We start from the raw sequence: 133,653 nt of genomic DNA, 5'->3' as shown, positions 1-133,653 counted from the left end.
AGCGATGAGACAAAAAAAGGAGCCTTATCACTGAATATGTTTGCTCTAGCCCTGTCTCCCTGGATAACAGCTATGCAAAACAGAAACCTATTTATTCCCTGTTGCTGCTATAGAGTCTTTACCCTACTTTGCATTTTGCCTGAGAGAGTGAGTCACAAAGATAGCACCTCCCATTCTTTCCCAAATGCCCTCACAAATCAGACCCCATTTTCTGAAGCAGAAGCAGATCTCCACCTTGGTAAACCAGACAGTTCAGTGTCCTGAGGTGAGGGTTTGCATCCACACAGAGCTGGCACGAGAACAAAGGGGCCCCTTAAGCCTTCAGAATGGCCTTAAGAAGGAGTCAAACTGTTGGAAGAAAAAGCTGTCAGAAATAAGTGCTAGGACTTCTTCCTCACATCCAAGACATCAAGCCTGAATCACATCTCACAAGTCCTTTTGCCAGAGGAAAGAAATGAACCCTGAGGAGTTCAGTTAAGGAAACCCTTACATTTAATCCTGACCTTACTGAGTAGAGTTGGACCATAAGTGAAGACCTTTCAATTAGCATCTCATTAATGGATTAGGTGGCACTGCTAAAAGGAGGACCAACAACTTTTTTTGTGGTCTTCCAAGGGTCTTTTTACATACAGGATCAGTCACAGTGTGACAAAACCCTGTACTTATGAAATCAGTGCTGAAAGGCAGCAGCCTTTCATAGGAACATTCATACAGCAGGCATAGCCTTGCAAAAAGAAATGGGAAAAATAAATGTTCAAAACAAGAGCAAAAATTAAGGAATAGTTTTGAAGCACCAGGCTGTGTACCATTTATTCTGTTAAACATTCAGCAGTGACTTCTCAATGTGACCTCAGCCGAAGACATACATTGCAAAACATGGGCAAGATAACCAATTTCTCAGAGCCTACTCTTCATGACAGGTTAAACCATAATTTCACTGTAATTCATTCCGTCGCTGAAGTTGCTGACATTTATGACTGTGCTTGGAAACGTTGATATACCCAAGGATTTCGCAACATTGGCTTTGACGTGCCAAATTAGTCCATTGGTTCCTTCCAAAGCAAATCTGCGATGCAGTGGATGAGGACACAGCAGCTGAGGGCTGTGTGATGTCAGACAAGAGCTGTGCTAAAAATCAGCCACTCAGAGCCTCATATTGTCTTAGCAGTGTGTTGGGGACCCCCTCTTTAGCAGCTGCCCATGCATTAAGGGAGGAAAAACTTGCCTACTGTTCATCAAAAATGACATTTAATTGTAACACAGCAGAGATATGGCAAGTGGAAGGTGCCAACATTAATATTACTATAGATATGAATCGTAGGAGGAGACCTCAAGGAATTTCCACCTGTGTAGATGATGTTCTGTACCATCCCTATGGTAGCTGAGAGAAAAATAAAAGGCCAAGGACTAAGCAGACTGGTTTTTTGTAAGAAAACAGAGAACAGAAGAGGCATAGTCTGCCCTTTGCAGGGTCTCACAGGGAGGGATCCTGTCCATCTGGTCATGGCCAGGCAAAGCCTCTTCCAGCAGTCACTCTGAGTGCACAATCTGGCTGCACCTCTGGTTCCCTCTTCCAAAAGGAAGAGACTGAAAAACATGTTGAGACTGAATTAGACCTGCAAACCTGATGCCAGAGAGCAGCCCCAGGTGTGTTTAATTCAGGTGTAACATCAATGTCCGACCCTGTTATGAATATTACATTATGCATATCAGTGACTTGTTGCGTTGAGCCTATCAGGAATTTATCCTGACATGCCTCTGCTGAATGAGGCGGTCTTTAGAAAAAAAAGCTACAGGCCATGCTGCAAACTCTATGTTTTCACTGTAGCTTCAATAGGATATTTTAAAGCATCATGAATGATGGTTTATTTGCCCTGAATTTCATTTTGCACTTCTTAATCAGCAGCTCGAATTCTACATTTCTACGATGAGCCTGGAACTCGGGTGAACTGTAATGCTGCTGGGTGTTGTCATTGATAAAGTCCTTTATTGGGCCTGCAATTAGCCCTCAAATGAAAATGAACCTTTCCCAGTGTTCCCTTGATATAAATTACAAAGTTACATTTTATTCAGGACAGAAGAAAACACAGAGGATTACACTGGTAAATTCCCCTCGCTTTATCAGCAGTAAATTTGTTCTTCAAGCCACTTAGATCTAGTTACTGGAAATTCCTGTTTAATTATAATCCAGATGTTCTCAAGGCCCTCTTACCCTCCAGCACAACTTGACAAGTGCTGCAGAGAGGAAATGCAGTTCTGCAGTTTTCAGGGCTAAGATGCCCTTTGGAGAGCACACTAGGAGAGCTGCTCTACACAGAGAGAGGGTGGATCTGAGGTCATCCTGTGGGTCACTTTATAATCAAGGCAATCACTTTTTAATCAAGGCAAGCTGTAATCCTGAGACAAGAGGTAGTTGGAGAAGGGGGAGAATAAGCAACTTCTTGGCCCCTCACTGGGGTTTTCCATATGAGCTACTGCTGTTTCCCAAAATGCTGCTCCAGCACGGCACTTGCCAATACACAGGAAGATTCGTGGTTCACAGAAATGCAAGTGGCATCCCCAACCCCTCCAGAGATGTAAACATGACTTCTGTTTTACTTGCCCTCTTAGTGCCCTGCTTACTTTCTCTTTTACTTCTTCTAGGATATCATATGTATTTTGTTGCTGAGAAAGTGACTTAAATGCATATTTCAGTTCCTATCTGTCTAAATGCTAATTTGTCTCTTTTAAGCTAAAATCCCTTCACCAAAAAGCTTGGAATTCATAAATGACCTATAAAGAAAAGGGTAAGGATACCATGAACAAAGACTTCTAAAGGCATACTCTGTACAAAGTATATAATGATGCTATTGAAGTCATTGCCACAGAATGCTGCAGAAGTCAAACATACGAAGTGGATGTTTTGTGGACTGAAACAACTTCATTTATGACACACCTTGGTTTTTCTCCTTTCCTATCTATCCAGATACTTTTTGTTTTCTTTATAAAGGCAAACAATTTGGGGACTTTTTTTCATTTGAACATTTAAAAAAATTCTCTTAAAGGAAAGATTGCCAAGTGTTGTGAGATTTATTTTGAAGGTTATTCAAATCTCTATGAAACCCTTCACATGGATATGCCTATGGAAGTAGAACTTAGAGAAGAATGAAAGTTTTAGATTCTTAACAATACTCAAAATTGCTTAATGGTCTCTGCTAATAAAAACTAATAGTCTCTGCTTGATGGAAACTAATTCCAAGACCTCTGAGGTTAAGGATGAAGTTTGTCTTCCCACTTGGCAAGAGTGAAGTCTTAATTCACTTCAGTATTTTTCTTTTTCACAGGCATGGTCTAATGAAGCTGTTCAGTGCATACTATAAGTAAAAGAATCGATGGTAAAAAAATACATTTATTTTTCCCTATTCAAAAGTAACTCCTGGAAAGTTCCAAGATTTAAAAAGTACCACATCCTCTCTATAGATACTGTACATGTATTTTTTTTCTTTTATAGTATTTCCATTGTTAGTCCAATCACTATATTACTATATCACTATATTACTTGAACTTTAGCATCTGTACTTACTGTTATTCGTGTTTTTAAGAAGATACAATATGAATAACTGCAACATCTCCCTAAACACATCTCCCAAGTAAGTAGTGATTTCCCTAATTCAGACATTTAATTGTGGCACAATATGGAGTTAAAGAGAAAAAAATATTCAGTGTAGACATAAACACCATGTTGACAAGGTGACTAATGTTGTGGGACACTCACAAATCTTCAGAAGAGCAAGTGCTCAGTAATTCATGTGAACGGGACAGATATTGAAAGGTCAGGTTTTATAGCCAGAAAGGAGTTTCTAAAATATATAACTTCTGCCTCTGGAATTACATTTCCAGTAGATCCTTCCACTTTGATCAGACACTGGATTGATTATGACAGATCCAATTTCTCTTTAATTTTAGCAAATTGTTCTGCTATTAGATTGTTAGACCAGAGGAAGATTCTGCCATCCAGTGGTGAAAAATTGCTCTTTTAAGGTCACAGTTTCTACTAAAAACATTCTACCTTTAATAAAATGAACATGTTTGGGCAATGGTAAAAACCTTTTCTTTTGTTCCTGGAAGAGCAAAACAATTGAGATAACAATTTTACAGGGCACTACCTGTAAAATACACTGTACCTATACCACACACTAGTAAAACTGGTGGGGATGTAGGCAACTTGGGTTTGTTCTCTTTTATTATATGGCACAGCTTAGGACACTTGTGTGCTATGTCTTTACAACCCTTGTGCAATCAGGGCAAGTCCTGGGCTGTCACAGTCCTGTCACCATGTGTGCCACAGGCCCCAGGACAGAGAGGGTATCAGGTATGGAGATGTTTTGTCCCCAGACAGGGAAGAAGGAGGACACGTGCTGGGCCTGTATCACCTCTGCCATTATCTGTCTGACCACACTCACGGCCTTGCTACAACAACAGGCAATGTCAGGAATCCATCTTGGACCATTTAACAACATGAAAATCCATATCACAGTTTCCCAATTGTTATAATAGTGTTGCATCCCCATTTAGTAACCTCCATGATGAAAGGTAGAGTGGAGTTTCCCTGCTTGTGGCACTGGCGGGGGTGGAGGTGTGGTGACTCCCCTCTTCTCAGCATTTTCACACCCTACACCTCTCTTGTGCCGCTTCTCAGAGCAGTACAGCCCTGCACTGGGAAGGCAGTGTATGCTCTTGTACCCTGTGCTGAAACGGCACAGAGGCTCTGCTATTCAGACTATTGTAATTAAGCAAATAACCATCTTCAGAAAGCAGTCAGCAGCATTTCTGGAGGTAAGCACTGACACCCTGTGGTGCCCAGCAGAGCACTAAACCTGTCCCCAGGAGTCGTGGGGTGAAAAATGTGGCAAAACACTTCATGAGACTCCAGCTACTGCAGATCACTCTGTGGGGCTGACCATGGCTGGGCAGGTCTCATTTTTCCTGTGGGAGAGATAGAGGCTTTCTTGCAGAGCAGGTGATTCCTGCAGTAGGCTAAGCAGGTGAAAAGGAGGAGATGAGCTGGAAGGATCAATGCATGAGGTGACAAGAGCATTAATCAGAGCTGCCACTGTAGCCAGTATCAGGAGAAGGCCCAGATCTCAGCTTCATCCTGTCAGCAGGAGGAAATCAGGAGAGGGATGCTATCCCACTCCACAAGCACAGCACAGCCCTTCCAGGGACTGCTGTGCATGCTTCCCTTGGCAGCAAACACTATTAATTACTCCTCCAATTAGTTCCTACAAGTCTTCTACCCCAAGAGGAGTTGTCAGAGCAGCAGGAGTTGTCTTTGAGCTTTGGAGCAGATGGGGACTGCCCAAATCATTTTAGGACATGGCCAAGGGACCCACGGAACAACAAGCAGACCATGTTATGACAGCACTGGGGGCAGGCCAGGAACTTGACAGTCTGTCTGACCCAAACTGCCATGGCCCTAAAAACACTTGCCAGGCCTGGAAGAGCAGCTTGTTTTACTGGCCCACTAGGCTCAATCATTTGGGATATTCCCAATGGTCTGGTGAACTGAGTGCTGGGGCTAAAGGTTTTGAGCAAAGGATTGACAGAAAAATACACTTAATACCCTTAAACGTAGGAACCCTTAATATTTTAAATGTTGCATTTGCTTATCTTTTGTTTCATATCCTAAGAGCAATGACAAGGCAGCTGCATCATTCTGCTTCAAAAAGCTTTGAGTATCACCATAATTATGCTGGAAAAGTACTCAGAGGCATTTTGAGGTGGAAGACACCAGAAGCACAGGAGTATGGACTGCTCAAAAATTTTCTTCCCTCAGGGAAAACAGGGACCTGCACCAGTTCTTGAGTGAAGGAACAGTCCTGGTGTCCCAGGTGGGCTGTGAGCAGGAGTGATGGCAGCAACTTGTCCTCTGACATTTCCACCACAGCTGCTTACCTCACAGATTAAGACACCTAAATTTAGAGGTTTTTATACATTTGAAGGTTTGAAGAGCAGGTGCACTGACCAGATGGAGGCACCTCTTTTAGGGTGTTCTGGACAGTCCTCAGACTGCCTTGAGGCGGACTCTATTGCCAAAAATTAAGTTTGTTTATCAAGACTTTCCCCTCATGAACAGCCAGCATTGGTTCATGAGGGGAAAATCCTGGTTAACAAACTCAATTTCCTTTTGTGACAAACTTACCTAATTTATCAAGGGAAGCCAGTTGATACAATTTTTTTTTGATTTCACTAAAACTTTCAACAGTGTCTCTCACAGAATCCTTCATTTCAGGATGGATGTTCTTCAATACCTTTCCCCAACAGCCAGTGGGGATGGAGTGCATAAATTCATCAGACATTTCAACTAGAGGGGTCCAGGGGGAAAACCCATCAAGTGGATGAAACATAAGTGATACAGAATTTCTCAGCCTTTCCAAGGCAGGTCTGAAAGGTAGCCTCCATCTGGACAGTGCCTGTGGACTTGTTAAACCTCCATGTTAAGACCCTGTGCTTCACTTTGCAAGAGCTTTCTGAGGCTTTCTTTTCACATGCAACCTCTCAAAACATTGATTGGGGGAGTGCTGAATTTGCTCACCTGTCAGTAGGAGAGCTGTAGGTGGGTGGACTGAAGACTGCTTGGCACTCTGAGGCAATACCTGTCAGGCAAACAATTCTTCAAGCCAAAACCCAACATTCATGTTGACTTTTACATGGACTGAATTTGGCTTTAGAGATGGTCAAGCGCCCTGGCAGAAAAGTGATAGCATTTAAATTAAAAGAATGAGGTTGTCTAACTTCAGCATGGCATAGCTGTTCTCCTTGTGATGTATTGAATCCAAGTGTTTCCTTGCTTTTAATCTGTATCCAGAGTTCAGCCTGTATCTTCACTCCAGGAAGAAAAAAGTACTGTGAACAAAGATGTAACTAAGCAAAGAGAAAACACAATTGGATTATCTTTCCTATCCATTATCCAGGTAAATAAGCAATAAATTTATGAAGGAAATAATTTTTAGATAGATTAAATTCTTGCTTCTACCATGCTAACTTGGGAGACAATTTCATTTACCAAAAGAGAGACAATCACAATCTCTTCTCTACACAGAAGCAAATCTTTCTGAAGTAGAAAATGCTTTAAAAGTGAGCTGCATCTCCCAAATACATTTTTGGCTGTGAGATTCATATTTTCCGCAAGGTGCTGTTCTTACTGAGCCTTATTCCCGCAACTTTATGCTCACAAGACAGGTTCTTTTGACTAAAGTTATACATGTGCTTAATCAAGTATAGAATAAGATAGCATTTATTCACTATTTTTGTAAAGCAATTATGAATGACTCACCTGCATGTGATTTGTTCAGTAAGAATTATGAGACTTTTACTTCTGTTCTGGTAATGCGAGAAAGCTTTGCTTTATGATTTATATTCATTATCTTGGGAGGATTTGTTCCCTAGGAAAATGATCAAATACTTGCATATTTCCATACCAAATATTTTCAAGGGAAAAGTGCCCACTCCCTCAGCTGTGAGTGGTGACCCCACTAACCAGAGTAGTTTTGCTGCTGTCAGACCAGCATCAGATCTGCCTGAGTGCTGAGCACAGCCTGAGAAAAGCACGGCAAAAGATACTCATGGCTGGGTTTGGACCTACTTCATGCAGCTTTCCTTATCAAGCAAAAGCCAATGCAGCTCACAGAAGAAACTGCAGAAACAGAATTTCTGCTGGCGGATGCCATCAATGTCAGCAGAATTACACCCCCAGGGAACTTAAAACTTCCAAAGCAGTAGATATTTTCAAGGCTGTTTTGAGAAGGTTTCAAAGGGGAACATTATTCAGAACACTTGATACTCCCTTTTTCCAAGAAGTCGGGAAAATCTAAATTCCAGAAGTGGGTTATTTCCTCTTTAAGGAAAAATGAGCTGACAAAGATGCTGGATATCAGCAAGGGAAAGCAGACTGAGTTTGGTATTATTTTGTCTGAATAGCATTCATGCCCCAAGGAATTTCTTTATTTCTGGACTACTAGAAGTGGAGTTAGATCAAATGGAATTTTTTAAGGATCCAAGTAGGAAATGCGAAACAATGGCCTGCTTAACACTCCAACAAAAGTCGAAACCCTCAAAATGCTGCTATCTTTGGTGACATTGCTGTTTTACCATGGGTGAGATGCTGGAGATCAAAGGGTCCTCATTCATGCTAAATACTGTTTTGCCAGGAGCAAGTAGGAGGCTGATATCATCATGAGGCCTCTCTCAATGATTTTTTAATCTTGGGAAATGGGATCCTGGGAATGTGGAGAGGTCCCAGTTGAGTGGAAGCTGGCTAACATTGCCCCAGTTTTCAAGAAGGGCAAAACAGATGACCCTGGAAACTACAGGCCTCTCAGTCTCATTTCAGTGCCTGAAGGACACTTCAGTCATCAATCCCAGCCAGCATGGGTTCATGTCAAACTTAATTTCTTTTTATGACAAAGTAATTCATCTAGTTGATCAAGGGTAGCCAGCTGATGTCATCTTTCTGGATTTCCATAAAGCTTTTGATACTGTACTGCAAATCTGTGTAATTCATAGGGGTTATAGAACTAGTGACCATAAAGGAAAGGCCCCTTTCTTGCATGAGGCCTGCACGTCTTTGCTTTATTATTTAACGACCCCAAATTTTCACTGATTGAAGGACTTATTTCTATACAGGCAAAAGTAGAAAAGGCCTTGGTGTAAAGAAGTAGATCTGCTATCCAACCTCAGTAATCTCAAGGATGATTTGGCTCACAAAACATGCTCTACTTGCTTTTCCACCATTTGAACTAAAAGAAAAGAATGCTTTCTCTGTAAGTGAAGAAGATCCTGACATACCAGCTAAATACTAAAAAAAAGAAAACCAACCAAAAAAACCAACCCCTCCCCTCAAAAAACCCCACTACACAACAGCAAGAATGTAAAATTTAGCTCTTTCTTCAAACATGGAGCTCTTTCTGATTAGTCTGCAGGATAAGGGGAGGAAATTACTTGTTTCTGCATATGAGCTGATCAGTTTCAAGAAGACTCTTTCCAGAGCAGACAGATACATATTACATTTATGATAAACTCTCAACACAAGTGGGCAAAATATTGTGACAGTGAAAGTAATTACCCACACAAAACAAAACAAAACAAAACAAAACAAAACAAAACAAAAAATCCCAGGCTATGTCTTTTAATCTTGAATTGTTGAAATGAGGCCATCTATCTTTTCAAGATTATTTGGTTTAGTTAAAGTGGGTGAAAATTTTTAAGTAAAAGTCTCTGAATTATGTTATACAAGAAGTCCTATTATGTATTCCCGATGTCCTTTCTGGATTTAAAATCAATAAATTTCAATTAGGAGTATTGGTTTTCACAGACTGCTAACTTTATGATAAACACCCTGATGGGCCTCAAATTCTTCATGTTTGGTCTCAGGGAATAACATTGTTCATATATTAAATTCAAAAGAAAACTTTCAGCTGACTAGGAATCGAAGGAATAAAAAATTTAAAAAAAAACCTAACACCACACACACAAAACAGTAGTTCCATTTCTTCTCTTGAGACCACTGCTCAGTCAAAAAGATAAGGAACAGAAAATTACTAATTAGTGTAGCAGAGACTGTGCTACCACATAGAGTCAGATTATTCCTTTCTGGAAGAGACAATACCTCAAACAGGGAAGCTAGGTAGGGAGAGCTAGGCAGGCACATGGGATATTATCCAGAGTATCTGGGTGGACAGAGCCTGTCTTGGGACCCCAGCTCTCTGACTCTTATCCTGATTTTCACACAGTTGCCTCAGTTGCACCCTTGACCAAAAACACAAGGTCACTGGTGATATTATCCACCAGTGCTGCTGAGCATGCAGAGAGAAGGGGGAAAGCCAAGCCAGAAAACAGATCCCTGCCCTGGCTGTGTCTCACAGATAGCCAGAATGGTTGGGCCCAGCAGGAAGAAAAAACCCAAGGAAGGGGGATGCTGAAGCCATGGAGGAAACCTGGTAGTACTGCATCCCTTTGTCCAGAACAGAGCCATGAGAGTTCTGAAACGCTGAAGTATGGTCAGATTTGTGACCAGACTGCACCCACCTTTGCAGTGAACAGAGAACACATCCACCCTTCCCTTCAGACGCATTGCAGCAGTTAAAACATAAAAAAGCATTGGTTTGTAAAACTATCTACATTGCTAAAATAGTAATGCCAAACACAGTGCAGCAGAGCCTGCTTTAACCTTCTCTTCTCAAATGTTCTTCATTTATTAGGTCTTTGCTTTTTCATCTTCATGAGAAATATCCCCATCTGTTTTGTGGCAATAATTCTAGGTTTCAGTGTTTCACTCCAAGGTGAAGGAAAAAAGCAAACTATTATTCTGTTCACTGAAGACTAGAAAAATGGCAAATCTTGTAACAAACTCTAAGACTGAGATGAGAGAAAATCAGTTTCCCTCTACATAAAAGATCGATTGGAAAAATAATCTTCTTAAAAGACCATGTCTGACACTTGCTTTTTTCATTTTCTGCAGTTCTCTTCAGAGACTTATTGTGACTGTGGTTGCTTAAGGTACAAGGACACTGTCATTTGCCACAGAGTAGCAACCCCTTTTATTCTGTAGAGCAAATTCAGTCTGCATAAATATATTTATCTCCTTTTCTCTTTTTTATTTTTTTTTCTTGGTGCCAACATGCCTGTTTACTGCAGGATTACACTTCACGCTTTGTCTTTATGAACCCATTTCTTGACTGATTGAGTAGGAATTCATGCACATGTTAAAAAACCATTTCATTTTATATGGGTTAGCTGGAAATGTCGAGATGGGAAAGAAACTTCTCCTTAGCCATCACCTACTGGCAGTTTCTTATTTTTCATTTCTCTCAACTTTGTTGCCCACTACATTTAGCATCAAAAATTACTTCCCATTTCACCCAGCACTCTACAAATAGAAGATAGAAAGTCCTTATGTGCACTGTTTCCATGGGATTTATAAGGCTAAGAAGATGCACAGTGGGGTGAAGAAGCTTCTCCAGCACAACACAGCCTGAAAATGCATGCAGTGATGCATCTTCCTGGCCTTGCACCCTTGTCCTCCTGCTCCACAGCCAAAGTGAACTTTGGAGAGCTTCAGCTTCAGTCTCCTGGTTAGTTTCTATAAGTCCTGCCTGCAGTGGGAGATGAACTGTTTCATGTGATTTGGGGAAGATTTATTCAGGATTTCTGGGAACTTGTCTCCCAGTTGTTCAGGATTAGAGATGTTTCATTATCCCATATGTCTGGAACCATTTATGTGCTTGTTGGAAGCATTAAATGGAAATATGGACTCAATGTTCCAGGAGTAGGGAGGTCCTAATAGACACAGGCTGAGAAACTGCATTGTAGCAATTCCCTTCATGTTTGGTTTCCATTACCAATAATTTGTAGAGGTAAATATAAAGAAGATGCAGAAATTTTATAAATAATGACAGCAGTTCTTCTGAAGCCAGACAAGTGCAGATAATTCTTCTTAGCCCAGGCAAAAGAAAATGAGAGGTAATCAGTATGAATAGTAAAACACAAGGGCAGAAGGACATGTGCTGTATCTCACAACAGTACGTACTTAAATACTAACTACAAATTGGAGCAAAGTTTGGGTTGGTTTTTTTTTTTATATAGAAGACTCTCCAAAATCTAGGAAAGAACAATCACTTGAAATTAAAGTTTCCAATGTGGTACCTCAAAACTATTCTGAAAAAGGAAAAAAAAATATTTACTGGTGTAAGGGATCATTCTTATTTCTATATTTCCCCTGATAAGCACAATATTAGCAGTACATATTTGCAATATATAAAGTTTAAAAAAAAAAGTTTCTATTCCTTTTGTTCTAGTTCAGCTAGCAATCATCTTTTTTCCTCTTTAATTTCTTTACTAGATTTTCTCAAAGTGGCATCTGTTTTGCCTTTTAAAAATTAACCGTGCAAGCACAACAAAATCAGAGAGATGTCAAAGCTGTGGAATTTTCCCTTGCAGCCACACAACGCCAAGTTTTGGATGACTCTGTTGCGAGACGATGAATCATCTCAAGTTATGGGACTTGAGTTCAGGTTCTCCAAGGTAGCTATTATGAAGCTCAGCAAATCTATATCCACCTCTGATCTGTTGTTGTGCTCTTCAGGTTTTGGAGGGGGAGGGATATGCAGGATCTTCTAATATCATTATCAAAACATAAACTTTGCCAATTATATATTTTGAAGCCTTCCTTAAATGAACCAAAAGTCCTGTCCTAAACTTTTGACAATTCTGATCAACAAATTTAGACACAGCAAACAAAATAATTTAGGAAAAATGTTCCACAGACATTTGCAGTCAGCAAAAGAGCTCTTAGATACAGTTCTCTGGGAAAATCCTGGCAGATGAACTTAATTAAGAGACAAAAACAATTAACCAGCAATGTGTGACAAAAATTGGCTAAACTAAAATTCTCTGTGAAATCTCCTTATTAGGAAACAAGAGAATTATCATTCTGCTGTTTTCCACAGAAAGAAGGATGGCCTCTTTCTGTCTGTGCTTGAGGGGCAGTATCAGCCTCTATTCATAGTGGTCCAGCTGGCAGCCCACAGATATGGGATACTTCTGCGCAGCCCCAGCCTTCCCCCAAGAGCCTGGTGATGTTCAGGATGAGAGCGATGCTTCAGCAGCCAACTCATCCCCCTGCCCATGCAGCACCAGGAATGGAGCTGGCCAGGAGCTGTGGCCCTGGCTCCTGGGGGAAGGGGCTGCAGGACACCCTGCTCATGGCTCAGCACAGACACAGTCATTAGCTGCTTTTGTCAGTCCTCAGCATGGAAAAAGAGCATCTCAAAAGCAGCCCCAGCCACCACATCCCATCAGCTTTTGACCAGCTCATGACTCTGTGGCTGACTGGCAGATGTGTAGCAGGAAACAAACCCCCAATTTAATCCTCTCAATTTTTCTCCAGTGTGACTGCACCAGAGAAATCAGGAATTATGCATCTGTTCTAATCCACATCATGCAATGATTCTTGGATTCATTTTGGAAGGGATGCTACCTTTCAAAGATAAATTAGATGGAAGAATCCTCCAGAAAACTCAGGTATGAGATTTTTAGAGGATTGTTCAGCCTAGGGCAGTCCTGAGCCATGTCCTCCTCAGAAAGCTGGTGACCAAGAACCAATGCTAGGAAGCATCCCTGTAGGAAACCTCCCAGTTGTGAAAGCCTGAAGATCAGATAAAATCAATATATCCTGGTCCTCTCTCCAAGTCATCCAGGATTAACCTGGGAAATAATTGCAATCCATGATGGTCTGACAAAAAATAGTCATTTTTTTAAGATTTATAAAGCAATAAGTGGCCAGCGGTCATTAAAATGCCTTACTTGAATGGACAATAGAATTTTAAAATTCAGATAGACTTCTGTGAATATGGAATGGCCTTACAATTTTTTTGCATTTATCATTCCAGTTTTATCGAGATAAGAAAACATATTTAAAAATCAGAGAATTTTAAAGCTCCAGAAATAGAATTTAAAAGTATCCTTGAAAAAATAAAGTATTGGTTTTCAAATACCATAATTTTCAGATCTGGCAGGAAACTCAGGACATAGTGTCTAATACACAAATTTAGAACAAAAAAAAAAAAATCAGAATCTGCAAGAATATGAAAACTTTGAGGTGCTAATGTTTAAAAGAAGATAAGGAATATATCAATTCTCTCCACCACCCCTACCCCCCAAAAAAATTTAAGCAAGTGTCAAGCAATCTCTTTGGCTTTCAAATCTTCCATGTAACATGTATAATAGGATTAACTTTAATTGCTTCCAGTCTATATCCAAAGATGAAGAATAGGATACCAGCTGGTAGTAATAGAGCTACCTCACCAGTCATTATCTATTAGAAAAACTGTCTCACACAACAGTTGTACATAAATTGGGTGCTTCTTGAGGTCAACATTTTTACCTCATCAGCTGTCCTAGCATTTCATAGGCCTCTATTATACCCAGAAGATGTGCTTAGGTTATTTCTTCTTGTTGTTTGACCTGTGTCCTGCAGAATCTGGGGTGTTTTGCTCTTGCATTGTGCCCAAGGAAATGCTTGACAATACAGACACAGTTAGATCTTCACTTTTCAAACTGGGGGCCATGATGGACCAGTGCCAGACTATTAAGTATCTCTCAGGACTCAGCCTTTTGTTGGAGCTCTGCCACTTTTTCACTGAATTATCTCTTCCTCCACAAAGGAGACTATCTGTTTCAGCTGGGCTGCTCTTGTTGTTAAATACTGCTCAGATTCAGCAGATAGCAAAACTACACTTTTGCCTATACATAGTGGGCTAACAAAAGAGAAAAGTAAATCTAGTGAATGGGTTCCCTTAGCCTTAAACCATTTTCTTTGCAAGAAAATATTTAAAAGAAGTAAAAACTGTGGAATGTAAATGAGTAACATTTTCTACTGCTGCAAATGTTTTGTATGACCTTATAAAAGGTCCTTTTTTCCTCCTGGATGAACACCAACCTTACATATCCAATAGAATATTCATCCTTCTTAGAGTAATTTCATTCTTACAGAAATTTATTTTTTAATATTGCCCTAGAGATTCCTTTTCAGTAATAGAATTGCTGGGGTTTTTTTCTGAAACTAGAAATAGGTTGCAATCTATCCCTCTGCTTTTTTTTTTTTCTTTTGCCCAAAAGTTTTTTAGACCACAGCTGCTCCTATCATTAAAAAAGAAACAAACAAAACCAAACAAACAAACAAAAAAACAAAAACAAAAAACCCCAACAATCAGGTACTAAGAAATATGGGAAGTGACTGGAGGATTAGAAAAGTAGGTCACATGTCAAAAGCTCACACATGATATTACAGTGAAAAAAGCCCTGTAAGGTAAGTGAGCATTGTGATTTTAAGTGCCCTTGGAAGGAGCATCCCACCCCATGCTTTCCTGTGTCTTCTAATTTAGACATTTGGGGAAGAGAGGGTGTCAGCACAGGATTTCTCAGGATCAGCCTATATGACTGTCCCTTTTCCACCCAGAGTGATGTAATTTATTGCTCAGTTTGTGGGATCACTGTGCAGTCCAGCGAGCTACCGCAGTGGATATTTAAACAGAGCCTTTCTAGGCATGAGCAATGATCTCTTTGCTCAGTTGGCACAGCAGAAATGGATTCTGCCTTCTCCTCTCTGCAGCTCTGAAAGATGGAAATTGTTGCCTCACATTATAATGATGGTTTGACAGCCTTCTGCACCACTCAGATGTCTCATAGCAGGGTAAAATGACCCAGCTTCCCAGGTGCTGCTGAAGGGGAAAGAAACCCTTTAGGACTTGCAGGGATCCTCAGGGATCTCCAGGAGCAGAGATTATCACATCTTTGCACAGTGTGTGTGACTGCCTTTTTGCCCCACCTTCAAAGCAGCTCTTCGGGAGCAAGCAAATTCACACATCACAATGGAGTCATGGTCCGGCTCCGGAATTTCTGCAGGTAGGAATGAGTTCCTATGGATGTCTATCATGAGCTTGACCCAGGTAGCTCTCACCCCAATACTATATCAATGCAAAACCAAGAGATTAATGCTGTCTGGAACATAGCTTGCCTCTGGTACCAAGGTAAATGGTGCATTGATGCAAGATACGATTGGAGGCCATGCTAGGAGAATTTAGCAATGGTATGATGGAACTAATATATCTACAGGTAATCAGCATTGCAGGTATATTTGAAATTCTAGCAAGGTTCAAGATAATGGGATTCTCACTAGAACACTAATGACACACACAGACCTCTCTCACACTCTCTTGCAGGTGCCAGTAGATGAATTCTTCACAGGAATGCTCCTCTGGAGTTCTGCAGAGCTCACCTGAGACTGGTCTCATGCAGAATGTGACTTTGAAATATGGCTCCTTCTCACTAAACTACATTTGTTGTATTCTTCCTGCTTAACTTGAGGATGGGAGGGTGTTCAGCTACCACCTAATTTGGTTTCAGCTGGACACCATGAAAATATGGAGACAGATGCAAAGTAGGAGTATAAGTCAGCCAGCCTTAGGAAAATGCCAATGTTTTACTCAATTTGCAGACATTCACAAGGCACAGAAATGTTATGATGTGCTGCTCATTCCCTGGCAGTAGATGAGGAAACAGCTGCAGAATGATGGGGAGATGTTGGAAGCTTTGAGGGATAACTCCTGAAGGACTTACTGTAAGCTATGGCAAAGCACTGACCAGAACACAAACTGCATATGTGAAAAAACTGAAGCAAAAATTATGAATTCAGAGCCTAAGAGGAGATGTTATGATCCTGATGGATTCTAGGAATAGGGAAGAAGGGGAGAGAGGTGTTTATATTCTGCTGCCCAATTTACTAAACCTAGCTTCCTCAAGAGAAAAAAAAAAAAAAAAAAGAAAAAGGAACAGCTCTAGAGCATGATTCACTTTATCCTAAAACAGATGTTAAGATATGTCAGATGAGTCACAGCATAAAACTACCTGTTTCCCTCTATTGATTATAAAAGGGAGTCCAGAGTGATTAGTTCAGATGAAGACACCTACAATTATGAATATGTTAGATGAGCTTAATCTCCCCAGAAATGTTCTCAATAAGGGTGCAAGCATGGACACAGGCTTTGATAGACAGCATTTAAATGCTGAGTCTTAAACCTACCTTAACAATCATTGGAAGGGCTTTTATCTCTGAGAGGAAACGTGATTTTTGAGTAAAAAATGCATCTGAAATTAGTCATGTAGGCTTATGGATCACAGTTTCTACTTAAGGCTTTGTGGGGTCTTTTATTTGAGCATCTAAGTCTGAACTTGAATACACAAACTGGGTTTCTACAGGTAGCTGAGCTAATGCAGAAGTAGGAGTGCTAGCTCTTTCTGTTACATCAATACTTGAAATTTGGCCTGTTACTAGAAATACAACAGTTTGTGAGAACAGGAATGATCCAGTTGGTACTCTCCAGTGGAGTGTGCTTAGTGGAAGAGTGCAGCTGGTAAAGCTAGAACCTGGCAGAGGATCAGAGGGAAGGCAGGACATTGGGGCAAGCAGGAGGGCCATCACTGCAGAGAAAAAGTTGTGTCTGTATCTATACCAGGACCTCCTCTGATTTAAGCTGCCCTTTCTGTCCTCTGCAGACAGGGTGTTTTGGGAGAAACTGCTTCCATAGCCTGCAGGAAGAAATGGCAGGAGAATAGGCACCATGCCAATGAGAGCAAAGTACTGTAAAATCTTCTCTTTCATTTAATTGTTTAACTACAAAACATTATTTGCACAGCTTTCCCTTTTCCCAGGTAGCTTATCTCACAGGGTAACAACACCAAGGAATACCCCTTCTGCTGCCCTTGACAGTCACTCCCATGTCTGGCAATATATCCCGATTTTTATGCTGCACCTGTCCAAAGATAATTTAATGAACTTACATGGGCCTGCAACAACAAGGATGTATCCTGAATCTGGGAGCTTGGTGCAGAACCCTATAAGCAGCACTGAGGGAAACAGCTGAGGACCAGTAGTATCATCCTGGAAGTAAACTGCTACTTCCTGGCCCATCATTCCTGATGGTGATGGAGCTGTCTTCATGGACAAAAAGCTGTCTATAGTGCTGATGTGATGCAAGTCTGCAGCAGATTTATTTGCACACTTCAAAGGAGTGTTTTGTGCAGAGACAGTCCAGCCTTTGGGTCCTTGCAAAGCCAAGGTTACAGATTTGCTTTTGGGACTTTGTGCCCTTGTTATGTTTAGATGGGGAGAGCTATAGCCATCAAAAAGAGGTGATTAAAAGTCTGAAAGTTCTTTAGCAAGAATTTTTTCTCATATTTCAACCTAATTGGAGATAATCATGTAAGCTTCCCTCCACCCCCCATTTAACAGACTGCTGACATCTCCATGTCTGGCTCATTTATGGGGCTTGACATCTGTGCCTGGCAAAAGCATTTCATTTCAGAGCTACGTTCCCAGAGAGTGCTATCAGTGTGGAACAAATTCCGCTCACTTAATAAATGTGCTGTGTAGTCTTGGGGGCTCTATAACATTTGAAAAAGAGATGAAGGCTACTCTTAGAAGCATCAGGACAGGAGTCAAAATGGTACTCAGCACAGATGGCTCCTACAACTGTGAACCACACCTTGCTTAATACAAAACAGCTGTGCAGATGCTCTTCTGCATGGGTGAAATAAAAGCATTTGGCCAATACGCCATGGGCCTGAGACACAGACACTGCTGAGACACCTTGCAGTGGGAGGAGGTAACAGCACAGCTCTCTGAAGGAAGGCAGCAGCTCAACAGAAGATGTTAATGCCCACTACTCAGCACTGTGCTGTAAATGCCAGCCTTATGTCCCCACTGCTTCTTCTGCACCTTGCCCTTCAGTAAGGGAATGTGTGTCTCAAGTGCTTTAGCTGGTTTGGTTCAGGATATGACCCCTCATCCTGGTAGGATTTCTACTGTTTTGTGCTCTGGGGCATGACACTGCCTTTATTTAGGGGTGGCCATAACAGGATTTTATTTTTCACAGTAAAAATGTAGCTCAGAAGTAGTATCCAATAGCAAAATAATATCTTCCTTTGGTCTTTCATGTTTCCTCTGTGGCTCACTTGTAAGAAGTAGGTGGAACGGAGGGAGAGACCAGGAAGTGTTTAATAACCTCCTGGTAATTTAATCTGTAAATACCAAGCTTTGAGGGGACTTTGATGTGAAAGTACATCAAAAGATAGGGTTGGAATTCAAAATTATCTCAACAAACAGGAGATGTAGGCTGAAAAAAACTCAAAAAACTCAGTAAGATAAATGCAAGTTAGTCCAGGTATACAAAAATATTCAACTAGGGACCCACTGGGTTGGGAAAAACTCAATGAGAGTAAGGCAGGAAAGAATGTAGGGGTTGTGATGCATCCATTGTAAGCTGCACACAAGGCAGACCTGCTATATGAAGATAATACTGAGGTGTATGAACAGGATTATAAAGCATCCAAAATAACTTATTACAAGCCAAGTTCAATGTCTGTATATTGTGTTTCAGGAAAGATGGAAACTGTCTGGGGAGAATCCCCCCACAGGGAAAAATAGATTAACTGGGAAATTTAGCTCGAAGGGGATTTGTGGAGGTCATCTAGTCCAAATTTATGCTCCAAACAAGGTTAACTTCAAAATGTTATTCAAGATCTTGCCCAGATCACTTTTGAAATTTTCCAATTCTATTGTTTCTCTGGAATATGAGGACTGAAGAAATGGGATTTTATCTCTGAAGGACTCAAGTTCAGGGTATTAATTTGTGAATTGTAGGACTTAGATTAAATATGAGGAGAAGCTGGATCTTCAGTAAAGGCAGAGCAACATCCTTGTAATCTTCAGACATTTGCATTTCCTCACCAAGTGGAAAAATACATAGGACGAATTCTTCTATTCTGTCTCCATCTTAGGAGTAGTTTTTAACTGGCTCTTGTAGCCAGTCTGTGTCATCAAAAAGTTCTGAAGCAGCCTGGTCCTGACTTGCTCAAGAATTTGGTTCTAAAGATATATTTGCTAGAATCGCTAGGAGAAAAAGGTTTATGAATACCTGTATTTTTATTTATCATATAATCTAAGCATATTTAAATTAAAAGATAGATAACCATAAATCATAAGAATTGCTTATGAGGGCAAAAGGATTATTTTAGAATCTTTTTCTACCTCTATCCTGATCATGTATCTTCACTGCAGCTTCAGCCTAGATGACCACAAGAAGTCTTGCCAGAATCTGGGCTGTACCACTGCAAGTTCTGTGTCTTCACTTTAGTCATGCCTCCAGCCATGTGTATTTGGGTCCTTCCTGCAAGGACCTTGACCCTTTCCTGGAAAGAGCTGACAGAGCTCACCTGCCCAGGATGGATGGTGGTCAGAATCCAGAAGACCACCAACATTTGACTGGGCTTTAGCTATTTATAGAACAGAGGGTTTCCACTTCAATTTGGAAAAGAGTTGAACTAGTAGATTGAAGATATACTTTCTTTAATGGCTAGTAAATGCTAATGCCCTGCACACACACACATAAACACACCCACACCTCATTTTGTTTTGAAGTGATGAACTCACCATCATATAGCAATTATCCAATTTCAAAATGAGTCATGTTAACTACCAGAAGAGTGAAATCTGTCCACGCAGTAACTTTTGGCATTACAAATCTCTTTCAAGAATTTCCTATTAGACTCTTTCTTTCTGCCTTTTAAGTGAATATGGAGCAACTAGTATAGTTTGGCAACATAAAATTTAGCTGTGCAAGGACAAGCAAGAGGCAGGTGATCCAGACAGAACCAACTTCAAGTGAGGTCTGAAAACCTGTTAATGAAAATTTCAGCTCAGTGCTGGAATCCAGTGAAACCTTCAAGCTTATTGTTATTCATTAAGCAGATTGAAGGAGTGAAATGAAATTCAGCAAATTGTCCGCCTCTGCAGAGTACAATATGTTCATTTTCAAGGGAAACTGGTGTATTGATGGGAGATAAGCATAAGCCACTCTTACCTTGGGGGGGCATGGGAGGGGTGCTTGGGGGTCACATGTTTTTTAAAAAGCCACGTCCCTCTCTCAATGCTCTTGCACATCCCTCACTGGCCTGTCTGACCCCTTCAATATGCCCTGGTGAAAAAGTCCAGCTCTCCATCCTCACCTGCTGCATGTGCTGATGCCAGGGCACCAAATGTTCACAAGTGGCAGCCACACTGAGCCCCACCCAAACTCTTCACTGATCCCTTTTTTAAGACTAGCCTCCGCTTCAGCCCTGCTCCTGTGTCATCTTCTGGGAGATAATTCAAAGCAGAGTGGCCCGACTGATTGAAACACAGAACTGAAGATGAGAAAGGAAGACCCTTCCTTCAGCTACTGCACATTACCTTCTTCCTGCCATTCAAGTGATTGATTTTGTTGTAATTACCCAGACAGATCAGTTTATTATTTGCTCTGTGACAGTCTCCATGACAGACTAGAGGAATTTTTGTCGTGGAGACCCAGAGAAACAGACGGTGTTACATGAAGTACTGTATTATTAGACAGGACCAACAAGCAGAAGAAGAACCAAAGAAACATTTTCTCCAGTGTTAAGGGGGAGCTGGAATAGCTCACTGGGGGAGTCAGAGCTCAGCACCCTCTATTCCCACTTACTCGTTTTGTTTATCTCATGCTAAGCTGCCACAAAGATTCACACACAGGATGTTTTCCTTCCAGGAAACCCAGTGAGTGTGGCTGGGCTTTGGCCTTTCCTGCCTGTCTGCAATGCTGCTTCTCTGCTGACCTGGACAGCGAGACTTGTTGCCTAAGCTTAGAAATGCCACATATCTAAGCTTAAAAATGCCCAGTGCAGATGGTGCCCATCCCCACTTGTGGCATCAGCTCCACTTGGGAAACAGGGAGGAGAACAGGAACTTGTCAGGTTCATCAGATTGGGGTTGGATGTCTGCCTCGAGAGCAATGATTCTGTTTCTCCACTTACTACAGAAGGAACCTGAATATGAACATGCAGTAGCTGAAATGAACATGTTAAGTGAGATGTAGAGACTGGCATGACTCTCAGCTAAGGTAACTAGAGGTTAAGAGAGTTAGGAGTATATAGTTTAAAGCTGAAGTCTTTTTCCATCATCCATTTTTTATTTTTTGAAGTAGAAATTGTAAAAAAAAGCCAATTCTTCAAGGTCCTAGAGGCTAAAGATTGTAGCATGCTGCTTCAGAGCTTGCTTGATTAGTATTTAATTCAGTCAGTTATTTCTCCTAATGAAATGTCTCACCTATGACATTTCTCTGAGCTTTGGGGTTTATTTTCCATATAAAATTATCTTTTAAAGAGAACAGCACTGTGCAACTGAAGTTTCTTTCCTCCATCGAGTGCACAATACTCTGCAGTTGCCAGCTGCACCTCTCACCATGTTACAACCCTCTCTTGTTGCCAGAAGTACATTGATAAAACAGGGATTTCTCTCGAGGCCAAGTTTCTCTTGATGTATGCAATGCCTGGCAGGATGGGGCACCGACCACTGATTAAGGTCAATGTGTCATATCCTCGTGTGTGGTGCTGTCAAAACAAAGCAGCAGTTGAGCCAAGGAGGAGCTCTGGCTGCTCATTGCACCCCACACTCCCATACTTGTTAATTGTGTTTGAGCAACAGAAAGTCCTTCGGGAATTAAGTTTGGTGTGGAAGTCCTCAGCCAAAATGTGCATTTGCTTGGGACGTTTGGGAAATGAGGTGTTGGGAGTGAATTGCCTGCTGATGGTCTGGTAACCCCTGGGCACTTTGGGGTGGTTTTGGACCACCTGCAAGGGTACCTTGTGAATATTTAGGAAGTGGTGAAGGACTTCAGGGAAATGAGTGCTTTTAAAAGCCTACAGCTGTCTAACCAGGATCCATATGTCTGGGCACAGGAGGGGACAGGGCCTGTAGGGCACAAGGCATCAGGGCAGTCTGGGCTGGCAGAGCCCTGGAGGCATGCTCAGCTCCTGCAGACCAGCACATCCAAGAGCCACAGGCAAGCAGCCCAAACACAATCTGCTGGCAAGAAAATTCCCAGCCAGCGTCATTTGCTCAATTGAAACTCCTTCCAAAATTGCTTAAAAAGTTAAATTAAGCATCTATTGAATAGGGAAATGGGGAGGCAAAGTCCTGGGCCACCTGGCAGCCCCCAGCAGAGCACCCTCTGTTGTGTTTGCTCTTACCTACTTCTGGGGCTTTGCTTCTCCAATGTAAGTGCAAAGTTCAATTGCCATAGCAACAGCATCTGGCAGGTGCAAAACACTATTCTCTCTGCTAGATGTAAAGAAAAACCTTTCTGCTCCAGGGAAGGGAACTGTCAGTTGTAATAAAGATTGTCCTCTCTTCTCTTACCTGGAAACATAGCAAGGAAAACTCTTTATTGATTTTTCATGGGAGGACTGGGCCTCCAGGATTAATTATCTTCCACTGTTTTTCTTTTGCTATACAATATGTATCCATATAGGTAGAGGTAGTAAGTGTTTGGGCTATATATAACACCATCCACAAAGCAGCCAGGGGAATTCTTTCCACAGAGACAATGAGAAGGAGGTGATGTTGCATGGAAAATGATGCTGCTTTTCCCAGCGTCCCCATGATTATCTTCACTGGCCAGAACACAGGTCATCTTTGTCAATGCAAAGGTGGCCCAGAGAGAGCTTCCTCCCTCCCTTTTAAGTACTTGGTTCTGGTACTTGGGTCAGATGTGTAGGACAAGCCTCCTCTCTTGTTATAGACACACTTTTGCCCACATTCTGCCCCAGGAGCAGGTTTTTTCACAACACTATGACAACATGATAGTGTTGGGTTGCACCCAGGGCTTGGGGCTGGGCCAGCAGGAGGTAGCACTGCATTTGCTGAGACACACACCATCCCCTTGCTTTTAAACCTTGCAAGCCTTGGGAAAGGTGTGTCCAACTGCACAGCCCAAAAGCATGTGTATTTTCATTGCTTTACTCATCTAGAACATGGATATTGGGGCCAGCCTGCACAGGGGACTGTGCCCTGAAGAGGAAGAGAGGGAGGCGTTTGGACACATGTGACCATAACCATCAGTTAGCATATTTTTTTCATTTGCCATTCAATTCAAATATTTGAGGGCTGTCCCTCATTGTTTTGCATTGGTCCCTATTCCACAAAAATGTTCTATTTTACTACTGAAATCAGGAGCACACTTACGGTCAACAAAGCCAGCAGAACAGGGGAAGGAATGTTATACAGATAATAATCAGAGCTCTGTCCCACCAGGTTGCAGAAGAGTATTCATGAAACAGGCCCTCTATAATAGCATCTCAATTCTTGACACTTTATTTTTCCTATACAAGTGCAACTCAAAATTAATTTTGATTTGAAGAATGAGGCCCATGAAGGAGTTGGCATCACAGCTTTCCAGTAACATCTTATATTGTAACATTATTACTCAAATAAGAAAATGTACAGGTAAACCATGAGGCAGGTGTGCAGTGTCTGACAATGAGTGTCTCTGTGATGCTGCATAATAAATTACTAATTTCTAATTACTAAACATCTATTTCCATGTTACACATTATTTCCTTCTGTTTTAGAGAGAGTAAAATCCAGGGTAATCATTCTGTTTATTTAGCAGTGTTATAAACAACATCAAATACATTACAAATCAAAAGTGGCCAAACCCAAGACTATTTCATTGATGGAGAGAACTTTCATCTGCCAAATGAGTCCATAAAAGAGCAAGGAAAGAGCAGCAAGGCCATCCCCTTCAAAGGTGCTGAAGGCTGCAGTTATTTGTATTCTAAAGCACAAAAAGCACAAACTCAAAGTAGCACATGTTAACAGCCCTCTCTGTTGCAACCTTCTAGCTAGAAACAATACATCTAAAAATACATCTGCTGATGAGGTCAGTAGGTTTATCTCTGGCGAGAGGCGGAAGGGCAGGGACTATGCAAAATCAGGAAAAAAAAGGCTACAGCAGTGGGAAAAGATCAAGCTCTTTGTTTGTATTTTCAGCTTTCCTGACCAGCTCCAATATGGGATCTCTTCATGCTGCTGAAACTTGAAGTTTAAATTATCACTACTCAGAGTGCAGCATAATTATTAAAATATTTTTAAAGTCTTAAAAACAACACAAACAGCTACCTAAAAAACTATTTGCAGCTAAATATTCCCCCATTCCACAACCATGAGTAAAGACACATATTTAGTGTCTGTGTGACTGATGACAACAGTGTCCACCAGACTCTACGTGTGTAGCTGAAGATGGTCGAACTGTAACCACAGAATCCTCTTCTCGTTCTCTTATGGGTTTTCTCAGAGCCCAGCTCATATGTGGTACATGAGATATTTCCCTGCTCCCACAGAAACCTAGTGTGAAGAAGAAAATGTGGTGGGTTTTAATCCTGTGAGCACACTATTCAAGCCAGAACCAAGCTGCCAGGAACTTCCAGAAATAGCAAGAGGTGGCAGAGCTTTAGGGTAGTCAAGGTTTTATCCCAATGAGTGAATAAAAGACAAAGGTTAAAAACTGCAACTTTGAGGCTAAGCGAAAGAGTTTAATGAAGAGCCTGACACAGGACTGCTAGGGCCACTGCAGAACAGTAAGTAGAGGTGGAAAAAAAGCTTTGGTCAGCCCAGTAGTTGCAGACATTCACAGTGTAATGCCTTCTTACGGAGAAGCACAAACCATTTTGGGCTTAAAAGCAGTAGTCAGTTTTAAAAGACTCATGAGAAGAAGGAAACAAAAGAAAGAGAAATAAAATTTAAAATAAAACCCTTGGCTTTATGCTTGTGCCACACTGCCTGCTTGCTGCTAACCTGCAACCTGCAGATGTGTGCCAGGCTTGCAAATCACACTAAAGCACCTGTGCCTGGCAACCAGTCCTGCTCCAAAGTCAGCATTTTCTCACCCAATGTCCCAGAACAACAAGAGCTGACCTTACTAACACTGCTGCTCTAAAATAAATAGAAGGGACCATTTGTGTGTCTAAAGAAGCTCCACCAAGGCGAAAGCACCACAGCAGCCCAGGCAAGCCCTGCTGAACTGCGGGGTCCCCAAAGAGGATCCTTGGCAACTCTGCATCTGCTCCATTGCAACGAGTGCCAAAGATGCTGTTGACTTCAGCTACAGCAGGATCAGGTTCTCTCTTGTGGGAAACCCAGAGGCATCCTAACACAGAAAATCAGAGCTTATCAGATAGGATGATTACAGAATTTGTAAAAGAAATTTTCAGAGGTATTTTTTGGGGGGAAAACCCCAATATTTCTGTTATTGCAACTGGAATCCTTCAATGAGACACAGGTGGCTGTGAAATTCCAACTCTTCCCCTCTAAGGACAGGGCTGGCAGGTTAAGACCCAGTTACTTTATAGCCAGAGTGGTTGTTTTGGTTTTTAAGCTCCCTGAATTCCTTTGGACAGCTGAGAAAAACTGACAAGGTTAATAAAATCCAGCCAGTTAAGAGGTAACTCTGACATTGCTATTTGTGGGGAATCAAACCAAGAGGTCACTCAAGCTGATTTCGGCCTTGTTGCACTTGGGATAAATGGGAGAGTTTTTCTCCAGTCATGACTGCAAAACTGGTAAAAGCTCAGGGTCTCTTAGCCTTGGTAACTTCCCCATGTGAACACACTCCTGCCCTGCTTTCAGTCCCACACCTGTGCTTTGAGGCCTGGCATTATCCAGGCACTGCCTCAGGCTCGTCTTTCCAGGCTCACCCAGGGGTGCACTGGGCTGTGTCATACCCTGGCAAAGGGCTCCAGCAGCACTGCCCAGGTCCCAGGCACATCCCTGCCAGCCTCCACCACACCTTAGGGCCATCTCTTCCTGTAACACAGCCCTGTGGGACTGGTGGAGAGATTCATGGCTTATCCCTCCTGGTACCTTGTACTTGCACCCCATACAGCCCATAACACACAACTCCTGACAAAGCAGGTATTTCTGGTTTTGGTATTTCTGGGGGTTTTTTATCCATTTGCTTTTATACCACAATAGAAATGCACAGACCCAGCTCAAAGAAATCATTATATGCTGTGCCATCCTTGCTTTGCCTCACCACCCTAACTGGTTTTTTTTGAAACTGAGGGAAATCTTCTCAGGAGAGAAGTGTCTCTTTGCTCTTCAGGCATCAGGAGCACGGCTGACCTTTGTAGTATGGTGGTTCTCTGATTTTGCTGTCTGTGACTTTGAAATGGGCCCATGAGACATTTATACTCTTTTTCTTTCTACCATGAGCTAAGTGTATGTCTGCTTTTGTCAGATGATCAAGTTCCCTCACAGCACAAGCCAATTCTTAGGGAATAAAATCTCTTTTCCAAATAATCACATACAACATCAACAAAATAAAGCTTATTTAAAGCACACACCAGCAAATTGCTATTTACCCTTGGAATTGTTTTCACAGGCAGAAAGTAAATTTTATTTGAAGCAATCATTATTGTAGATAAGGGGTACAAGGCTGTATTTGTTAGGGAAAAAATCACACTGTGGAGCTATAAACAGTAAATTGAAGCCATGAACACAGAGGAAATCTCCTGATTGATAAAGCCAAAATTAAATAAGCAGTTTTAAAATATTTTTGGCATTATCTTATTCTAATCTTAAGACTTGGAGGTGTGTAATATATAGTATTCTGGTTTAAACCTGAGTATTATCAGCTGTTTTAAAGAAACTGCAAAGCTCACCTCTCACAGATAGACCACCCTTGGTAGAGCAAAGAGCAAATGTGTACCAGTTTCTGCAAATTCCTTGTTCTCTACTTATCGTTAGATACAAAAACTCTTATCAAGTGTACAGCATTAATCATACACAAAAGTATTTGCAGAACAGAGATACCACTTGCTCCAGCTGCACTGCCCAAGATAGGCAGTATTAGAGCCAGGAAACAAATCATGTCAGGGCATCCTCTTTCAGCTGGATCTGCTTAGTAAAAAGCTCTGCTTGGAAATGGCTGCAGTCCTGACTAATTAGGCAGACTGGACCAGCTATGACATTCCAGCGAGTCTTTTCAGGGAAAATGGATCTGGGAAGGAGTTGTGATTACACATTTCTGACATTGGCTGCTGCTGGAGAAAGAATACCAGATGAGATGTACTGCTCCAGCAAGTGCTAAGTTCTTAATTTAGGCATTTCGTGGAAATTGTTGAAAAACATTCTAATTGGAAGGAACTTCTGCTTCTCCAGCATACAATTTTCCCCATTTTTTAGCACTGAGGCATTTGCATGAAAACAAGCTCTTTGTTTTTAAAATTCCGCTGCACTTGTTGTTTATTTCCCACTGGAATTCATAATCCTGTGTTTGCACAAAGCACTATAATTGGTTGCTGTGGAAGTGTTTCTATCAAAAGGAAATTATTATTAATAATCAAGAACGAACAGTTGCATAATAGAGATTAGTAATATAAGCACCATTCTAATAATAATGCTAATCTCCATGAAACCAATCTCTTCAAATGCTTTGAAATAAACATATCCCAGTGATAAAAAAATCATCTTTAAACATGAAGAGCAGCAAGAATCACAGGAACGAGTACAGGTGGAGGTTGACTCTATCAACAAGAGTGGTGCATTTTGCAGCTGGCAACTACAAAATTCCACCATGAACTGTATTGTGTTTGCATGAGCAGGTTTTTTTGTGGGGGCTACGGGGGAACTTCTGTCAGAAGCTGCTGAAAACTTCCCCCATGTCCAGCACAGCCAATGCCAGCCAGCTCCAGGATGGACCTACCACTGGCCAAGGCTGAGCCCATCAGGAATAATAGTAATGCCTATTTGATAAAATATTTAAAAAGGAAAAAAAAATATATTGTGCAGATGTAATTGGGACCAGAAAAGAGTGGGGTGAGAGGAACAACCCTGCAGACACTAAGGTCAGTGGAGAAGGAGAGGGAGGAGGTGCTCCAGGTGCCAGAGCTGGGATTCCTCTGCAGCCCATGGTGCTGCCCATGGTGACGCAGCTGTGCCCCCGAAGTCCATGGAGGGCCACAGGGAATGCAGAGATTCACGTGCAGCCCATGGAGGAGACCCACCCTAGAGCAGGAGGTGCCTGAAAGAAGGCTGTGAACCCATAGGAAACCCATGCTGGAGCAGGGACCTGGCAGGGACCTGTAAACCTGTGCAGAGAGCAGCCCACGCTGGAGGTTTCCTAGTAGGACTTGTGACTGACCCCGTGGGGGACCCACACTGGAGCAGACTGCTCTTGAAGGACTGCACTGTGTGGAATAGACCCACACTGGAGCAGTTCTGGGAGAAGTGTTGTCTGTGGGATGGGTTCACGTTGGAGAAGTTTGTGAAGTGCTGTCTCCCGTGGGAGGGAACCCACACTGGAGCAGCAGTGGAAGAAACAACATGTGATGAACTGTCTGTAACCCCCATTTCCCATCTCCCTGCACTGCTGCGGGGGAGGAGGTGGAGCCCAGGAAGGAGGGATAGGTGGGAGGAAGAGAGGCTTTTAAGATTTGTTTTACTTCTCATTATCCTGCTCTGATTTTGTTAGTAATAAATTTAATAAATATCCCCAAGTTGAGGTTGTTCTGGTCGTGACAGTATTTGGTGACTGATCTCTCACTGTCCTTATCTCAACTCATGATTCTTTTGTTATGTTTTCTCTTCTCTGTCCAGTCCTGGAGACAGTGAGAGAACAGTTTTGGTGAGTGTCTGGAATTCAGCCAAGGGTCAACCCACTACACTCCCCCAGACTAAAATTTTTAAGGCTCTGCTGGAAATTAATTACTTCATACAGGCAATTCCTCTTGGCCCAAAATACATGTAATAGTGAACTAATATAAACAAGTTTCGCCATTTTTAAAATTCTCAAGAGAAGGAGAGGTTTACTTGTACGTTGTTTTTGATATTCTTACTGCAGACATAAAAAGCTTTTTTTTTTCTTGTTCCTGAGACTCAGTAGTCTGGCATGGGTATTTTGTTTTCAAATGTTCTGGAAATCAGAATGCAAAGGGTTTTTGACCAGATCACAATCTTCAAGTCCATGAGGTTCTGTTGGTATATTACTAATTCCCTGTAGAAGTTCAGTGTTGAAGCATCTTCCTCCTTAGCACAGAACTTCCTAGCTTTTTCTTATAAGACACATTCCTTCTTTTCCAGCTCACTGATTTCATCTTTTAATCCAGACCCACACTATTTCAATGGCAGTAAAAACAACCCTTGTTTTGGAGCAATGCACAAAGATTTAGGGCTCCTGGTACCTGGGTTTGCTTGCACTAGACCTCCAGAACAGTCATCTGCTGCCAGCCAAGTCACTCAGAATCAGGTTTAGCACAAATCAGGATCTGAGAATAAAATTTTTACTTTAAATTGATAGGTAATCATGGAATGACATTATAAAAGACAAAGTTTACTGAACACGGACATGTTTAACAATAGAGATCCTTCTCCATAGAAGCTGGTGTCTACTTTTTTTTTTTGTTCTAGGTCAAACAATAATAATCATGTTCTTTTTTCTGGTGCAATTATTTCTGATTCCTCTTGCACCTTTTCCTCAATCATCCACCTGCCCTCTCTCTGGAAGCATGGAGATCATTCCTTCATGCCAGCCGCAGCCAAGATGTTCAAAGCTTGCTTGCTTCTCCCCTGTGAAACCTCCCTCGTTGTTGCCTATGTCTGGCACTAGACACCACTTGGTGCTCCATGTCCAGTACAGAGATGAAGAAGTCACTTTTTTTTCCTTTCCTTTTCTTCTACAGGAGTCTTTACAAACTTTTTAACAGGCAAAGTTAAACTTCATGTTTTTGGCTTCAGGCCGTGTGTCTGTTACAGCGTCTTGATGAAACAATCATAAACTTACGCATGATATTGTGGTAAGTATTAACATTTTGTCTTCTTCTTCCTTTCATAACTAGCTTTATTATATGAGTCTTTATAATAGCACTCATCCACAACTGCCTTCATGGCTGGCTCTTGGCAGATCAAAGGTTATTTGGGTTTTATAGGTAAAGCACAGAGGTATTTCCAAAGCAAACACCATTCTAAGACATGGAGATGAAAATACAGTCCTTAATATGGGCTCTAAATTACTTTATGGATGCATGACAAAGACAAAACTGAAATATTTATATAATTGCCTTTTGTTACAAGGTCTGCCAAAGCCTGCAATCTGCCCTTTTATAAAAAAAAGGACTGTGTCCTGTCTGCTGATAATGGCATCTTTGGCATGGACTGGAGGTGATTATTCTTCTGGTTTGACAGATGGAGAGTTCAAGGTCCAGATACCACTTCTCTAGGTGCAGTCTTTGTCACTAAGTGAATAGTTCAGTGGTAATATGACCAGGAGGGGCTGGGAATATCCTTGGCCTGATCTCTTCATCAAACACATATTATCAGACAATGAAGAAGAAGTGTCTCTCTCCTCTCAGTCAAATAAACTGCAATAATATAATCAACTAAATTCAAAGCCAATTTATGTGAGTTAACTTAAACTTATTCAATAAACAGACACGTAGCTGCAGCTACTCTTTGCCAATGATCTTCTCTGGAATTTATACATGAGTAACGGCCCTCAAACCCTATGCAGCCATGCAGGAAAATCCTTCTTGAGGTCACATAAAATAAGAAATATTCACTTCAAACCAAGGAAATGAGACATTAGTATGTAAGCAAATGGATGCTGTCTTGGAAGTGCACACATTTTGATTTTCAACAGGCTTTGAACAAGCTCCTCGCCAAAGACTGTTAAGCATCTGAGTTGTCAGGATACATGTGAGAATACACTCTTCTGAATCAGTGACTAGTGAGAAGATATAACACAAAGGACACAGATATGGTCCAAGTTCACAGTAAAGTGAATTTCACAGCAGGATCCAGTAAGGATTTGAGAGACCTGTATTAAATAGCATATCCATGTATGACCTGGAAAAGAAAAGGGGGATAAGTGAAGTGACAAGTTCACAGGGGGTGCAGAGTGACTCAGAGCAGCCAGGCCCAACTGTGGGGAAAAGCTGGAGGCAAGCTGATGCTGCAGAGCTGCAGAGGGATTACACAACATGGAGACAATGGCAGGCAAATTTCGGTGTCTGTGACTGCAAAAAAAATGCACATGGGAAAAAAACAAAAACCTTAAACTATATTTAATGGAGTCTGAACAAAGTTTAATCAGTCAGGAAAGAGATCTTGAAACCATGTGTTGCTTCTGCGGGAGTAACTACATATTCAGCAGTGGTTAAAAAGGCACTGAAGGAATTACTAGCAAAAGAATAGAGAAAAAAACAGACCCTATCATGCCATTGTAAAAATTCCCAGGGTACATACTCATGGAATATTGAGTACCACTCTGGTCGTGCTACCTCGAAAGGAATACAATACAGTTGGAAGCAGTGCTGGTGGGCAGCAGGATGGTATGACTCACAAATTGAAACAATAATTAAAGACACTAAGAGTTCACTCTGGAAATTGTATGATTGAAGGGGTACATAGCACAGGGCTCCAAAGTCAACACACTGTTGCTAAAACAAATAGGGAAAGTTTTTCCCTACTTGCTGTTTTTCTGGGAAGAGTGGCATGGTCTGGCAGGAGGTTTAAAACAAAGACGAGGAACACCTTTTCACCCAGCACATAATTGTGTCACTGAACTCAGTAGCACAGAATAATGCAAAGTGAAGAAATGGTAATCATTTCAAAAGGGTATTAGAACAGTTCATGAAACACCACCACAGACTGTTAACGTGATGGTCTGTCTGCAGCTACTTGCTGAGGAAAACCCCTGAGCCACAGCAAGTAGATCTGTAAAAGCCTGCCAGGGAATAAAACCACATACATCCTCTCTACAGGAACTTCATAGGAATGCTGCACCTCAGGTGGCTCAAGGAAAACCCAAGGCCAAGTATTGTATAATGAGAACAGAAGCAGCCTGCTCTCACAGGGGATCAGGACTGAGTTGGGTTGGCACACGTTGGTTTTGCACCGCTGGCAAATTGATCCTGAGGTCTCTCAGTTGAAGGCTGGGGATTCCAAGGGGAAAAAATGAAAGAGTGTATGATGAGAAGGATGCTGAGAAACAGAGAGGTGAAGGCTTTAGGCCATCCTGTAGGATCCTCTGCCTATGGGAAGTTAGTGGAAGGCTGTGAAACTTCGGAGTAGTTCAGGCAGCTTTGGAGCCAGAGAAATCATTACCAGCAACTATCCTCACCAGAAGTTTCCCTGCAAATGTTTCCATGTCTCTGATCACCAAATGAAGATTTCTGTTTTGCTGCTTCAGCTTATCTGGGAGTCCTTGTCCCAGCCAATGCACTTACATTATTTTTAGCATACACAGTAAAATTCCATTTTGTTTCTGAAGCATCCAGTTCTCCCAGACTTCACTACGGTGCTTTTGCTGAGGCCACACTGTTTTACAGGCTTATAAGCTCTGCAGTTTAGCAGAGTCAGATTTATCAGATACAATGATGGGTAAAACTGCAGAGTCCAAAAGAAATTATGAAAATCTCTGTTGAAATAAGATACTGCAGTTAACAAAGGAATTCGTTTTTTCCCCAGCTTAAGCAATCCAGATAAGCACCTGAGAATTTAGGCTTTAAAGGCTGTAGAAGCCTGGCTTACCACTAAGTCTGACAGTGCACAATCAAACAGAAAGAGGGAGATTTAGATTAGATATTAGAAAGAAGTCCTTAACTGCAAGGGTGGTGAGGCACTGCAACAGATTGCCCAGAGAACTTGTGGATGTCCCATCCCTGGAAGTGTTAAATACAGGCTGGATGGTGGGCTGAGCAGCCTGGTCTAGTGGAAGGTGTCCCTGCCCATGGCAGGGGGTTGCAACAACGTGATCTTTAAGATTCCTTCCAAACAATCTGTGGTTCTATGGTTCTATAATCATTATGACTTTGTGAGTAACTGAGTTACTGTAAAACACATCTTCTACTCGTGTGGCACTGCTGCAGAACTGTATGTGTGTTTTTAGACACTCTTTGCTTAAAAGCATAAAATGCATAAAGTTCATTAAAATAAAGGGAGCAGAAGTCCCTTGCCTTGCACTGCACTGAATCCCTTGCCCTAAGCTGTGGAGCCAGACTAGGTTTATAGTGGGTGTTTGAGGCAGGCAGGACCCCCAAACCTACAGCACTCAAATAAGGATGCTGCAAAACACAGCTCCCCATGCTAAGGCAGGGCCTCCAACCTGCACTGCTCTCAGACAAGTTCCTGGGTGTGTGGCTTCTCCCTGCAGTGCTGAACAGCCTCACCTCCCAGCCAGGTGCTGCTCTCAGCTTAGCAGTGATGGCTGTCAGCTCCTCTGGCTCCCCTGGAGCCTGTAGGATCCACTCTGGATGTAGGACACCTATGATCTTGTCCTGTTCAGGAACTTCAGTAAATCACAAAGGGCACCTGGGGATATCTTGAGATGCCTAAACAACATTATTAGGCAGATCAATGAGTGAGGATGGCTTGCTGTCTGGACAAGTAACATAATAGAATGGTGTCACCATGCTAAGTATTAACTGAGCTCCTTGTCCTAACATCTGAAATGCCCAACATGAAAACCTGATATATACAGGTTCACCCACCCAGTTCCAGCTACCTCTGGTAATGGGACAAGGAAAATCAGTTTTCTGATGTCAAACCCAAGTGATGTTGGAGGAGGAAAATTTTCAGGTGAGTCATTGAGATTCTGTGAAAACTAAGAAAGGGGGAAAAAAAGTAACAGCAAATCCCTGCAAGAATAGGTTTAATGATCTTGTTTCTCAAGCTATTCATAGATGGTCATTAAAAAACCCAGCTTGAGGTTCTGTTCCTCAGCCCTCTCCTGGAGGATCTCCTCTGATTTCTGGTTTTTGTGTAAGGAGTATATATTTTGGTTGAGGATAGTGCTGACACAGTGGCACCCACCAGCTGTCCAAATTCTGGCATGGGCAGCTGGGCAAGCCAAGAGCCCTCAAGCTGTGCAGCTTCAGCTGGGGGTCTGGCACAGGTATGCAGAGTAACTAACATTGGTTAAAAGGAGAAAAAGTTATTTTTAATTGATTCCCTGTTGTTTTTAATCACAAACAGCATTTGCCTTTGTTTTTGCTTTCCCTGCCTTATACCATTTTAAGGCCTATCCTGCTTTTACTGTCATGATGGTCCCCTCTGAGGTGCAGCACAGTTCACAGTAAAACTTAACCTTTCAATTTATCACTGGCAATACAGAAATTAAAATCTCAAACATCCAACTGTGAAGTCACACAAAGGCTGGAGGCTTATGAAGCTGTTGGCAGAATGCTGTGCTGGCAGGATGTGGTGGGTTCACCTTGGCTGGCTGCCAGACACCCACCCAGACACTCTCACTCCCTCTCCTCAGCAGAATGGGAGGAGAAAATGAGATGGAAAAGCTCATGGGTTGAGTAAGAAAACCAAAAGCTCTGCAGGGAAGTAAAATGAAAAGAGAAATTTATTCCCTACTTCCCATTAGCAGGCACTTCCTAGGAAGCAGGGTCTCAGTACATATAGCAATCGCTTGGGAATACGAACATCATAACCATGATGTCTCCTCATTCTTCCCTTTGTCTCTGTGTTTATCACTGAGCGATAACTTACGTTTCATGAGTACAATATCACATAGTATGGGATATTCCTTTGGCCACTTCTCTCTCCCAGCCTCCTGCCCACTCCCAGGTTGATCTTTTTTGGGGTGAGATGACTGGCAAGACAGCCTCGATGCTGTGCAGTCACTTCTCAGCAGTAACTAAAACACTTAGTACTGCTCTAGGCACAAGTGCAAAGCCAGCACCACAGAAGCTGGTATGAAGAAAGCTAACTGCATCCCAGACAGACCCTGAAAGAATCTAAATGTCTGTATTATAAAATAAAAAATGATAAAACCCAACCCAGCAAAACGACCAAACAAACCAAATCCTGCCTCTTTTATAGACAAGCCTACTGCAGACAACTGTAGTTCTACAACTAATCCAGCTTCATAGGTGGCTACACTTCCAGCACCAAGTAGTTCACTTACAGCAAAGAACAAGCTTCATAACTCGGATTTATACATCCTCTGTCACGCATGCATGGAAGTTCAAAAAGATCTTTTATTTGTCTCTGGGCTGATGGTTCTTCTAGGCTCATGTAACACATTCAAAAAACAGGTGGATTGTTTTCATGTAATTTCCTTATGCAACAAGAATTATGAGATGATGATTCTTTCATTTTGCAAAGGATGTTCAATTGGAGAAAGGATATGAAAAGGCTTAAACCCTACAGACTGTCTCTGATTCTCTTTTCACTCTGGAACCATGAGTCCCTGCAGAGCTGGATGAGCTTTAAAGGCAGACAGATGCTGGGCATTGGCTATAATCTCAATGAAACCTTGGGAGCACTAACTCTGCTCTGCATGCTCAGATGTGATTTTGTACTGGGAAACCATAGGTGGGATAAAATCCAGCACATTTCCATGGAAAGAGGGAAAAAGAAAATTTCCTTTTAGATATAGTAAGCACTGGGGAGTTTGGTCTTAGTATAAACTTAAGAAAGACTGGCTCTACTTTCTAAACAGCAATGTCCAGCTGAAGCCAGGCAACAAGGGAAAAAAAAAGGATGAACAGGGCGAGTAAGGCATGGTTTCACCTCACTTAGCATGATCATGCTGAGCACACAGCATGCCCAGATCCCACTGCAGCCACCAGAGAGGCACTTCTGAAAGCCATTCAAACATCTCATTGGCTGATTTCCCTTTGGGCTTGCCTGTCACTCTCCACTGATGATGGAAATGGTCCAGCAGGGCAGCAGACCTGCCCATGGAGTCTGTCTCACTCTGGCATCTAATTTTAAGGCACGCAGAGCTGAAGCCAATCCTCTGAGCATTTTTTCCTCTTGGATCTAATTTCATCTTGATGACTAACGAGTGAAAACATAAGAGTCTTAAATTATCACTACTCCTTTGAACTTGGCTAATACTGGGCTCTGTATGGAGCAAAGAAATTGCATGTGGATGGGCAAAGCAGCCACTCAAATTGAGGGCACTGCACCGAGGGCACACTGCATTTCTACAGCATTTGCACACTGGAAGCTAATAATTAAAATTTGTCTTAATCATGTATCTTTTGTGATCCTCTCAAGCTGAATAAATGCTCACTCACTGCCTGGTAATAGCTGACAAAGTCCTGGATACTGGAACAAAGCATTCATTCCTATTTAGTCATATTCTGGAAAGCCACCTTCCTTTTTTTTTCCTAATTATTATTAACACTGCACCATTAAGAATCATGATCATCATTTGCAAATTAAAGTGGTAAATGTCTGGGTGCAAAATTTATTAGTCAAAAGCTATTGCCTGACATGAGAGAGAGTGCTGTAATTCCTAATTTTTCACACAAAACCTCACTTCCAACAGGGAATTGTTGAAAATTGTTGATAAATCATTGCTATGATATATTTAAAGGCTGCTGGTGAACACTGCAAGACATAAATCACAGAAGGTGGCATTTTAAACTAGTAAATAAAAAGTAAATGAAAATATCATCACATAGATTTATAGAGTGCTCCACAACAAGGACCACTGAGTGGTTTTGGTTTGGTTTCTTTTTGTATGAGCTCTAAATGGGAAACAACAAATACTGGAAGTCCACATTATGACCCTGCATTTCTAAAGCAGCACCCTGTCACCAAAACTTGAATTATGATCATCTCCAGCTGAGAAGAATGGCAGAATCTGGCTCACAGTGTGTATCAACATCCACTCTGCTCAATTGTAAGAGTCTGGAGGACAAAGTACAAAGTAGTTTGGAGGGATGGGATCAGACAGACCCATTCAGAGAGCTTAGAGTCTGTCCTAAGCAAAGGAGAAATCTTACCCTTGTGTAGACAAAAGAAAACAAAGCCAATGAAAACAAATCTGGGAATATTTTGGCTGGAAAGCACTGGGCTCAAGCTGTGGACACAAATAACAAGAAGCTGCAACTGAGTAAAAAATCTCACTGAGTAGTGCCTACATTATTTTTGAGTGGGTATTTTTGGGTGAGAATTACCTAAAGTGGAATTTCCCCTCCTACCAGTAAAATGCAGACAGCATGTCACATACACAACTCTCAGGATGAGCTGTGCTTTTTTTGCACGTGCTGCAAACTGTGATGTTACAGCCCAGGGACAAGGTGCCCAAAGGCAACCATCTCGAGCCTCCCTTTCCTTTCTGTTGCTGGTGTTAAATTCTGGAGAGACTCCCCTCTGCAGGCCCTCTCTGACACAACTTCTCCAGGGCAAGGGACTGTTGGGAGAGGAAGACACAAACCACACTTTCCTATCATCTCTCCACCTGCATATGTGACTGCAGGAGGAGTGGTCACAGTCAGTGTGCAGCAGAAACCTAGCAAGGAAGACAGAAATTTCTGCTCTCTAAAGAGACACAGGGCAGCTTTTTTGGATCATGCACAATATTTACAGTTTCTTACACATCACAGAGTTCTGCTGGGGTTTATCCAAGCTGCAAAAGTAATTTCATGAACATCTTTGCCATATGGACTATTTCAGATGTTAAGAAACTAATTTGAAATATTAAGGGTTTTTTTTTATTGAAGTTTTTTCTCAGGTCTGGCACTTCCCACATCAAGGAAAAGACTTCTCACTAGCAGGACCATCAGCAAGCCTCTTATGGAAGAGGAGTTACCTAGAACAGCTTAGCCTTTTGGTTCAACAATCCCACAGGCATTAGGGGATTTATTATCTATTATTGTTAGGGGATCTAATTAGCATTAGACTAAGCGTGGGTTTTCTGCCACAAACATTCTTATCTGATATATATGTGCATCTTGATACATATATTCTGTTCTAGAGCCTAGACTGAAAGGGAAGGTTCCCCACTCTGTGAAAGAAGGTGGATTCCAGGCAAATCTGTTGCACTTGTGAAAGGGTCATATTCCCACTTTTTCTACTGCCATGCATTGAATTTAACCGCCTTTGTGTTTCAAAATCAAATTTTTCATGTGAAAAAAAAGTGAAAAACTGTATGAGTGAAGAAGTGTATGAGTGTAGATTCCCCTGGATAGGAAACCTAACAAATCCCACATTTTCAGTAAATCAACCCAGATTTTTACTGCACAGTCCTTTAACAGCCTCAAGGAAGGATATAAGGCAATAGAGCTCTGTCTTCAGTTCTGTTTTCTTCATTTGGATGAAATTATGTTGCCAACATCCCCCTTTTTAAAAAATAAACACTGATAAGCCTTTTTATTAGCACCAAGTTTCTAGCTGAGGGAAAGGATGGGGGAAGTTAAATTAAGCTTAGAGAACGTTGTTTGCATAATTACTGAGATTATGCAGCTGTTACTATCTGCAGGTGTTAAGTGCTGGACAAGATTTTTGTGTCACTTTGAAAATTTCAAAAAGCAAATTTTTAGTAACAACCCTGTGCATTTTGAAGCATTTTAGGTAAGCTTCTGTTTCAGATTATTTTGGTCCAGTTATGGATTCACACGTTTATGAAACTGAGTATCACACACCAAAAATAATTCTTGTACTGTGGTGCCATGGTCATAGCAGGAGAACAAGAGAGATGAGTTCCCTCAACGTGCCCCTGAACAATGCATGACCTTTCTCTGCCTCTCCACATTCTTTGTAAAAAATCCTTTTAAACTTTTATCACCTTGAGAAGCTGTGACCTTTTTTGACTTCTTAGCATCGACCACACAAGTTGTGGTCCACCCAAGTCCAGTGGAAGGCTCAGCAGGGTCATCAATTCATGTGTACATTAAAGTTTGCTATTAGCCTGTTGAATGAAGGAAACAAGCCTAATGTGATCAGAGTGTTTTCCTGTATGACCATCCTTTTCTTAGCAGCTTCTGAACAGTTTCACCAATTTCCTCTGGACCAAGGCAGTAGCAGTCTCTGCTGTGCTTCATAGATATTTCATCAAGATCAGTGGTAAAAAACAGGAGAGAAGTCCTATTAATGAGCCTACAGAGGAATGGTAGGAGGAATACAGCTGGTTTTTGTTTCACCTGGTAGCTTTGCCTTGATTTTTCTCAGTCTCCTTCACATCACTAGCTTTTAAAAAAATATGTGTGTATTCTGGAAGAAAGTTTCTTTGTTAACCCTGTAATTCACTTTTCCAAGCCTCTCTCTCAAAGGTCATTTCTCCCAGCATTAGTATGTTTTACCTCTGCTTAGAGCCACCTATTAAAAGATATTATCTTGCCTCCCTGTGAGGGCAATCTCTGGGCTTCCCCTTCTGCCTGGTGTTCATAAACTCCTCCTGTAACTGCAGGTTGGATGTTGATGACTGCTGCATCTGAAACACCCTGCTGTTTCTGCCTTCTGCCTTGCTGAACACCCCTGAGGTGTAGCCCTTGACTATCCCAGGATTGTCCTCCCTAGGGCTGGTCAGAAAGCAAACTATTTTCACAATCAAAATATAAGTAAGTGAAGAGATTTTATGGATATTTCCATGGAAATGACCAACTTTCAGAGAAAATATGAGCTTTCTTCTGAAAGTTTGGCTGTGAGTATCACTGTTTCTCACAACAGCACTGATTCAGGAGCCTCATTTTCCTGCTGCTGCTATGGTGTGAGCAGATAGCTAAGATGATCCATCCCACAAGACAACCCAGCATCCCACATGAAGAAATCCTTGTACCCTGGCTCTGTGCTCATTTTCTATAACCTACCTTTTGACAACAAAAATCTGCACTTCACTGTGAGGAGGTGGCATTTTTCATGGAATAGTATAATTTAGCAAAGCACAAACTTTCCATCAAGAACAGTTTATATACATTTTTTACACTGTTTGCTAGTCCCAAACCCTTCCCCTGGGGTCATCCTCAGGATGCACAGGAGCCCCAGGCATGTGCTGACAGACTGTTTCCTGCTTAACCCACCAACAGAGCCAGCAACAAGTCAGCCCACCACCACTTGCTTTAAGTGAGTTGGTATCCACAAAGTGGTTTTTTTTAAGATGCAGCAGTGGCCTTTTTTCATTGCATTTTGATTACACTGTGAGTGAGATTCTTCCATCCAGGTGCCTGAATATGTGTTAGGGTTTAGTGCCTAACCAACCCCTAACCTGCCAGCTAGGGCCACTTGAGATGTCTTCAGCTTCCACTCCAGAAGGACCTGGGTTCCCCTCTGGTCCCGCTATCTGTGTTGAGAGGCCTGAATCAAACCCTTGAACTGAGCAGAAGAAGACTTGGATACCTGGTTTATGGCTGGGAGTCCACATGAACACATCTAACTACAAATCACTGAGCTCTAGAACTGAGGCCCCTACTGTGTCTTTAGTCTGATGCTATTTAGACTGAATCTGCTCATGCCCATGCTTGCAATGCTCTATTTCGGGAGAGCCAAACTCTTCTCAGTGCTGTCAGAGGAGCACACACTGCACCAGCATGATGTACAGATACTGAGCTTCCCCTCTTCACTGACTCCAGGTCTGCGCTGCATTTAATTTACACCTCCGACACTGATAAATTCCTCTCCCAAACAAGGTGCTCTCCAGGGGCTTATCCATTCACTGCAGTCTTATTCAGTCACAGCAAAACCCAAGGAGTGGAATATGTCTTCTCTAACTCTGCCAGACAAGCAGTTTGCATTTCATGAGGGCAAATTTATAATGGTTCTTGGCTGAGCCGAGAGCCGGCAAGACACACAATCTGATTTCAGGCAGGGTAAGACTCAGATGATGAGAGAATGCCTTATCACTCTACAGCATTGGCAAAGTACTCACCCACTGTCTGAGGAAAAAGAGCTTTGAAGTGGCTCACCCAGGCAGCTGACTTGGGCTCCTCGCTCCTGGACATAGCTGGTCCCACAATCCAGACAGGCACATGCAGGAGGGGAGTCCCTGGAGCCCAAAAGCACCTGAGGCGTAATCTGTTCCTTCTTCTTCCAGGTCTGGCTTCCTGCCCTGCTTTGGCTTCTACCTTTTCATCAGTATCTCACAGGCATCTCCTCCATGATCCCAAAATGATCTGCCTCCAATGTTTTCTTGTAACAAACTCTTCCCATTCCTGCCAAAGTTGATGGAAACCCCTCATGAGTTAGAGGGAAGGTCAGAGACCACGGCAGGAACCCAGTCCCATGGGTGAACACAGTCATTACAGGGTTTGGGTACTCAATGGCTCTTTTGCTTAAACCAATTGTTTTTCTACTGAGGCTTCACGAACAATGAAAACAACAGCAATGGTTGAGCTCACCCATGGTATATTTTACCTATCTTCCACACAGAGTCACCTCCATCACTGTTTCATAATGCTGGAAATCAAGTTTACTGTCAGGACATGCCAAGTACATGAAGCACTATTTGGAGATGAGACTGAAGCAGCCCCACATGGAGAGCTCTTGAGCTAACAGAAAATCACTGGTGAGGTACCTCAAGTAAATCACGTTTGGAGCAATCTCAGGGAGTGTTTTAGCATTAGCTTTCAGTCTGAATACAGACACTTGCTTTCAGATATTGTTGACAGCTCAAACTTTTCCATCAGAGGTCTTTAAAGAGATGAAAAATGCCTGGTAAAACAAATGTACAGGATGCAAGTGGACCTCATGCAGCACAACAGTCCACTTCTGCTCACCCCCATCACAAGGAGAAACATTAAATTCCCAGACCCCACATGGACTTGCTAGGAGGGCCAGTACTGTACATCTAGTCCAACAAACAGAGACCCAGAGAGTCTGGGTTGTTTATCCTGTGGAGGAGAGACAGAGGGGGATGCAATTGCTTTCCTAGAAATGACTGCCAGGGGGCAGAGGAGCTCCTCACCTCAAAAGACAATGCTGGCACAAGTTTAAATGACTATGAATAATTCAGTCTGGAAATTCAGATGAGAGGAGGGATCCAGCATCAGATTTTGTGTAGGACAATGGGGAAAAGAGTCTAAACTTCTTCCTGACTGGAGCCTGCTGTGCTTATGAAAGCACAAATGTGTCAGTGGGGTGAGCAGACAAGGGAGGTCAGGCTGGCAGGAAAAAAAGTGATTTTGAAATGGAAAAATGAACACATTTTCAGGTGCAGAAGCCCTTCTTCAAGGAATTTTGTAGCACCAGGAGTGCTCTGCACAGAAGGGCCCTGAGATAAGCAGTGTGTGGAACACAGTTTTGCCCTTTGCTGCTCTGTGCTGCAAGCCCCTATCAGTGTCAGCATGTTGCAGGCTAATGATGTCCCAGCAGTAAGACGATTGCTTTTCTATTGATGCACACCTTCTCTTCTATTTTAAAATGCAAAATCACCAAGGATGAGATTTGAAACTACACCATTGTGGACATTTCTGATGTCCCACATTGAACATGCCCATTATCCCATTTATAGCCCCATCATTAGGCCAGAAGATCCCGGTTTCACTTGTCTCCTTGTGCAGTGCAGCATTTCTGCTTATCTGTCACTCGGGTGTCTGAGCTTCTTTATGGTTGTATCTGCATATCACTGCAGTGATACTTTGCTTGCATGCCAGGAACAGCTCTGTCATACCGCATGGAAAACAAAGCTCTCCTATAGCCTTTCTCCTGAAGAGTACTGAGAGGCATCCCTGAAAATCTTTAAAAGAGAACAAGAATGTAAGCTGCTTCTAGTGTAAATTGCCTAGTTTCAAATTGCTCATGGCTAATTTATGTACTGAGGGAAAGATTGTTCAGCTCTCCCAATATTGAATATGAATTTTGTATCTATATAACATCATAAGGACCTACATATTGAATAAATAAAGCATGGGTAGGGCTAGTCATGATTTAATACCACAAAATTATGTCATGATTAAATCACTAAATTATCCATCATGATTAAATCCTACTAAACCCTGCAGTGCAGGAACATTAGTGAGACCAGTTAAAGCTTTCCTCCTCCACTCTCAGAGGTTCCCATCCATCCATCTATCTCCCATTGTCCACCTTAAAGATGTGTGCCAGGTATGGCAGTGCCAGGCCAGGGGGCTGATGCAGGCACAGCTCCCCTAGAAATGCTCTCCTCCAGGTTTACAGAGAATTTCCCTCCCATGCCATCTTTACAAAAATAAACTGCTTTCACTCTCATCCCCAAGTGGAAATGTTCCTCTGAGGCAGCGTATTTCATTTTTAAGTAATAGCCTGCGGAGTCTTTTCCAAAGGCCCTTTGCTGTCTGAGAGTGTTTTTATTTGGTGGGTGAACAGTGACATCTGCTGGGAAAAATCCCCAGGAGGTGGACTGTATTCTTGGGGCATTCAGCATCCCTGCACACCTCCATCCCCTGTACCTCCTGCATCCCTCCCTCCCCCCCTTCTCTCTGCCAGCAGGGGCAGACAGGGCTCTTCCACTGCCCACAGGGCACATGAGCTGCACGCCACTCATTCCAGACAGGAACAATTAAGCCTATACAATATTTACCTGTCTGACTGTTTTAAGGAGCAGTTGATATAACCCACTAGGACTGAATCTATTTTCTTATTGCTTTTTCAAGTTCTGGAGGTTACATGTGTGTGTGGAGCATGGGGTCATGGCACACAGTGGCTGAGTGGCAGGAGCTTCTATCCACGTCCATCTCTGTGAGCACTGCAGTCCTTCATCCCGCCTGTGCCACTCTGACTCCCCCACTGCCTCCCTTTTTATTATATCGTATTTACAGCAGGACTTATCTAAAGATGGAATTCCACCAGAACTGCCAGCAGTAACAGACAGTGAGGACTGTGTTGCTTCAGGCACTGGGGTGTCTTTTCAGACAGAGTGCAGCACATCTCTGATGTCCTGTATAAATGACAAAATATTACACTTTGCTTCCCTTTAAAAAAAAAACCAAAAAACTTTACATTAGGAAAAAAACAATCTGCCACTCCGAGTGAAGCACTGGACCTACCATGCAGCAAGCTGTGCACTTTCTCAGATTTTTTGAGGCATTAGAAATATACTTCTCAAAAACATTATGACATTAAAATGCATAAAAGCAGGATTCAGACACCATATAGGGTTTCATTAGGGTCAGCAGCCCTCTGAATGTATGGTGGTGGTTAGGTGATCTTGCAAGAACTCTGTTTTCTAGTTTCCCCTTTAATTTCCAAAATGCCCAAGGAGAGAGGTGTGTGTCTACAAGCTCATCCAGAATGATGCTTTATCTTGATGCTGGAGTCCAGCTTCTTCCCATGCTGCTTGCCATAGGGTGTTGCTTGTGAGGCTCTGGCCTTGTGGAGGATACAGGCAAAGCATAAGTTTTAAACAGGAGTTTTCTGAGGAAGGTAGCTCTGAATTACTCTGCCCACTGCAGCCCAAAAGCCTTCTGACTTTAAGACATCATGACATAACCTACTTTCTTGCTTTGTTTATCATAACCTGATCTACAGAGAGACACAGAGATGTTTCAAGAAAGGTGAGAAATATCCTCAGAGATGCTACTGAGAAACATCTGCATTGAGGCAAACACCACAAGGTGGGGTGAAATGTTCAGAGCCAGGAGGAAACAGAAGAGAAGCAAGTGGAAAATTCAGGAGACTCTCCCTCAAACTTAGGGAGAAGCAGAGAGATGGAGGAGAGAGACACTGGAGAAAAGAGACTGTGAAGGAAAGGAATACTGAGGTAGGGCCAGTCTTAAAGCTCATTTTCTATTTTCTTAACATGGCAGGAGGATTTTCACCTGAAATTACACATGAAGCTATAATTTTTAAGCTAGGAAAAAAAAAATAATGAACACATCTGACACTCTGTTTGTGATCTGAAGAAGGGAAAAAAAAACATTTTCAAAAGTAAAATCTTGGAAAAGATTCTTTGGAAAAATAAACCTTCATTTTCATATTACTGCTCTGTGACTCTTCCCACATAGCTGAGCATTTTCATATGAATCACCAGTTTACTCAGAAGAGTCAACACTCAGCTCACAGCACTGAGAAGGAAAGCTGGGACAGCAGAGCCTCAGCCCTGCATGATTTAGAGCACAGAGCTGGAGATGACACAGCGGGTGTCAGGAAGCCCTTTCAGACTCATGCACTGATACAGGGGGAGGTCTGATGGGAACCCACAAGCAAAAAACAACTGAACAAAGCACTTAAGACAGTGCCAGGAAATTAATGTTTCTTCATGGGCAGGACTAACTTCTCTTGCTGTGAATCAATCAACATGCATCTGCTAGGCAAAAAGTGGTGTTTAAAGCAGGCAGAATGATTGCTAAACAAACTTGCACCAAGAAGGAGGCTGAGTAACTGAGCCCCAAAGAGCTGCACATATATGCATGTGTTTGGGTGTGCATTCAAATTTAGCATATTGGCAACAGCACTTCTGCAAAGCAGTCAAAATCTTGAAGTTAGCACCGAAAGAGTGAGGTTCAAAAAATAGGCTGAGGAGTCTTTTTTCTCTTTGTGCCAATACAGTTTATATCTTCTCCATGTTTCCAAGCTTTTCCCATCAAGCTAGACAGGGTCAATTCTCTGTCTTGCACTGAAACAAGAGATGTTCTGCTGTTTCCTTTGATTCTATCAGCTTTATAAAGACTGAGAACTGTAAGCTTGTGACCAGAGAGTAAGAAATAGCAGGCCTTTACTCCCTCTTAATGCTCAAGTAACTTCAGCAAAGAACCAGAGAGACACAAAAGCAGTAAACAGCCTCTTTGATTAGAGACAAGAAGAAAACCCAAAGCAACATCATGAGGAAAGTGAAGTTGAAGGGTAAAATGTTGCACCTCTGAAACATGGTGTGAAACAGGGATTAAGTGTCTCTCCACTCTTTTGTCTTAATTAGCAGCTCCTGCAGAGGACACCCTGGCCAGCCTTTCTGAGCTATGTTGTGAAAGAAATAACCTCTAAGGATTTATGTGGGGCAGCTGTGCTATCTGCAGAATACCAATTAAATCTAATTTCCAGTACTGCTTCAGCATGTTTGAAGACCAGAAACTAGCACTAGAAGTAAATGTGCTGGGGTTGTAACAGGCTTGCTCTCTACTCAAAATTTCAGAGCTACCCTACTGTTAACATGCACTCAGGAGACTGCCTGGTTGAAGCGAGGCTCAAAGCTTATTTCAAATTCGTGGGCACTATCTGCATTGACTCCAAGTCTCCTTATCACAGTTCACCGTACTAAGAATACTTTGTCCCTTGAGTATTGTCCCTAATAGTGGCTTAAACATGAGTCCTGCTGCAACACCTTCGTTGTTCCCAAGGGATTGCACTCTCCCATATTGCTGAAATAAATAATGCAAAAAAAAATCCTTGCAAGTAGCAAAAAAAATCTTCCCAGCAAACCATGGTGGTTCTGCAATCTACCTCAGCATTGCTTCTCAGTGTAGTGCACTTGACACTGCAGTCTTTTTAAATACAGGCATGTTATCCTTCCCACAAGAAGAGGTTAGAAAATGAGATGAACTCTTACAGTGACTTACTCCTACTGCAACAACTGCTGTTAGGAATGTTAAGCCTGCCTGAGAGACTGGAAAAAGTGAAGCAAGGTAAGTAATGGTAAGGCATGAAGTCAAGCCTGGCTTTTGCACTAAAAAGTTCATTTTCTCCCTCTCCTCTCTTCTGCAGCCTCCCTTCATAAGGGAATGGTCTGACTGGGCCAGCTTTCTTGTCTTCTTCAAAGTAAAGTTCTTCTGCTGTTGTCACCCAAGATGCCTTTAATTTCCCTTAAACTATAGCAACTTCTAAGAGGACCAAACATTTTTTATAAAAACAACCAACAAAAGACTGCATTCGGTTTTCCTTAGTCCAGGAGGATGGCATGTTTTCACCAAAGGACCAGAAAGAAGCAAAAGCATCGAGCAGCCCTCTCTGATCATGTTTCTGCATCGTGTTTCAGCTGCCTCCAAACAGTTCAACTGGTGGGCTCAACTTCCAGCGCTCGTGAGCAGATGGTACTTAGGTGGCAAAACATTCCTGTTGTAACAGCCTATACACTTTTCAACAGTTTTCATAACATGTGATGCAGCGTGGCACGGAGCTGCATGGGGAAAACAACTACCAAGCTAAAGGCAAGAGCATATGTGTAAGTGTGAGTTGTGGCTATCTGTATGTAATGAAACAACATGGGGTGTTATCCTCTCTCTTCCACCTCTCCCACCCAGGTGTCCAAGCACAGCCATATATGCTGTGTCTGGGTGTTCTCATGGCCTTCCAGCTCCAGAGATATCCTACCTGGATATAATTAAAACATATCCTTACCACAGCTGCAACAGGAGTGAGAAACAACTGACAAACATTCTTTAAGAATATCATTATTCTTTTCACACTCAGGTAATGAAATATAAACTCACAATAACTAGGAATGTACACAGCAAGAGCTTGCCTCTTGTTAGTAGTCAATGTTTACTTCTAAAAAGACTTGAAAAAATCAAAATGCAGGAAGATTACATTTCAAGTCCACTTTCAACATGACAGAGATGGAAAATTCAGTCTATTCATTATATCATGCTTTTTGGTAGTTGAGCCAACTACTTCACCTTCAGTAAAGCAATTCCTGTTTTTTTGACTATGGCTGATTATGGTATAAACCCTTTTAAAAACTGCTGACCATGAACTGACAGTAGAAAAATAAAGATCATCTTTGAGTAAAATATAAAAAAATATGTCACTTGTCATTCCCTTTTTCATACTGGAGTTCCATAACAGGAGTTACTTTAATATGTCTATTCCTACTTATATATATAACTCATTGCAAGCTCCATGACATGTTATCTATTTTGCAACTAATACATCTCTTTTAAGGGCATTGTGGGTGGTTTTCAAGAAATATTATTTTTATGAATCACAAATGAAGTTTTTTTCTCTTTAAAAACCAAGAAAAACTTTTTTAAGATCTTTGAAAAATATATTGGCATTACAATACTTAGTGCCTGGTCTTTCCTTGAAGAAGTATTTTTAACACCAGACTCCAAGCCAGCCAATTAACACTGACACTATGTTCAGGTATTCCTGCCTGGTCTAAACCTTAAAACTTCTTAGCTAACAGTCAATATGTTTTAAAACATATTTTTATCCTTTTTTTAGACAATCCAGAAGAACAAGTGTATCACTTAAGCAGCAAAGAATACTACAACATTCATCAATGTTATTTATAATCGGCTCCCATGAGCTCCAGTTCTTCAAAGGTGGAAATGAAGCTAACCATGCCATAGTTCATGGGTTTGGCTCAAGTAGGAACACCAGGAGTGTGACTCATAAAAGTACACGTTGGTAACTCCTTCTATGCACAGATGATGCATTAGCACAGGTATAAAGTAGAGGATACATGTGGGATCACAATGGCAAGGAAGAAGCACACACATTCTTTTTTATTCTAAATTACTATAATATCAAAGTGATAACAATATCCTAGGAAGCAGTACAGCATTTTCAGGCCTGAATTCCTTTTTCACCTTAAGGCCTAGTCATTCAGCATGGCACCAGCTGGAAAGTACTGATGTGTAAAACACAAGAACTGTCTTTGCCATCAATTAAAAGAAGATTAACAAGGATGTTGCACTTAAGATTCACAATGTAAAGGTTTATCCCTCTTTTGAATGGATCAGTTATTGAAGCTTATGGAGAACTACTTCAGATTTAGTTTTGCAAGCTCTCAGAATAGTTCTTATTCAAGATGCATGTAACATGTTCTGAAAACTCCTTGGTTTTAATTAAAAGGAGAAATTCCACCAGTACTGTAAAACCAGTCATCCTGAAATAACATCTCTGAAGTTTTGGTAGACTGAACCCAAATGACTCTGTTATATTCCCAAACTTTTCTTCTTCATCCCTTAAAATAAAATAAATAATTTCTTTATATTGTCAAATTATTTCAACACTGTTATGTTCTTTTTGGGAAAAGGAATTTTCACATGCTTCCTGCACAGTGAGTTAGAAGGACTCACCGTGAGCTTTCACAGATGCTGCTGGGGTGCAGCCTGCCATTTCTGACATCCTGCAAGAAAATACTCAGATACACAACACATATCAGTCTAGGGGAGGAAACTGGGAAACATCTCCTTGCTGCTGTCCCTCTTTACTGATACTCACAGCTCCATCACTCCCCAGGAGCTACTGAAAGGCATGTCAGGGCAGCTGTCAGTCTTTGAGGAAGTCTCCAACACACTTGGTACAAGTCCTGGGGATAGATGGCACAGTGATGCACCCCTGGGTGGCAGCCCATAAATTGCACAGCTGGGGCTTCATAATTACTAGTTCAAACTATTATGCTGCGTCTCTTCCCAAATAATACAAAGTTCCTTGTTAAGCCCTGGCCTTTGATGATCTTCTACTCTGGATACATGTTTTTTTGCCCTCAGCATTGGGTGACAGCAGGCTGCAGGAGCACCTCCCACTGGGCAGGTGGAAAGTGGTGACACCAGCTTTGCATTTGTCTACCCATCACCACCACTTGGCATGACCCCAGCACATTCTTTACCTCCACGTTCTCCTGCAGGCTTTTATACCCCAGCTCAAGACATGAATCTTGCACCTGCAATTTCCTGACATTAGAGTGTTGCTGTGGTAGGTTAGAGAAAAGCCTTCAAACCGTTTCGAAGATAGGAAGCCTAGAAAGTCACACTTCATCATCCTCATTACAATATCAATGACAGCAACAGCAGCAGCAACAACAGTCACAGAGGCAGCACATGATGCCCAGCAGTGTCACAGGCTGGCTCCAGCCTGCCCTAGTGTCAGCCAGCCTCAAGCCAGCTCAACAGGACTGTTTTAGAGAGCCCTTCATACTGCTGTGGGAGCATCCTGCCCTGGAGTAGCCAGGGCACAATTAATCTCTCAGCAGTCACCTACTGGATTGTTTGGACTAGTAAAATGGGCTGTGCCCTGATACTGAAGGCAAAAGACAGAACTCGGCTCTTCCCTATGTATGGCTGTCCTGGTTTAGGGAAAATTTGGGTGAAAACCTCCAAATGGGGTCCCTCTAGAAAGGAAATTTAAGCAGCCACTCCCCAGAGTAGTTTGGGAAAAGATTTCCTTGGAGAAAAGTGGAAAAAACTGTTTACTTAACAAACAAAGTATCTACAAGCATAAAAATTGAATAAAATTAACAATAAAACCTCTTGCTGTTGAAAGAGATGGCAAATTCGAAAAGTCCTTGCTGTAGGGTGTAGTTTAGCTTGCTCAGTCTCTTATCAGTCCCTCTGGCACTGGACAGTGCCGAGGTCCAGGCCCTGGTGGGACACAGGTGTGAGCTCCCAGTGCTTTTTGGGTTTTCAGCCCAGAGCAGGTTTGAACAGACCCAAGAAAAAAGAAAAAGAAGCATAGTCCAGGGAATTTCTCTGCCTCAACTAGCTAAAAACTAGCTAAAAGCAAAGGAGAGCTTTGTCCTGCTGTCTGTCTGTGCTGCAGACAGCACAGTCCAGAGCAGGATACAGGGGAGAAAGCACTATTTCTGGACACAAACTATGCACTTCTTCTTTCTACTTCTCTGCTTTTGGAACCAGTCTTAAAGGTGCAGAACTTAATATCCAAACAGAACAGACAACTGGGGATACAAGCATCATAAAGTCACCCCAGGACAGTGGCAAACTCCTCTCGTTCCAAAATTAGGGACACCGTGTTCATTCAGAGTGCTTGGCGGGAAGGGTCCTTAGCATATGCTGCTCTCCTCACAGTGCCCAGTATCTGCGGCTAGTAATCAGTGCTAAAAAACCCATGCCAGCAGCCAGGACAACCCAGCCAAGCAGTGTGGGAAACCACAGAGCAGCACTCAAACACGTGCCCCGACCCTTATGAACCACAGATGCAGCTCAGATGCCCAGTTAATGGTCACAACCTGCAGTGTCCTCTGACCCAGTTCCTGCCAGGGAGCCTCTGACACTTTGTGATTTTATAAGTGTATACAAATCAAAAGCTGTCAGAAAGGTAAGGCTGCCCTCTGGACCACCAGCCAGAAGTCTGAGCTTGTGAGCTGATGGGAAACTAAGCAGATTTCCTCTGGAACTAGGCTCTCCATCAGTCTAATGGTCCAGGAATTGCAAGCACTTGGCACTGCTAAAGTATACATCAAAAATAGCCAGGCATTGCCTATACCTCTCCACAGAACAGTATGTTCCAATGGAGAGAGTGCTCCAGAAGGGAATGCAACAGGAATGGAAATAATCTGACGTCTCTGTGGGAAGAAATATAGATTTGAAGGTCTAGAGAGGTAAGGAGAGCAGCACAGAAAGTTTTCCAGATATCCTGAATCGACCACCTTAAATTGTTAGGATGAAGTGCTGTGACATTGCTCTTGATGTAAAATCTGCCAGCCTGTTGCTGTATCAGTAGGGTGCAGAAGGCTCAGAGGGAACAGCTTGAGCCACCAGCAAGAAGAAATATTGAATGTGCTGCTTGTGAGAAGCACCAGGACTGACAGCTCCAAAAGTGAAAGGGCTTTTACCTCTCTTTTCCACTACCTGGCACTGGTAACACTGGGAGATGTGCTGCACAGCCCACTCATCCTCATAAATAAAGAGAACTCTGTGGGACACATTGATAAGTTTTGAAACTAATAGCAATGAAGAAAAGTCTGAGAAAAAGGTCTGAGAAAAAAAAGCACTATCTGCTGGTCTTTGAAGCTGCTCATTCCAACACGTGAGAATAATGGAGCTGAACACAAATTTTCCAAAAACTGTTACATTCATCCCAAGACTCTCAAAGGCCAAACTACTCTTAAAAACACCACCCCGGAAAATGTTATTCATGTGTCCCAAAGGAATGCCCAAAAAGCCAAACCAAACACCTAAAGGGAAGCACATGGACCAATGCCATCTGTTGTCCAGTTACTTCAAGCTCCTCTATTAGTATTTTCATCTAGAAAGCCCAAATGTGATGTTTTTTCTTTTCCCACTTTTCAATCTTATGTATGGTATCAACCAACAATACACATATAAATTAGTTTTTTAATAATGTGGTGTATACTTATCCCATTATGATCCCATTATAACTGACACCGAATTGTTGTTCTACAAACAGGTAAGCACAAGAAGAAGCAAAGGCTCAAATAATTCTTAGTATCCCACAACTTTTAAAAGTCTAAAGTCTGAGTCTCTACTAGACCATGGCTTACCAGAAGAGCAAAACTGGAATGTCCAAGAGAAGTCTGCTTTACCTGACACACTCTTAAAGTATCTAACATCAGCATAGCATAGAACTTCAGCTAGAGACTGAAAAAAGCTGTTGTTTAAATAGTGTTTAAAGGTTTTGTCTGATCTCAAGAATTAACTCCAGAAGTAACCACCACAGCCGCCTTCTGTTGAAAGCTGGCAGGTTTTGAGCACCAAACACAACTAGTTCCTGGCTAAGGTGAGGCAGAGCAATTTCCTCATGGCCTCAGAGGGCAACCGAACATGGGCATAAATTTTGTGCTGGAGGAATGTGGTTTAACAATATAGAAAATAGAGCTGCTCCAGCAAGAGGTGGTTATTTAATTATAGCACTTTAAAAGAGATGCTTTATTTTTAATAAACAAAGAAATTATATAATTTAAAGTATCAACCACCTGTGCAGTGCAAAAATATTGCTCTCAATTTCTTTTTCAAAACACAGCTCAGTTCCATGCATGTGGTTTGTCTGCTCTCCAGTGCATGAAACTACTCCCTCAAAACCGAGATAAATATGCCCAGGAGATGGGACCAAATTGCCTCAGGTCTTTGACAGAGCAAAAGCTCCCAACAGGCTGTGTTGTAACCAGCTGATATATGTACATAAATATACTGGCATGTCTCCAACACTAAGTGAAACCTCTTAAGAGTTTCCTTGTGAATTTGTTGAGCTCCATGTGGAATAGCTTTTCCACTCCTCTGTCAGTAACCACATCTCTAAACCAGAGACAGTAGGAGACAGTAGGAGACAGTAGGAAAGCGTTGCTCACATGTAAAAAGCAGAATATCTTTAAGCTATGACAAAACTTATTACATTTATCCATTACTGATGTTTCTACTTACCAATGCAGAGAGGCTGAGGCACAGAGGTTCAGTGAGTTACCAGGGCTTACCTACAGCTACAGTTTCTAACTAGCAATGTGATGAGTGTTTGGAGGTGAGGAACAAACATATTTTACCTGAACCATAGTCCAGTGCCCAAGCTAGCACTCCCACCAGTCCAGTGTGTTCTCCACAGGGACTTGTTGGGCTGGGAGACATGGCTATGAAAACTGTGAGTCACTGTTCCAGTGGAGTGTATGGACCTGGAAGTCATTGTATCAGAAGACCTTAAGTCTTAGGGGATTATTTTGGTTTAAAAAACGCCCATAATTTATTTATCACATTAAAACCCCACATGATTTGAAAAATTTATCATCTGAAGTCAGGTAGATTTTTTTTCCACAACTCAAAATCTCCACTCTTTTGACACTACAGCAAGGCACAATGTGTGTTATGATATTTTGTATCTATACATTTTAACCAGAAACCTGTCACCTACAAGTATGGATAACAGTCCATTTCTCTCCTGTACTATTTTTGGATTTTCTTCACTGCCCTACTATAAAACAACTGATTGATTGACAAACAGACTTTTCCCTGGGAAATTAGATTAGAAAATATTTCACCAACTCTGTGCAATTTAAAACAAAACAACTAAAACAACCTTAGGGCTACCATGTTAAATTTTCCAAATATCCAACAGCTAGGGTCAATCATAGCCCAAAATCAGGGAAAAGAACAGACATTAACAAGCAAAGAGCTGTCTTGGACACCCAAAGGGAAACACCAACTAGACAAAGGCTGCCAAATCCTTATCCCAAAAAATATTTGAACACCTCAGTCTGATCAGTATCCACAGCCAAGATTTTCCTGCTGGAGTTAGGCTTATAACTCAGGTCAGCCTTTTCCCATGAAAAAAACAGGGAGGAAAAAAGACTGTTCTCAACCCTGTTTAGCAAATAAACAAGCAGCTGTTTTTCTCATCAATTTAGTTTTAAGTCTCTGTCCTACTTAAATAACACAAAGGATGAAATTATGAAATCTTCATTAGAAGAAGGGCTCACAACTGGTTGGTGCAGCCCCAAGGTTTGCACTGCAATCCAAAGGCAGAGGTAGACTGACCTCTCTTCACTCACCTCCCTCTCTCCCTTCCTCTCTCACCTGGGAGGAACAGGAACCTGGGAGAGCAACAGAGGCAGAATTTATCCCATGTTAATCTGCTGGTTCTCACCAAAAGTATCAGTAGGCAGGAGGATTTGGAATTATGCAAATGAAGCAGAGCACAGATTTGAAAATAAAGAAATGCCCTGACTCTTCACGGATGCAAGAGGGTACTTGGGTAAGTCAATCCTTGCCCTTTCATGGCTCTTAGTTTGTGTGTGAGAATTGATGTGGCAGATGCTGGGGAGACCCAGAAACTGGAATGACTCGGTTTGCAGGAATGTCTACTCTGAGAATCCCCTGGTGCTTGTAGAGGGGTGGGAGCCCAAATAGTTCAGTAGGCTCCCCATGTTGTACCTAATCCCAAAGTAGCTCCAGGCACTCCTGGGATATTACAGGCAGGTACAGACAAACCTGGACTTGTTCTACCTGCCAGAGTGCTGGGACAGGAAGGACCGGAGCATGGCATGGACGGCAGCTGGCTCAGTCATGCCAGATCACTGCATTAACCCAGCATTGAACCCAAGCTCTGCTCCAAAAATACTTGGCTTTGCTCAGTACTAACACAGGTTTACAGCTTTCCAGAGCTAAGCCTGTAAATCCATATGGGATGGGACACTTCATAGATTGAAAAACCCAGGCCTCTGGCAGTTTGGGAATCCTTTTGCTATCTCCTGTCTCACACTGCATGTGCCTGGAAGCTGAAATATGTTTTGCATAATGCCTAAATTGTGAAGGTAGCCCCAGAAAATTACTGTCTGAGTAACAACAACAACACAGCACAACCAACATTTCACTGGAATGTTTGTAGGGAGCAGAGGTTTTAAGGCAAGTTCAAAAGAGCAGCTGCTTTCATCCTCTTACTGTTCAACTGTGGGGCTGCTGAGCATTTTCTATAACATTATCTGAGCAGGGGCCAGGATATCCAGCAAGATTAATATAGCTTGTTTCTTGGCTTTTCTGAGCCACAGCTTAATGAAATAAATCGGAATAGATTGAACAGAGTTGGCTAAGTGCCCAACACAAGCCTCATTGCCACTTGGGGAAGAGTAACAGGCATCAGTACGAGAGGCCATAGGATTTTGCTGCCAAGGGTTTTATTATATCTCTCCTGATTTACAGGGTCAGGCTTGGTAGGTGCCTTACTCTGCAGCTCCATCTCTTGGCAAACATCAGGTACAAAACAGACTGCACAGGCTCTGTGTACTTCAGGCAGAGATGCATGGTAAGTACATTTTGATGCAAAGTACTCCTCATTTCCTTAGCAATAACGGAGGGACATAACTCTCACCTAAAATAGAAGAGGGAATTCTCTCGTGTACTTCCTTCGTGTTTGTTATGTTGCCCTGGAAACAGTCCCCAAGTCAGAAAATGGCAATTGAGAAAGAAGAAATAGACATTTGTGGGGAGGTTTTTTAGATTCCTTTTAAAAATACATAATTATATTTTTTGAACTGATACTATTTTAAAGTAATGAGAAAAGATTTATCAATTCCTGAGTAAGCATTTTTATTTTAAAATAAAGTTTTTCATCTTTCCTGACCCGCCAATATGCCTCTCTGATGGCTGATGTAATAATGAAATATCCAGCTACACTGTTCTCCTTGTTTGTAGGTCAGTATGTCTCGGGAAGAAAAACAAAACCCCAAAAACTTGCCATTAGTTAATACTATTTACTGCCCCATGACCTTCTGCAGCCTGTTTGACTGATGAGCTGATGGGCACCTGTGCTTCTGAGTGAACTTTAGTGATTTATTCCAGTTGATGAAGTGGTTTTGCCGTAAGTACAGAATAGACAAGCCAAGCTTTTTTAGACCTGCTAATAAACCATGGTAATGCCTTGATCTGACCTGGATTAAAAGTACTTTAAATATGTACAATACTAAATGTAGAAGATTACTCAAGTTATCTTGTTATAAACTCAGGCTCTGGGAATGGAGAGGAATAAAATGTGGATAAAAAACAGTCTTGGACAGGCAAGTGCAAAAGATTTTTCACTGAGAATGTTTGAAAATTAACAAAGAAATGGGAGAATGAAGATGGTGGAAGGCAAAAAAATTTAAGTAAATCAAGAGAGGAACTTGGGTGAGATATCAGTAAAGCAAGATGCCATCACAGATGAATGCAGCATTTTCAAACAGAAGATGGTGCTTTCTGAGAGGAAGAATATAAACTACATCTTCTAGCTTCTAAATTTAACTGTGAAAAGTAAGAAAAATGCTTGGGTGTCACTGGCATTTTGTCAGAGATGTCTCATAGTGCTAAAAAGAGGAACAGTTAGGAAGGGGAAAGAATGGAACAGAGAAGCAATACTGAAAATAATTTTTATTACCCAAACTGAGCACATCATGATCAGTTCTGGACACCTTGAGAAGGACAAAATAGACATGAAATGAGTTTAGAAAAGACAATGAAAACAATTAGAGACATGAAAAGCTTATAGTTGAATAATAAAATCAAACCTGTTCACTTCAGAAAAAGATAAAGGTGTTCAGATTAATGAATGGCACCAAAGAAACTGGGTTCTGCTCATCATTTCCCATCATAAAGGAGCAGAAGGGCATCTGCTGAAATGAAAGACAAAGGATGAAGAACAATCCTTTCCCACAGCAACTGTCTGGTTCTATTCCTTTCCACCAGAGACAACTGAGATCAAGAGTTAATTTTTGCAAATTAAAAAGGAAAGGAAATTTTCATGGAAAAAAATAAAAGAGAATATGACAAGTACTAAAAATAAAGATATTATTTGATTTTAATGGAAGCTATCTTCCAGTGTAGGCTGCAGGACATAAACTGATCTTTGAGTGCGGGCAAGAGCAAAATTTTTCCCCTCCAAGGAAATTCTATTTAACTATCATGCTCTAAAATTTCTCAGACCTTTCACTGCCAAACCTGGCACTTTCCACTGTCCCAGAGAGGATGCTGGAACAGATGCAGGAGTGGTTGGTTATGGAGCAACAGGTCCGCTCCTACTGTACCAGCAAACAGGAAAAATCTGGAAGACACTAAATGTGGCCAAAGGGAGACAAAAAGAGACAGAGTTTGCAGGAGTGCAAAAATTAAAACCAGACCCACAGTTCAGCTCAGTTCCCAAACATCCAGACTTTGAGAGAATAATGTGTCCGCTTGGAAACCATCAGGGGAAAACAGAGAGAAGAAGCTCTGGGCACAATGGTCTTCAGGAGGGTCTTGGTTTAGGGTGAATTTAGGAGGAAACTTCTGAATGGGGTCCCTCTATAAAGCAAATTTAAGCAGCCCTTTTCCCTAGTGGTTTGGGAGATAGAAACCTTTTTTGAGAGAAAAAAACTGCCTATTAAACAAGCAAAGTATTTACGAACATGAAATTAATAATAATAATAATAATAATAATAATAATAATAATAATAATAATAATAATAATAATGGAATATTCTGTTGTTCTGAAGAGATAGTAAATTCAGAGTCTCTTTTTCATGGGGTGTAGCTTAGCTTGCTCAGCTTTTCCAGGGTTTGGGTCTGGTGTCCTGGCCACAGTGCAGCTTGGGGGGGCCCTGGATGACAGTCCTGATGTTCTCAGACTGAACAATAGCTGAACCATTCCAAAAAACTTCTGTCCCCAGCTAACTAAAAAAAAACTAGCTAAAAGCAAAGGAGAGCTCTCTCCCACTGTCCGTGTGCAGACAGTACAATTGTGAGAAGGATGCAGGAAGCGAGTGCAGTTTCTGCAAACAAACTGCGGCCTCTTCTCCCCACCTTCGCTCTCAGAACCAGCCTTAAAGGTGCAGAACTTAACATCCAGCAGAAACAGAACAGGTGACTGGGGATAAAAGCATCATAAAGTCACCCCAGGACAAGGAGAGAGATTAATAACCTGACTCAAGCCCAGTGTGCCAAGTGAAGCCTGGAGATGGTGTCTTTGCTGTAGAGAGGAATAAAGACACCCTGTATTTTGCTAACTGGTCTCACTTTCACCCCTGGCACACACACATACTAACTCATACTCAAGTAATTGACAACTTTCCTGTGGTTTTGCTATCATTGAAACACACTGTAAGAATAGATACATTAATTTCATTTTTTTTTCCTTAGTGACTTGGCTAAAAGCAAATGCTTTTTCAATGCTTTGAATGTTTTTGGGTTTTTTTTTAAGATATGAAATAGAAAAATAGAACCAATTTTGGCATAGCTGCCATATTCCACTTCTTTCAGCTGTGTTAACATTTTCAGTAAGGCCTACTGTGCTGCTCTCAGGGATTACATGAACAAGAAGGGAGTCTCCACTACTTTTGGAGATTCCAGGAGTCCCTCTCTCTCTGCTGCCTGCTCAGGGACTCAAGGTGGGTCAAATATCTAGCCTACAAACAAAGACTCATGAACAGAACAGATGGTGTAACACACACACAAGTACTCAGTATTTCAAAAATGTACCACCCTCTTCCTTGTTTCAGTGTGTTTTCAGAGATGTTCTGTCTCTTCACAAGAAGCAGAGGTTCTGAAATACAACTGCTACTCCTTTGTGTGTGTTGATGGCTGTTTCAAGCATCAGTTCTGCTCCATGGTTTTTATTGTGCTATTTTAACTTCACTTCCTTCACATGATCTTCTAATGCAGCATCCTCCCCAGTTAGCATGGTTAATTATGCAGCCACCCTGCTTGAAGAGGTGAAAAAACATAGGCTTTTACACAACTAATGGGTAGCATTTTCCAAAATTCCAGATGAAAAGATTCCCTTGACACCTCTATCCATGCATTATATGATTTCTTTTTGATTTGTGACTTGAAATTCCATGACATATAAAATCAGTTATTTGCAAGTAGTTTTCCTTTCCCTTAAAGAAGGGAATAAAACATTACTTGCTAGAAGCCCTTTCTTCTATAAAGGACAAGCTGGGTTTTTTTTGAGGGCTGTGCACTTGCTCTGAGATTTTCCTCTTTCTACACAAGAGTTCATCCTCTGCTCTCAGCCAGAGGGGAGAGCCAGGCAGAGCAGCAGGGAAAACCAGCCAAGTACAACCAGGGAAAATTCAGACACCTCTTTCCTTCAGTTCTTTGACACACACCAACAGAAAGAATTATGACTGAGAACACCATCAATGTGATCTGCTATTTGATTTTTAATTTTTGTATAGAGAAATTGTTCCAGTATACAGATAATGATCAGAAAAGTGATGAGGTTTTGTCATAATCAATATAAGCTTTGAACCAGTGCTTAGAATGGTTAGCACTTTAATACAGACAGAGATATTTTGCTCTCCAGCATCAGGCCAGAATATTAACCAGTAGAAATACTTATTCACAGACCTTTCACAATCAGGTTTTAGTTGGCATAAGACTTCTCAAGTCAGAGATAGGTAAAGGATTTCAGTGGGGGAAAAAAAACCAAAAAAACCCCGTAAAGTCAAAAGACTTTAAGCAGCTTAGAATGTATAAAACTTTTTGAACAGATGATGAACATCAGTGAAACAGAAAAGACAGCCTTGTCTACACAATCATCTACAGTTCAAACTCCTCTGAAAACAACAGTGGGATAAAGTATAAATAGAAAACCAAAAAACTGACTAAGTCTGATATCTTCAGCCTCTTCACTGGTGTCAGGTGTTCTCATATTGCCTGGTTCTGCATCCCTCTCGCTGTAAACTGATTATGTGCTTTCCTAGGTTTACTGAAGTCCTGTTGAGATGGGGAGCTTGAGTTAAAAGCATAATCCAGTGAAGACCAAAGTGATTGTGGCAGAGAATGAGCATGTGTATGAAACCTGAAACAAAAAGCAGAGGAATCTCTGCAGATCCCTTCTGCTGCTGCTCATCCTTAGGTTTGCCCTGCAGGCACCGCACCCAAAGACTTGGACCTGGCCTTGGATATACAGGTAACACCAGGCAGGGAACAGGGGTGGGGGGGGAAAGGGAACAACTTGCCTTCCTACTCAAGCCTTTACAAGTAGCAACAGCTCCAGCTGGACAACTTTGCATCTGTGTTAATTAATGCAGCTCAGCAGTTAGGGAACTGTGCATCTTATGAACCAGCACTTGAGTGAAACCCCTCTCATCTGAAAGAAAGTCATTTACTTTGCCAAGCCAACTCAATTTCACTTTTCTAAAATAGAAAAATAGACCAGCTAAGCCAAAATGTAAATTTACAGAGTAATTTGGAGAAATTAAAAACTACTTTTAACAATCAGAAGGAAAAATAAGAAGAGGGAAAATTATAATGTACTAAGTAGATCAGAATGTGAGCCATCCATGCTAATGCAGAATTCTTTCTCATTTGTTTCCCAGGAGTGTCTTCAAAAATATTGAAATTTAACCTCTATACCTCAGACTGGCAGTAAGAATGACAACAATAATAATAAATCACCATATTTCAAAATCAAGAGAAAAACTAATAACTTAAAAAACTCTTAATAACTTGTACTTATTAAAACTTACTAAAACATTTCAGTGAGATCATAAATTCATTGAATTTTTGAAAATAGCAACCAGTCAAGTCCTGTGACAATGCTTTAGGCTCACAAAAAAGTCTGACAGAAATAAAAAAATGTGCTTGCATTTTTTCAGTGTTAGTTGCTATCAATTCCACTTCTGAATCCAAAGAAGCATGTGTGTATATACAACTTAAACTTTTTCATAATGGTTTCCTTCCTCCCACAAAAAAGAAAAAAGAGAAATTCAAAAAGAGGTTGTGTTGTTTTACCAGTGCAGAATATTCATAAACTCTGAATTGGTTCCTTTCTGGTAAAGTATATAAAAATCCTGTGGCCCCTCACTTGCTCCTTAACCTCACTGAACTTTTCAGACTCACTGTAGCCAGTCCCCAGCAAAAGTTCAGAGCCTTAGCACATCCCTGAACCGGGCAAAATCATCAGCCCTGTGGCTTTGAATGAGTGGGGCAGCCAGGGGAAATAGAGGGAACAGAGGAAAAACTGCTGTATCACTGGAATGTTTGGCACCCCGTTGCAGGAAATGAGACAGCAAAGTCAGCTGCAGTCAAGCCTAATCCTCACTGGCAAGGGGGAGAGAAGCAATGAGACAGATGAGAAGGAAACAGCAGGGATTTCCCCTTAGCAACAATGATATTTGGAAGCATAGATATAAATTATTTTTGGGCTCCCTGGACACTCAGCAGGACCTGGGGATTAGGTGTGTGCAGGAGTTCAGAAGAAGCTGCAAGAGCTTTGAGAGGATCCTAAACTGAGTGTAAAATGCATAAATCTCTGGTCTGCTGTGAGAGGTTTGCTGCAGTAGTTTATTTTAGCTGAAACAGACTTCCTGGGACCTCTGCTTAGCTCAGTAACCATCATCGTGGCAATATTGAAGGCACCTGCTGTCTTCACCTCCTGCTTCTCTTCACAAAGGGTATAACACAAGCACTTTTATTGTCAACGCTCATGATTATTTTGCCTGTGAAACTCAATGCAAGGGTACTTGAATCCTCTTTCGTGAGCCTCTCAGCTCAAAAGAAATAAAAACTATAGCAAAATACTCCAATTTAAGCTATCAGAAAGGCCTCTACCATTTCTTTCTGTACTTTCTGGGGGTCCAAGGCACATTGGATCACATGTGTCTGTTTGTTTGATGGGACAGCCCAGCTCCAAAGTCTGTCAGCAAGCAGAACTGACGGGCTCTAAGGAACCTAGAACAGAGACCCTAAAACATCCATATATCCCCTATTACACTGCAAAGATGTCTGACAGGCACCACCAGCAGGAACTCTGCCCAGATTTGTTAATTAACTCCCTTCTGATAAGGATTGCATCAGCTGTCCAGATACAGCTAAATCATGCCAGTGATTTTTTGGTGTCCTTGAAACTCTTAAATATGCAGTGAAAGTGTTTCCCCTTTTTTTTTTTAAAAAAAGTATTGTTAAAAATCAGATTGCCCCATACGTTTTATATTTTCAGTTCATTCACTGGGACAGAGAATACCTTTGGGAAAAGTCTTTGTTTCCTTAAACTTAACTCAGCTGTGCTACCCATACAGATGAAGAGTTTTCAGAAGTAAGGTATAGATAAGTCCAGCAGTAAGTACAGACCACTGTGGATTCTGTGAAATCTGGATTCTTTGCCATGTGGATGAAGTCTTGCTTTGTGTAATTTTTCAGTTTCAGTATTCTTTGTCCTCAGTTTATGCACCATTTCCCCATTTCTCCAGCATTCCTTGAACTATCTCAAAATTAGGGTTAGGCGGGAACTAAACTGGAAGACTGTTCTGACCACTGCAGCACACCTTGCTGCAAATAATCTCCTCTGTTGAAAAATATCTCCCCACTGTAGGGGCAGCTTCCCTCTAGCAGCAATTCATGCAACAGGATTTTGTGAAGGGTCACTTCCTCACAAAATCCTAGCTGGATCATGCCTCATCAAAAAAAAAAAAAAAAAAAAGAGGAGGTTCAAAAGAGCACGCACCTGCCTCATGCTGCCCTTCTGCATGAGAGAGGAGGCAGCCCTGTGCGTGGAGGGTGCTGGTCGGACAGAGAGAGGGTGGCGGGTGCCGCCAGACAGATCAGGCAGGCCTGCCAAGGGCTTTGGCCATGTCCATCTGCCTCCCTTTATGTTATGTTGGCCATGTCTTGCTGCCTCAGAGGGCATGGGAAAATCAAAGCCCAGAGAGGAGAGGGAAATAAATAACAAGGCTGTCCAAAAGGCCACTTTGGAAGAATGGGGCAGTCTCCACCTCAGGCCTTTGCCCACCACTTATGCCCTCTCCCCACTACTCTCTACCCCCTACATCCTCCCCAGACCTTCCAAAGGATCCTGTTTTACACATTTTGTTTGTCCACAAGCAGCCTTTCTGATGTCCGCAGCCCCTCTGACCTCAGAAAGGTCTTCTCAAAGTGACTGATGGTGTTGTCACGTGCTCGATCTGCTCCCTTGTGCCTGGAGCTGCACTTCCATGACTCTGCAACACTTCAGACTGAGCAGTGGCTGAAACTGAATAGCAATATGCTATCCAAGCACCATGTAAGACACCTGAATTCAGATCTGGAGTGGATGGGGATCATCAGTCTGCAGGGTTTGAAGGAGGCAGGGGCAGATGAGAACCAGCAACTGGACCGGGAAAAAGAAAAGACCAAGAGGACGAAATGGGGAATACAGATTTGGACACTGTCAAGGCAATGAGGAAACCAACATTCGGGGGAGCAAAACTGGAAAACTGGCACTGGCTGAGTAGTGAAAGCATGAAAGGGCAAAGCAGGGACTGATGTTCAGCAAGGCAGTAGGAAGAGTGATGCATAAATAAAACATGGTACAAGAAGCACAGAAGGCTGGGGAGAACCAGGGATGCAGAGAAAGGCGGGCATGTGGCATCAGGAGAGAGCAAGAGGTACAAAGCAGCATGCAAAGAAAAAGTAGAAAGATTAAAGAAAAAACTATGGGAGCTGAGAGGCATTGAGGGTCTCCTTTTTTTAAATTTTCTGCCCAGAAATGCCTATGAAAGTTTCTAACAAATCATCCCAGATCTCCCAAAAGCCCCAGGCAACCCACAAAGGGCAGCTGGCAGCTGCTGTCTACCACCTTCTGCATTGCGTACCTACCACAGGGAAATTGTTCTGCAAGAAAATTGATATTTTTGTCCTGGCTGTTAGCATGTTCACACAAACCAATAGTATGATAAAACCACATGTTTTCTTTGCTTTTTAGAAACCCAGATTTACAATTGTGTTTCCATCTGCTGCAGCACACAGCATCATGTAACCCCTGCACAGAGATTCTGCATTAGGAGGCATAACCTGCCAAGGACTCTGCTCCACTGTCCAAGTTCACTTCCTTTTAGGAGAAGAGATTTCAAATTAAATATTTGGAGCCAGTGCAACGCAAATGTGTTCCTGTTAAATTCAAGCACATGGAAAGAAAATATTTTTATTTTATTATTCTGGAGGAAAAAAATCATCACACTTCCAGAGTGACACAATCACACTTCCCAGAGTGGTTCCCAGCTAAAAACAAAACTCATCAAAGGACAATTTAATTTTCTTGAAATGGCACCTTCCCTCTATAAATTAATAAACTTCTTTTTTTTTTTTACCTCAAACTTTCTGTTGTTAATCTGTAAAGCACAGTAAAGCTACCCCCTCAACATTTTGAGATGTTATGAAAATAAAGCCATGGGAATCATTCAGTTGCTATAGTAATTAGCATCACAGGAAAAGACCAAAAAGGAAACAAAGGACTTTGTCTCCAGAACAAGGTTTAAATCATGCATGAACTGTGTGTTAACCATAAAATCCACATAAAACAATGAGGAGAAAAGAAAACATACCAAGGCAAAAAGCCTTCAAGAATAAATATAACATGTGTTGGCATAATTAAAGGCTCTATGGCTGAGACATATACCTCCTTTCTGCCATTTCCTGAGAGATTTTTAAGTGACTTGGCAACCAGAAGAATGTTTTTATTAGTTAATGGTTTGTATGTCAAACTCTATTTGATTTGCTTTATATTATTAATTTAGTCTCTTGCCTAGATATTTGAGGAAATTATGAAATTTTAAGTTCTCTTTCCATTAGACTAGGTACCTCACAAATATATCTAAACCACACTATATGCATATATTTTAAAAACACTTAGGATAAAGCCTTTCAATTTCTGTTCCAACCTTTGTTCACTATCTATTTCTTTGGCTCTGAAAGGCTTTCTTTTTGACACCTTTTTGTTCCACTCTATCTTCAATAAAGAAGAAATGCTTCCTAATCACAAGACGTGATGTGTCTTGCTATGTTTTCAAACCACCGTATGCTCGGGTGCTTAAGAGCATTTGGCTTTGTGCTTTGCATCTAACCAGCAATGCACCCAGGTGAGCTGCTATTGGGCAGGGACTTAATCCCTGTCATGTTTAATCACTACATTAAAAGATTTAAAGACTAATGTTAAAGGCCATTCAGTTTGGGCACCACAGACCTACAGGATGCAGTCAGGAAAAGCCACTTGGTTTATCCCAACAAAACCTGTTATAAATCTTTGAGAACAATAGCCAGGAGAGTTGAGAAGGGAACTCCTTTTCTGTGACACCCCCTCAGTGTATCTCAGACATGCACCTAGACACCCTGGGACTTCCTGCAAGTTTCACACATGAGGTGTTACTTGCACCATTTACTTAAATAGCTGCACTAAAAGGTTAGCTTTGGCCCACTTCTGTTCCGCATAACACCAATTAGAAAGTTATTAGGTCAGTACTGAAAAATTCCATCCGTACTCAGTGCATAACTCTGCAGAGAGGATGACTCATCTGTTACCCAGTGCAGAAAATGTTAGGGGGGCATTTTCCCTCAGGAATCTGACTCCCAAATGTAAAATCTCCTGCTTGGATCCCACATTGTTGTGATACAATTGCTAGCAGCAGTAGTCAGGAACGTTTCTTCCCTTCCAGTTGGCTGAGGTATTAGAAGCCAGCCTTGAAGGTGTGGACTTTGCTACAATTCCCCAAGTGCTGTTACTCTGTGCTTAACTCAGATCTCAGAGAGCTACACACCCAGGTTTGTCCCCCGGGGCCACACGACTCCAATGCTGTATAAACTCCATTGGCTTCCAAATGGAGCTACTGGTCCAAGTCCAGTACAAGGCATTTCCAGCCTAGTAAGTAATTTATCAGCTTGAGGACCCTGATGTTTACAGATCAACAGAGGCTGTCCAAACCCTCTCTCATTATTTTCCCAACTGGGCAAAAAATAGTATTGTGATAGCAGTACATACACTACCTTTATAATTGCTTTATCTACAGATAAAATTTAGTTCTTTGCAGACAGCCCTACAGCAATCACCACTATTTTCAGCTACAAGAACCTGGCACAAACGTCCAAGGAACAACCCTCTTTCAATAATCAGCTTCTGTCAGCATCCAAGGAGCAAAGACATCCCTCCCTGATGCTTTCCCTGCAGCCCTTATATCTATGCTGCCTTGACTGAAAACATTTTCACAGCCACAATGCTAACAATATCGCACATCTTTTCAAATATTAAGTCACCCCTAAACGGTAAAAAAAAAATAAAAATTGTAAAACAGCAGACTAGACAGTGATAACCACTAATTTAGAATCTACATGATACAAGGGTCTTACCAGTCAGGTCATTCCTTATGAATACTCATTTGGATTGACAATGTCTCTATATAAACAATTAGCAATTTATTCCAGTTATCTCCATCTCACTTTATCAGGATATAGATTCATTAAAACCCTTTGTTTTAAAAAAATAAAAAATAAAAATAAGCCACTGTTGATTTCCTTACCAATTCCTCATCAGGATAAAAATAAAAACTGTCTTTTTCTTAGATGTATGATATCCCAATACAGGTATGTTTCAATACTCCACAGCAACCTTTTTGAATATTAGCCTTTATCTTTCATTTTCCTTCTTTTTTACTGCATCAGTGTCCCCCCCACACACATATAAATACAAACAGAAAAGCTAGAGAAAACAAAATACTACCTAGACAAACCACTGCTAGCAAAAGACATTTGAAAATGAGACAAGTCATGATCTCTGTACACAGGAGAATTTTTTGCTTAAGTAGGTCAGGAAAGACTGTTTAACGTAAATGTAATATAAAAGACCTTGCAGTTCAAATATTTCATCATTCACATGACTTACATGTAGTCTGTAGCAAAAGCACCATGAAAAGCGGTCTTCTCTTGCGCTAGATTTATATTTATTTATTTATCATTTAAGGGAGTAGAAACTGAAATATGAGCACCAAGGAATTGTTAATGGGTGTCAGTCTGTGAGGAGGCCTCTCCAGCTCTCACTCACCATAATCATGTGTCTGTGCAAGGAAGATAACGTACACATGCCCTCTGTGTCTCTGATGACATCTCATGATGTCCTCTGTGGGACAGCATGAGAGGTTTTTCTTCCTCTAAGGTCTCGTGGTTTAACCCCAACCAGCATCCAAACCCACTGCAGCCACTTGCTCACTCCCCCACCAGCAAGACTGGGGAGAGAATCAGAAATGTAAAAGCCAGAAACCTCACAGGTTGAGATAAATAATAGGGAAAGCAAATGCCATGCATGGAAGCAAAACAAAAGGAGAAATTAGTTCACTGCTTCCCACAGGCAGGCAGGTGTTCAGCCATCTCCAGGACAGCAGGGGTCCATCATGCCATGATGGTGACTTGGGAAGATACATGCCATCAATCCAAATGTCCTTTCGTTCCTCCTTCTTCCCTCCATTTTACCTACAGGGAAGGATGTTGTAGGGGGTGGAATATGCCTTTGGTCAGTTTGGGTCACCTGTCACAACCATGTCTTTCCTAAATTTCCCTTGGACCCCCAGCCATCACACCAGCCTGGCAGTAGAAGTAGTAAAGATCTTGTCTCTGTGTAAGCTCTCCTCACCAATAACAAAAACATCTCTATATTATCAACTCTGTGTTTTTCAAAAATTGAAAACATAACCCCATACCAGCCACTGTGAAGAAAATTTACTCTACCCCAGAAAAAAACAGTACATAAGGGAAGTTCAACATATAGACGAAAGCCATTGTTCCTTATGTATCCCATATTTGCACCTAGTCACAGTAAAACTGAGGATCAGAATTTCAGTGTTAAACTTCAGAGCTCATATCTAACCCTTTGTGTTTTTATACTGATTTTGATATTATTTTAATCTATTTTTAGTTCACAGATTCAGCATAATTTTTCTGAAAGACAATAAAAAAGGAAGAAAAAGATTACTTAGACATGATAGCTAGAGTTATATCTTAATTAGTAATGAAGCACATGACGTGCTATATGAAAATACTATTTCCAGCATTACAAGCATTATAGTATTAGAAATAACTCTACAACTTTAATTCCAGTTCATAAATTATTGCAAGCACTTAGTGTGCTATATAACTCTTAGCTGAAGATCCTACATGCCTTTAAACCAGCTTTTGAAAAACCTGCAGCTTTGACAGGGAAATCAAGCCACAGTATTCACTCTCAAGGAAAAGATATCCTTGCGCAAATCTTACTTTTGAGTTCAGCAGAAGTATCACAGATAAGGGAAAACAAAACAAAACAAAACAAATTAGTGGTGTGTTACTTACTACATTTAGAGGCTCATTAATTTAGTTTAAGAGTGAAGAGCTTAACAGTATTTGTAAGCATGGAATTAACCAAATTTGGAAACTGAAGGATATTCCTTCTGGAGTGTAATATGCAAGTCTTAGTAACATCAGTTCAGTGTGGGTATTTTAATAAAAGATAACCTTCCCATCCTACGCAATACATTTTGCTACATTTCCATTCATTCCAAGAGACAGATTGTCCAGGAATTTTCAGCTGTTCACTCCAAGGTGGAAAGCGTAATTTGTGCTTTGAAGGAAAATCTTCCAACACAGGAGTTTGTGACTGAATTTCAAAGATGCAATTCTTAGTACTTTGGGTCCAACAGCACAGAAGTTGAAAATTAACTTTTCATTTTCATCTCCTTTATGGTCAGTACAGGAAAGAAGCCCTAAATAACAGACAAGCATCCAGTCTTGTTCATACAGCAAATGAAAAAAAAACTGCAACCCAGCAGACCATGCTGTGATGTCCACTGTATACAGAACCTACATTGTTTAAAGGTCCCACCCCACCTTGCCTTGTGAGTGCTTATCCAACTTTACAATGCCTTTAAGTCTGCAATGACGTCGATTTTGATCAATTTAGAAGCGTGAGATAATATTAATTTTAAATATCTTCTCTGGAATGGTGAGGATATTTCTTAAATCAGATGTCACTTGTGAAAAATCATAGAAAAACTCATCCACTGCTTCATTCTGCAAAAGTGGTGTCAGTTCAGCCTTTCAGGGCACAGAATCACATCTGCTCTCTGGCTTTTTACAAATATTTCTTTCCACAATTGCAAGGCTGTCAAAGAACTTTTAGGCTTACAAAGGAAAACATGACAAGGAGTCACAATTAACATTCACTGTATCTGTTTGAATCTGATTCTCATGTGCATAAAGAGCTCTATATTTCTTCTTCAATGTCTCCAAACAAAGTGAAGTAGCTGGTTTTATTTTTAAGTACTTGCAATGAATGAGTACTGAAGGTTAGGAAAGAACTAGTACAAAAAAGTTTATCAGATCTTTAGCAATACAACAATTTACTCACAAGCTTGGCCTTTTCCATGTAAATAAAGCAAAATCAGCATTTCACAGTTTACACATTAAAAGCCAGCCTAGAAAATCAGCACCAAAAACTGTATCGTACCTTAGCAGACTTTCTGAGAGACCAGAGAACGAGGATCCTGTTCTAAAAGATATTTATTTTTAGTTCAAATGAGTCCCGCATCCAGACAGCTCCAGTCATCATATTTGAAAAAAAAAAGCAGTGGGAGAAGAGAGCTCTGAAGCACCTTGGTAAAACTCCAAGGTCTATTTCCATCCCAAGGGCCAAACATTTCAGTGCTTGTTCAGGGAAAAACTCTCGCATATTTCAAGTGGATTTTCCTCTATCACGTAGGATTTCACTTTCTCTGAAAATAGCTGTATTTCTTCAGCATGCCAGACAGAAAGTTGTATTTTCTGATCTTACAAAATGCAAAATTAAGAAAGCAAAACTGAAAGCATAAGAACATATGCAAACAAGACCCCTTACCATAGATCAATATTTGGGCAGTTGTTGGATCAATATGAATGGGATAGATGTTCAATGCTCTGCCAGATCAAACACTTATAAAATGCTTTTGCTTGGTACAAAATAGCCTGGGTGATCTCTTCTGCAATATGGGTATTACAGGTCTAGAGAAAGTTCCAGTTCTGGGGTTAAGAGGTGTGACAGGGTCACAGGCCAAGGTCACATGAGTCAGATTCAACCTCTGACACGCACTCTAGCAGGACCCCAAGCACAAAACTTTTATCTGTATGCTGTCTCTCAATCCTACGCTTCTGTGGAGAGCTCAGCTCTGAGGATAGCAGTTGCCTCGGGACACAAACGAACTACAGTACTTTTAACCTCTGGGTTCAAACACAATTCATACCCACTCAGGTAATAAATTAACATTTTCATCCTCTTCTCCCCAGCTACACTCTACAATGATCAATGCCTCCTAGACCCTTGTCCTTCCTCCTCCTCTTCTGATGTTCCTTGGAAGTAAGACAGGGAGACACAAAATACAGGAATTAAACTTCCAAGTGATACAAAACCCAGGCACTGTGACACATGAAACAGCTTCAGCTCCCCATCTTCTTCCCCATCCCTCTTGTTTTCTTGAAAGGGGCAGCCAGCCAAGCATCTGATGTTCATACACTGATGAAGAAATGTTGTGAGCTGTACATCTTACCTTTAGAGTAAGGTCATACTGCAGGGTAGGTCCTTATAGCTACAGGAGGTTGAACTTAGTGTGTAGCTGTAGCTCGTGTGATCTGCAGTGGCTACATCTACAGTAAAATGAGTACTTCTGCTAAGGAAAGGAGGGGTGACGGAATTCTCATCTAACATCCTCTTGCACTTAAGAGATGTTAGAGCTGTGGCTGATACTAGTTCTTCTCAAGCTAAATAAGGTTTTGTCCTCATGCACACACCCCTTGCAAGTGCCCTTTTCAAATTAAAACCTCCCCAGACAACAGTAATAGGTAAAGCAGCTTATAAAATACTGGGTGGAGAAAGCTGCATATTGATGCTAACTACCTGAGCCTTCAGCTTTTCAATTATGTCATGATGACCTTTTAAAAATCATTTATTGACTGGAAAAAATATGGAGAGCTAGTTGAACCTGATCTCACTAAGGTGCCACTGCAGTGTTAATAACCAAACCACACTCTGTATTCAAGGAATGAGGTTTTAAATAAGAAAGTAATTATGACATTAAAATTCCAAAGAAGAAAAAAAAAGTCGTAAATTGAATTTGTCACTATGTAGGATAACCTAAAGTGAATTTCTGGCATGACACAAGTTCTCTTGGGAAAACAGAGTGCTTGTCTCAAAAGCAACATTACAACTAGGCACTATGTGGTCCCTTTTTTAGAAAAACACGTGTTTGCACTGGGATAGCTTGTCAGATAGATATATTTTGTTTTAGCCATGGCAGGTTTATAAATGCAGTTGCCTGCATTCTTGCAAGCATTATTAAGCGTGTCACATTAATTGTACAAAGCCATTTTGCTCTGCTCAGCAAATCAGACTTCTATATATATCTTGGGAAAAAAAAGTAGGCATGTGGTCAGAAAAACAGCTGTCAGTCAGGCTCCTCTTCTACAACCAAAACAATGGCTAGCCAAAACCTGCATAGGTTTTGGCTGCATAAGGCATAAGGCAGCTTCAGCTGTGTCAAGTGCTGCAAAACATACCAAGATGTCCCCACAAAATCTCTGAGTAAACAAAAGCATTGCTCCTAAGCATCCTTCACAGCTACAACTGCTCAAGACTTCTTTCTGAAAACAGATACCTCAGGAACTGGGGCCGGACTGAATGTAGAAAAATGTGTAATACAGCACAGCAGCAAGCAAAAAGGTGAGAAAAAAAAAGAAAAAACAGCCTGCAGAATGGCCAAAAAAGGAGCATTTCCAGTGCAAGCGCACAGGTGACCACAGGAAATTCAATGAAGACCTGCAGCAAACTACAAACTTCTCACCCCCTGAAAAAGAACTGAAATGCTTATATTCTGTTCTGTCTTCAAGAAGACTGGAGGACCTAAATGCAAGGCTTGCAGAAAGATGGTACATTGGACTTGGAGACAGAGGAGCATGTGAGCTGCTTCTCCTTTCACCCTATTTCCTTCCAGAGGCCACTGGGCTGGGCAAAGCATTCAGGGAAAAGAGACTCTCTCTGACAAGCTTATTTCAGCAAGCAAATTGTGAAACCTCCCTCAGCTCACAGGGAGGAACTGAAACAACCTCATTCAACTGAGGTAAGTCTTCAGAAATGGGAGCCACTTCAAGATGACATGAACCTCCACATCACAGCTTAACCAAGGGATCAGTTCATCTATTTGTGTGGAGAAAAGGGAGAACAAGTATGCTTTTCAGGACTCAGAAATACGCATAGCCCTTTAGAAGTGCCCACATAAAGGGGCTTTCTTGAATCTCCCAGTTTTCTTAGTCTCCCAGACTAAGCTCTAACTCCAAACTTCAGTCTTTCATTTCACCACTTTTCCCGTCCCTTATCTTTTTATCTGCAAAGGGATGCTGAAGTATTTGGCTTGACTCACAAAGTCCCGGTACACTTAAGTGCACCCCTATCACCTAAGGGGTTACACTTACAGAGCTTCACTAATTTTCACTCACATAACTATATGAAATGAATGCCAAAAAAGTATTATCAAACCATTTGTATTGGGGTTTTCAAATTAAATGAGAACAAAACACACACAGCACTATGTGTGTGTCTATTTGCTACAAAGTTCTGAAGTGAGATATCAACATTACCGAAATTAATATGCAGTAGACTTGGTTCACGATGGCATGTCTCCAGCATCATAAGTAAATTGTGAATGAGGCTTGGGATTCTATTTTTAAAGTATTTTTCCTCCTTCTGGGAACCACTTGTGTATGAGACAAGTTGCATTTGTTCCCTTCAGCAATTAAAAAAACCTGTTTGTTTCCAAATATTCAGATGTTAAAACAAGATTTTCTGCAGGACTTCGACTTCATGGCCAAGTTATTAGCCATTTTGGTTAATTTTTACTTTTTTACTGAGCATTACTCACTAATGTAATTGAAGCATCTCACCAGAGCCTGCTCTGTGAAGGGATCACTGCAAAAGGCAGTCAAACTATTTGTTCTCCTCAGCTGCAGTCCATACCCAGGCCCTAGAGCTGCAGGGATTAGCAAGGAAGCAGGGGGGGAGTGGTGACTTTTCCACTGGGAGTTCCAGTCACTTTTCTCCAAATTTGGAGCCTGCTCAGCTGGGCAGATCCAGTTGCTTCCCCACAGCTGGCTATACCAATGTAAAGTACCTGAAAGCACTCATGGCAGCAAAAGCATTTCTGTATCCTAGTATCACATCACTTCAGAACATGTAACATACTTAAATGAAGCGGGAAAGTACAATCATCCCCACAGCAACACACGCATCTTAGGCATATCAGTGGCAGGCCCACAGTTAGTCTACTCCTAGTCACGCTATCTCCAAGTAGAAAAAGAAGCCCCAAGCACATGCTACAAAAGCCAAAAGTGATCTAGTATTTCCCCCAAAATGGTAAATTGTCCCCAGAAGAATCAAAACGAAAACCATCGTGCAGCTTGGTTATCTGTGGAACACTGCTATACTGCAATTAGTTTGGGGTATTTTCCTTAATGTATCATTCTTCACCTGTCCACTGCCAATGTGATTTGTCCCATATCTCAGAAGGAAAGGTGAGTCTTTTTACACCTGTGTTCTTTTCAGAAAAGTTTCCTTCCCCTACCTCTGTATCTAGCCAGTGCAATAAATAACCACCAGCATCCAAATCAGCTCGATCTAGTCTCCACATTTCCTCCATCTGTTATCATCTGCTCCTTCCTCCTAATTGCATTGGTTTCTTCAGAAGAAAATGTGTGACACGTGTAAACTGTATTACTTCAGAGCAGAGATGGGTTATGAACTGCTCATTACTAACATGGGACAAGATCTCAGAATTGCAATCCATGGGAAAAAATGCAACTGATGGTCTCCGATGGCCAAAAAACCCAAAAAAGTGTCAGCTACTATTTGGAAACACAGAGGGTTTAAAAAACACCATCATCATATAAATCAATTGTATTCCTATCTTGGATACCAGCTTTTTCTGCTATAAGGAAAGAAGATGACCCAATGTTCTGATAAAAGTTATGGAGACAGCTTCTGTGCAATGATTGACTGCCATAAATTCCAGAAAGGTCTTTAGGACCATCACCTGAGTATGCAGGGATAAAATTGTGAAGCCCGGAATTAAACTGGAGTTGAAACAGTTGAGGGATGTGAAGGACAAATAAGAGCATCGGTCGGTACATCAGCAGCAAAAAGAGGACTAAGGAAATTTGGCACTGCTCCTAAGTGGGACAGAGCACAAGCTGCATGGGATACAGAAAAGTACATCAGTGCCATCACTGCTGGCATGGTGTAGTCTTGGAGCTCCCAGATCCCTATGGAGAGCAGCAAAGCTTGAGGGAGAAAGATGCTGTTCTTGGATGAGGAGCATGAAGTTAGAGACTACTTAAGTAAACTGGACAAATGTAAGCTCATGGGATCACATGGCAAGTGGAAACACAAACAAGCTGGCCAGTGTCACTGTGAGGCCACCTTCTGCCATCTCTCAATAATCACAGTGTTTGTGAGAGGTTCCCAAAGGCTGCAGGCAAGGAGATCTCAGATACAGGATCAAGGAAGATACAGCTGAGCAGCTTCACCTGAAAGCCTGGGAGATTATTTTCAGACACAGGAAGAGCAAGAACTTCCAGACTGGGAACTGCCAGCATGGATATAACCAAAAGCAAATAATGCCTGACCAGCCTGAGCTGAAAAGAGAAGGCTCTGTAAGATGAGAGCAGAAGTTGTTTACTTGGACTCTGCTTGTGACATGCTACCCCATAGCATCCTCCCAGTCAAGCAGGAGATAAGGAATGGACACATGGGCTCTGTAACAGAGCAAGGGAAAAGTAGCAAGACAGTGCATTTTCCAGATGCAGTTTTTTCAATATTATTAATTCTGAGGTAACAGGAAAGATCATGGCACAACAAACTTTGGCCTGAATCTAAAATTTTAATACATGAAAATTGGCAGATTTTGCTACTATGTAGGAGAGAGCGTCCAGATGCAGAAGGATCTGTTCATGCCAGTGATTATTTTTAGATGATTGCCAATGTCCATCTGAACACACCAATGTACCCTGCTTTCAGACAACACTGAAGTACAAGAATACTTCATTCAGTCTTAATATTTCAATGATACAATTGCCCACCATGTCCTCTGCAAGGAACAGGACTCTCTGCACTGGTTTGTAATAATGCCTTTTGAGTCCATTGGTCTTACCAGCTATTACCCTGCAACAAACACTTATAAAATTTTGCCCAAAAAAGACATGTCCTCTTAAATACCTATTTCCTAGCCCAGAACCTGGCTCTAGTATCATGTTTTTGAGAATTTGTGTTTATGATTTTAGCAGCTTATTCTAATGTTTGAGAACTACCCATATTTCGAGTCTATACTTTTTAAAACAAAACCAAAAAAAAAGGATACTCTATCAGGATATAAGCACCTCTATTTAATTGTCTTTATTAAGGGATAATGTAGAAAAGAGTCAGATCTATTTTCCCTTTTTTTCCCTACTTACTCTTTCTCCCCTTCTATGCTTGTAGCTCCACACATTCAAAGCTTTAAAAAGTCAATATCCAAAACCAGTAAAATTCTGCGTGCATTGCACAGTTTTAAAATTATTTGATCAAACTGCTTTTAACATTCACCTGCCAAAACACAACTTTTACTCATGCTTTTAAGATCACACAAGTGTTCTTGCAACACATAGGCCTGGGTGTAGGTAGGGGAAGGAAAGGAATGGCCCAAGAGGTAACAGGAGAATTATGAATGGGGCAAAGGAGAGAGCCAGGTGGCAGGCGGGTCTGCACAAGACCAGAGGGTTTGTTGCTCATCCTTTGGGCTGCATCCCTCGGTCCCCGTCCCCGACCCTTCCAGCCCCACCAGCCAGCTCTGCCCTCTCTCTGTGCCCCTTAAGGTGCTAGGTTTGAACAACTGCACGCACTTGATGGCCTAAATTTACACCGTGGTGGCTCTCTGCCCCAGCGCTACAGGCTGGGACAGCAAGGCTCTCCCCACGCTTTGCCACCTATGGGTCACCCAGCTCCAGGTCTCCCCGTCCTCTCCTCCCTTGTCTGGGAGGGGCCAAAGACGGCGGGGCTGGCCAGGCCTGGCACGGCCTGTCCTCTCATGCCTCGGCTGACACACGGCTCCAGCATGGGCCCTTCTCCAGAGGTCACCGGCCTCTCCCCTTACACTGCTCCGTTCTGCCAGCCGGCCATGGCTCCGTGCCCAGATTAAACTCGATAAGCCCCGGGCAGGCTGTCGTGGGGCCTGCCGGACAGGCTGGGCTCTGGTGGGACTCGGTGGGTCCTGCTAAGGGGCTCAGAGCTGGTGGTGGCCACTCTCCTTGCCCACAGCAGCGACAGCCCCTTTTTGTGCCCCAGTCCCTGGGCTGCCCGCCCTCCTCCGGGGTGCGAGTGCGGCTGGGCACCTGTGTGTGGGTCAGTACGTGTGTGCGTGTGCACCCATGTGTATGCGTTTGTATTTGTGTATGTTTGTGCATACGTGCGTGTGTACATACCTGTATATAGTGTGTGTCTATGTACAGACGTACCCGACACCCGCTCCCTGTTCCCTCACAGCGCCCCACCCGCGGGTCACCCCCAGCACCCTGCGCGCGCGCGCACGCGCAGCCCCGAGCCCCGCCTCGCTCCGCCCCGCGCGCCCGCCTGGCCGGCGCCCCCACGCCACGGCCCCGCGCTGCCCTCTTCCAACATGGCGGCCCCCACCTCGCGCGCGCGGGCGCGCAGGCGCCGCCTCTGTTCCGCTCTTCCGCCGGGCGCCGCCGCGAGTGCACACGGCCGGAAGGCGCGGCCCGGCAGCTCTCTATGGTTGCCCGCGGTGGGTAGCGCGCCGCCGCCGCCTCGCCTCGCCTCGCCCCCGCCCGCGCTGCACGCCGGGACACGGCCGGTCCTCCCTCCTTCTCTCCCTCTCTCCTTCCCGCGCGCCCCCCCGCGCGCCCCGAGCCTGCGCCGCGCCGACATCCGCGTTGTCCCAAGATGGAGGTGCGGGGCTCGCGCTGAGCGCGGCCCGGCCGACACAGGAGCAGGAGGAGGAGACGCGCCCGACCGGCCCGGCCCGTCCGCCCGCCCGCCTCTCCTTCCCCGCCGTGCCAGGCCGCGTCTCCGGCGGCACCGGTAGCAGCAGCGGCGGCGCCTCCTCTTTGCCCGCGGCCCGGCCTCGAGTGCGGCGCGGCCCCCGCATGAGCCCGGGCGGCAGTGGCGGCGGGAGCGCCCGGGAGCAGCAGCCGAGGTGCCCAGGTCGGTGTGGGCGCTGCGCTGGGCCGGGAGCGGGGATGGCGCTCGGCTCCCGTTGGCCCTGAAGGGGAGGGACGCGGCCCTGCCAGCTCCCCCGCGCCGGGGAGGGGAAGGCGGCAGCCCCGGGGGTCCTCTGCGTCCGCGTCGTGAGACACATGGGTGCGGGGCCGCCCCGGGAAGGCCGGGCGGGCGGGTGACTCCGAGCTTCTCCCGCCCCCCTGGGGAGACCGGGCTCTCTGGGCGACCTTGGGTGAACCTAGCCTGCCCCTGCCTGTTTCTCGATTCGGTGACTGCTCCTCGGGGCTGTGGGCATGGGAAGGCTCGGTGCCGTCGGCGGCGCGGCCGGCTGCCGGAATGGGAAGTACTGTGAGGGTCTCTTAACTAATGGCCAGGGCCTTTTTGACAAAGTGGGTCTATCAGACACACAGAAGGTCCGTGTTACCTTCTGTCCAGTATGAAGAGCTGGATCTGAACCTGTGAGCAGGCTGCCTTGCTGATACATGTGATCTGTCGCTCCTGGCTGCAGAACTTCTGGGCTTCAGTTTTTAGGCATACCTACAGTATTTCTGTTAAGGGATGTTACAGTTCACTGTTGATTTGTAAATCAGATGTCTAAGATGATGTATTGTGGTCATTCAGAAGTTACTACTACTTAAGAAACAAAATACGTTTCACATTTTTCCTTTAAGTGACAAGAACCTGTAATTTATAGACTTGTAGTTATTCCTTTACTTTTTTCTCCAGTTAATGGAAATACTTGTTCATGTTTCCTTCTGTGCAATGTGTTGGTCTAATTCTCGGACTAAACATGTCTTACACATCACTTCAGGGATGGTCCCTCTGTCTGTATGGAAACTTACCTGCCTCAGTAAGAGTCTGCAAACCTGAAGCCCTGTGAGAAATCAGCTTCTCAGTGGTTTTACCATGCTTCTTGCATGTCTAGCAGAAAGTTTTTCAGTGGAAAATTGTACCCGATTTTAGCTTTGATTTCTTAACAAAGTAAGACTTGCGTGATTGTATTGTCAATTTATCTTCTTTTCTTTCTCTTTTATTTTTTTTTTTTCTTCAATAGCTGACTGGTTTGAAAGGGAGAGGTCTAAAAGATAAGATTAAGTTCCTAATTCATGCAAATAGCATCCAATTAGAGAGATTCCCTGCTAAGGGAGAAGCCATGCTCTGAGTTGTACTGTGTTGTTAGATGCTTATGATGGGGGAGAGGGAAACGATGGAGATAGTGCGAGGTGTACTTCTTGATAAGAATGAAAATTGTTGGAAAATGGGCCTACAGTTCTCACAAACTGCTTGGTGTAGACGTTGGCTCTGAATAGCTGTGCCCTTTCATTGTGGAAACATTTGAAGGTACCTTTTAGAAATTTGAAAATAGGGGAAAACTCAATTTACTTGAGTGTTTGAATTGGAAGTATGAAATGTGTATTGCTAAATAGATATGGATATACGGAGAAAACTATCACATGTGTTTGTCTTTTAAAACAGATGCAGTCTGTAATGCAGTACAATTCTGTTAACTCAGTACAGAAAAATAGTGAAAGAAAACCTAACCCCCTACTTAAATTAGAGCTAATACTTCTAATTGAAATTATTTCTGTACAGTATTACAGATGCTTCATCTGTCTTATACAAATATCTTCCATGCTACTCTGTTTGCTATTTAATGTAGCATCTTTCCTACCGGAATTAAGAAGTTTGTTTTGTTTATCAGAGGTGTTTGCTATTTCTCCTCATTGGAGTGTCCTGAGCATTTCCCAAGAATATAGAAATAAAAGCACCAAGAGATACCAAAATGAATGTTTGATTTATTCAGGTTTATTTCAGGGTATGATTCTGTGACTTTGTAAAAAAAAAAATCAGGCTTGAGCAGCAGTGTGTTTTAAAGCCTAGATTTCTCAGTCCAAGTCCTCTTTAGAACTCTAAAGTTGTGTGGGTTTGATCCTTTTCTTTTTAATAACAAACAAGACTTCTGGTCTTTTTCCTTTTCTTTAATTGCTGCTGCTGTTTAAAAACATGGCAATGATGACCCTTTTGTGAATGGAATTGAAAACTGTGTGTATATGTTGAATACATCTGGGGATGTTCTCACCCTGTTGGGAGTCCCTGTTAGAGTACCTGGAAGTTGTCCCCAATTGTTTTAATCAACTTGAGAAAATAAACCAGGTTATTTTTCATATAATTTAACTTTTCCTTTGAAAGTATAAAATGTCGTGTGTACCACCGGGACCCAGCACTCACAGTATAAAATCATGCTTGTTTCATTATGATTATGTCCTTTGTTGACATATTCTTCACTAGTTCTCAGAATTCACAGGTTCTGCTTAACCAGATAAATAATGGGGGTGGAAATACCTTTGAGTTTTACGTTATGAACATGTTTAATTGTGAGCATGTTTAAGCATACAACATTTTCTGAAAAACAGTATTTAGCATAGTGCATTATATGACACTTATCATGGAATTAATTCAGTTTTTATGTTTTTGTAAATATGCATCATCCTAATTTTTGCTGCACAGGAAAGACTTTTTTCCCCCCTGTGTTACTTTTAGTTTTCGTTTACTTAGTGAATGTCCAGAGAGAATTAATCTTCTTTTAAATGCAGGAAATGTCTCTCTCCCTCCCCACACCAATGTACTCATACACCTGAAGATGAAAGCCACTAATTCTTAAAAGTAGAATATGCAATTGAGGGAAAAGGGAACAGAATTCATAAAGTATGTAGGCATAGATCTCATTTCCAGCATCAATCTTCCTTTCTGGTAGTGTGGGCCAAGTCTTTACTCTAATTAATGAATTGATATTGATTTTTAAACAAAGGAGGTGTATTTTACAATTTTTCTGAAGTATCCAGTGTATTTAAGATAGCTGTGATTTTTTTAGAAAGCAGTGTTAAAAGGTTTTCTGTCACTAATCAAATTTTGATTTGTACCTGGAAGGAGGGCAGTAATACATTTGCTATCAGGGTCTGTAATGAAAAAATCTAGAGTATGTTGTTTACTTTCTAAAGAAAAAAAATACCCCCTCACAAAAGTTCTGTAAGCTGTGCTAAATATCTGGTTCCCAGAGGCAATAGCAGTGAGCAGATCTCATGTTTGAAGCGAGTTTTGTCACCTTAAATACTTTGACCTTAGCATTTACTGCTTTAACTTCTTTTATTAACAGGCAGTGCCTGATGGCCTCATAAGGCTGTGTTGTGCATAAATAAAAGTTTGGACAAAAGCTGGTTCATAGGAATAGTAATGTGTGTAACTATCTGGTTGGTTAGCAGAAAGTCAGCAAATACAGTCTAAAGGTAACATTTTGCAACAAACACCACTTCAGGAACTACAGCAGCTGGTGACACATTTCTTCAGGAAAATAACCTCATAGGAAGAATATGAAAATCAAATAATGTTGAGATCCAGGATTCAGGTTTGGCAATGTTACATCTGACTAAATAGCACTTTAAATTGCTATTTTTGAATAGCTGCACCTTCCTGTGGTTAGGAGGGATAGAGCTTATTGACAAAATAACTTGCTTGGTGCAAAATTACATTATAAATTAAATATTATCATAGTTCTGTCTAACAAATACTCTTATGAATGAATCTCTTAAAGGAAGCATTAACTCCTTCTTACTTACTTTAATAGGTTGAGCCTGCTTCCCTGTATTATGCAAACTGCTGAATGGAGGAAGGGGGTGGAAGTCAGTCTTTACCGATACTTTCCGTTACCGTCCTGCATGGTTCTTTACCCATGTTTTACAGAGTGGTGAAGAATTAGGAGAAGCTGCAGTTGTTCAGCTGAGTGGAACTAAATGGGTGGCTTCCTTCTGGACCCTCACTTCACTATCTTAGGTAAGAGGGGTGATCTGCTTCGTTTGAAGCTACTTGCATTTCCTTAGAACAGAAGTGTATATGTTTTATTAGAGAAGCTTCTAGTTAGTAAAGCAGAACATTGAATTTATTTTTTTTTATCTGGTGGCTTGAAAAGGGCATTCACAGTATGTAGCTGTCCCAGTACTTTTCATTGAAAAGTGTTGTTGTTTCCATCCATTTGAGTAACTTTCTAAACATGTTCTGTGTACTAATATAATTTATTTCTAAGAATCATGTTTATCTTATGTGGTATGACAGAAGTGGGACTGTCACTCAGAGCTGGATTACAGTGGTGGTGGATATAGGATGACTTGAACTGATGTACTGCTTGACTATTTGATATGGAGTGCATCACTTTTTTTTTCCACAGACTTGGAATAGTTTGGATTGGAATGGAACTTTAAATATATGTCATCTAGTCCAAATTCCTCTGCAATAAGCAGGGACGCTTTCAAATAGATCAGGTTGCTCAGAGCCCTGACCAGCTTGACTGTGTATGTTTCCAGGGATGGGGCATCTCCTACCCCTGGGCAATCTGTTCCAGTGTTTTACCACCCTCATTGTGAAAAATTACTTTCTTATATCTGGTCTTAATCTACTGCCTTTTAACTAAAAGCCATTACCTCTTGTCCTGTCATAGCAGGCCCTTGTAAAAAGTTTATCCTCCTCTGTCTTGTAAGCTCATCTTCAGTATTAAACAAAAGCATACAGGTATCTCTAGATCCTTCTCTCCTCCAGGATGAGCAATGCCAAGTCTTTCAACCTTTCTTCATAGGAGAGCTGCTTCAGCCCACAGATCATTTTTGTGGCTCTCCTCTGGACTTGCTTCAACAGGTCCTTGCCTGTCATGTGCTGGGGACTCCAGAGCTGGATGCAGCATTCCAGGTGGGGTCTCAGAGGAGTAGAAGGGCAGACTGGTCTCCTTCAGCCTGCTGGCCATGCTGCTCTTGATGCAGCTGAAGATACATTCTGGACTGCAAGCACACATTGCTGTGACAAGGCTGGCCTTCCAACAACCAGGATCTCCAACTTCTTTTGTAATTACTTCTGCTGCCAATTCCCTCCTCCCGCAGCCTGTATTGATACCGGGGGTTGTCCCAACCCAGGTTTAGGACCTTGCGCTTTCCCTCATTGGATGAGGTTCCCATGAGTACATTTCTCAATCTTGTCCAGGTCCCTCTGGGTGACATTGCATTCCTCAGGCATATCAGCCATACCACAGAGCTTGGTATTGTTTGCAGGTTTCCTGAGGGTACATTTAGTCCCACTGTGTCAATGATGAAGCTACTAAAACAATACTGGTGTCAGTATGAACCCCTGAGGGGACACCTCTTGTCATTGATGTCCATCTGAACATTAAGCCATTGACCACTACCCTCTGTATGCAACCATCCAACCAATTCCTCATCCACTAAAGAGTCCATCCATTTTATCTCCAGTTTAGGGTGAAGGGTGTTGTGGAAGACTGTGTCAAAGGCCTTACAGAAGTCCAAATAGATGACATCAGTAGCTGTCCCCTTGTCCACTGACGCAGTCACTCTGTCATAGAAGGCCACTAGGTTGGTCCAGCAGGACTTGCCCCTGGTGAAGCCATGCTGGCTGTCTCAAATCTCTCTGTCCTTCATGTACCTTTATGTTCCTTCCTCGTGTAACAGCACATCAAAGCTGTGACTTAAACAACTAAAGATAAAATTTAACTATCAAAAACTAAAGAGTGGTTTGAAACGAAAAGGAAGTTTGATCTTGGTGGCCTGTGGATGGGTAGAATCACAAGCAGAAAATTACAGAACCTCTGTTTGGGTTTTGTGGTTGTTGCATAATGGTCTGGCAATGATTAGTCCACATAATTTGTGTTTCATTCTAGTGTTGTGTGAGGACTGTGTCAGGACTTCTGACTGAGCTAGAGTTGTAGGTGTGAAGCTAGTTCATCTCCCCATAGAAAAAGCCATCCTCTTTGCTTCCTTTGGCAAACCATTTTTAGGACTTCTTAATACTTCCTTGATAATCATTACACCAAAGAAATCAATGAAATGAGAAGATCAGGATGACAGACACCCTCTCCCTTACCCTTAGGAGCTGTGAGCAGGGGAGGCACAAGAGTGATCTTGTGTTACCAGGCTTGTCCAGGCAGCCAGGCTCTGGCACCACTTGTGTACTCCTGCTCTGGTATGCTCCCTGGGACCCAGGTTGGAGCAGCTGCAGTTCAGCAGGCTTGGGCTGTTAGCAGGTGGTGAAGTGCCTCTTAAAGGAACTGGATTTCTCAAATAGGATGTAGGTCTAAATACTTCAAGAAAGGCTATCATAGTTGTAGACTAGTTTTGCTTTAGCAGTATGGCTAATTGTATGTTTGAGCTAGCTAATGCTTTATATAGTCTTATTTTACAGTGTGGTATTTTCCATTTTTTTAAAAGAAATCAAAAGCTTCTGCAAAGCTAGATAATAGCAAAGAGGTCTATCACTACCTCAGAATTTCTGTTTCAAATACAATTTTTCATATTTTTTATTTGTATAGGTATGTTCAGATAATAATTGCTTGTTTTTGTGTAGTGAAATCTCCTGTCCAAAGTCTTGGCGATGAATATTGTGTTTTAATATGTGTGTACACCCAGGTCTATTTTTAGAAAGTCCAAGGTATAGTAGTGTACACTGGCTGAGTAGCAACACCTTGTGTTTCAGCTGGTGTACCAACCTGCTTATTGTAGCCAATAGAAGTACATAAAGAGTCCACACAACCTGCAAATCCCATCATATTTCAAGGACAAGGGAGCTCCCGAGACAGTGTATCACTTCTGTGAAACCCTGGTATTTCTTGCTTGTAAAGATTGAGCCCTTTCCATAGTAAGGTTGTGGAAAATACTCCATTTGCATGTTTCCTATAACCTGAGTATCTGATTGAAAGAAAGATGTTTGTTAATACTTGTTTTTATAATTGGCTAATATGATTTTTGTTTACTGTTTCTTTACTGTTAAGAATGTTAGTTGTGAAAAAAATTAATCTTAATTGAACTTAAATATTTGAAATTTTGTCAAATTTATAATACTAGGTATTATTTCTTTAGGGTAGTGCTCTCAGATATTTTTTTTCCTATTCCTGTTGTATTACAGTTATTGAATAAAACTAGACAAACACAACAAATCAAAACCACAAGTGGGTAACATAATCCAAGCACCTGATAGGGATGATTTTATGATATCGGGCCAGACATGAGAGTTGAGAAATATTTTTTGTAATTTATAATTAACTTCTTAAATATTTTGTAATTCCATATGCTACAGTGTGGTTAATTCAGCACTTTACTGTCTGTATTACAATAATTCAGTGTGCCTTGAAGTCTCCTTTTCTTACTGAAAATAATGGCATAGTTGTAAACAAGCAGTTTTTTTTTGTTCTGGTCACATGATTGATCAAGATTTAATGTGATGTGGAAGCAATAAGGTTGGCCAAGCTTTTAGTCACATTGTTGTTTGCATTTTTTCAGGCAGATGTGGCTTAGTGCTAATTAAATATACTGAAGATGAAGGTTGAAGTACATCTGACTTCATGAAATCATTTTCATTCCTTTTAGACACACATTACAGAGCCTTATTTCCTTTTGTGTTGTCATGTAGCCTTTGAGCAAATGTAGACTTTAGACTGAGTAGGCTGCTGAACTCTGTTCTGCCTTAGTGGTACCTAGTGGGGAGAAACTGAAGGAGAAGAACTGGAAGTCCAGGAACTTCAGTTTTGTGTTGTTGGATTTGCTCTTCTCTTGCTGTGTGTTATTATGCAAATAACCTGTCTACATCTCCTCCGTTGTGGTCTTGTTTCCCGTATCAGTTGTATGGTCCTACGCAACTCCATAGCTTCGGTTCTTTTGGGAACCATTTTTTTTTTTGTCTCTATTGCCAGGCAATAATCATAAGAACCCTGGTAGATGTATTTGCAATCCTTTATCATGCTATACTTGGTGCTCTCCTCCTACTCTGTGCACACTGAAAATTTGTGCTTTTGTATCTTAGCGGGGAATTGAGAGAATTTTATGCAGATGACACTGCTCTATGTCTGTACAGAAACAAATGTATACATTGAATCTGGAAGTTCTACAACACAGGGTGTGAAAATATTGGTTGCATTTGTCAGAATAGTTTTAACTGGGTCTGTCTAACGGCACCACTGTGAATGAAGAATTATTCTTTAGTGGAGTACAAGGTATTTTGGATTTCTGCTGTGGATATGGAGTGGAAATGCTACTTGCAAACAGGAAAACCATCAGTTACTGTCTCATGTTGTTGTGATAAATTTTTATTCTTTTTTTTTTTATCTGAATGGTAGTAAAGTTTTATTGATGAAGTTGCATATCATTAACACAGTAATCTTATTTGAACAGAAACCTACATAATTAGTAGAATTGTTTGTTGAAATAGCAGTCTTTTTTCACAAAACTTGTAGGGTGCCCTATGTAACTATTTTTTTTTAAATACAAACAAATGTGCTCACACTGTTAGTGCTTAGAGCTTTAGTGGCAAAACTGGTCCAGGATCACCCCATTTCAGCTCCCTGATAAAGAATTTGGCCCCTGACACTAGATGATTTCTGGTTTGACATCTTTTAAAATAAAATCGAATGTGCTATTAAGGTAACCAGACTGGGGTTTCCTATGTGGGAAACTATCAGGGAACCCTGATCTGTATTGGAGATCAGCCTAAATCAACTGTCTTGGATTTGTTTGGTCTTAATAGAGTTCTAAGACAAGAAATTATGTATTAAATCATCACAGTACTGAAAACATAAGATTGTGTGCCAAATTACTAACTTTTTATGAAAGTAATTAGTAGGTTTCATAGAATCAGGGAATGGTTTGGGTTAGTAGGGAACCTTAAAGAAAAATCTAATTACAGACCCCCTTCATGGGCAGGGACACCTTTCACTAGACCAGGTTACTGAGAGCCCCATCCAGCTTGGTTTTGAGCACTTCCAGTGATGGGGAATCTACAGCCCCTTGTCTTTCTTTAGTTATATGAATATGTGTCTGTTTTTTCCCTCAAAGCTGGTTGTGCTTATTGGTGTTTGTTGAAAATATTTCGGTTATGTTTTAGTCCCTTGTTAATTATGACTTCTCTGAAAATAAATTTATAGGAAAGCATACTGAACTCCCTCGGTTTTATGTACCCAGAACAAAGATTTGGTTCTATTTGTGACTTCATTTAAATGTTTTGGGTTTGTTTTTGTTTTTCTTATTAAAAATGCTAGTTCTTAAAGAAAAGAAAAAAAAAAGGACAAAATAAAGGGTGGAAAGGAGAAAGGAAATGGGTATTTGCAATTAACTGGATGAATGGAATTATAAAGCTATTGCATCACTACAGGGGAAAGACTGGGGGACACTGTGGATGAACTTCATGCTTTTGTAGTTTATCTAACATAATTATTTTCTGTTGTGCTTTTCTCTGAGAAGTGTGATTTAGTTTTATATGGTTTGGTTTTAGGTAGTCTTGTGAGGAATGGAGAGTTGGGTATGATGATCCTTGTAGGTCCCTTCTGACTTAACGTATTCTATGATTCCGTGTTTCCTTTAGTTGCAGTCTTGTGACCAATCAAATAGGCACTTTTGATTGTATTGTCTTGCAGTTGTATTGAGCTTAAAATTGGTATGGAGCATAGTGCAAGAACTGAATTGTAATATTTTGCATTATAGGTACAAGAACTGTAGAAGTCTATTTTAGAATTTGAAAGAACAAGATTCTGCAGCTCTGGAAAGATATGGTATGTTTATGTTTCCACTTACATTGTTTGTATGCTAATAATTGTAATAGCAAATACATTTTTCTTCACTGAAATTTTAAAAAAAGCTTGAAAATTAATTCAGGAAGATGCACATTAATTTTTCCCTTTTTTTACTATAATATCTATTACATAGTCATAATTCTCTAGAAAACTGACTTATTTGATTTTTCTCAGGGAAAATAAATACAGATGATATAACATCGCCGAATTCCCTTTTGATTTAACAAGCTCATCATCATGCTGCTACCATCCATTTATTTCTCTATGGATTGGATAAGAACTGGTGTGTTTCTGAAAGCTGTATGGATTTTTTTAATTTGCTACTAAACATATTTATAGTGAGGATATGACTTGAAAAATAAGTTCAGAACTTGCAGAAAAATTATTCAATCATCAGTGTAAGTCAAGTTTACAAATAGGAATGCTAAGAAATACAGAAATACAATCTTTTTAGCAGTGTTAACATAAACCCATGGCACATGGTATCTCATTTTTTGTCTAGGCTCTTAAATGTCCAGCCAGCTTAAAAATATGTATGTGTGTATTGTGGCAAGGTTGAAACTTGAACTTGTAGTTATTTTAATTGCCATTTCCTAACTTAATTCTGGTGTAGTTCTCTGGTAATACCTGGTATTTCTGCACCACTTTTATTTAAGTTCTGTAGTTCTGCAGCTTGGTACAGAGAATTTTTTGAAACTTTTAGCGTCATTGCATTCAGAAAAACCACAATTAAGTTAATTTTATATTAAATAGGTCTGTTAATGCATATATAAAATTGTATGTAGTTATTTCAATAAGTTTCTAAGCCATGTGTGCACTTTCTCATTTAACCACTTAAATTGTGGGGAAGAGCTAAGTAACAGCACAGCTGATCCCAGTTTTCTGTGTCATGGGTTTATGTCCAGATTTTTCTTTTCAAGATAATTAACTTAGAAATATACTTAAAATTTAGAAATCTCAAATTTGCAGAAGAGTTGTTTGATGTGTTTTTAAGGTCTGTTTCATAGGAAGCTATAGACAGGCTCTAATAAAACTGTTAATTCTATGCTGAAACTTTAGCTGTAGTCAGTATTAATTAAAAATTTTAAGTCTCTCAGAAAGCTACAATGTTACATTGTCACAATCCAGATGTTCCTGAGAGAATTGTATACATTGGTCCTTTACTCTAGCAGGCATCTGGCAGGTAGTGTACATTCATTTTTGCACCCACAGCACCACTGGGACCACCCACCTGCTTCTTGCTCTCCAGTGTCAATACCAGTTCTGTGTATGATGGCTCTTCAAACCTAAGCCATTATTTCTTTATTGCCATTATTCCTTCTGGCTGCTTTTCTTATGGGTGTTTAACTGCTTGCCACTGTATGTATGCATAGAGTCTTTTTAATGGTATGTGCTTCATAAATTGATGAGGAATTCCCCTCTAATCCCTCACAAATTGTGAGTAGTAAATACTAATGGAACATCAGAAAAGCTGAATGTCGTGCTACAGAATAGCATGGTTGCTTGGTTTTAATATCAGTTACATTTAAACAAACATGCTGAAGAACTTGGTGAACAGAAAGATGCTTTACATGGAAGGCAGTGTGAAAGATCGGTGGCAAAAGAAATCAAAATAGAGCATAAGCAAAAGGACAGAATAAAAGTTTCAGTAGTAAAGCTAAAGCAAAGCTGTAAAACTTACCTGCCTGCAAAATAACATGATTAGTAGCCAATAAAGGAGAGTTAGTGAAAGACATTTAAATAGGTGATTTGATTTCACCTACTGGTGTAGAAAGGGCTTTTTCTTCATGGCTGTCTATCATTTTGGAAGGGAGCCTGAAGTAACAGGTATAACTGAAATAGAAACAAACGGTTCTGCAAAAAAAACCGTCAGAGTTGTGTGTAGTGGAAGAAGAAAATCAGCTGTGGTCTAAGTATAAAGTGCAGAAGCTGAAGAATAATTTTGGATCTTTCCTGCTTTTACAGAGGCAAACAAAATACTTCTATGCTCTCACTGAAATATTGAACCAAAACCAGATGTTGAAGGCAAAATCTGAAGTCCAGAGTTGCAGGGGTGGTTGTAGAAAATGGAAATAACACGCAGACCTCTAGCTTTGGCCTGAGGGGAGGGAATGGGAGAAAACATTAGATATTTTTCTGTTACTCTGTGATTTATGGATATCACAGTTTAACCCCAGCTGGTAACTAATACCAAACAGCCACTCTATCACCTACCCACACAGTGGAATGTGGAAGAGAATTGGAGGAGTAAAAGTGAGAAAACTCGTGGGTTGAGATAAAGATAATTTAATAGGTAAAGCAAAAGTTACACATGCAAGCACAGTGAAACAAGGAATTAATTCACCACTTCCCATGGACAGGCACATATTCTGTTATCTCCAGAAAATCAGGGCTCCATCAAATGTAACAGTGACTTGGGAAGACAAATGCCATAACTCTGAACATTCCCCCTTTTTCCTTCTTCCCCCAGCTTTGTATGCTGAGCATGATGCCATATAATATGGAATGTCTCTATGGTCAGCTGGGGTCAGCTGTCCCAGCTGTGAACCCTCCTCACTCCCTGTGCACCCCCAGCCTCCTCGCTGGTGGGGTGAAGAGCAGAAGAGGCCTTGAATCTATGAAAGCACTGCTCAGCAATAACAAAAACATCCCTGTGTTAACACAAATCCAAAATACAGTCCCATACTAGCTACTTTGAAGAAAATTAACTCTATTCCAGCCAAAGGCAGTACAGTGGAGATTATTGACATCAGGGCAAAGTATACAGATATTATAGTTTGAAACCTTTATGTAAATCTATCTTTGTATTGAGTTGCACAAAATTCTACCTTTATGAAACTGGATAACTTGTGTTTTTACTGAAATGCAAATTCCAGAGTGGCACTAACTTTAATTTGAAAACAGTAGCAAGTTCAGATTCTCATCCCAAATAATTTCTTCAAGTGGTAATTGTTCTCCTTATCCTGCATGCTTGTGTTCCTGCTCTAATTTGAACTTGTCAGCCTTCAGTTTGTATTCATGGGGATTTTATATGCATTCTTTCAGTTGGAAGATCTTTATTCTTTTTTTGCTGTAAGAAGACTTAGTTTCTTCCAGTATCTATATTGGTAGGCTTGATTAACTTTGAACTCTTCTCATTATCTAATGACAAGGCATTTTCTTCTGTCTTCATGGTGTCTTTGTGGCTCTTTTCTACTACTGCTGGAACACTTGAAGAATATTGAGTAACTGGAGAACTGAGTTTAAGTTTGGAAGATGTGTGAAGTACTTCGTGCAGATGAACAAATATTCTTCCAGGGAGCCTTCATGAGTCATATCTGTCATTCTTTTTGTAATACATGGGAGCATGTGTACATTTGTACATCAGTTGTGACTGCTTTAGTCACTTTAAGTTGGCATTTTCCAGGATAGAGCCCAATTCTTTCAGTTTTCTAACTAATGTGATTTTGCATTTGTTATTATTAGTTGAATTGCTTGGTTTACCAGGAAAAAAATTAATATAGAAACCTTATTACTGTTTGGTTGGGGCTTTTTTGGCTCCCTTAAGATTTATATGAGCAAGTTGTATTAGTGGCTATTTTATTTTACTGTAGAATCAGTAATAATTTTGCCTACTAATTAGGTGAAGAAAACTTATATTTTTTTAGTTTTGTGCGTTGGAAGCAGAATACAGGCAAGAGAAGTAATTTGTACTTCCAACTTTATGAAGAAATATAGGCTCAAACATGCCTATTAGATTACTATTTTTTTTTTTCTGCATATGACAATTTAGGTTGAATTTAGGGGTTTGGTGAATATTCTCCAGGACATTTGACTCAATCTCGAGTTATAAAAGGCCAACTTTCCTCTTAGGTGTCAGTTTTTTACTGTATAGATGATTGTTTCCTTGTGGTACTCAAAGTTATTCTAGAGATCTACAAAATTCATTCTTGGGACATTCAGAGCGATTCTTCAGAAGACCATCAAAAGCTGTCTTTAGTGGTACATTCTTGAGAGAGATGGCTGTATTTAATTAAGCAACTCAAATTCTGGTACTGAAAGGTAATGTAGACCATGGCACTTCGTAGTACAGTGAATCACCCCTATTCTCATGATAGATCAAAAAGAGAATCTTAAATTTGGATCAAAGATTAGTTGGGCAGATACTTAAAATTCCTTTGTAAAGGAAACCAAAATTCTTACAAGAGTTGCTACTCTTTTAATAAGTCCGTCAGAAGTTATCATTTAAATGAGGAAATTGTTCATCTTCTAGGGGATCTTCCTAGACCTCAGATACTGTGTGTCAGCTGCCAGATTGCATTGCTCTTGCAGAAGGGGACCATCAAATAAGCCAGGGATAGCAGTATGTTTAGGGGAATCCATGTAAGTAACAAGTAAGTTTTCAAATAAGTGATTAGTACCTAGAAGTTATTTGCTTTCTTTTGGTTGCTGAAAAAGAAGTACTTAAAATCTCCAGGGTGTGGCTTTAGGTTCAGTGTGTTGGGGACCTCTTTTTGCCTCACGCACCTAGACTTTCAAGGTTTAAGGAAGTGTGCCAAGATATTTCATCAAACTATGCAACAAAGTTGCTTTTAGCCCCTTTTGATGCATCTGAACTTGCTTTCTGACATCTTGTTCTTTCACTCGTTGTTTAACTCCTTGAGTTGATAGGAACATCTCTTTTTTTCTTTTAAGAAAAGGAAGTGCCATCTTGGAGAAAGAGATGTTGTTCCAAATCACTCCATAAACATTAATTATCCGGTTCCTTTTTGATGAGGGCTGTTCAAGTCATGAAGTCCTTTAGATACATGGTTTGAAGACATGGATCCTTGTTTATTGTCTTGCTAACTGTAGTAGCAGCTATTGCAGCCCTAGTTGATTCTACCCCTAGTAAACAGTCACTAGGCAGACACAGCTGTATCTGTACTGGAGCCTGCCCAGTCCCAAAGAGCCTGGCAGACATCTTGGGTTTCTTGGACATAGTCCACAGGCACAAACTTCCTTTCGTACCTTCAGCTGCTCAGTATGTCCATAAAAGCCTAAACTGTAAGCCATGCTGATCATAACAGTGAGGACCAGGGAAATTTTTTTGAATATGAATAAATATCTGCTCCTGGGCTGCTGATTGTATTTTCTGTAAGGTAAGTTACAAACAGAGGAGCTTTTTTGCAGAAAGATTCCTGTGACAGAAAAGCAATTGGTTTAGACCAATTCAAAATTCATATTACTGTTTTCCAAGATATAGTGTATTCTTCAATGTGGTTTTCCTTTCCTAATGAAGTACTGTATTTTGACTCTCTTAACTAGGCTGGGGGGTTTTGTGCCTTGTTTGTATCAGGCAGCCAAAATGTCCTTTGAAATGTATTCAGAATAAATCTTTGATAGCAGTCTCCTTCACCAGCCACCCTGTGTTTCAACGTGCTGGTCTCTTTGCCAGCAGACACTATTCTGCTGATGCATAAATGAGTAAGGCTTTAGAAAAATTAATTCTTTCATCTGTGTTGGGAAATCCTTGCCAATCATATTCTGTCCCACAGGAGTGGCAGCAAGGATAGGTGGGAAAGGTAGGATGAGGAGATAAAAGAGAAAAAGAATTCATTAAGGTTTTTTGCATCTAGACTGCTGAAAAGCAGCATGAGAATTTTAGACCACAACACAGTAAGTCTAGTTTTAAGGTATCGTGCAACAAATAAGAAATGCTGAAGCTATCTTATTCAAAGCTCTGACCCATGACAAATTCATTTTGTAGATACAAATTTCACAACAAAACTTAGATGAGTTAACTTCAGCTCAGTGAGATTTGTGACAGTTCAGACACTGCCTTCCATCACAGAACTGCTGTAGATACTATGTTCAGTGGTGTTGTAAATCAGACTAACAGAGTTGGATCTGTATCAGGCCTTGGCACAATCTTGTCTTGACTATGGCTGTGGAGCTGCCAACTTAATGTATATTTTTTAACATTCCAAAGTCTGGTGGTGTTTGAATCCAGCACTTCATGTGCTCCTTCACTGTTGTCAGTCATGTTCATGACTTCTCCCATATGAAACAGCCTTAGGAAATCTTAGTTTTACTAAGGTTGATGGCAGCCTGGTGTTCCAGCATGCTTCCATTTGAATGGAAGACTACTGTAATAAGCTTTTGTCAGTAGTGTGGGTGATACAGGACCAGGTCTAGGTAGGGAGTCATTAGTCAGGCACACTCCAGAACATGAGCTGGTATTTCCAGTAGTCAGACAGAAGGCAGGTTTCCCAACCAGTGAGCCTTTAGAGATGATACCACTGTCCTCTGACCAGAGTACTAAAAGTTACTTGGGCAAAGTGCTAGAAGCAGTGTTAGAATAAGCATGTTTCCTCAAAACTAGGGCTTACCTGAAAGTGGGTGCTTTCAGGTCTTAATCAGAATGTCATAAGCAGAGCAGTGTTTTCCAGCTTCTTGGTTTTGCATCAGCATCTTGGGTGTTGCTTTTCTGTATAGCTGATGGTCAACAAACATTAAATGGAAAATCTTTACCCTGTTCTGTAATGTTGACAGATGAGGAACCTTTCCAACTGACTTTTAATCATTCTGTGTTCCTGGCATTGACTCAGTTAAACTTTGACAATTTACACCTATGAAACATAAGTACTGGAGAACCTCTGTTTTGTTTTGGAGATACTTGGTAGCCTACTTCTTTTTTACTTTCCTTGTGTCAACTGCACTTACGATAAGAACACTCAACTATTACTGATGTTAAAATCAATAGATGTCACTGTACCTATCTCAGTGAATGATAAAACTAATAAGCATAATTCTGAAACTAAGACAAATTTTGTTGTGTGCAGAGTTTGTGGCAGAATGGCAAATTGTGGTAGATTGGAAAAACTGGGCAGCTTTTCTGACAAACTTCAGAAAATCATAAGCCTTGCTATGATCTTACTGCAATAGTCTTATAATAGGTTGGACGACTGAAGCACAAAATAAGGTGCAGTAAAGAAATAAATGTTTTTTACTAAATATTTAAAGCTGTCTGATGTGCTCTCTTAGTATTTGCACCAGATTGTTATGTCTGCAGGTGTTGCAGGGAGCTGCGGTTGTGCCCTCAATAGCTTTGTGCACCTTCATTCTGTGTGAGGCTTTTGCTGCATGGCAACCTGCAAATGTGGGGTTTCATCTGGGTTACCACAGGAATAAACTTCTCAGGATACTATACAGAGGTCTGTCTTCATAGCTACTGCTTTTAAGAGAAAAGTAAGATGACTTTTTATTTACTAAATACAATATTAACATTGCAATTCATATCCAGATTTCATATTAGCAGAAAGTGAATGCTGTTTGTCATCTGATTCTGCTTCAGAGGCCTTTTTTCTTTTCTGGCTTTCTCCAGTGCACTTAGGAGTTTGGGCGGGGGGGAGAGAGAGAACGGGATGAATTGAGTGTTGAGGATTATGTTTGGAAATATTTTATCCATTAACTTTAGTTTAGAGTAGATAATAGCAGTAGGTAAGAGACTAACTGGTTCCTTTTCAGCCATGGAAGTAATCAGCTGGGGTGGTCCCAGGGCGCTCTGGGCACGAGTATTGCTGAGTGATCATTGGCTGCCACCTGCGTGACAAAGTAAAGGACCAACCCTTCAGTTTATACCAGTGGAGCCAGATCACGGGAAGCAATTGACAGGTAAAATATGCTTTTGAAAATTTAAGGGAGAGAGGACACATGATATAAATGGAGCAAAGAAACTAAAAGATTTGCCATAGATAGCAAAGGTTGCTCCTCTGAAATTTCTTCATACCTGTAGCTTATTTCTTTCTGGGGAGAGGCACACAACAAAGTTCTGGTTACTTTTTGCTCCCCTGGGAACAGAGCCTTGCTAAGAAACAATGTTAACTGAGTTGTAGCAGCACAACATCTACCAGAATTTTATTGTAGTTAGAAATTTCAGTTCATATTTATGCATACACTTCCAGATCTTTGAATGCTTGGTGTCTTGACATTGGGTGTTTTCCACTGGTTCAAGAGATGGGTATGGCTTTTGGATTTTTAGAAAGACTAAAAATAAGCTCCTGAATTTTCAAGTTTACCAGTTGATTGTACTGTAGCGAGTTATTCTGTAAATTAGAATGCCATGCAAAAAATGAATGTAAGTGTTAATCTCACGGATGAAACAATGCTTAGGATCAATATTTTCTTGCTTTGTTTTTTTTTTTTTATTTAGAGGATTGGCTGAAAATAATTTTTAAGGACTTTTAACTAAATTATTTTTTACTTATTTAGAATTGTTAAGCTTATGCTTAGCCCAGCGTGATACAGGACTGGTGCGACAACTCAGTTTTGATCAGTGACTCAAAATTGTGATCACCCTGATGTCACCGAATGGCCACAGCTTGTAAAAGGTAAGCATAAAGCATACCAGGTTGTTTTCTACTATAATGTTTATTTTACAGTACTTAATTTGTATGGCTTGAAGTTAGCTTTATAAATAATGTTAAATTACATTGCTTGTTTAAGATAAGTCAGCTGGCAAAGCTGACTTGCACTCTTGCTAATAGCGATTTCAAAGCTCGCTTAGTTTGTCCTAGCCTGCTTTTTAAAATACAAGCACTGTCGTGCTCCATTATATCCCTCTTAAGAACGATACTTAAAAGTCTCTGGTAGTTTTTACTGGCATGCTGAATTTCTTTATAAATTGTTTATCATACTTATTCAAGCATGTGTTCAGTTTTGGTTTTGAAATATTTATCTGGGAGGCTTGATGATGTTAAAATGTGTGTAAGTTTGCAAACCATTACCTTTCTCATCTAGAGAGGTACACTGGAGGTAAAAGGAGTGGCTTGTAGAATGGAGAAGTTGCTCCCTGTAGTATTGGAAATGAGCCACCATTTGAATTTGCGAGCTCATACTGCAGTATTCAGATTAGTTGGTGTCTTGTGATCAGTATCTACAATCTAATTCAAAGCTGAAATTTTTAAGAGCATTTGCTCTGAGATTTTCTCTGAACAGAACTCTTGTTTCAGATTTTAAGCATGATGAAAGGACGTCTTGCCGTACTATATAGTTGTTTTTCAGTACTGTTGCCTGCTCACAGGAAATAACAAGGTATCTTGTTTGTAAACAATTGGGTATAGCAAAATAAATAGCTTCTCAGCAAACAAGTACAATTCCTGTAATTAGATTGAGCTTCCACTTCATTTTACTGAGTATTCAAAGCTCAATTTTATTAGGTGCTTACACTGTCATTTGAAACCTTTTAAAATCAAGTTAATGTGTCCATTAATAGTTCTGCAAATCATAGTTATAGTAGGTCTGTTCATGTTTTAGAAAATAATAAGCTGAAGGAATTTTCACCCTGTGTTACCTTAGAGGACCAAACTTTTTTTGACCCAGCTAGATGATATTTTTTTCTTATATTGTTTATTTTAGAGATGCAACCCTTTTTATTTTTTTCTTTTATTTTTAGTAACATATCCTGAACTGTATTGTCTCTTCACAGCCCTGATAATATTGTCACAAAAAATGAGGATAGGAAAAGATTTTGGATATACTGCTAGCTCTTTACATATCTGTACTGCAGATCACCAGGCTACTTTTTTTACATGCAGAGTTTAGATGCCAATCTTTTTCTGTAATTCTTCATACTGTTGTTTGTTTTAAAGGTTGAAAGTGATCAGTGTTCTCGAGATTTTTCTTTTAACACCACTATTTCCTTTCCATTTTCATAGCAACTAAAAGCACTACTCTTTCCCAAAGCTTCAATGTATTGTATGTCCCAACACTAGAATTAAGAGCACAAAGCCTTAAATGTCCAGATATTTTGCTACCATTTTCTGAAGTCCTGGAATTAAATAGAGGAGCTAACCAGTATAAATATAAATGTGTGTTTCTGGTCTTCCAGCTTCTAACACCTACATGCTCAGTGAATAAGTGGGAAAAAAAATTGACACTCTTTTTACTAAGTATTTACAGGCTTGCTTTGGTCACTGGAGTTAAAGGGAAATTTTTATTTGTTTTACTGCTGAGCATTACTTACATTAACAGCTGCCTTGTCAGTCTTGAATTTAATGAGTAAGAGAAACCTCATTTGGAGGTAATAAATAGAGGCCAAATTCTGAGATTGGGCAGTTTTTGTTATTTTCCAGTTAAAGTGTATTTACATTTTATGCATGAGTATAAAGCTGGTTGGATAGAAGTTCAGAAATCTGTCCCTAGTGTCCATTAAAGTTTATAAGTTAATGAAATACAAACAAATAATATCCTGTGTTCTGCATCATCTGTCACCACACAGTATCCAGCTAGCCTAGGAATTATAAGTTGTCTGCCAGAAATGCCTTCTAGGCACTGGGTCTGCTTAATACAATCCAAAAAGTTGTTAAGATTTGGTATTTCAGAAAAGGAACTAAACTTCTAGTAGAGAATTTGGAGACCAGTCCAAGCTTAAATAGGAGAGACCATTCAGTAAAACAGCAGTGTAACAGGAAAAAATTAATGTATCAGACTACATGTGGAGATTTCCAATAGAATTTAGAATATTATAATAAATAGAGAAATTTAGAAATTACATTCCTATAAAGATTTGCTTTTCCCTTTAAAGCTACGGGGAAGTCTGCTTAGCCGTCCTAACCGAAGTCTCAGAGCAGACTCTGGTGAAACCTACAAAGTTAGTTCTGCTTGCAGATTTTAGCTCACTTCTCATTTTAGAGAGCTGTCATGAAAGACATTTTTGTTCATCTAAGTTGCAGAGCTTTACTGTAATGGCTGTGTTCTGTTTCTACTCCTTGCATAGTATTTCCAGAATGACAGTTCTGGTCAACTGTACCAAAGTCTGTTTGGAACCAAGAGAAGGCTCCATAAGGTCTGATTTTAGGGCATCCTGAGATGATGGCTATCAAAACTGCTGCCTTTGTACTGCCTTGTCTTCTGGCTTGTCTGGCTAACAAACTCACTGGCTAGGGAAAGCTCTCCCTCAAAAGAGAAAAAAAATACTGTCTAAAAAAAAGTTAACAGTTGAATCAGTGCTGTCTCAAGGAATGTGGGAATAAGGAGGAGCTAAATAACTATAATTTAGTCTACTTTTAAGTTAATATTGAGCTATACCCCTTGAATTACTCTGTAAATTAGTGTCAGTGGGGTTGCCAGGTTAAACACGGGTGCTGCTTGTGGCAGGCAGTAACTCTTAATTCTGAATATTACTGGCTGATCTCTTGGCTGGATTGAAGAAAAGAGAAAGCTGTCTGTGAGATTAGCTCCGTGAATTCAGGTGGAGAGAGATGCAAGATTTGCTTTGAGATCCTTTTGGACCCTGCTTCTGAGCTGCTACTTCTTAGAGTCCAGCTCTGTAGAGAATTTGTTGATTGCAGTTGATCACTGATAATCTTTGACTACACGTTATGGTTACAGAAGTGGTTATGAAAAATTAGCCCACAACTGGAGCAGTATGCAGCCTGAATGAGGAAGTACTGCCAGCAAATCTCTTCCCTAATGGCTCCTGTTGCATAAGTGGTAGGGAAGAAGTGCTCTCCTTCTTAGGGAAATTGGGCTTAATTATACTATTATGTTTTATGTAATAAACTGTATTCTAGAGTTTGAGAAATTAAATCTGCAAGTATCAAAAAGTTGATGCTTTTAGTGGCAATAATACATTGCATTCCATCTTTCATAACTTCATATTGTAATGACTTAAAAGAACAAGCAATGCTTAAGGTTTTCTATCTGGTTTTGCAGATCACCAGGAGAACCACACTCTGAGAACATTGAAACTAGCCGAATGTAAGTAAATGAGTGGATGAGTTCGGTTTATCTTGATTAAAAGTGTTCTGAACATATATAACAGTCACTCTTGCATCTGCTTAATAAAAAAAATACAAAAGCTGAGTAGAAGTGTAAAATTATCTGAGAAAATTTCAAATTAATATTTTGCAATTTTTGCACTTTTAAGCCTCTGCAGAAACTGATTTTTTTGGAGGGTCAATGAGTTGGAGGGAAAGTTTAGAGGTTTCATTTAACGTGAACCAGTAGATGGTGGCATAATACAGTGTCAGAAATCTTACAGCCTATATTCAGACTTGACAGTAGGGATATATTTTCTACCTGCTGTTCACTAACATCTTGCATGGGTTTGAAGACACTTGAGTACTAAGGCACAATACCTGCTGGTATGTGTTGTGGCAGATGGATTGTTGAACTAAGAAAAAGCAATTGTGACTTAATTTATTGAATTTATATGCCAGTTACTTCTAAAACAGAAAACTAGCTCTCTTTCACTAAACAGTATTCACAGAGCATCTTGCTGACAGGATTGAACCTTTTTTTGTCTGTCTTCATTAGATTAGAAGCCAAGATGAACTAAAATCAAGATTATGGTGGGCTAAAGTGTTCAATTCAATTTAAGATTCAAAGGGGTTGCAGGAATTAGAGGAACATTAAAAAAAAAAAAGTTATCTGAGACTTTGTTCTTCTGTGAGTTAGCAAAGAAAGATTCTTTTCTAGCTATTCAAACTGTCCTGTCATAGAACTCAAACAAGGAAACCACAAACTGCTCTTCTGGCTTGCAGCACAAGTTCCAAAATAATAGAGGGAATGTAGCCCAGTAGTTGGTGTGCTGTCTGAGGCTTCAAAGGATCTGGGTTCATTTTTCTTCTGCCACAAACTTATTCTCTGACCTTAAACTGTCTCCTTCATGCCTTCCCCCCAAGCGGTCTAGCATTTTATATGCCGTGTGCTGGATGCCATTTTCAGCATGTTTTGCAGGCTAGGGACATAGTGTGAATTGCTCAAGGACTTCTCTGCTGTAGCTGCCTGACTTGAGGAGCAAAGCTGCAGTGAGTCCCCTGACACACATTGGACTGTGTACCTAAAAAATGAGCAGGAGGAAACAGTGAAGGCTTTTCTGATGTTATTAGCAATTCACCGCAGTGAAGCCTTTTCTTGCACTAGTAGAAGCAGTTCTCCTGGTATGACATAGTTCTTTCCCTCATTCATACCATCTGCTACAGAAGCGCTGTCCAGCTGCTTTCTTAGGAGTGAAAGTTGCAGAGATCCTGACCTGAGAGGTGACCCTGCCTGTTGCTACATGGACTGTGTGTGTTGCTGCATTAGAGGTCACAGGGAAAAACTCCTGACATGATCTCTTATTCCTGCTCCAGTAATGGCTCCTGCTGCGCTGTGGTTTATTGTTCCTGCAGCAAGTTGAGTTGTGTCCTCTTGTTTCCTTGGCCAAGCCAAACAGGGGAGATAAGGCTGCAGCTTGGCTGTAGTTCACTCTGGATGTTATCAGTTGGATTACTGTGTTTTATGCATTTTAAGCAAAAATGTATCAGCAGCACTCACCTGGTGTGGGACAAAAACTTTAAGGACCTAGGATAAATGAGAAGTAAAAAACAGTAAAACTTTTTTCCTTCTAGAAGTTTGACAAGTCTTGTGTGTGTGATTTATCTTCCTTAAAACTGAACACAAAAAAATAATTTACAGTAGTGTTATAACTGAGTACTTTTTCTTTTTGATGTAGGCCAGTGATCAGAGTGGCACTGATTCATAAATAATAGCTATCTGTCTAAAATAAAAGTGAGCCAGTAAAGTTGTAGGAATTCACATATTTACTAGTAGTTATACAGTATATTTGCAAAACTAAATGCTTTTTAAACTATATCACAATGTGATGTGTACTACACCTGTTACAGAGACTTTTTGCAATCCTGCTGCATAGCCGCTCTTGCCACATAAGGGGGAAGGGCAGGTTGAGTGGTTGAGTTGTGACCTGCAAACCTGCTGTGTTGCTGCAATAGTTACTGTGTTACTTACATGCCTAAAATTCATTAGTAAGTGCAGGGACTAAAGTAAGTGTTTCTTTGTTTGCACAATGAATGATTGGTTTAGATCTGGTTGGCCGATACAATTGTTGTACTTATTTCCATGTTCCGAATTGCATAGCTCTACCAAGAGCATAGTCATATATTTTTCACATGTGTGAATGAAAATAAATTTAAAGAAAATACTCAGATTCTTACACAGCAAAATCTTCCATGTGTAAGTCTTGCTTATCTCAGGCTTTTCAAATTCTGGGTCTCCATGTGATGATCATCTTGGTGCTAGCCCACAGTTAGGAGTCTTTTTATCTTAACATTCAGGTCTTAGAATTGTTAACATCAGCATCTTCTGTTTGCTCCTGTTGAACCTCTCCATTGACTTTCAGCTTTGATTAGTATAACTTTCTTAAAACCTCTTTGGCAATAAATTACATAATTTGATTGTTTAACAATAACTTCTAATCTGTTCATGTGCTTTCACTCTCTATTTTATGGTGTCATTTATCAAGGCAAAGGTATGGCTGTCTTCATATGGCTTTCCATGCATTTCATCTTTCCTTCTCTCTGCTTTTGAGGATGGGATTCTATGCAATTTTGAAACCCTTCTCTGTTTTTTTTTTAATAGGACTGTAGCAATCTGAGATAGGATTGTGAGATAGGTGCTGACTGTGTTCTTCACTCCCTTTCTCTGTCTTCCTGCATTGCTCCATATAGCCAGGACAGACCTTCTGTTAAGAGTTGCCCTTCCTGAAGAAGTGTCATGCCTTTGTCAGCACATGATGTTCCCAGAGGCATGCTGGATCTAGAATACACAGTGGGAAGGGAGGTCCTTTGAGTTAAGCCAGTATGGTCCAAGGGGGACTCACAATCCCCCCATGCTATTGGCATCCACCACACTAGAAAGAATGGTGTTTGGAAAACGTGAGCTCCATGCACATGCACATTTGCCAGATGAGTGTTTGCTGTGGTGCCAGAGGCTGAGGCAGGCAAAAGGTGTTACAGTGCTGCTTGAACAAAGGGCTGGGCTCCAGCTGTGGGTGGAGTGTTCGGCAGTTTGGTGTGCAGGGCTCTTCAAAAAACTCTGTGTGGGCAGTGCTATTACTGGAAGCTTGCCTTTTCCAGCACTGCCGTTCTTAACTCTAAACAGAAGCAGGAAAACCGGTGTGCAAGGTTTGAAGCTGAAACTTGCATGAAGCAATATTTAAGTTCACAAAGATGAACATCTGGACCTCTTCTAACAATTTTTGATGTGCTGGTTTTCTTGTTTCCAAAGTATAGTGTAACTGTTGCAAATGTGTCTCTTTATGCCCCTGTTAACACATCTATTGAAAGTTGTTTTTCTATTAGTACTAAAAAACTGCTTTTCCTGGGTTTTTTCTTACCCAAAGGACAAACATAGTTTTCATGCAAATTAATGTTGTTTTTTTTTTGTTTTTGGGGGGCTTTGTTTGTTTTTTGTGCATGTATGTTTAATGTTTAATTAAGAAAATTGCTTATGATCATTTTGGCACTTGAAATTCCTAATAGCCATTGTAACACAGGCTGTGGTAGATTTCCATTTAATAAAATTAACCATCTTGGAGCAATCATAGAATCATCAAGGCTGGAAAAGAACGCCAAGATCATTGAGCCCCACCCTTGACAGTCACCATGTTATCAACTAGACCTGAACTATTTCACCACATGCCATGTCCAGTCATTTTTTGAACATGTCCAGGCAGGGATGGTAACTTCACCACCTCTATGGGCTGCCCATTCTAAAGTTTGACAGCCATTTCAGTTAATAAATGTTTTCTGATGTCCAGCCTGAACTTGCCCTGGCACAGCTTGATGCCATTTTCCTCTTGTCCTGTCACTGGTTGCCTGGGAAAAAAGATCAACCCTCACATGAATACAGCCTCCTTTCAGGTGGTTGTAGAGAGTGATAAGGTCACTTTTGACCCTCCTTTTGGCCAGGCTAAGCATCCCTGGCTCCCTCAGCTGCTCTTCATAAGACTTCTTCTCCAGACCCTTCACCAGCTCCATTGCCCTATTTTGAACACACTCCAGCACCTCAATGTCTTCCTTGCAGTGAGTTGCCTAAAACTGGACGTGGGATTTAAGATCCAAGAACAAAGAGATCACAGCCTCGTCCTGCTGGCCACACTATTTCTGATACAGGCCAGGACACCACCAGCCTTCTTGGCCATCTGGGCACACACTGGCTCATGTTCAGCTGCTGTGGACCACACCCCCAGGTCCTTTTCAACTGGACAGCTTTCCAGCCACTCTGTCCCCAGCCTGTAGCACTGCCTGGGCTTGTTGTGACCCAAATGCAGGACCTGATACTTCACCTTTTTAAACCTCATGCTGTTGGCCTTGGCCCAATCAATCCAGCCTGTCCAGATCCCTTCCTACCATCCAGCAGATCAACACTCCTGTCCAATGTGAGATTTATATGTAAAAATAATGTAACAATTATTGTGTCCTAAGAAGAAACCATTCAGAAGCATGTTATTTCGTGCTGGTGTTTCCAAACAAGTATGAAACATCCATGTGCATTTCTAAAATTTAAGTAAACTTACGAGCAAAAATGATGCGGTTTGTAGGTATTTTAAACTTCAGGCACGTTTTGAATGTAAATGTAAACTTGAATGTAAATGCTTTGTAGATGAGCTGTAAATTATTATGTGTTTCAAATCTTTCAAAAATTCCTTTTATGTGTAAACTTCTAATTTTCTGTGTGGCAAGAGATTCCTTTACATGGTATTTCTCTGTATTTAGTTTAAGGTATTTGAGAAATGTAAATTACATTCTGCTTCATAGGAACTTTTGAACCAGCACACTCGGTCCTTGTTTTTTACAGGTTTTAGACATTCAAAAATTACTACAGAAGATGCAGCCCAGTTCACCTTTGGCTTGGTGGTACATGTTTCTTGTGATGTTCCACAATTTTGGCACCACCATTTAAATTACAAATGCGAAGTACTTATTATCTGGCTTTTTATTAGCTAAAGAACATATGGAAAGCCTAAAGGCAATTCTTTTTTCTGTAACTACTACAAACTAAGTCAGTGAATGCTAATTTCATTTGAAACAGAAAAATATGCTTGTGAAATTATTGGACTTTAGGGAAGGAAGTTTGGTGTCTATTTTAGGTGCCTCTCCTCCTCACTGAAGCAGTGTATATTGCTTGAGGAGGTTATACAAGGCGCACTGAGTGGGAAGTTATCCTTCAGTCATAAGGATATGCCTGTGAATGTCTGTGAAATGTTTACAACTGCAGTCACACCGGTGCAGTTTCATAGTTGGACATGCAATAACAATGAGTATTTGGAAAGGTCTATGCAAGTCAGTCACTACAGCCTAAGCTGCAGCAGTAACTATGTGCGCTAATGTACCGTGAAGTAGATGTTGAGTTTTCTAAGGGACCAGTTGTTCTTCACCAGATCCCTTTATAGGAACTTAAAGAGAACTGCGGTCTTCAGGGGTGTAGTGTGAGCTAAGAATAGAGGGTGGTGGTTTTATGTTACTTCGCTTGATGAACCAGTTTTAATGCCTCAGGCCAAGAACTTTAGTTTTCAACATACTAAATGAGCAGGGGAGTGTAGAAAGAGATCAAGTTTTCACTTTTGGGCAATACAGAGAGTATACTACCAGTTATTTTGCTGAGTAATGTAGAAATAGGAAATGTGGGCTATTTGGCAATGAACAGCGATAATACCTGAAGTATACCAGTGGGAATGTGATACGGAATGTCTATTTTGTAAAATTACACACTGACTTACTCAGAATTGAATTTTTTTTAAGTCCTTTTATTGATGAACCTCAGTAAGGGCAGCTCATGTGGAAGGCTTGGTAAATTCTCTTCTACCTTCTGAGATCTGTATCCTCACTTAAATTTATTTTATTTATTTACCTAAATAATTTGTCTGAGGTAATGTGAAAAGCTTGTAGAGTAGCTGCCAGGGAGAGGGGGAGAAGATCCAGCTGGATCCCTGTATGTTTATGGGGCCTTACAGAACTCAGACCAGAATTTGCAAAGAGATGGCTGATGTCACTGCAAGGCCTCTCTCAAGGATTTTTCAATGATCTTCAGAATCTGGAGAGGTCTCAGTCAACTGGACATTGGCTGATGTTGGCCCAATATTCAAGAAGGGCAGGAAGAATGACCCTGAAAACTACAGGACTGTCAGTGTCACATCAATGCCTGGTGAAATTATGGACAAGATTATTCTGGAAGATATTGAAAAATACGTGAAGGACACTGCAGACAGTCACAGCCAGCATGGGTTCATGTCAAATCTAATTTCTATTTATGACAAAGTAACTCATCTCCTTGATCAAGGGAAATGATGGGTTGATGTCATCTTTTTGGATTTCCATAAAGCTTTCAGTACTGTCTCTCACAGTATTCTTCTGGATAAAATGTCCAGAACAGAGCTGGATAAATACATCATGTGAGGGATGAGCAACTGACTCACAGCTCAGGCACACAGGGTTGCATGGGGCAACATCAGACAGGTGACCTATCACTAGAGGAGTTCCATAGGGCTCCATCCTTGTCCCTTCTCAAGGTCTTCATAAATTACTTGGATGCAGGTCTCAAAGGTATACAAAGTAGATTTGCTAGTGATACTAAATTGGAAGGTGCTGTTGACTTTCTGGAAGGCAGCCAGGTCCTGCAGCGAGATCTAGTCAAATTAGAGGCCGAGCAACCACCAGCCACATAAAGTTCAAGAAGTACAAGTGCTCCTGGGCCCTGCATCATAGAAAGGCCCCTGGGGGTCCTGGTCAGTGGCAGGATGAACATGAGTCAGCAGTGTTCCGGCAGCCAGAAGGGCCAACCCTGTCCTGGGGGCATCAGGCACAGCATCACCAGCCAGGCCAGGGATGGTATTGTCCTCTGCTCTGCACGGGGGCAGCCTTGCCTAGAATATTGTGCGTGCAGTTTTGCATGCTGCAATATGAGAAAGATACGAAGCTATTAGAGAGCATCTGAAGGAGGTCTACAGAGATGGTGAAAGGCCTTGAGGGGAAAGCTGTAAGAAAAGTGGCTGAGGCACTTGTCTGTTCAGCCTGGAGAGGGACACTGAGGGGAGACCTCATCAAGGTTACAGCTTCCTGATGAGGGGAGGCAGAAGGGCAGACACTGATCTCTTCTGTGTGGTGACAGGACCTGAAAGCATGGCATGAAACTGTCAGGGAAGATTTCAGTTAGATATTACGAAAAAGTACTTCATCCAGAGGGTGGTTGGGCACTGGAACAGGCTCCCCAGCGAAGTGGTTACAGCACCAGGCTTGAGTTCAAGAAGCATTTGTTAGGCACATGGTGTGATTTGTGATGATGGCTCTGTGCAGGGCCAGAAGTTGAACTTTGATGATCTTTATGGGTCACTTCCAACTAAGGATATTCTGTGAAATTCTAATACTGCTGTATTCTAATATTGTTTGCTTCCATACTTGATTTGAAAAAAAAAAAAAAATCTAAAATACAGTCAGTCAGACCTTCTGTCTCTAATAGAGTTTCTGAGAACTTGAGTCAATGAGTCTCCAACCACAAGTCAAAATAAGTGTTTGTACAAGCAGCCTTATTGTAGTCATGACAAAGTTTGAGAAGTAATTGGTAGCTAAAAACTAAAAGCGAAAGAAATACTGTGTCCTTCAGAAGTTAACTGTTGGAGCCAAGTCTAAGTTTAGCTTTATCTGCTGGCATCTCAGACATGACCTGATTAAAGTGGAGTGTTGTTTAAAATAATAAAATGTGCTATTAATGTATCAGTGTTTATACATTGATACAACTTTATTCAAACTAGGTGTGTGAGCTAGGAATGTGTGCGTATTGGTGGCTACAGCTCAGGTATAAAAATTCAGCTTTTTCATATTAAATACTTAACCTGCTTACAAATTACAATATTTCACAGTCTAAATCTGGAGGTCTGGAATGATTGAAAGTCAGGAATGATTAAAGCATAAAATTTTGCATTCAGAAATAGTTGTCTCTGAAATAATTTACTGGTCCAAGTTGTATTAAAATGCTGCTGCTTTGGGAGGGGGGTGAGTGGTTTTTCTTAAAGCCACTGTATTAATGGCTGAAGTATGAGAGACAAGATTAAAAAAACCTGCTTATTTTTAGATGTACATGGAGAGAGGCAGATTTTCCTAAGTCTACATATAAAAATGGGGAGACCAGAACTCTTTCCTTAGATTAGAGTATAGCTATTCCCTGTTACACAGTAATGGTTTTAATGGTATTACTCATGCTGCTTTTTCTTTCCACATCCATCTCAAAGTGCCAGGGAAACCTTTCCCCTCAGTTGTTTTTTTGTTTGTTTTCTTTTCATTGGAACATACTGGGGCATTTGAAAGCTCAGGTAGACATCAAATTGTTTTCCTTGTAAGATATATTTTCTTCTCTGGGATCATGAGATCTTGAAGGGTGAAAAGAAGGAAGCAAAGGTCTTATTGCTGAGTAACATACACCTCAGTAGTCACTCTCAGAACACTTTCATTTAAAGTGACTGCATTGAAACTGCCATTTAACCAGCCATTATTAACAGTGACGTGCAGCAAGTGCTGAGTAGTACCAGTGGGCCTAGCACTTCATTTCTGAAGTACTTGTTCTGCAGAATCTGTGCATGCATCAACATTAGGAAAGGCAGTTTTAAGTTAATACTGCAATTTCTGATGCTCTAATCTTCATAGTACTGTATCACTAATGTACTGTAAAAGGCCTGTATGTTAAACCTAGTCTGAATGTTTGAAATCTTTCATAGTTGGTAGTTTTCATTTATAACTTAATATCTTAAATGAAGTCAAGGTTTGGGGGTTTCTTTCTGAAATGTGGTCAAACATGGTGCTCTTGGTGCTGCATGCAGCTGCTTCTGTCCTGGTTACCTGCAGCTTTCCAGTAATTTCTTTACTATTTGCATGGTTCTGTAGAAGTCTGTGACCTTATTAATAAGGCAGTTACATTTTCTTTTGTGCACATATACAGTACTGAGCACTAGACTTGTACAGCTGAGATTTTTCATACTACATACTTGCCATCTATAATGGCAGGAGAACCAAGGATTTTGGAGACAGTGCTTTTTGGGGTTTTTTTTCCTTTTATTTAGACAACTATATAATTTATTTAAGCTGAGGAGAAATATATCCAGCCTTGATCTTATCTGTAATTGTGTTTTTAGCGTCAGTTTAATTAATCAAGGAATATTTTTTGTACAAATTTAAGTAGACTAAATATGATAATTTAGTCATCTGGAATTTTGTTTAAATTGGTAAAAAAGTGTAGTATTGATAGTAGTGCTAAATAAATGTCTGAATTGTTTGTATTTGATGCCTCTTTCATCTGGCAGTGGCAACCATGCCTCAGTACTATATATTAGATTCAACACCTGTACAACATCCAGTTCTGTTTCAGTTGCAGCCTTGTTTTGCATCCAGATTGCTCTTTTTTTTAGCAACAGTTGAGATTGTTCAGAACTGTACAAGATTGTCTCCACTGTAGCACTACCATGGATAGCTGAAAACGGTGCATAAACAGGATTTATCATTTACTTACATAGAACCCACAAATTAAATTGTGTGTTAAATATATTTGCATTTGTCAAGATGAGAATCCTGCATTTAAAAAATCTTCTGATGTGTTCTCTCTGACAGAAATCTTGTGTTTCAGTTCCTAACTAATCTCTGCCTTGCTGATGCTATTGAATGAGCTTTGTATGTGAAAGCTCCACTAATCCTTGTACTTACTGTTTGAATGTTTGCTACAGGAAGCGAGCAGCTGCAAAGCATCTAATAGAGCGCTACTACCACCAGTTAACTGAGGGCTGTGGAAATGAAGCCTGCACGAATGAATTTTGTGCTTCCTGTCCAACTTTTCTCCGTATGGATAACAATGCAGCAGCCATTAAGGCCCTCGAGCTTTATAAGATTAATGCAAAACTCTGTGATCCTCATCCCTCCAAGAAAGGAACGAGCTCAGCTTACCTAGAAAACAATTCCAAAGGTGCCCATAACAATTCCTGCACTGACAGAAAAATGAACAAGAAGGAAATGCAAGGCCCAAGAGATGATTTTAAAGGTAAGATGTTTACCATTTTCCTAAAATAAAACACATTTCATATGCACAAGTACAAGCCAACAGAGTTCACTCTGATGGTGTTCTACTGACTTTAGTAAAATACAGTATTAGACAATTGAGTATTTTATTATGGATTCAGAAAAATGGAAAAATCTGGATCTTGATCACATCTTCGTTAAAATCTAAATACATTTGTTGTCTTACAAGAATAATGATTTTTGCAAATATGGAAAAGCTTTAAGTGCTGTTGTATGACTGTTTTAGTTTTGCTAGTTTTGTAATTATTCTGCAGTTAATAAATTATAAAAGTTATACTTTAACTACTTCCAGAATCTATATTAAGAAACTTAACAGACGAAAGAAATGTTTCTGTGGGTGATAGGCAATGCATTCACTAAGATAAAAAATATTTAAGCAGTTATTTTTAAGCCAGTGTAAAAAAATATACTGTTCTGTACATGTTTTCTAACTTCTGTTTGGCTTTTCAAACTATTTTTAATAGTAAATACATACTAATAGAATAATTTTACTTGTCACCAAAACCCATGAGGCAGACACGTCCAGAAACCAGGCCAAATGTTTTTTAAAGCCATTAACCTTTGAGCAGACCACCTTCAAGTATTGTGGCAAAAAGTGGTATAAACACAAGTCCAGATTCATTTATTTTAGTTAAAGAAGTTGAAATTGTTTACAGGAAAGATTAAAAAAACCCTACAGAATTAGCTGTAAAACATAGTACTGTGTTATAAGCAACCCAAGATGTTCCAGTCAATAGCAGCATCAATTTCTTCTTTATCTGATGCAAGGATAAATTTGCACCCAAATTATTTATGATCTGAATAAGCAAAGAGGCAAACATTAGGAAGAGGAAAGGAAAGGCAATGTATCATTAGATGATACAAGAGGCACAGTAAGTCTGTTTTGTGATTTATCTCTTGATTTTTTTGTACTTTCAGTGGAGCTTTTCAGATACAGACTTTTCCTTTTTCTGTCTAACCATCCCTGCTCCCCAAGACAGGTACCCAAGAGTCTTCTCAGTCTGCCTCCAGAGACAGTCTGTTGGCTACAGCAGTAGCTCAGACTTCCTCTCTTGTTACATCACAAGTATTGACCTTTCTTTGTAGCTGTATAGATAGAGGGCTTCAATGCATTCTTAAAACTCATCTGAGGCTTAGTTACATTTAGATTTGGGTGATGTCTAAGGAATCTAGCACTCTGATTTTTTTAAGGTCTATCTGCTACAACGGTTATAGGGAAACCTGCAGCAAAGTTTTGCAAAGCCAAGGAAAAGGATGTGTAGTTTGCTTTTATACTTGACAAGGGATTTAAAGTTCTAAATAAATTGAAAGAAATAGTCTTCGGAAATAATTACTTAAATTACTTTTCTGGAGTTCTTGAAACACTAAAACCTTTAAAAGAGTGAATGAGGAATTCCTGTTTTAAGTATGGAAATCTGAAATTTGTTATATTGTTAAATTGTCAACTTACACTGATAATTTTTATGCTATGAATAATGTCTGTGGTCCTTATTTTGAGGAACCATCTCATGGAACATCATCTGTATTAGCAGATAAATTTCTTTCAACACAAGAAAATTAAGACTTCTTTTAAGACAAGTTTTGCTTCCTGAGCATGCACTGCAGCAGATAAAAATTGATGTTGCACTAAGCTTGCATCCTTTCATAATGTTTTCAATAGAGCTGTTTTTTTAACACGACAGATTTGAGTTATGAGCTTTGTCAGTGTCTTCAGATTGGAAGTCAGTCTAAGCCTAGACATAAGCTTCACCTTTCTTGTGTTATATGTGCTCTAAGAGTAGCTTGGGGTTCTGTGAAAGTCAGTAGGATATCTGTCTTTGCATCATCTAGTTTGTATTTTTAATTTAATGACTTCTTGAAATGAGTGTCAGTGCAGGTAATCACATTCCAAAATATTTTAATGTACATCTTTTTTGAACATCTTTATTAAAATAATACATTTCTGCAGACGTAGGTGGTTCTAGCATGGTTGGTGAATACAGTTCTGAGATGGTTTCTAGATCTCTAGAGATGCTATTAAACAGATTCTGTTTTAGTTCTAAATTATGTGTCAGTTCAGAAGAATCTGCTTAAACTAGTATATCTTTTCAGGGTCTGATCCTGTGGCAATCCTACTGTAAATCATCACCTGATGTGAAAGCATCTGTGGGTTTTGTTTGAAAAGTAACATAGAAAGCTATAAATAATGTTTTCTTTCTGTTTTCTAAAGAGAAAGAAAGATTTCAAATAACAAATGGACCCTTCAAATGACTTATTTTGTATCAGGAGTTTGGGGAGAGGGAGAACAGACAGGTATTTGGAGCAGATGTGTGTAAACCATCTTGTTCATCTGAATTGCATGTTGATAAGTATACCCAAGTTGCTTATCTTAGTGAGGCCTAATGTACAGAGAGATAATCTACATGCCACACTATATGTGTAATTTAGAAGGCAGCATAAATTTCAGAGCATATATTGAGTTTTTTGGGAGGGTTCTCAGGCATCAATTTAGTCTAAAGACAGTTGCAGAAAGCATTAAAAAGATAAATAAGAAGTCTTATATTCCCATTAACATACAACAAAACAAGTGATTGAATCTTTTCTTCAAGATCTGGTTTGAAAAAAGAAGCTGATACAGTCTAGTTTGTTTAGTTTAATGACTTACACATTAACTGTACAGATTTACCAGAAGACTATTGTCTCAGCCTTATTCATTAAGTCTTTTAAAGTTTAAACCTCTGATTGCACTTGTTTCGACAATACTGTAGTGTTAACTATCAGATGTAATTAATTGGCTGCAAAATAGTTTCACCATTGTGCACATTCTCTGATTGACATCCATGAATAAAATATTTTACAAAGTCAGTGAGTGAAATCATGATTTTTCATGCTAATGAAGTGTTAAAGTATCTGTCTTGAATTTATTCAGCATTGACACTGTTTTTTGCAGTTTTAGTGATGATAAAACATGGAGATTTCTTGGGTAGGGCAAACTAAGTATTTGTACTTAGAAGTATTTTATCTTTTTTATTTTATCTTTGTAAAACTAATATCTTTATATTTTTATAGATGTGACTTTTCTAACAGAAGACAAGATATATGAAATTCTTGAGCTATGTCGAGAAAAAGAGGATTATTCCCCTTTAATCCGGGTGATTGGGAGAGTGTTTTCTAGTGCTGAAGCGCTGGTACAGAGTTTCCGAAAAACCAAGCAGCACACCAAGGAGGAGCTCAAGTCTCTTCAAGGAAAGGATGAAGACAAAGATGAAGATGAAAAGGAAAAAGCTGCCTGTTCGGCTGCTGCTATGGAAGAGGATTCTGGTGCATCATCATCTTCATCATCAAGAATAGGTGATAACACACAGGGAGATAATAATCTCCAAAAACTAGGCCCAGATGAAGTGTCTGTAGATATTGAAGCAGTCAGACGGGTCTATGATAGGTTACTTTCTAATGAAAAAATAGAAACTGCCTTTTTAAATGCACTTGTGTACTTGTCACCTAATGTGGAATGTGACTTGACTTACCATAATGTGTACTCTCGGGATCCTAACTATCTGAATTTGTTTATTATCGTTATGGAGAATGGCAATCTTCATAGCCCAGAATATCTGGAAATGGCTCTACCGTTGTTTTGCAAAGCAATGAGCAAACTACCCCTTGCAGCTCAAGCAAAACTGGTCAGATTGTGGTCTAAGTACAGAGCAGATCAAATTCGGAGAATGATGGAAACATTTCAGCAGCTTATTACTTACAAAGTCATAAGCAATGAGTTCAATAGTCGTAACCTAGTGAATGATGATGATGCTGTTGTTGCTGCTTCAAAGTGCTTGAAAATGGTTTACTATGCAAATGTAGTAGGAGGGGATGTGGATACAGATCATAATGAAGAGGAAGATGAAGAACCCATCCCAGAATCAAGTGAACTAACTCTTCAAGAGCTGTTGGGTGAGGAAAGAAGAAATAAAAAAGGTCCTCGAGTGGACCCACTGGAAACTGAACTTGGTGTTAAAACTATAGATTGCAGAAAACCACTTATCCCTTTTGAAGAATTTATTAATGAACCACTGAATGATGTTCTAGAAATGGACAAAGACTATACTTTCTTCAAAGTAGAAACAGAGAATAAATTCTCATTTATGACCTGTCCCTTCATATTGAATGCTGTTACCAAGAACCTGGGATTGTATTATGACAATAGGATCCGGATGTACAGTGAAAGACGCATAACTGTGCTCTACAGCTTAGTTCAAGGGCAGCAGCTCAACCCCTATTTGCGACTGAAAGTGAGACGTGATCACATCATTGATGATGCGCTTGTCCGGGTAAGTGCCGCAGCAACACTGAGCTTGGGTTTTTTGGTTCTGACTAGTGCAAACAGCACAGGCTTGGAGTAACTGAAAGGGACTCTTGTGTGCATGTACATATGCTAGATTTCCTCTGGAAGAATCTCAAATAGCTTTATTGTTTGAATTCTAAACATGATGCTGAAGATTTCTGTGTTCAGCAGAAGTACTTCTCAGAGTGGTTGCAGATTTAGGTGTTTTAAAGTGTCAGGTAGCACTTATTCCCCATTGTCAGATCCTGCACAGATCTTGATGGTGAGAGTGACTAACTTCTGTTTCTTTGTGTTCTTCACTGGCCTGGATCGTCTTCTGATGGGAGGGATTTTCAGATGGAAGTTAGAATTAAAACATTTTAGTTGTGTACTCTTCTTGTGGACTTAAAAATTTCTAGAAATAAAGCATTATTTTAATTTGGTACAAATACTGATACAACTGAGAAAGGAAGACAGACCTGTTAATACCAGTGAAGTGTGAGAGCTGGCTGTTTCTGAATATGCTGACTGCTTAAATTAAAACTTAATGCCATTTCTTCATGCATTTTTAGTTGAGGGGACTCATACAGGATACAAACTATTGTACAATAAATAGGTCCATATATGACCTTAATATGTTATTTAATTTTAGGACCCTTCCTTTTTGGTTAAAGCTGGTAATTTTCAAAAACTCATTTTCCAATGTTCTATTCTTAAAGAATAAGGTTTGCAAATTTTTAAATTTACCCATGGCTTTAAAACTTGTCACTGAAGACCCAGACAGGTCTTGTTAAGAGAGATTTTAAGGAAATTATCTGATTTTGCCTCTCAGCCCAGCTGTTACTTGTAGTTAAATTTGATGACTTTAGCTGCCAGTGAAGGTAATTGTGAGAGCCCTAAGTGACCTCCTACCTGGTTTTTCTGTATGCCTAGGAATTTCCAGCTGGGTTAGCTGCTTCTTGGGAATTGCTGATGCTATGACTTGTCAAGAAAAACATTTGTCTTTAGTAGCAAAAGAAAAAATGAAATTGCAGTACAGAAATGGCTTCTGTCTGTAAACTCAACTTTACATTAGGCAAATAAATATAAAAATACTGTGTAACAGTGTTTTTTTAAGAATACCCTTTGTAATTTCACTACCTATCAGACTTACAGTTGTGTCCAGTTATGTTTTGTCATGTTATTGTAATGGAGTTTATTCCCTGAATGATCAACTTTGGACACATAAATTCTGGAAAAAAGGGAGGGCTAATACTTTAGGAGAGGATGAGCTAAAACAGCATAAGATCTAGTTGTAGGTTGTTTTTTTCCATGTCAGTTCCAGCAGAGCAAAAGCAAACCTTCCTCTTTATGCTGATAATAAGAAGGTGTGCTGGTTTCACAGAGAGTGCCTGATCTTTTCAAAAATCACATGCTGTTGTTACTGGCACTATCTGTAACTGGTCAAAAAGCAATTTTAGTAATTTTCGCAATTACTTCCTAATTGATCTGAAATAAGTCTGGCAAAAGCTCATCATTCTCAATGCTTAAAACAGTTTACTCTGTCTCTGATGGGAATCTAAGGTGGGTACCATGAGCTTCTGTAGCAGTACTGACAGCATCAAACCTAAGTGAAAGCTGCACTGGATGACTTTGCATCAGGGATGCCTGCAGTTTTGGGTGTACAGTATTGAACTTAGTAAGGGTTCACTGAAAAATACCAGAAAGATCTGTCTAAGAGAATAAGCTTCAGTAGTGAAAGCACATTCTTAGGTCTGCTCAGTGACAAAATATTTCTGAACATGCTTATTATACAGGTAATTAATTATGAGTGCCAACATATTTACCCTCGAATTTCCTTTTTTTTTTTTTTTTACCTTCAGAGGTTTGAATATTTACAGACATTTTTGAATTGTGACTACTATTTATGTTACTAGACCTGTGTCTTCACAGAAAAGTCAGTAAGACTTTTTGGAGTATCTGTGGAATCTCTGATAACTTCCAGATGAAAACATTTTCAAGAATATTGACTAAAATGAGGCCGAGAGTGTTACTCATATTTTCCTTATTGATGTTGAATATTTTTGAAACAAATACATTGATCAGCCTTCGCAGTTTCTTGCAAACACACTAAATACTGGCTTTCTGATAATTAGTTGAGCTGATGAAGTCAGTACCAAGCTGTTTTTCTCCTATTAATACTTAATATTTTAGCTTTTGTAATTCAATATGTATATATTCTCATTTCTTGGATTTCATTAAAGCAAATATGAACACTGGTAAGTGGTTTTTTTTGTTACTATTATTAATGTAGGACTTCTTTCTTTCTACTAAGAATCTGAAGCAATAATTTTTAAGTACCTTTAAGGCATTATCTTGTTTAGAATTGCTTATTGAGAGAATCTTAGTTCCCTAAAACACATGCACCTAAGGAAGAATCTTATTTATAAACTCCTTGTTCAGTTTCTTTGCACGTGTGAAATTTGCTTCAGAAGCTTACTTTTCTTTTTTTATTGGAAATGATTTAATGTAACGTCTTTCTTTGTAATATATATTTATTGTATACTTATTTGTATGTATGTTAGTCTGAAAAGTCACCTGGGGACAAGGATGGAATGTTAGAATTTGTAACACTTTAGTCCCCACTTTTTTTAAGGAACCCTTATATTTGGGAGTTGGTAGCTCAGTTTGCAGTTCATGAAAGCAGTTAACATGTTTTCTTCTGTCTAGCAGCTTTAATAGCTGTACTGCTGAGTCACTGTTGTGTGAGTGTGGTAGTAATGAAAGGAAATATATCCTTAAATCCTCTCTTCTGCCTTTTCATTCCCCAACAGCTGTTTCTTTCATCCCCTTCTTCTGAGTTTACTCTTTCTCCACCCCCATGGCCCAGGTTAAATGTGGCATTCTTCTCAGGTAGCAGTCATTTAAAGGGTGTGAGTTATGACACACAGCTTCTGCAAGTGGAAACGTGATGGTTTCCTTTAGCAGCATCAGGCTTGTACTTGCTTGCAAGTTAGAAACTCAAAAATTTCATATGGAATGTATACAGCTAGTGGGCAGCAACCCTCTCCTGCTTGTAAATGACTCTGCTGAGTGTATTGATGACCGAAATTCCCTGTGACACCTGAACCCAGTAGGCAGATACCTCTCCTGTACTAGCAGCAAAGTACCTCAGGAGATTTGACGTTGTTTCAGATGTTGAAGTTTTATGTGTTCAGGTGAAAATATCAGCACTTGGTTGTATGCAGAGCATGTGACTGTTGCTGTGTTCAATCTCCAAATACATGAACTGTAAAGTACAGCTGGAGGAAAGGCTACTTTGTCACTGTAACTACCTTCCATGCTGGTTTTTAAAAAAACATGTTGACCAGCATATGTCATGATGTGTCACTGGTAGTTTCAAGCTTAAATTAGCTCTGTTTTGTCATTTTTGCTGTCTAGTGTGGAAAGTCCTGCATCTGCCTTAAAGAGAACTTTTATAATATGTTGGAAGTTAAGATGGTTTGTGATTGTTTTTAAATGAATAGAAATTAGTTCAGTTGCCATCTGTTCTAAGCAGGTCACCAAACTGGTGTTATATTAATCTTTTGAATGTTGTCATATTTCTGTTGTTCAGTGAATGTTCCTGTCTGTCAGGAAAGCAGTGTTACTCTGTAAACAAAGTAAAATCACCCAATGTCTTTAGTTGTGGTACAGTGTTGTGTTTCAGCAAACAATACAGATATTCTTTATGATGCCATCTCTCAGGTTTCAGCTTTTCAATTGATACATTCTTCTGCTGCTTTAGACATACTACATACCTGCTTTGTAGGAAGTCCCTGGAAAACATAATGATTATTTCAATGAGGGGACCTGTCAAACCCTCATGACAGAAAACAGCTTCTAAAACCTCAGAGTTGGATTGTGTTTATCTAGCAGTATCTATGTTGACAGTGTTGAGGTGGCTCTGATTATTCAAAGAAAGGACCCAAAAAACCCAAGAACCAGACAGCAGTAACTGAAGTTCATATTTCCCTGCTACAGAAACACTGCTGCAGTTCTGCTAAAGTCCTGCACCTCCTTACTGTTGTGCTTGCTGCTTTCCAGTGCTTTGCCCAATGCATTCAGTTTTTATTGTGAAGCATCAGTGTTGACACAGATATTCAAAGGAGCAGCTAAACCCACAACTCTGAGTTGAGCAGCTTAGCAGAATTTTCCTGCTTATAGAATCTACTTCAAGGAGCATCAGGCTTTGCTCAAAATACTGGCTTTTGGGTAATCCTTTATCTGACTCCCTTGCAGACATCCAGTGCACTGTTCTAATCTGCCTAGCCAGCATTGCTCAACTAAGACTGCTTCCTTCCTCTTTTTTTTATGTTGTTTTTGTCAGCCAAAGAATCATTTTTGAAATTTCTTTAACTGCTGTATATGTATAAATATGAGCACTTAGTGCATTTCCATGACACAAGAGAGTCTCCACACTATGACATAGTGTGTCACTGCTGTTCGAAAAGAAATGTAAATACAACTATGCTTTCTCAGAACTCATGGAAATTCATAAATCATTCAATATAGTAATTTACTGATGGTAAAGACTACAAAGCCAACAAAGTCGTGACTGGGGAGAAAAAAAACCACAGCTTTATTGCTGTTGGTTGTAAGTGGACGGGATCCAAGTTGGAGAATTTCTGTCTGTCCAGCTTGAATGTTTAACCCGTATTTACAGTTTTAAAGTAAATGCTAGTTCTCTGTTTTTCAGAAGTTGCAAGTTGTACTTGGAACATGGCTTAAGCTTCATTCTTGTCCTAGAAAGAGAATTTTTTACACAAATGGTTTAGGTAGTATATAACTAAGTTTTTCAGAAAATGTTGTAGTTTTGATAGAAATACAGACTAAACTCACTTGCTGTCATTATATGGGATCTTCATGGCTTGCCTTCATTTTTTTTTAACTGAGATTTATATGCTTTGAAGTTACACTCTCTCTCTTGACAAGTTTAGTTTCCAGTACCAGGTAGTGTAATTTTTTCTCCACATGCTCCTTTTGCATGGAGTGCTTAAATATCTTCAAACCCGTTATGATAACCCGCCCCCAACTATGTCACCCATCCTGCCCTGCTGTGCTTCTTGGATCGTGTCTGGCTGACTTGGCAGGAGAAAATGTTTCTTGCTGGTGGTGTAATTTTATGAGTCAATGGTGTCATTACTGCTGTCTTTACCTTCTCTGTTCTGTTCCTGTTTTACTTTACGCTGCTGTAGTAAAATTCTGGTCTGTAAAGAGTGTTGGCATGTGTGGATAAGGTAGGGTAATGAAATAAAAAGTAAGGTTTAGCATGTTAAGGACACCTGCTGGTACATACGATTTGCAGTAGCCCAAATCAGAGGCAAATCTCACAAGTAGTATGGTCTTGGTAGAGGAGTATACAGGTCCATCTGTGTCTTAATTTACTGCTGCTGAGTTTTCTATGCCACATAGGTATATTAAGTCTAATTGTGGTGCATAAGTGTAACCAGTCTGTTTATGCTTTTAAATAGCACATTTCTTATCAGCTTCAAAATATTCTTGCTTAACTTCTGATTTACTGAGAGGATATGTTTTTGGTGTAAGTAAGTGAAGGACCTGGCAATGTGCACTCATAGCCAAGAAACCCAGCCATACCCTGGGTTGCATCAAAAGCAGCATGGCCAGCAGGTCAAGGGAGGTGACTGTCCCCTTCTACTCTTGTGAGACTCCCCTCTGGAGTGCTGCATCAAATTCTGGGTCCACAGCAAAAGAAGGATGTGAACTTGTTGGGTTGACTCCAGAGGCGGGATGCAAAAATGATCAGAGGGCTGGAGCACCTCTCCAAGAAAGACAGGCTGGGAGAGTTGGAGTTGCTCAGCCAGAGAAGGTCCCTGGGAGACCTTACAGAAACTTCCAGCACCTAAAGGGGAGCTGATGAGAGCTGGAGAGGAAGTTTTTACAAGGTTATGTAATGATGGGACAAGGGCAAATGACTTCAAACTACAGGGAAGAGGTTTTGATTAGCTGTTCAGAAGAAATTCTTTACTGTGAAGGTGGTGAGGCACTGCAGCAGGTTGCCCAGGAAAGCTGGGAATGTCCCGTCCCTGGAACTTTAGGTTTAAGCACAGTTTAAGGCCGTGCTGTATGGGTCTTTGAGTGAGCTGTATTACTGGAATGTGCCTCAGCCCATGGCAAAAGGGTTGAAACTAGATTATGATTCCAGGTCCCTTCCAACCCAAACTGCTTTGTGATTCTGTGGCCTCTAATGGCCTTTATATAGACTTGAAACCTTTTCTTGTAAAATATCAGACTTTCTATTTGGCTTTAACTGAATTTTTACTTTCATGGCAGCATTGCAGTAGATCTGTTTAAACTGAAGAAATAAGAGCAAGAGGGTTTTGAGACTTCCTCATTAGGGTCAACGAGAGTGGGTTGATTTGACTGTAATATTAGTGTATTTTTTGTTTTCAGGGTTTTTTTCCCCAGCTCTTTGTTTGAGAGATGCATCTACCTCATCAAAGGCTTGTTTTGTCTTCCACTCTGAAAACATATCTGTGTAATCCCTTCACAAAGCCATTTATTGTCAGACATGTAGATCATATTGCAGAATCTTCATTGTCAGATGAATTTAATTATCCCATTAATACATCTTGTACTCTTCCTTTTTCTGTGAATTGTGCGCAACACAATGATAACTTGTTTTAAATAAGTGCTTAAAAGAAAAGAAATAAGAGAATGTCAACAGGCACTGAGCTTTAATGGGCTGACAGATCAGTTCTGTGGTAAGTTTCTTGCTGTTAATCCCCAGATTCTAAAATATGCTTAGAGTGGTCTGGCATTATCATTGATTTCTCTTATTTTACTCTTGTGATTTGTGTGTACTTTCTTCTTAATTTTGGAGGGTACTTTTGTTTTCATTATTTGATACTAAACTATTCTAGTAAACAGATTTACTAATGAAATATTTCTTTCTCTTCACTCAATAGCTAGAGATGATTGCCATGGAAAATCCTGCAGACTTGAAGAAGCAATTGTATGTTGAATTTGAAGGAGAGCAAGGGGTAGATGAAGGAGGTGTTTCCAAAGAATTTTTTCAGCTGGTTGTGGAAGAAATCTTCAATCCAGATATTGGTATGGTTTCTAACAATTTACTGATTTTACAGATTTTTCTCACAAAAGGTTGGCCTGGATGATCTTCTAAACTGGATTGTTCTATGTTTATGCTTTTTGTATCCACTGCTGCTTCTCTCTGAAGCTCTCCAGATTCGTTGATGGTCAGGAGAGTATTTGATGCACATTGAGGATCACTATGTTGTCAGCAGTCATTCTCCTAAAGGAGGAAAGATGGAAGGAGTAACTGTGTAGTTAATGAGAACCATCATTACTTGTTTGGATAGAAATCAGTAGTACAGGGTTTCTTTGCAGGGTTCCTTTGTTCTCTCACCTTTCTCCTCACTTTGCTTTGTGATTAGCTTCTAGAATTAGTAATCAAACCAAAGAGGAAGAGCTTCTGCAATAAAGCAAGAGTAGGACTATGGTGAGTTTTTGAGTTATTTCCTCCACTTCCTCCAGCTTAATAAATCCCATAGTCACAGTTCTACATATCCAAAGTGTGACAGCAATATCAAATTTGATTATAGTTAAAGAACCAAGAGTAATTTGATATATTAGAGTCAAAATTTTATGTTTGTGTTTCAGCAGTCATACTTCCATCATATTTTTTTCCCTTGCTCCCTGCACCAGTGATTTAAGTAAGGACATGCTTCTTTCAGTGTGCAGCTTTTCTGCTGCTCTGGCAACATGAAAATGTTATAAAAACATAATACTTCTTGTTAGAATAGAAAGTATACCTGCCAGATTCCTATAATTTCACATTTTACATGAAATACGATGTTACTTTGTAGTTCCTGTAATGGCTTCCATTAAACAAGTCTAATAGCTCATGGCTGTTAATTTGGTTTCACTGGACTATTTTAAAAGAGAAAGCTGTTGTTCCTGGTTTTGGAAAATTGCTGAAAATACACAGAAATCTGTTTTGACTGGATTAGAGAGAAGGTATCAGTATCAAGTACCCAGAATCAGTAACAAAAATCTGAACCTTGGCACTTGCCCTTCACCAAAGGCAAGCCAATTCTTATGACAAGTGGTACAGAACCATAGCTAAGTCTTACTCACTCTGAAAAATGCTATTAACTTGGAGAGATTTGGAATCTGAATTAGCTTACTTTGAAGTATGGCAAAATAAAGAACTCTTAGTACTTTGATTGATGAAATTTTATTTTCAACGTAAAATAAATACATTTTCAACTTGAGTTTATCTAAACAGAAGTTGTGTAGGTGTATTGAAATATTCTTTATTTAGTAATGCTGAAGTATGCTTAAGCTAACATCCAAGCACTGTGTATATACGCCCTGCATTTAAAGACAGGTAATAGATTAAAGATGCATACATGTTTAAGTTTTACTTCTGTTTTAAAAGTGTAAAAAAGTATGTACACATTTTGTTCTCGAAGTAATTCTGGGGCAGGAAAAAAGCTTTTTATTGGCTTTTGGCATAAATGTGTAAAAGCAGAAAATGTAGCTTGCATTCAGTGTGTTTGTACATATATAGGTATATGCATATATACAGTTCATGTGCATATATACAGTATAGCAGTTCATGTATGCACCAGATATACCAGGTGTGACTTTTGTTGATTTATAAATGCTTTCTTTACCTGAGAAAACAAAGGGGATCATTTAAATTGAATTTTAAATGTCTGTCCTCTAATAGGTATATTTGGAGAGATGTATATTGTTACTACAATTTCTTTGACTTTTTGATTATTTCCATATTAAACTACTGTAAAATTTTACTCAAAGGAGGCAGTAACTCACAAGAAATACTGGTAAAGGTATTCCATGGTAAAGGGGAAGAAGAAGTGATAATTTCATGTAGCTTCAAGGGCAGTTGTTTTCCCCTTCTCGCAGATTCCTGTTTCTTCTGATGTTTTATTATGATTTTAATGTGCTGTAGTCTTAATTTTGGTAAGGGAGTAAAACACTGTATTTCACCTTAACTTGTTTCCAGGTGTGGGTCTGAGTAAACTGTTGATCCTTCATTATTAGACATTTGCTGGAGTTGTTTGTTTTGACAGTCCAACTTTTCCATCTTATTCCAAAAAGTTCAAGACGTTGCTTTATGTATCAGTAATCCAGAAGTTACCTCAGTTCAGAAAATGGCATACAGGATTCTATATAATGTTTGGCCTATATATTCCTGATTTGCTCATCCATTTCTGATTTCCAGTTGCCTTATCTGATGGGTCAGTCTGTTATTTGTGTGCTCTCCTAATGGCTGACCCAGCCCTTATAGTCACTTTATACATAATCCATTCTGGGGAATAGCCAGAGTCTTTGAATGAGCTTGCAGTTTATTGCCTTACATGGAATGAGGAAAGAGTCTTTATGTCATGACTGAAGATAGTATTTTCAGTCTTTAAAGTAATCTTGTGTTCATGTGGCTTTGTAATCAGTTGATACATATGCATAGGTTGAAAACAAGAATATGTTTTAAGAGCTGACAAGATAAAATTCCACATTGTGGAAAATGTAGTTGATATGCTTCACCACATGGATCTGACTTAGGGTGTGTTGAGAATAAGGAGAAGGTTTTCTTAGGGACTGCTGGAAAATTCTGACAGCTGTACAAGCAGCAGGTGATTTGGGCTGTACCTGTCCAGGGTGGTCTGTCTCTCACCTTAAATCTTTGGGGTTTGCATTTATCTTGCTTCAGTACCTAGACAGGTAAGCAGTGGGTTTTATTGTGGACTTCATTTAAATAATATAGTCTGTGCACTCCAGTTGCATAAACAAGACCTATCTTGTATCTTACTACAGCCAAAACGGTAAGGAACTGTGCCTGTCTCTTGTCTTCACGTTTTCTACCTGCAGCTTCTGGCATGTACCAGTTCAGCTATTTGTTGAAGTCTTCAGTGCTCAGCTCATGAGCTGGGCAGGAAATTGGTCACCTGAAATAGTGAACCGAATGAGAGAAGCTAAACCATTCGCTTTAGACAGTGACAAGCTGTTAAAATTGCAACCCCCTTATTGTAAGGCTGTGGTCCATTTTCCCCTCATTGAGTTAAAATGTGTATAATAGCTGTAGTAACAATGGTCCTTGGAACAAGCAAACTAATCTAAATAAAACAATGTGTGATGGCCAATCCCTGCTCCATCATCATACCTTCTAATTAAGTAGTAGGACTGCATCTAAGTGCTGTTCCTTTGCTGGAACTGGCCTTTGAGGAAAGGCTGTCACTTTGTAGTAATTCAGGATTGTTTAATCCACATTTTTGACTGTTCTTTTCTTATACTACTGTATTTATCAAAGTCACAGTCGCTGTTTTCAGTGTGCTGCTGGTTCCTCTGTAGTGAAGAGGATCAAAGTTTGTGTTTATGCAGCTTGAGTGTTGCAGGATATTGTATCACAGTTGTCTTGCACACTTTTAGTGGTAATATGAGTAACAGTGTTTTGAGCAGCTCCAATCACCCTTAGGTAAGTAGTTTCTCTTTGCCATTCAATTCATTATAATGTTAAGTTAAACATGTCTTAAAGGCTAGTGCAAATAGGTATACAATGGTATGTTTTATGTGCCATTTTTATTGAACTGTAACCATAATTGTTCAACTTTTCTTTTTTTTTTTTTTGTTTTTTTTTGTTTTTTAACAGGGATGTTCACATATGATGAGTCTACAAAACTGTTTTGGTTTAATCCGTCCTCTTTTGAAACTGAGGGTCAGTTTACCCTGATTGGCATAGTTCTGGGACTGGCTATTTACAACAACTGTATACTGGATGTACATTTCCCCATGGTTGTCTACAGGAAGCTAATGGGCAAAAAAGGAACTTTCCGTGATCTGGCAGACTCTCATCCTGTAAGTTCGTTATGTTCTTTGAGTTTTCTAGTACATTTTCTATGCAATAATTTAATCTAAACACAAGATCACTGTCACAAGTGAAAGTGAAATAACCAGTGATTTGCATTCAGTCTGTATATGTTAAAATAAATTCATAAGCAATAAAACTTCTTGCTACATTTGGAGGAGGCAAAATTGTAACATCAATGAATAGGGCTCAGTATCAATAAAGCTCTATTTTTTTTACTACATAAACTCCTAAATGTTATTAAGCATAAACAAGCACATCTCTTCCCAAAGATACTTCTAAAATTTGGCTGTTTATAGCTATTTGTAGAATTAAATTTCTACCAAAAGAAAGCGTAGGTAAGAGTAACATGCCAAGGTGTGATGTTCTTACTGGGTTTTGTCTAAAGCAAGAGACAGATGAGGCAGCTTAGGAATATCCCTTCTGATAGCCTATCAGAATCTATCAGAGCCATGATCAGTGTCCATCTTCCCACACACATTCCCAGCCAGTGGCTGTACACAAGCAGTGAGCTATACATGTGCTTTATTAGATAGAGCACACAAATGTGTGTGCAGGATGTCTTGGCCCTGCTGCTCCTGCAGTCAGAGATCACCAGTGGCATCCCCTCATGTTGCTGGTAGGAGTTGTTAGTAAGCTTAATTTTGTTTCAAACCATGGGACAGTTGCCTTTTATAAGCAGTTACACAAAATCTTCATCTTTAAAAAAAAAAATTAGGAAAATCATACTGTCTAAAAAGAATTTGGCTTTCATTTTTGAAAATGGGGCATGTGTAATCAAAAAATACATTATCTGGTCTGCTTTGGATGGCTGCGTACAACAGTATTCATAAGTCCCTACACCTCTATTGCAGCCAAATAATTATTCCTTTGCTGCATAGTCTTTGGTTTCCAAGAGAATCTTGGGCTCTTCCTAAGGGAGGAAGACTGGTTGCTCCTTTGAATAGAGCAAACTCTTACAGGTAGTTTCAGATTCCACTTGGTATATTGTGGCCTAACTTGTGAATTTTTATTTTAGGTTCATAAATGTCTTCTTACGTTAAAGACTGCCCCATCTGTGTTGCTTCAGGATTGCTTCCTAGTTGGTTTGAGTTTTAAATAAGAAGATAAAAGCCTACTGTCTGAATTTTATCTGATACAAAATACAGGAGTTTCTTTGATTTTTAACTCATAAACGTTTCTCTTAGTAGTGTAACATATTCTTGATGCCTTAAGTAAAGGTTCAAAAGACTTAAAAGAAGAGGTTATTAAAGGCTCTTAAACTGCAGGCTTGACCATTGCATTTTTGAAGATTGATGAGTACTAAAAGGCTCTTTTAAGGGAGTTATCACTGATTGCAAGGTTTCTTTTTATCTTAGTATCTTCTATTGTTTCTCTTTACAGATACTCAGCTTAAACAGTTTTTTGGACTGCTGAGAGATTTTTAGGTGACTTGTGTCATAGAATATAACATCCCTTTTTTGAGGCCGGTGATCTCATGTCTTCTTGTGTTACTTAGTGGAATCTATCAAAGTTTATTTTGACAGACATGTTTGTCTTATTCTTTCAGGTTCTGTATCAGAGTTTGAGAGACTTACTAGAGTATGAAGGAAGTGTGGAAGATGATATGATGATTACGTTTCAAATATCTCACACGGATCTCTTTGGCAATCCAATGATGCATGATTTAAAGGAAAACGGTGATAAAATTCCTATTACGAATGAAAACAGAAAGGTACACTCAGCTTTTTAAACACAATGTGTAGTTTTCTGATATACTGTATGTAGAATTACGTAGAACCCTGCAAAGGTCTCACTTAAAAAATTTTAAGTTTTAAAGGCTTTTAAAATTGCCATGGCACAGTGTGGTTGTGAAGAGAAAAGGCTTCTCTTAAAGAAGGCATTGATACGTGGGTACAGAGCTTCTGGGTGGGATGTTTGACCTGTCTGAACAGTATTTGAGACTTTCTCTTTTGTGTTGCTGAAAAAAAGTTGAACTCGGATAATTTGCGTAGAATTACAGAATTATATGTGTTCTGGGTTCTTTTATTTTTGGGAGGTACTTGAAGTGGCATGTGTTGAAGCACTAAGGTTTTTGGCATTTGTTTCCTTGCAGGAATTTGTCAATCTGTATGCTGACTATATACTCAATAAGTCAGTAGAAAAGCAGTTCAAGGCCTTTCGGAGAGGATTCCACATGGTGACCAATGAATCTCCTTTGAAATATTTATTTAGACCAGAGGAAATTGAATTACTTATTTGTGGAAGTAGGGTAAGAATTTTGAATATACACTAGGGAGTGGAGCTTTTTTTTCATCCTGAGTATATAAATAGTGGTCATCTTTAAATATATCATCTTCTTACAGAATTTAGATTTTCAAGCACTAGAAGAAACTACAGAATATGATGGTGGCTATACAAGAGACTCTCTTATTATTAGGTAATCTTTTCTGATTTTGTAAAGATAAAAAGCTTCATCTGCTTTTTTCTTCGTAGTGAATTTAATATTGTATTATTTAGTATTTTTGTAGTACTGGAAATGCAAATGCCATATGTGTAATTTCAATTTTCTCAAGTATTGTCAGTAGCAAAAATGAGAGGATATATGCATTGTTGAATCAGTATAATTCCTTAGGAAACATGAATAATAAGATGTCTGCAGAACACAGCCAAATTAATGTTTCAAGACTGTTAAACTGCAGTGTCTAGTAATAACTATTTTCTGATCTCTATTTCTGAATTTCATTTATTGGTAAATACATTCTGAGAGTTTTGGTTTATGAATGCAACTTGTAAACTTGATGTTAAGACTGATTAAAATTATTACACCTTCAAAGCTCAATTACTTTTGAAATTATACCAAAGAAAGTTTTACATTTTATTTACTCTTTGATTTCTTCTTTGTTAGGGAATTCTGGGAAATAGTCCACTCATTTACAGATGAACAGAAAAGACTATTCTTACAGTTTACAACAGGCACAGACAGAGCCCCTGTGGGAGGACTTGGAAAGTTAAAGATGATCATAGCCAAAAATGGCCCAGATACAGAGAGGTAAAAAAAAAAAATAAATTCTACATTTTGCTTGTTTTTTATAAATGGAGGGGAATTCTGTGCTTTTAAATTACTGACCTAGTAAAACCTAGTTAAAGCTGAAATTTGAATATATAAGAAAATTTTATTTTCTTCAAATTCATTATTTTGAACTTGTAAAATAGAGATGTATTTATTTTGCATGTTCCAAGATCTGAATTCTTGTATTTTTTGTCCCACAGGTTACCTACATCTCACACATGCTTTAATGTACTTTTGCTTCCGGAGTACTCAAGCAAAGAAAAGCTTAAAGAAAGATTATTGAAGGCCATCACATATGCCAAAGGATTTGGCATGCTGTAATAAGTATAACAAAAGGGATGAAAAAATGATGGTGATGATGTCCCTGTCCAAAAAGGCCATAAGATAGTGAGCTACAGTAGTCACCTGTGTTTGTGCCTCCCTTCTTTACTGGGGACATTGGGCTGGAACAGCAGATTTCAGCTGCTTATATGAACAAAATCTTTATTTTTTCTTTTAGCGTGAAAGTGTTACATATTCTTTCACTTGTATGTACAGAGAGGTTTTCCTGAATATTTATTTTAAGGGTTAAATCACTTTTGCTTGTGTTTATTACTGCTTGAAGTTGAGCCTTTTTGAGTATTTACAAGAAAACAAACTGTACTCTCCCAAGGAAAATATTGCCATCATTTGTAGACCATGTAACCTTCAAGTATGTGCTATATTTTTGTCCCTGTATCTAATCAAATCAAGAACTGTACTTTTTGAAGAGTTTGCTTTTGAAACTTGAAGTCTTGAAAAACAGTGTGATGCAATTACTGCTGTTCTAGCCCCCAAAGAGTTTCTGTTCAAAATCTTAAGAATCAATAAAGATGGAAGGGAGAACTTGGAATGTTAAATTGCAGCCTTGAGAACTTTACTTTAGTCACAGCACAACAATTAAAATTCATTTCACTATATGTTGTCTTCACATGTCTTGTAATAAACTGTGTTTTTAATTAGGAAACATTTCTTAGCATATGAAAGGGTAGAAATTTTAGTTACTTTTTTTAAAAAAAGACGTTTACTGGGGAAAGTGCATTTTCAACCGAACAGCTTTAGAGTAGGGAGTGAAGTGTCTGGAAAAAAGATAGGAAGTTTTGCTATATTATAAACAAAGCATGTGGAAGTGCACTTAAAATGAAGTTCTATTCTTAATTGCCTATTATGTTGACATTTAAAATAGACAATCCAAAGTCTTCCCTACATGTTATGTCATCATCATTTATTTAATGAATCATTTTTCCTACCTATCAAGGCACATGATCAGTGTTGCACCATAGTCTAAAGGGATGGCTACTGTATTTTAATCTCATCTAACAATAAGCAAAATTGAACAATATTAAACGTGAGGCCTACTTCATGTTGTACACTTCCAACCATTAAATAAACTGTTAGAAAGTAAGTACTAAGGTTATGTTCATCTACTACATAAAGTATTCAGTAGGTTTTTAATTTAACTTTACAAATCATATCAGAAATAAATCCTTTACCTTTCTTAGTCTGTGTTTAATGTTAATTTCTCCTGTTGCAATATACGATGAAGGGATTATGCATTTGTAAGTGCAGATGTAACTGGCATATCTTTTCCAATACAAGCTGCAGCGGGTGTGCAGAGCTGAGCTTGTGCCTTGACAATTGCTATAAATGGCTACTACCGATCAAACCCGTGACTGTGTGGAATTGGCATTAAAAGGCTTAGTTTTGAAATCATTGGAAAAAGAAAAGATGTCTTTCAGGACTATTTTAATAAATTCTTTCTAGTAATAGAAACAGACAACTGTTATGTAACTATGATGCTGAATAAAACAATGACCTTTTTTCACCATGGTTCAGTGAAAAAGAAAACAAGTTACTTTCTTACTTTGATAAATTAGATATTAAATGGTTTGATTAGAAGTTGTTGTAGTACTGCATAATTTGAGGGTTGTAGATACGGAAAGCTCTCCACAAGTGAACTGTAGTGATGTGGGGTCCAGCGATGTTCCCTTCTCAAATTCAAGCCAATGCCAGATGGCCTGGACACATGGGACTGAAACTTACTTGGGAGGGAGAGGTGCTGCCTGTCTCCTGGCCTTTGATCTCAGAGGTGGCCTTTAGGGCCTGCCCCGTTGTTGTATGTCCCAGAGGAGGAAAGCTCAAGGTACTCTACCTCTCAGTGTAGAGTGGCTGACAACAGTGCCTGCTGAGCCCTTCAAGTTTGGAGCAACTCTTCTTGCAGATGGTAAGAACATTTGCCAAGCGCCTTGAGGTGCTTCACCAGAAGTGTGAGCACATCATGATACTGCTGTGTGGTATGTACTGTGTTCACAGTCTAGTGCTGTTAAGCTCTATCCCTGTAACTCCTCTTACACTGATTTAGCTGTGGTTTGTGGTTACACCCAACTGACAGGTGAATGTGATTCATGTTGAGTTTTTTTATACAGGTCTAAAAGCTGTGTAGACAGCATAACTGGATAGCAATACAAAGTTCTCTTAACTGTTAATACTGTAAACATGCTCTTTCTGTTTTCCTTCAGCATTAAGATTAAAAAAATACATGATTGCATTGGCCTTCAAAAGCATAAGTTGTTTTTCAAGGAATCATTTTCAGGTAAGATATAAGTACTTAATATTTGACTGATTTCTCGTGTAAATTATACTGCCTCCTGCTGAACACCACTGTAGTGAAACCTTATCTCTTTAGTGCTGGTGCAAGTGCACTAGTTGTTCAGCAGCACCAGTTGATAAGGTTTAAGATAAATAAATTGTAAAGTCTTACACCTAAGCACATAATGCTGCGTAAACAGAGCATCTTCATAAAAGATTGAAGGTTTTGCTTCTTGCTAAAAAGATTTCAGGAACAGCTGTCAGGAGTGAGCATAGTTCAGTTAACTAAGGTGTTTTGTGAACTTCTCACTGGGCTTGTCTTCCATTTGGCAGGCAGCAGCCTAAGACAGAATGGTGGCAGCCAAGGGGACCCCGTCCAGTCCTGCATTCTGAGGGAAGCTGATGCTGAAATGGGCCCAGGGCTCCAAGGAACTCCATGTTACAGTAGTCAGTCCATGCCTCTCATCCAACAGTGGCTTCACTGCTGAAGCAGGAGCTTCCTGTCACATCTGGCAGCGCACAGGTGTGATGGACCTGGTGGGCTTAGCCTTCAGGGAGCTGCAGTGTGAGCTGCCCAGGTGCCTGCCTGGGCTTCTGCTCTGTGAAGCAGGGAATCGGACACAGGTTTCTATGCTGCTGATGTTCCAGAAGAGGACAACCCCCACATCATCAGCTTTAAGGTGTTTCTGTCACACTGTTCTATCCAGTTATCTCCAGGTAAATTTTCAATCTCACAAGAGGATTAAAAATTTCCTGGTTGCCTCAAGAGTTTTTATGATTATGGATTGGGTGGAATGTTTGAGCTGTGCCTTATTTATTATGCAGAAAAACTCCATCATTTCAGTATGCAAGAATGAAGAAGCAGGAATTTCTTCCAAGTTAAGCTATTCAAAATCAAGTCTTTCCTAACAAGAGCTGAGTTTATTATACTTAGTCTAAGTCACAAGGGTTTGTGATAAGTTACTTAGAGTTCTTGTTCATAGTTGAAAGTTTAATTAAATTGTCATAAAATTCATAAGACCATTGGGGACTTAATTAATTTTTAAAACGTCAGATTCATACTGAATCATGGAAGGGACGCTGCTTTGGAGATAAGAGTTGATACTGACGTGACTCTTTAGGCAGGTCATTTCTTACCCAGATGAATTCATTTGGAAAACTCGTGAAATGTCATTGTATTTTTCTCTAGTGCTCCATTTGAAGATGTCTTTCAGCTGTTGATTTTTATTTTTCTTCTTCATTAACCCAATTAAAAAGTGTGTGGGAAGGTGGTTTTAATTGCAGACATATGTTTGGTTTTGTTCTGTTCTGCAGTATTTGTAGGATACATGAAGAGAGTGATTCTGAGAAATAGCTGAAGTTTGCCTAGTATGCTTGTTTTTATGGATGTCTTGCTCAATATAGATCCTATGTTGGGATTTCTGTGTGGGGAAATATCTGAGAGACAAAGACATTGGGGATGCAAATGGAGGGTGGGAATCCTTACTCTATTTTAGGACAATAAGATTGCATTAGGAGCTCCTACATTATTTTGCTGGGTAGGTTTGTGCATAGTTTTGAGACTTAAAACTTGAGACCAGAGCTGACTCTGAAAATCAGACATCAGTTGCTAGAATTACACTTCTGCCCTTTGAAGGACAAGCAGCACAGCTCAACTACAAACAACTTCATGTGCAGGGATCCTGCTGCTCCTTTCTACGGCCTTGGTTCACAGCTTGGACTGACCAATGTCAAGTGAGGATAAACACTGCAGAGATCTGTGGCTCAACTGCTACATGCAAAGCTGACATGAAGCCTTTCTTAACATCACCAAAGGCTCTGGTGTATCTGCTGTGGCACTGGGGTCCTGTACAGAGAAAATGCCTTAAAACTGTCTTCCTGTTGCGTTCTTCTGCTTCCAGACCTGAATAGGACAGCAGAGGGAGTAGTTTGCTATGAAAAGGCAACTAGTTGAACTTCCTTGTTCCAGGTTTTGAGCTGCCATACGTCATGTGTTGCTACCTTTGATTTAATATTTCCCTTTGCAAGCAATCTGTGTTTGAGCAGCAAGGGGTAAAGATCAGGTAAGCCAATATATGACAATTGAAGGGGTTTTGTTTCCTAATATAACTGATTTTAATAAAAATGGGAAACTCAGCACAAGAATGTTTTTTAGATGAAAGGGTTTTTTTCAAAAGAAAAATCTCTCCCTTGTGCCATGCACATTGATTTTAAATTTACCTCTTTGAGGGCATCTGATAAGGGTTGCTCTTGCACTGTTTTTTGGGGGTTTTTTACACCTTGAATCTCTCTGGGGAGGGTCTCATTCCAAACTAAAATCCCCCAGAGGATATCCTCTCTAACTAAATTTCTGTCTGGCTCATTTTGTGTGGGGCTGGAGCCACCAGCTTCTGCTCTCTGCCCTAGCTGTAGTGGCCAGCAGCCAGTCTGGGTGAGAACATTGTTCCTGTGCCAGGAGTCGCTCCAAACAACAGCCTCAGGCCTTTCAGAAGCAATTCTACTCCAGACCTGCAGCAGTTTGGACAAGCTGTTTTGCCATCCAAAACAGTTTTCTTGCTAGCTTTGATTTTGTAGGAGATGAATTCTCAATGTTTAAGCCTTCAGAAAGGTTTCCTTGGTTTGGAACTCTCTTTCTGGGACCACCCCCACCCTCCGTTGCCACCTTCAGAGGATGGATTAGTCCCTTCTTTTTGTGCTCTTGGCTTCTGCAGAACAAGGGCTGGGCTGTAGCCAGTGCTTTTGGACACCATGTCCTGCTGCAGCCCAGCAGTGGCACTGCTGTGACAGCTGGTGGCAATGATTTGCCTGCTGCCTCCAGGCCTCACTGCTGCAGTGTTGTGGATGGTAGAAACAGGCTCTTCCAGCAGTTTCTTCCCAGCATCTGCAAGGTGGGAGCCTCCAGCAGCCATATTCTGCTGTTTTTTAGTTTTCCTCTGGGAATCTTGGATTCCAAGAGGAACTGCAATCTGAGGATGATTGCAGTTTCTGGGGTCTCCTAGTGGCTGAGATGGCAGCATCAGTTGGTCTCAGCACCTCCTGAGTTGGCTCTGAAATTTTCCCTTTGTCCTGCCCAAGTGAGAGTGAATCTGTGTAGGACTAAACCTCCATATGAAGTAGGCAGCTCTGCTGTGCTGCACAACAGGTTTGCCCTCAGCACTGGCAGTGGCTGGGGAGGGGGAACATGCTCTTCTGGAGTCATTCCTGTCGCCCATTGGTCTGACTTGGGCTCCTTCTGGCCACCAAAGCATAAATCAGTTTAGAAAACTCTCCAGGGACTCCTCTATCTTCTTTCTCTCTCTCTGGCTCCAGATTGCAGCATCCCTTCTGTACCAGCCTCCCTTCCCCAGTGGCTGGAAGCTGAGCAGTTTGGGGTGTCTCCCTTTCCCATCACCTGGTCTGTCACCCCTGCTCTTGGCTGCAGTTTTGAACTTGCTACCAGCTGCCCAGAGGTGTTGCATCTCTCTTTTCTTGCTCCTCTTTTTCCTCGCCACACTCATCCTTCTTGGGATGCCAGTGCTCACAGCTGGTGCAGTCAGGTTATAAGCAATGAAACTGTCAGCCTTGAAGCCCTGAATTCAAAGTGTTTCTGTTTGGAGCAGCTCCTCTGTCAATCTGCCTTGAGCCATGAGCCTTCCCTGTGCTGTCAGGGAACTGCACAGAGAAGCCTGCCTGTGGCTGACAGGATAAATGAGCTGTGGAGGCAACCAGTGTGTTTGGAAAGGCATGAGGTGCTTTGTTAGAAAAGCTCTGCAGCTCTGACATAAGCTATTTTCCTAACCTTGATACAAGTGTGGTCAGAGGCAGCTGTTATTGCAGGGAGATGAGGCATTGGGTTTTCAATAGTCAGAACTTAAAATTCCCACCTCTGGATCATTTCCTTCACTAATAGTACCCAAAGCTACTGCTGTAAAGAGAGGCTTTCCTTTGTCATGCATTGGACCTGTGAACAAGCAGCCTTGCTTTAAAGAGCCTAAATCTACAAGTAATTTGAAAACAGTGGGAATCACACTGCAGGAAGTTGGATTAATTATCTGCACTGTTCTGCAAGTATTTGTAATTTGCTGAGGAACTGACAATTGGTTCTCCTAATTCTCCTAATTCTCTAAGTTCTA

General features: G+C 40.4%; 1 protein-coding gene and 1 long non-coding RNA gene across 26 annotated transcripts; one reads left to right on the top strand and one right to left on the bottom strand.

Moving 5' to 3' along the window:
• Nucleotides 1–29,340: 29,340 nt before the first annotated feature.
• On the bottom strand, nucleotides 29,341–76,568 carry LOC147654053 (uncharacterized). Of its 3 annotated transcripts, XR_015284383.1 has the most exons (4): nucleotides 76,474–76,568; nucleotides 43,680–44,036; nucleotides 41,052–42,857; nucleotides 29,341–31,285 (listed from the first exon to the last, which is right to left on the bottom strand). It is a non-coding gene; the product is annotated as an uncharacterized LOC147654053 (long non-coding RNA). The 3 variants fall into 3 exon arrangements; XR_015284381.1 differs by lacking the exon at nucleotides 43,680–44,036 and having other exon boundaries at nucleotides 41,052–41,334; XR_015284382.1 differs by lacking the exons at nucleotides 29,341–31,285; nucleotides 43,680–44,036 and having other exon boundaries at nucleotides 40,037–41,334.
• A 13-nt stretch (nucleotides 76,569–76,581) lies between these two features.
• Nucleotides 76,582–128,453, top strand: UBE3A (ubiquitin protein ligase E3A). Of its 23 annotated transcripts, XM_086880610.1 has the most exons (18): nucleotides 76,658–77,212; nucleotides 80,966–81,055; nucleotides 86,749–86,816; nucleotides 91,090–91,210; nucleotides 93,871–94,046; nucleotides 94,326–94,472; nucleotides 95,070–95,188; nucleotides 95,810–95,891; nucleotides 98,514–98,558; nucleotides 108,349–108,659; nucleotides 111,746–113,001; nucleotides 119,942–120,086; nucleotides 123,667–123,872; nucleotides 125,432–125,596; nucleotides 125,978–126,133; nucleotides 126,228–126,301; nucleotides 126,770–126,913; nucleotides 127,135–128,453. In XM_086880610.1, coding segments are annotated over exons 9-18 (2,580 nt in total). In that variant the 5' UTR covers nucleotides 76,658–77,212; nucleotides 80,966–81,055; nucleotides 86,749–86,816; nucleotides 91,090–91,210; nucleotides 93,871–94,046; nucleotides 94,326–94,472; nucleotides 95,070–95,188; nucleotides 95,810–95,891; nucleotides 98,514–98,556; the 3' UTR covers nucleotides 127,256–128,453. The 23 variants fall into 23 exon arrangements, with proteins under 23 accessions (XP_086736725.1, XP_023804508.1, XP_023804502.1 ...); XM_086880607.1 differs by lacking the exon at nucleotides 93,871–94,046 and having other exon boundaries at nucleotides 91,090–91,199; XM_086880608.1 differs by lacking the exon at nucleotides 93,871–94,046.
• The last annotated feature ends 5,200 nt before the right edge of the window (nucleotides 128,454–133,653 follow it).

Source organism: Cyanistes caeruleus, chromosome 3, assembly GCF_971803275.1.
Source record: "Cyanistes caeruleus chromosome 3, bCyaCae1.hap1.1, whole genome shotgun sequence".
NCBI classification, from domain to species: domain Eukaryota; kingdom Metazoa; phylum Chordata; class Aves; order Passeriformes; family Paridae; genus Cyanistes; species Cyanistes caeruleus.
Note: the sequence above shows the minus strand (reverse complement) of the source record. Positions and strands in the feature narration are given on the sequence as shown.

What these genes read in the sequence shown, in the direction of transcription:
- UBE3A (XM_086880599.1), top strand. Translation starts at nt 95,169, where the DNA reads ATGGCCACAGCTTGTAAAAG. An exon ending in TTGATGATGCGCTTGTCCGG is followed by an intron (nt 113,002 to 119,941) that starts GTAAGTGCCGCA and finishes TTCACTCAATAG; the next exon opens with CTAGAGATGATTGCCATGGA. An exon ending in ATCTGGCAGACTCTCATCCT is followed by an intron (nt 123,873 to 125,431) that starts GTAAGTTCGTTA and finishes TTATTCTTTCAG; the next exon opens with GTTCTGTATCAGAGTTTGAG.